Genomic DNA, 144,179 nt, shown 5'->3' with positions numbered 1-144,179 from the left:
AAAAGCAGTTCCTAATAAAACTACTAATCATAGTTGTCTAAGAGTAGGTCTTTCTCAGAGTACGAAAAGTAGTTCCTTCTAAAAGTACTAATAATAGTTCCCTAGAGAAGTAATACAAAGAGTTCCCTATAGTAGTACTAAAAATACTTCCTTCTAAAAGTACTAAAAACAATTCCTTCTCAAATTACTAAAAATAGTTCCTTCAAAAAATACAAAAAAATAGTTCCTTATAAAGTTACTAAAAATAGTTCCCTATAAAAGTCCTAAATACAGTTCCTTCCAAATGTGGTAAAAATAGTTCCTCTAAAAGTAGTTCCTGCTAGTTCCTTCTAAAAGTACTAATAATAGTTCCTTCTAAAACTATCAACTACTTCCTTTCAATGAACTAAAAATAGTTCCATATAAATGCACTAAAAATAGTTCCTTCCGAAAGCATGAATAATAGCTCCCTATAAAAGTACTAAGACTAATTACATATAGAAGTACTAAGAGTAATTACTTATAAGCTCTAAAAATAGTTCCCCATAAATGTATTAATAATAGTTTCCTATAAACCTACTAGTAATAGTTCCCTATGAATGTACTAAAAATAGTCCCATATAAAACTACTAATAGTCCCATATAAATGTACTAAAAATAGTTCCTACTAAAAGCACTAACAATAGTTTACTTATAAAACTAGTACTAATAGTTCCCAATAAACGAACTAAAAATAGTTCCTAACAAAAGCACGAACAATAGTTCACTTATAAAACTACTAAAAAAAGAGTGCCTTCTAAAAATACTAAAGAGTTCCTACTAAAGGTACTAAAAAGAGTTCCCTATAAAAGTCCTAAATATAGTTCCTTCTAAATGTACTAAAATAGTTCCTAATAAAAACACTAATAATAGTTCACTTATTAAACTACTAGAGTTCCTTGTAAAATTACTAGTACTTGTTTCCTATAAATCTACTAAAAATAGTTCCTAATAAAAGCACTAATAATAGTTCACTTATAAAAATACCAAACAGCGTTCCTTATAAAACTACTAAGAGTTGCTTACAAATATACTAAAAAGTAGTGCCTTCTAAAGGTACTAAAAATAGTTCCCCATAAAAGTCCTAAAATTAGTTTTTAGACACAAGTCCAGCGCCTCCTTAGGTCCAGCTTCAGAGGATGTTTCTTCTGGCACTTTTCAGCTCCAGTCATGGTGTTTTTGTCTCCCGTCTCAGTCACTCTAATCCCTGTCTAGCGTAGTAGACCAGCTCCCTCATGCTGCTGTTCAGAGCCAGGGTGCCCGTCGCTGCGCTGAGTTTAGCACAAAGCTCTGTAAAAGGGGCAGGCAGAGAGAAAACAGTTGGTAGCTTTCACACAACAGACACGTCAGAGAGACAAGGGGGTGGCAAGGAGTGACAATGACAGCATGCTGTCACTTGGCCAGCAAGGACCCCAGTTCAAGTGCTGCTCAGCTGCTCCCTTAGAAAGAAGCCAGCTTCACTCTGTGCAAGACAAAAGTACCTGCATGTCTGACAAATAAAGTAGACCCCAGGGTGCAGTCCAGAAGGCTGCTCTTCAAAGAAGGGGCACCAACTCCAAAGAGTCAAGTCCCCTAAAGAGAAAAACAAACACCAACCCCTCTCATGCTTCTTGGGTTACCATGAAGCCAGGTGGCTGGTTTCCTGCACTCAATACTCTCATCCCTCAGCTCTCAGACATGAGGACGCCAGGAAAACCTTTCCATTGGTATGTACACAGAACCACAGCATGTAGGACAGAAAAGCTGGAGGACCAAGGCATACCCTTGTTCTTCCTGGCCAGAGCTTCAGCCTCTTCCCAGAGATCACAGGCACAGAGGATACTGGAAGTGATCTTGATGTAGGACAAGGTGATGCAGGGTATTTGAGTGGGGACTGAGACGGAGGATTCCTTTCTGTTGGCACTGGAGCTGACAAAAGAAAAGGTGAGGCCGTGGATCAGAAAGGGCCACCCATCCACCATGCCATTGCAACCAGCCTCATTTTAGTCACTGGCAAGTGAGGGCTTCTACCAAGGCTCCTGGCAGACCATGAACTATACTATTCTGTGCAAGGGGACAGAGGCCTAGGAGTTGGGGATGGTATCCCAGGAAGTGTCAAGGGATCTCTAACAGAATAAAGACAACAACAGGGGCCCTGACACAGCACAGGGACAGTGTCTTCTTTGCTCCTCTCCTGCTGTGTTTCTGGTGGAGAACTACTCTGCTTGATCCATCCTGGACCTTGTGACAAAAAATGCCCAACAATCTCTTCCAACAAGGAAATATAGGAAAGAGAGAGCAGAAACACACTGATGTCCCCCAACAGTGTGATGTCAGGTGGCAAGAAAGAGCAAAAGGGGAGGCACTCCCGGATGCTGCCTGCAACTCTGCCACTCCAGCTCCTCTTTTCACTCATGCCCTCACAGGCACTTTACAAGGTCTGTCTTTTGAAACCTTACCTTGCAGCACTGGGAGAAGGACCTGGTGTTGTTGTGGAAGAACTCTGCAGCAAGGAACAGAAGTCTTGTTAGTTCTGGGCTGTTCAGCCATCATCAGTTCCTACTGCAGCCATGCAGCTGGCAGCTCAGGAACAGGCCTGCCCCACCTTGAAGTGGTGATTCAGGATCCTGCAATACTTCCTTGCAGTGTCCCTTTTCTGCTGCAGCATTGCCATGTGCAGAAGAGACTGGCAGCGCATGCTGTGGATAGAAACACAGCCAAGCTTCAGCGTTGTCAGGCTCAACACTACTTAGCCTCCTGAGACACAGGCAGGCACCCATCAGCTGTGCTGCACAGCCAAGAAAGCTCAGATTTTCCCTTCTGCTCCTCCTCATCAGAGAAAAAGGCTCTGGGGGAGAATGCCCTGGGGAAAAAATCCCAAGAGAGGAAAAACCGAAAGCAAAAGCAAAGGAGGAAGGGCCATGCCTGCTCTTTTACATAAAGAGGTACCCATCATCTTAGAGGTGCCACAGGCTGAGGGGCCCCTGTGTACACACCACAACTCCAGAAGGATTTTTTCATGTGGAGATGATGAGGAGTCCACAAAGGATTTCATCGTTGTGATTAATCTAAGGAAAGAAAACAAGCAGACTCTTGTCAGCCATCAGTGCTCTCAAGTCTCACTCTCTAGGAGATGTCATTATCTCAAACACTGGCCCACAAGTCAGAAGACCTGCCCTTAGTCCTGGCACCGAGTGCTCTCTGTCATCTTCAGCAGAGGACTGTGTCTCTCCAGGCCATCTTTTCCATGCAGTGGGGACAGATGGGGCCCCTGCATGACTCACTCTCCTCAGGCCCAGTCAGCATGGCTTTATGAAAGGCAGGTCCTGCTTGGCTAACCTGGTCTCCTTCCATCCCAAGGTGACCTTCTTAGTGGATGAGGGGAAGGCTGTGTATGTGTCTGCCTGCACTTCAGTAAAGCTTTTGACACTGTCCCAAAGCATTCTGCTGCACAAACTGGCTGCTCATGGCCTGGACAAGCATACACTGTGCTGGATGCAAGCCTGGCTGGATGCTGGGCCCAGAGAGTGGTGCCGATGGAATTCAAGCCACTTGGTGGCCGGTCACAAGTGGTGTGCCCCAGGCCTCAGCACTGGCTCCAGGGCTCTTTAATATCTTTCTCAAGGATATGGATGAGGGGATTGAGTGCACCCTCAAGAAGTTTGTAGACGCCACTGCCAAGTAAGTTGGGCATGAGTGTTGTTCTGCTTGTGGGGAGGAAGCTCTGCAGAGGGACCTGGACAGGATGAATCAATGGCCTGAGCACAGTTGTATGAGACTGAACAAGGCCAAGTGCCAGGTCCTGCACTAGGCTCACAATAAGCCCATGCCAGACTCTTGTCAATGGTGCCTAGTGACAGGACAAGGAGCAACAGGCACAAACTAGAACACAGGAAGTTCCACCTAAACACAAGGAAAATCTTCTCTGCTGGGAGGGTGCCCAGAGCCCTGGAGCAGGCTGCCCAGAGAGCTTGTGGAGTCTCCTTCTCTGCAGAGACTCCAAAGCCTGCCTGGACATTGTGATGCTGGACAACTTGCCCTGAGTGATCTCCAGAGGCCCCTTACAAGCCCAACCAGACTGGGATTCTCTCACTGCCTCTGAAACCTCTTGGTGGTCTGTCTGTCTGTCTCGTGCTTGTGCAGCAATCTTCACTCTACTCTGTGCTGGGAATCCAGAACTGCCCACTTGTAAAACAAGCAATGTGACTGACCCTTCCCCTCTCAACATGCTGCCTAACCACCAGGCTTTCAAAACCACTTACTTGATGAGCTTGATGGTGCCTCTGAAGATGTTGGAAGCTGCTCTGGATGCTGCTGCATCAGATTCCAAGGCAATCCCGTATTCAATGAAGCAAAGGGCAGAATCCAGGTACTGAATGCCCTTGCCAATGAAGTTGGTCTGTTGGGAAGAAAGTTAGCATTTGGTGACTACCATAAAAACTGCTTCTCTCACTTTTGCTTGAAGATCTTTTGCCTGCCTTGGTAGGCAGGAGTTGAAGAAAGTTGAAGAAAGTCAGGCCTCCGGCTGATATCTCAGATGTTCTCAGCAGAAGCCCTCATGTCGCCCCAGACATGAGCTTTGTGCTGATGGTGAGGATTCCACCACCTCCCTGCGGAACCTCTGACAGTGTTGGAGAACCCTTTCAGTGGAGAATTTTCTTCTAATACCAACCTAAACTTCTCCTGGGGCAACCTGAGAAGGTGGGCCATTTTCTCTCCTCCTAGCAGCTGCTGCAAGGGAGGAGAGAATCTCTTCATCTTGCCTCAGTGTATTTTTACTGGAGTAATTGATGATCTTTGCATTTTTTGGATGTTACTGTCTGGTCTTGGAAGCCTGCCTCATGAATGGCAGATAGACCTTTGCCACTGCACTATTCCCTCACTTCAGTTCACAGGTAAGTGGCAAATGTCCATTGTCTGCCTTGCCAAAAAAAGATATGTTCATTCATGCCTGCTGCATGTGGTGGAGACAGTCAGTTGCATCTGCAAAGGGCACTTCCAAGTCTTGTTCACCAGCAACACAATTGCCCTCAGGGCCCTGACATTTCAGAGGGAAGTGTCTTAAAACTGACTGTCCCAGCTCTCTTCCAAGGACTTTGGGACAGCTCTGCAAAGACAACAGGCCTGCTAACCTCAGACAGGATCCACTCTGAATGCCCTTGCCTTGCCATGTTCCCCAGATGTGTTTGTCACAAAGGGAAATGTCTGAACAGTTGGCAGATGAAGACAGACTCCTGCCACAGGAGCTGAACGTACTCCAAGCATGGCAGTGACCTCACCCACCCGGTCTTCTTCACATGCACACAGGGAGCAGGTTCGAAAGCAAGAGCTGCTTTAACGCTTCTAGCACAGGGCCCAGACTTACCATGGCATCAGCTTTGCGCTTCAGCCTCTTGATCTCTCCTTTGTAGTATTCCACCACATGCTTCCTGAATTGGGGACAGAGAGAAGAAGAAGAGAAAACGCAGAAAGAGGGGGCAATAATTATCAATTCTAACTGCACCTCTAGAGGAGTTCAAACATCTTGAGCATCTTGGGTCAAAAGGGACCTTACAGATCATGTAGTTAGGTAGGCAGGGATGCCTCCTACCAGCCAGCTTCCTCAAGGCCCCATCCAACCCAGGTTTCAACATATTGTCAGAGCAAGGAACCTCAATGCTACAGACCAGTCCAAGCCAGTAAGTCTCACCCAAGCCACAAGCAAGAACTGAATGCAGTTTCACAGACCTGCCAGAAGGCTGTTTTCAGCCTGGCAGTGTTGGAAGCCAGGCTGGAGTAGGCCTTGAGCAAGTTGGCCTAGCAGCAATCACCAGGTGAAAATTTATGGACATCCAGTTACTTAGTTCAAAACCCTTTCTGCCATCCCACTGCTCTCTACTCACTTCAGTTTGCTGGAGTTGTCAGTAGCTGCACATGGCAATGATTGGGTTTCTTTTTCTGTCTTTGGTTTCTTCCTAGCAGCCTCCTCCTCCATTTCCCTCCAGCAGGAAGAATAAAAAGGAAAAGGGAAAAACAGCTCAGGTTTTGAAAGCTCACATGAAGTGCTGATCTGCACAGCTCTATTTGAGTGATTCTGGTTAAAGACAAGATATTGGAACCAACCAAGTGGAAATTCAGAGCACAGTGGATGCAGATATCAGGCTCACTGACCAGCATCCTAACATGACATTTCATCTCCTTTTCCTTGGAGAGATGAATTCTTTCCTACTGGTGGGGATGGAACTGCTAAACCACCTGTGCTAGTAATACCTGAACTCAAGGGAAGGCAAAAACTGCCCTCACTGCAGAGTTAGGTCCCTCAGGTTCCTCAGATGAGCAGGGGGTTTGGCTGTCTTCACCAGAATTTGATACAGGTGACATTTGAAGCAGTCACCTCAAACCACAGCCGCTGTCCTCCAGAAGAACAGGCACCAGTGAGGCAGAGTGGTAATACATGACAACTTGAATTGCACTCTGTAGGTCTTGCAGCACAAAGAGTGCAAATCACCAGCTCACCTGAACAGAAAACTTCACAATAATTTGCTACAAGCCAAGAGACTGGAAAGGAAAATGTAAAAGAAACTGCACTTCTCAGTCAGAGTTACTGACAGCATGCCTGGTGGTGGCCAAAGCACTCCAGGACTTCCCGTTCTCTGGAAAACCAGGATTTCAAGACAAGACAGGAGAAAATGCTTAAAAACTCCAAAGCATTTGTTAGACAGCTGACAGAGCTTTCCATCTGCTCAGCAGGTGCCCTGTGACCAACATTAAGCATCTGTGGACAGAGTAGACATATTCCCTTTAGATGTTTGATGAAGCCTTTAAAGGAGGAGCATACTGGCTCCGCTCCAATCGGAGAAGCAGAAATGAGCTCTCCAAAGGGGCGTTTCCAACACCACCTTGGTCCTGGTATAATCCAGCTCCACCTCTCACCTTCCTCTTTTGAAGAGGCTTGCCAGGAGGGCTTTTTAGTTTCCTCTTCAAGGCGTGGTTCTGCGCACTGGGGTGTTCCTTGGCCCCTGCTATCTCCTGCTGACTGCCTTTCGCAGGGAGCTGAGGGCCACTTGAGAGTGAGAGGAGAAAAGAAGGGAAGAATTGGAGAAGTACACCTCTGATTCACAAGCAAAATCCAGCATCCCTGCCTCATTCTTTTCAAACTGGAACTTTCCATGCCACCCCAGACAGTCAAGAAAATAAAGCACCTCAGGAGAAACTAGAAGCCCTTACTCACCCACCCCATATACAGAAAATTGTTTGGTTGTCCTGATTTGGTCTAGCCAGAAGTTTGGGAACAAACCTGTAGCTTGGATCAGGAAGCAAAGGTGGTAGCTTTTCCATAACCTGATTTGGTCACAAAAACAAAGAGGAGATGGGGAGGAAGGGTTACTTGAAGGTTCTCAGCACAACAGAAGAAGGGGTTTAAAGGCAGATCTGTCAGCCTAGCACACAAGAAGTCTACAACTGACTTGGCCATCACTGCTGTCTTCAGTGTCGCTGACATACAGGTCCTCCTGAAGCATTCTGAAAGACAACCAGAAGACAAGGATCAGCCAGGGCAGACACATTTTCAGGCAGCAGACCTTGAAAAAGACTTGGTTTATGCTGCCCAAAGTAAACCAACCACCCACATCCTTTTTGAACATTCCTCACACTCTGGCTGCTAAGCCCTGGCATTGCCTGACTGAGCCAGAAAATGCCAAACACAGCTAATTTGAAAATAGTTCCTGGTTAAAGAAAATAAATTGGCTTGAGTCGTGGGACAAGACTCTAGAAGGTCTAACCAGAAGTTTGGGAACAAACCTGTAGCTTGGATCAGGAAGCAAAGGTGGTAGCTTTTCCATAACCTGGTTTGGTCAGAAAAACAAAGAGGAGAGAGGAGGAAAGGTTACTTGAAGGATCTCAGCACAACAGAACAAGTGCTTTCAAGGGAGATCTGTGGGTCGACCATAGAAAATATCTGTCACACACTTCGTCATCACTGCTCTCTTCACTGTCGCTAAGGTGCACCTCCTTCACGATCATTCTGAAACAGAACCAGAAGACAGAGATCAGCCAAGGCAGACACATTTTCAGGCTGCAGATCTTGAAAAAGACTTGTTTTATGCTGTCCAAACCAAAGCAACCTCCTACATCCTTTCTGAACATTCCTCATGCTCTGGCTGCTAAACCCTGTTATTGCCTGACGGATCCAGAAAATGCCAAATACAACCTAAGGGTGCCTGGCTGCTTCCCAGCTGATCTCAGCTCACTTTGCAATGGAGCTCAGTATCCCTGACTGCTGCCTACAACCGACAGAAACTATGAGGTCAGTGCTCCACTACCAGGGCTCCTTAGGGCACCAAGATAGCCAACCAGAGTTACCCGAAAACCAACACAGCCAATGAATGTTAACCTAGCACACCAAAACAGCCAGTCAAGGTTACCAAGAGCCTAGGGCAGCACAGTGGGACAGGACCTTTAAGAATTGTGGACTAGAGATTTATTTCCCTTACAAGCAAGAGAACAGCTGATCTAAACATCTCCCAGATCTTCTTTTCAATTTGACTTCACTCTGGGTAACTAAAGAATGGAATCTTTCACCTCAGCTGCTGGGAAATCTGTACAAGAATATTGCAGATCCTGAGCTTCTCTTGAGAAGCAATGAACAGGAACATTTTAAACAAGTCTTACTTGTGCAAAGACAGACAAAGAGAGATTCCCCCAAACCAGTTTTCAACTAATTTGAAAATAGCTCCTGTTGGAGGAAAATCAATCTGCTTGAGTCATGGGCCAAGTCTCTAGAAGGTAGAGGGGCCCAAGAGGCCAGGTTAATATGCAAACATCACACACCCTGACCTGATTCAGAGCAAAGGAATCCTCCCTAATGCATCCTTACCCTTCCCACTCCAAAACCCACAACAGGGCTAAAAGCGGGCTCAGCTTAAGTGAAAAAAAGGGAGGAAACAACTCCACAGTTAAAGCTTCTCCATTATTACCACAGCTGGAATACCCTTTCACACTGATAAGTGTCAGTCCCAACCTCTCAGCTGGGACTAACCAAGAGCACAGCAAGGTCTCTGCACACAACCAGTTTGCTCATATTGTCAGAGCAAGGATCCTCAACGCTACAGACCAGTCCAAACCAATAACTGCCACCCAAGCCACAAGCAAGAACTGAATGCAGCAGCCCATGACTGACACACGAGCCTCCTCTCTCTGAGCACTGCCCACTTGACAACACATCAAGATGTGCTCTTGGAAGCATTGGCTCCAGCAAAGGCCTAGCCAAAATGCTGGCAATGCACTGGTGTGAGACTGTGGGGTCATGAGTTTCAGCAGATCTGCCAGAAGCCCTGTTTGCAAGCCTGCAAGCGTTGGAAGCCAGGTTGGATGAGGCGTTGAGCAAGTTTCTTTAGCAGAAGCTGTCCCCCTGCCCATGGCAGCATCTCTAGAACTACACGATCTTCAGGGTCCCTTCCAACCCAAACCATTCTTTCATCCTTTGTTCCAGGAAATGCTAAATGCTGAAGCAGCTGAGGGAGCAGACAGCATCAGCATTAACTCCTGACCCCTCCCTTTCTTCAGGACCTGACCAATTGAGAAAACAGCAGCAATCACCAGGTGAAAAATTATGGACATCCAGTTTCGGAGTTCAATACCCACTCCAGACAACTAAAGGTGATTTTCAACAGCAGCTTCAGGCAGCTAGAAACCAAAGGCTGCACATGCAAGAGAAACTAACAGCCCTCATTCACCCACCCCACATACAGAAAATAGTTTGGTTTTCCTCCTGGTTTGGTCTAGCCAGAAGTTTGGGAACAAACCTGCATCTTGGAGCAGCAAGCAAAGGTGGTGGCTTTTCGACAACCTGGTTGGTCACAAAAACAAATAGGAGGGGGAGGAAAGGTTAGCTGAAGGATCTCAGCACTACAGAACAAGTGCTTTCAAGGCAGATCTGTGAGCCCAGCATAGAAAATATCTGCAACTGACTTGGTCATCACTGCTCTCTTCACTGTCACTGAGGTGCACCTCCTTCACAATCATTCTGAAAGAGAACCAGAAGACAGAGATCAGCCAAGGAAGACACATTTCTGACCTTGAAAAAGACTTGCTTTATGCTGTCCAACACAAACCAACCTCCCACATCCTTTTTGAACGTTCCTCACTCTCTGGCTCCTAATCCCTGTCATTACCTGACTGCACCAGAAAATGCCAAGCACGGCCCAGGGGTGCCTGGATGCTTCCCAGTTGGTCTCAACACACTTTCCAGTGGAGCTCAGTGTCACAACCTACAATCACCCAAGACTGTGAGGGCAGTGCTCCTCTGCCAGGGTTACCTAGGGCACCAAGGTATCCAACCAGGGTTACCTGGAAACCAACACAGCTAATAAAGGTTAAGCTCACCAAGAGAGACAATGGCCAACACAGCCAATCAAGGTTAAGCTAGCATACCAACAAGGCCAATCAAAGGTTCACCTTGAACACCAACACATCCAATCAAGGTTAACCTAGCACATCAACACAGCCAATCAAGGTTAACCTAGCACATCACACAGCCAGTCAAGGTTAACCTAGCACACCAACATAGCCAATCAAGGTTAACCTAGCACACCAACACAGCCAATCAAGGTTAACCTAGCACACCAACACAGCCAATCAAGGGTTACCAACAGGTTAAGGAAGCGTGGTGGGACAGGACCTTTAAGAACTGTGAACTAGAGATGTAATTTCCTTTCAAGTAAGAGAATAGCTGATCAAAACATCTCCCAGATCTTCTTTTCAATCTGACTTCACTCTGGGTAATTAAAAGGATGGCTTCTTTCACCTCTGCAGCTGGGCAATGTGTACAAGAACATTGCACCTCCTAAGGTTGACTTGAGGAGCAATGAACAACACTAACACTTTAAACTTACAGTCATACATCTTCAGGGACAGACAAAGAGAGATTCCCCCAAAGCAGTTTTCAACTAATTTGAAAATAGCTCCTGTTGGAGGAAAATCAATCTGCTTGAATCATGGGCCAAGTCTCTAGAAGGTAGAGGAGCCATAGATACCTGCTTAATATGCAAACATCACTTTCTCCAAGCTCAAAAGAGCTGCATTGCTTTGAGGGAAAAGTCAACGAGAGGAGGAAGGAGACCTGTGTGGATGAGAAGGAGCTGCTGAGAAAAGTCATGTGGGAGAAGGGAGTTCACAGTAGGTGGGAAGGTCACTTGGGAGAATTGTAGGAGACTGTCAGTGTATGTAGGGATGTAACTTGGCAAGCTCTTGGAATTTAATCTGCTGAAGTAAGTAAAAGAGAACAAGAAGGGCTTCTTCAAATACATCCCTGGCAGATGGAAGAAAAGGGAACATGTGGGCCCACTGCTGAAGGAGGTGGGAGACCTGGTGACACAGGTTGCAGAGAAGGTGGAATTACTGAACGCTGCCTTTGCTTCAGGCTTCAGTGCTAAGACCAGCCCTCAGGAATCCTGGTCACTGGAAGTAAGAGAAGGTGGAACACTGGTGGAAGGAAGACTCTCCACTGGTCAAGGAGGGCTGGGTTAGAGACCATTTGGGTAAACTGAACACACACACACATCCATGGGCCATGATGGGATGCATCCACAAGTGTTGAGGGAGCTGGCAGATCTTGTGGTTCCAGCACTCTCCACCCTTTCTGAAAAAACATGGAAAATGGGAGAGGTGCCTGAGGACTGGAGGAAAGCCAGTGGCACTCCAGGATTCCAAAAGGGCAAGAAGCAAGATCCAGGAAACTACAGACTAGTCAATCTCACATCAATCCCTGAAAAGGTGATGGAGCAGCTCATACTAGAGGTGCTCACCTCTAAACACATGGAAGAACAGGAGTTTATCAGGAGGAGCCAGCATGGATTTACCAAGGGGAAATCATGTTGGACCTATCTGATAGCCTTCTATGGTGGGCTGATTGGATGGGTAGCTGCAAAGAAGGTAAGCTGAGTGTGGATTAGAGGAGTGGACAGTAAACTGTTTTGTGAACTGGCTGAACAACAGAGCTCAGAGGGTCATGATCAACCATGCAGAGTCCAGGTGAAGACCTGTAGCTAGTGGTGTTCCCCAGGAGGCAGTCCTGGGTCTGGTCTTATTCAAGATCTTCATCAATGACCTGGATGAGGGGACAGGGTGTCTCCTCAGCAAGTTTGCTGATGATATGCAGCTTGGAGGATTGGCTGATACACCGCCAGGTGGTGGCCATTCAGTGACACCTGGACAGACTGGAGAGCTGGGCAAAGAGGAACCTCATGAGGTTCAACAAGAGTAAGCATAGAGCCCTGCACCTGAGCAGGAACAACACATTGTGTTAGGAGTTGACCTGCTGGAAAGCAGCTCCATGGAGAAGGACCTTGGAGCCCTGCCGGACAAGAAGTTATCCATGGGACAGCAATATGCCCTTGTGGCCAAGAAAGCCAATGGGCTCCTGGGGTGCACTAAGAAGACTGGTGCCAGCAGGTAAAGGCAGGTTCTCTTCCCTCTCTCCTCTGCCCTAGTGAGACCACACCTGCAGTAGAGTGTCCAGTTCTTAAGCTCCCCAGTTGAAGAGGGCCAGGGATATACTAGAGGGAGTTCAATGGAGGGCTCTAAGGATGATTGAGGGAGTGGAATGTCTGTCTTAGGAGGAAAGGCTGAGGCACCTGGGGCTCTTTAGTCCACAGAGGAGAAGACTGAGAGGGGATTTGATAATGTTTCCAACTATCTCAAGGGTGGCTGTCAAGAAGGGGCCAGTCTCCTTTCAGTGGTGCCCTGTGATAGCATGAGGGGCAATGGACACAAACTGGAACACAGCAAGTTCCACCTCAACATCCCCTCCAACCCCTCCCATTCTGTGATTCTATGAGTCATTTCAACGCTTTCATTAGCTCAGGAGTTTTTGCCGGACCTGATCATTTGGGGCTTGTATACACACCATTGATCTCCCTCCAAAACTATTTTCAAGGAGCTAAAAGCAGCCCCAAACTTGTTCCCAAACAGCCCCACAGAAAGCACAAGCTGGTCCCTCTCTGCCAGCTGGGTTAAAGATGCATCACCCAGAAGGAGCCTGGCACCTCCCCTTTTCGGAGAAGGGTTCCTTCCATTCCAGCGCAGCTCCTGGGGCTCTATTCACAAATGAAAGCCATCTGGCAAAGCCTGGCATGCTCTGGGAAGCTGACTGCTGAACCTGGGCACACAGATGCACAAGGCATTTCCCCTTCTAATGAAGCAGCACACGCACTGTCTGTTCTCGGCCAGCGCCACTCTGTAACCCCAGCTACTCCTGGCAGCTGACGTTTCAGACACTCACATGCACTTGGAGGGCACAGAAAGCAGCCCCTGTTGTGCACATGGAAACAGAAACAAACAGGAAGAGAAGCAGCAGGTCAAGGGAAAGGTGAAGAGCAAGTCCTCAGGCATAACTCACTCGAGTCCCTTCTGCACAGGAACTTGAGGCACTGTGCCTCCTGCCTCATCGAGTGCAGGAACACAGGTCCCTAGTAGAGCAGCGCCAGCTAGGAAGTGCCTGCCAAAACAGCCAGCAGAGGAGCGATGTTGGCCAAGGACTGAGCTATGTACCATGAGAGATTCACACTTCTGGACCTTTGGACTAAGAAAGGAGCATTTTCAGAGTCTTGTCTACAGCAAGTCTCCTCTCCTTGTCACCTGCAAACCTGACTAAAGAGCTAGAGGGATTTTTACAAGCAGCTGAAGAGAGCTGAAATGAAGATGATAGTTGTGGCATGGCTGAGGACAAAAGGCAGAGTCTGGAGCAGTTGAAAGCAGGATTTTTATTTCTGCAATGCAAATTGCCAGAAATTCTTCAGGAGGAGCAAGCTGGGGGGGAAGAAGGAGGAGCAAAATAAAGACTGGATTATGGGAGTAGCTGCCTGCTCAGTGAGACTATCCACACGCCCAGCCAGTGAGGGTGCCTCTGAATGATGCTGGAACAGGATGAAAAGGGTTGTTTGGGAGAGCTTAAAGAGCTTGAGGATTCCCCTTTCTAGCCTCCTTCTCACTGGTTGACAGCGTCCTGCACAGCATCCGGGTCTCTAAATGGGAAAGCTATGGATTTGATGGAGCACTTGGTGGATAAGGAATTGGCTAGGTGGCCTCTCTCAAAGAGCTGCAGTCAATGGCTCAACGTCCCAGAGCAGAGCTGTGACAAGTGGAGTCCCTCAGGGATCTGTCCTGGGACTGGTGCTGGTTAAGGTGACATGGACACTGGCATTGAGTGCATCCTCAGCACATTTGCCAACACCACCAAGTTGTGTGGTGTGGTTGACACAGGAAGGGATGGCATCCAGAGGCACCTGGACAGGCTGGAGAGGTAGGCCCATGCCAGCCTCGTGAAATTCAACAAGGCAAAGCACAAGGTCCTGCGCCTGGCTCGGGGCAATGCCAACAGCAAATACAGGCTGGGTGATGAGTGGATTGAGAGCAGCCCTGCAGAGAAGGACTTGGAGATGCTGGGGGCTGAGGCACTTGACAGGAGCCACCAATGTGCACTGGCAGCCACAAAAGCCAACTGTGTCCTGGGCTGCTTCAAGATGCATGGCCAGCAGGTCAAGGCAGGGGATTCTGCCCCTCTACTCTGCTGTGGGGAGATACAACTGTAAGGATGATTCCAGCTCTGGAGACACCAACATAAGAAGGATATGGATCTGTTGGAGATGTTCCAGAGAAGGGCCACAAAGATGATCAGAGGGCTGGAGTACCTATCCTGTGAGGACAGGCTGAGAGAGTGGGGTCTCTTCAGACTGTGGAAGAGAATGCTTTGAGGAGACCTTCTAGCAGTCTTCCAGAACCTCAAAGTGGGCCTACAGGAAAGCTGGAGCAAGACTATTTTTAAACAAGAGCAGGGGAGGTTTAGAGTAAGCATTAAGAAGTTCTTTCCCATGAACATGGTGAGACACTGGAACAGGGTGACCAGCATAGTTGTGGACGCCTCATCCCTAGAAGTGTTTAAGATCAGGATGGATGAGGCTTTGAGCAGTCTGGTCTTGTGGGAGGCATCCCTGCCCATGGCAGAGGGTTTGGAACTAGGTGATCCAACTCAAGTCATTCTATGATTCTATGAAAACATGCTGCTGCATGCTGCTGCTCTTCCCTCCCACTGTGTGCATCTTGGGGGGAGCCAAGGCATCACTGGCTGCTCTGTGCCTCTGACCCCTGTGTGGCCCTGCTTTCCTAGATGGCTCCCTCTTTTTGGGGAGGAATCTTCAGCCCTTCAGGACCTCCTTATTGCTCTGGGATTGGGGCTTGAGCTAAGGAGACTACTGCTCTTTACTTGGGTAATGGTCTCCTCTTTGCCTCAGCTTGCAGAGCTTTCTCTTGTGGCTGCTTTCAGCTTCTGAAAGCTTCCTGTCTCTAGCTTCAGAAGCTGTGCTCAGGGTCCCCAAGTCACAGCAGGACCATGTGCCATGTTCCATGTGCCATGTGCCTTGCCTTTGCTTTCCAGAAATCTGCTGCATCTTGGTACATCTGGAGACAGCTCTTGCAGAAGAAGGGAAGCCTTGCTTCCTGCCTGTGCCTCATCCTGCTCCTTGGGGCCTCCAGAGCAAGGCACAAAGTACCATCCCCAGTGCCACGTGACTCAGCTGGCACCTTTCCTGTTTCTGCACAGCCCTGCTAATGCTCCCTCTTCTTGCTTGTATTTTCAGGCAGTGGACATAAGGAGCTGGGACATTTGCACTTCTGCTGGTGCATGCCATGGTGGGAGAGGACAGCGCCATGTTCCAGCCAGGTAGGTTTCTGGAGAACTTTGACAGTCTCAAGTGTGCACAGACCACAGTTCCTGGTAAGGAGGTTCCTGGGTGCTTGCCCAGCACAGCCCAGCATCCTGCCCGTCCCTGGGCAGCCAGACTCATCTCTAGCTCACCCTACACTCCAACTGGTTGCTCACAGCAGCAGACAAAGCTTCTCTTTGCCTTCTCCTGTCCACCAGGTCCGTTGTAGAGGTGTGGCCAAAGATGAAAGGGGAGCACTGTCTCCCAGACTGTTGCCCTTCAAGGGCTGGGTGCTGAAGACACCTAGTCTCAGACTCGCCTGAACCGCAGAGGCACTAACTTGCCTGCTCTGTGCTTCTTTCCTTGCAGGACCCCGTGGCTCAGCTGGACTTGGAGCAGATTGCTGCAAACATCTGCTTCTGCCAAGGTATCGCAGGGTGGTGCATTCACAAGACCCTGCTTTTCTTCTCTGGGACCCTCCAAGTCAAGAAGGAGATGAAATTCTCCTTCATGGGCATTGGCATCCTTGCTGTGCAAAGAAAAGTGCTCAGCATGACCTTCTTTGATGACTGCCTGCTGGAGCTGGATGTGACAGGGAACACGCTGCAAGCTCTTCTCAGAGGGAGCTCATCCTGGTGCCAGGATCTCCATCTCAGGGCTCTCTGGCAGTGTTGTCAAGGCTCTCTGCAGCTGCTTTCTTGTGGGGCTGCCTTCATCTGCCTCACCACTGGGCCTGGATACACTCTCCATGAGATTGGACAAGTCTCACTACTGCCTTGGCCCCATTGAGGGGCAATTCTGACACTTTGTTCTAGTAAGACTGCAGTTGGACCATTGCATCCAGCTCGGCAGCCCTCAACAGAGGAAGGACGTGCACCTGCTGGAGTGCATCCAGAGGAGGGCCATGAAAATGGTCATGGGGTTGGAACACCTCTCCTACAAAGACAGGCTCAGGGAGCTGGATTTGTTCAGCCTGAAGCAGAGAAAGCTCTGGGGAAATCTAACAGCGACCTTCCAGTACCTGAAGGGGGCCTACAAGAAGGATGGAGAGGGACTGTTTACAAAGGCCTGTAGTGATAGGACAAGGGACAATGGTTTCAAACTTGAGAGCAGTAGATTTAGATTGCACAATAGCAACAAGTGCTTGACCATGAGGGTGGTGGAACACTGGAACGGGTTGCCCAGGAAGGTGGTTGAGGCCCCACCCTGGAGATATTCAAGGTGAGGCCTGACAGGGCTCTGGGCAACCTGATCTAGTTGAGGATGTCCCTGCTTACTGCAGAGGTGTTTGGATTGGATGAGCTTCAGTGGTCCCTTCCAACCCAAACCATCTACCACTGAGTCTATGAAAGTGGTCCAATGTTTTCTGAGGGGCAGCCTCTTGCCTCTGTCTTTCAATACAGACACATCAGTTGCATGCACACAAAGCAGGGGACAGATAAGAATGACAATGGTATCTCTTTATTTACACCTCAGCCTGCTGGAGTTGTCATTCATGTACAGAGTTTCTCCTTCTGCCATCCCTATGGCTGTGATCACAAGGGATCAGATGTCCAGCTCGGGATCCTATAGCTCTTGTTTCACTGCTTCTGGTACCATCCAGTGAGGTGTCCCAACATATTCCTTCTACCATACTCAGACATGACGCAAGTGGAAAGAGCAAAATCAGCTGAGATGAAAAACAAGTCTTGTTAAAGGCAGCTGGAATTCTGGCACCAAGCAAAAGCAACACCCACCACATATGTGTCTGACAACACGTGGATGAATCTGTCTGGAGAAGCAGCCATCCACTGCTTATTTCGTGCTGGAGCCAAGGAAATGCTGAACTGGCCACTTAAACCACCCTCAAGTTCCATGCAGAGGCTTTCATTCACTTGAAGCTTTACCTTGTAACTCCCTCTCTCTGGAAGGAACTTGCCCAAACCAAAGCCACTCTTAACACCTTTTTTCTTTCTACACTTCTCTGTGCCCTGGAACTGTGCTATCAGCTTGCAGCAGCGCTCAGGGCACAACCACAAGCACCATTTTGGATGCTGGCCATCAGTCCAAAGCAGCCCCACACCACATCCTGGCAATGCTGTGCCTGAGCAAGAATGCCTACCCAGCTTGACAGAGCCATCCCTTCCCAGGAGGATGTTGTAGCTCTTGATGTCACCATGAATCACATGGTTGGGATGAAGGAAAAGCAGCCCTTGCAGGCACTGACAGAAGACAAAGAAACATGAAAGTAAAACTTCATGAGCTGAGTCCATCACGGAAGAAAGGAAAGGAAATGGCTCTACAAGATTTCACCTCTAGCTGAATTGAGAGAAATGTGTTGTCAAGAGGCACAGCTTGCTGCTCCAAGTGGTGGAGGAAAGCACAGGAGCCACTGGAAGAAGTCCTTACAGACTGTCCTCTGATGGCACAGACAGAAGGACTGCTCCTGCAGTGCATGTGCTGTCTCCACCCATGTGACAAACTCTTCTTGGCCAGAACAGAAAATTGTCTGCCTTCAACCAGAAGTGGATCTGTCTTGGTGGGGAGACTGCACGACACAAAGATTTTACAGTTAGGCTCTGCAGCAGGTTTGAAAGAGCACGTTAGTCCTTTGTCAGAAGCAAACATCCCAGCTTGGGTGGAAGGCCATCCTGCCAAGCTAAGGACTCCGATAAATCAGTCTCTCTTTCTCCTTCCAGACACTTTACATTTCTGCCACCAGCATGTTTGCCCTGAACCATTATAATACTCCTTTTCCTGTTTCATCCTGGCTCTACTGCCCAGTCTCAACATCCTTCAAGCAGCTCGACTTGAGCTTTTCATCCCAGCCTCCTTGCTGAGCCTGCTTCTGTCTGCCTTGCCCCTCTAGGCTCAGACCTACCTCCCTCTCTACCTTCCAGCTCACCTCTGGCTAAAGATTCCTACAAATACATCCTCCTCAGCAGTCCCAGAACACATCTCCCCAGCCAACTTGCACCTTCTTGGCAGCAGATGTGGCCTGTGACTATTTTAAGTCTGTCTCTTGTCCTGAGCCCCTGACCCCTGTTTGGACAGGTGCTTGTTCTCTCTAGTCTCGCTCTCAGCATAGCACAAAAGTGACCACCCCTCTGCTCTCACTAATGCTTCTCTAGACAGATTGTGGGGCAGGGTTTGCACATAGTCAAAAATTCTGGTTTGGAACAGGAAATGAATGCTAAGCTGCCATTATCAGCCCAAACTCAGAGAACACCAGGGCCTCCTCTCTGCAATTTGCAGGCACCTTTTCAGGCAGTGCTCAACACCTGTGTGCAGTGGTTGCTGGAAAGTGGATGGCCACATTAAGGATCCAGCTCCTGCAGCACAGAATCACGTTGCCCTCAGAGGGCTTTCACTGAGAAACTAAAGAGAGAAGATGATGGATTTTGACAGGTGACATCACTCTGAGTTTCAGCAAAAGGATAAAAAAGATGCAAAAGAAGAGGAATAACTAAATAATTGGTGGCTTTGGCTAATAAAGATAAAACTAATTTTGCACGTTTTAAAAGTAACAGACAGGAATGATGAGCCATTGTTTTCCAATCAAGTGAACAGGTGATTAGGAAAGCATTTTCTTCTGCTTCTTCTAGCTCAGAAATACACTCTGCCAGAGAGGAGAGCCAGTTTACAGAATCTGTGATTTTTTACTGTTTCTAGCAACTTGGGTAGTGCCCAACTAAAGAGATTATGAATGGAAACACTTTCTCCCCTTAAAGTAGCCACAGTCAGGTGCATCAATAGAGGACAAATGTTCTCCAGAAACTCAAGCAGGTTGAAGTGAAATAAATTCCATCAAATCAATTCTTAAAGTCGCAGTTAAATTGAAATACATCAAAATGAATCTATGAGTTCCTAGATGTAAATGTCATCAGTGTCACCAGCCTCCTCTGAGGGCCACAATCATCTGCCTCCAATCTACGATCTCCTCTTCCATGTCACTTATACCTATGTCACCCCATTGCTATACTATAGGAAGAGCCTAAAAGCAGCTTCCAGGTGTGATAGAAAACAGATTTCATCCCCTGAAGCAAATCACTTCTATAACCTACAGCAGCTCTTGTTTTGAAGTAGCAGCATGCTGACTAACAGCACTCCATTGCAACTATCCAACACCCTATCATAAGAGTCTGGCTTTTTAGTTTGCAAAATGACATTTCCTCTCCCCCCTGAAGAAGGTGATCCAATGATGAACACAATTTTTCCATTAGCAAAACTATTAGTATTAATACATTTTCTATAACTTAGTTCCAAAAATGACCCTGAAAGACAACAGCAGCTTTGACAAATTCTCCCAGACTTATAGAAATACTTAAGAAACAGCAACAGAACTCTTGTTTATACCACCCAGGAGGCAGGATTTTTGATGCACATTGAGAACATTTCCTCTAAGACATACCATTAAAACAACAAATGGACAGAAGTAGCTGACAGACATCAAGCCATCTGCTCTTTCCAATTCGTGCAGAGTAACCTCTTTTACTCCCTGCACCTAGGCCCTTTTCTAACCTTTGCCCCAGGGGTAGCAACTTCTCTTCTAGAAGGGACTGGAAACCCTTGTTGTGACTGTATGAATGCAAAATTCTGACACTGGATTCAGAAAGAGTTTCAGAAAAGTAGGTGTTAGCATTTTACCCACAATGAGCTCGATGTCAACACGTGACGTCAGGTGTAAAGTCATCACTGCTAGAAATAAAGGTCCTTTTCAGGTTCCTAATAAATGCAAACATGCAAAAACCCCAAACAAGAGAAACTCCTCATATCCTCATAAAGACTGTTCAGACGCTGGCAGCGGTACTAGCAGGCTGCCAGTGTGCTATGTTAAAATTCAACAAGCCCTTTTCAATAAAAAATCACATAGAGAACACAGTCCCTAAAACTCCACACCACCAGGCGTGGGAACACAGCAGTTGTAGCCCATTACCAGTTGGCACTGGTTAATGGCCAACTGAATTTACAGCTGTGCCCATAGCAGGAAAATCTCCTACTCCACTATTAACAAAACTGAAGACTCCTTGGAGCTCACAGTAATCCACAGTCGCTGCTGGTTTAAGAATTTCTGTTCCTTTCTCAGCACACATCCCCTGTAGCTCTTCTACCTGAGAACATCTCACACAAGTCCTGCAGCGTACCCTTGAATCTGGAATGACACAGATTTCTTACAACAGGATTTCTGTTTAACTGGAATACACTAGCAGGGAGGCATCCCTCAGCTGCCACACAGTCTCCCTCTCTCTGCAATAACAGAGACAGAACTGTTACCATTGTTTTACTAAGCACTTCTTGACTTTTACTTCCTTTCTGGTAAAAAAGTCACTGCTCCGTGACACTTACAACTCAGGCACACACACAAAAATCCCTGAAGACATGGCAAACCCAGGAAAAAACATAGTCATGTTGCCATTACAGTACTGCACAGTACAACAGCAAGGTCATTTAGGTTAGGAAGCATATCTTGCATGGCAAACATTAGGACCTCACTCTTCTATTCCACACGTGACTGGCTCCACAGTGCTGGAGCTACAGCTTTTACACATACACTTACATCACCGCAAAGATGTTCCTACAATAAAAGAAAGTCAGTGATTGCTTTCCAATTAGGCACCACTGGAAAATCAAACTTTGCAATCAAAACCCAATCAGCTCCAGAAAAATATGAGTTTGGCATAACAGGAGACACTCTGGGCTTATTTGAGAGAGTTACAACAGAATAATAAAAGGGAATTAAAGCAGCCTAACACCTAATACAAGAATGTAATCCTCTTGAGAAAGAAAAAGGATCTGCACAACCTCTTTGATCTTTCCTTTACCATTGGAATCTCTGTCTTCAGAACTTTCTATCATTTAGCAGTCCAAAGTTTCACTCTCCTCTCGTAGGTGTGAATGTCCAGAAAGCATGAACATTTCTCTTTTCAGAAGCAGATTTAGCCCCAAGAACTCTCTCTCTTTCATCGTCTTTCCAAGACTTCCTTTCCTTCCCATTTTCCTGCTGTGCTTGAAGTCCTTTTTCATTTTCTTCTGTAGAATAATTCTGTGTGGACTCAACTTCAGTGCAATCCATGTTAAAAACATCTTTCTGGTCATGCTTCCTCCCTTTCTACTTCATTTGGGTCTTCTGGAAGTTCATTTTCTTTATTGAACTGAATTGCTGCAATACATGAAGACACTTTATTCCTTCTGTGTTTCCTTCTTGATGTATCTAGGAAGAGACACCAGAAAAGGTAAACCAAAACATTCTGAAAACAGTTCTGCCTGTTCATTAATAAACAATTCTTTTATCTCAAGCATGAGGAGAAAAGATATTTCAGATCTAAGGCCACTCACATTCATATTCTAACCCAAAAGATGAGTACCTTACTAAATTAAACTGAGTAATCTTGGTAAGACAAACTGCAAAAAGATATCCTTTTGGCCTTAAAAGGCTAGATTTTCACAAGTCAGCATAGCAAATTAAAATATCTCCTCTAAGGAATCCTTCTAGAATTAAAGCTCAATGAAGGGACAATGTGATACACTCTCAAAGTGGTGACATTCACCACCTTCCAGGCTTCTCTGCTTCACTCTTCTTTAGATTGAATCTTTACAGCAGCTCTAGAGGAAACAGACAGGGTTCAGCAGGAAAGTGTGGGCCTTTTGGTAAGGCTTTGGTTGTTTGGTTGTGTGGGTGGTTGGTGGGGTTTGTTTGTTTTTTCTGTGTGGTTCTTTGTGTTTGTTGGGTTTTAATTATCTGAAATGAGGTGTCTGAAGTTGCATGCTTTGAAGTTTTAGTCCAGTTTTAATCTCTACTACCAAAATGTACAGAGGAAATGCCAGGAATTTCCTTAGAAGGAATTTACTAACAATACAAAAACTTCTGTAGAAAGTTAAGCCCCTTCAAAGCACTCAATGGTAAAGACATCTGGGTAAGTCCCCTCCCCAGCAGTAACTGAGACAAAATCATCAGAGCAGCATAGTTCCATTTTAAACATCTGCCTTTGATGCACACCCTCAGATGTGTAAAAAGCTAAGCATGTGTTCTGCCTGAATTTGGTGAAGGAGTACAGAGATAAACTGATTTCCAAGTTCCTTCCACAGAATTGTAACTTAGCTTTTTGATTTGTAGAGCCTTCACCGATATGAAAAGAGAAACAAAAATGTTTATTACAGAATTTACAGTTAAAATAACAACTCATTATTAACAGTGTGAGCAGTGTGCTTTTTCAATAAAAATGTCTTTCACTTTTCAGAATTTTTCCCCATTTCTGTTTCAAGCACTGTATATTCTTGACTAAGTACTTACCTAAACATCTTGAATCACCTGACTTACAGTCTGAAGTACATTTATACATCTACCTAATAAGCATAAGTGTGTCAGAAGGGAGAAAAAGTTGGGTCAAACTCAATTTCTGTACTCAGAAAACATCTCAGACAAATGCTTTCAGCATTCTTTTGTCTAAGCAGATTTCAATAGATAGGGTGCCTGAGCAGTAAGAGGGTGAACATGCTTAGAAATGCACAATACTCCAGTGCTGAAAGGATGTCTATGTTAACAAGAAATGTCATGAAAAAGTAAGAAACACATCTTTTGGGAGATCTGGCACACATCAGATGTTGCAAGCAGACCAAATGGGAGCAAATATTGGACTGTTCCCCAGCAGTGTTGTAGCTTTCAGTGTAGCTCCAACAGATTCCCACCACAAATGGAGATGTGGGAAATATACATTTATGTGCTGTTCTTTTAGCTTCTCACATCAACTGGGGAAATGAAAGCTTGGATGAGAAAACTAAACCATGGAGAACAGGCTAATAAAGAACTACCTGTCAACTCAAACTCTTTTATGACATTGGAGTACATGAAGCCAAAACACCAAAACAAACTGGCAGAAGAACAACTCCCTAACAATAAGGTGACATCTTCACTTTGACTCAGCTATAGACATTTTGGTACAGACAGAAACAGATCTGAATCTCTGCCTGATTTCAAAACTACTTAGGTGTAAGGGAGCTCCTAAAGAGCCTCAGAACTCAGCTTATGTGGTGATGTGCCTGAAAAAAAGAAGCATAACCCAAGGCAGTCTGGAGCACCCTCTGAGCAAACAAAGACCTATGTGACACTAAAAGAAGCCTGGGTACAATCCATAATTTCAAGTACGTTTCATAAGAGGGTCTTTCGCCTGCCTGAGTAGCTACATTACTCACTGCCTCCCACTGTACCAAAGCATCCACTGGACAAGCTTCCATGCTTTGGAAGAACGAACACAAGCCACTGCCTACACTGACCTCAATGACAGAGGAGGATGAGGAACATGGCAACAGTTCTTTTGCATATTAGTTACATCTGCACAGCCAGATTGCTTAAATTACAGCAGTACACTGAAGATGTGTAAGATTGATATTTCTTTTATGCAGCCATTCTAACTGTTGCATCTTTGAATTGTGCATTCATTTCCTAGCAATCGTGCTTTACTAGCAGGAAACACATTTGTGAAGAGCTTTATACTGTTAGATAAATATTATACCACCACAATATTGTTGCACCTTTACTGCCTGAAGTCCTAGAGACCTAACCAAGCTCTGCAGGTCAGAAGATTTTCTGGGCAGCACAGCAACAGAACAGGAGAAAAATAACTGCCCCAACAGTGATGAGAACAATCTCCTTTTTTAAACTCTCAGCTTATACAATTTCCACAATAAATTTTGGGAAATTAACATAGAGTAGGTTAAAGGTACAAGATGGAGGAACGGTTTAAGGTTTTCTCACAGGATTTCAACACACCATTTCCCCATTTTGTTCCTGCGACATCATTTGCTACGAATTCAGTTCAACATCCTTGGAAAGAAGAGCCGGAGAAGGGCCACATACGGCAACACAAATCCATTCCCCATCGCTGCCTTTTAGGCGGCTGGGGGCGCCAGCGGGTGGTGAGAGCGGCGCTAAAGGCCCCACCTGTCACGGCGGTGGGACCGGCCCGGCGCTTCCCGGCAGGCTTCACATGGCTACTATTGTATGAAGACAAATTACTTGCTTGTCATTAAGGACGTACCTGGCCACTTAAATGGATGTTTTACTTGAAGTGATTCAGAGGAGATGTTTGGTCTTTATGTCTCGAGGGGTTCTTTACACTCTTCCTTGAGTTCACACAGCTGTAGGAGGGAGAGAGCTTGCAGCACAGGGTAGGCAGTGGTGAAGTAAGAAACAGATCAGCTCTGACTGTCTTCTCCATCCTCCATAGTACCTGCTCTTAAGAAATAAACTACAGGGATCAGACTGGGATTTCTTTGCAAACAAAACACTGCTCGTTACCTCAAATAAGGTAACAAATAAAGTTTATTGGAGTCTCCCATATACTAAAATGAAATTCAACTGCAAGGTTGTTGCAGTTTACCTTACAAATCTACTGAAATACAGTAACCAGTTCACCTCCAGACAACAGGTCCTCCTCTGAAATGAGCATCTGCAGGCGAGCTGACTGGTTATTTTAGATCCTGAGTTCTGCACCGAAATAAAATGCATTGTATTTACACATTTACAGTCTTCAGAGCCATTTGATGTAATCAAGTTCCACTGCTGCTAGATACATGCACAACATTAAGATGGTTTTAGGTTTTCTGTTTTTGTACTGCAGTTGTGTATCTGGCGCTCAAGCGACAAATGAGGATTTGATGAACATCCTTAAATCCAACTTAACAACTCCACCACTGTATCAACTACCAACTACCACACCAGGCAAAGAGTTATACAGCAGCAGCCCTAAGAAAGTCAGGGAAAGTGCTCCCCCCCTTCATATATCTAACTGCATGGAAATCATTAGGGAAACTCTTAACAAATGCATGAACACACTTCGCAAGACCTTTGCGGTAGAGAAGAGGGAATTCATTCAGGGAAAGCCTCACATACACACACAGCCCTCTCACACTGGCTCAGGCTATGGGAACTGACCCATGGTGACCGTGCAGCCTCCCATGCTACAGCTGGCTTGGAATGAAACAGGGTCATGTCAGAAAGAGACACCTTTTGATAGCAATCAAGGAGCTGTTACAAAATAAGTCTGCTCTGACAATCCTGCAGGCCAGATGCAAGAATGTGAGGGGGATGACACAAACCAGCAGAAGCCACCTGAACTCAGACCATCACCAACGGCTGAGTCAGGGGAACAAAAAGGGTACCAGTCAGGCTGCCATGAATAGGAACTTGCAAACTGGGTGATGATCTCAGAAAACGCAAGTTGCCATGTCTCATAGATTGATTTCACCACTAAATGGGCAACTGGGAATGCTCACACTGGACATTTGCAAAAGGCAAACAGTCTGGGTCTGAATAAAATCAGGATTTCAGTCCTTGGAAAGCAGCTGAGAGTCTTCCACCCTCTGCAGGCCTGCAGTCTAAATCCAAAAGGCTTTGCATGACTCTCACGGACACAAGGTATCCTCATTCCATACTACTCAGAGTAGCTGCTGGATGGCCTTACACTGTATCAGACACTTGAAAAACACACCCCAAAACACTTGATCTTCACAGCTCAAAGCCTGTATCTCAATAGCACCTTTTGTCTGCCCCACTCTTGATTCAGCTGTGGTCAGAATTGCAATCTCACTGTCTTCATCAACTTAAAGTACCATAAGTGTGCAAACACCAGTGAGGGGGCTGTATTCCAGACGCAAGAGCAGTTTGACTGGTCATCACTGAAAGAGACCGTTTTCCAGTGCCAAACTTTGGCAAGAAAACACATTAAAGAGTCTTTAAGTCTCCACGCTGAAACTAACAATTTAAAAGGCAATGTGCCTCCTATTCACAGGGTGAGGAGGAAGGGATTCTTCACATTGTAAATGGTGGAGGCAGCAAAACATTTTGGGTCACTACCTGATCTGATAAGTCACTATCTGTCTGTCTTAACCCCTGTTTCACCTTACAAGTAAATAAAGGAGCCACAAAACCAGCAAGCAGACAAATTATTCTATTTTATTCCTGGAGGGACTGAGTCATTGTCCCTCCTACCACCAGGACTGTGACTGCTGCCTTCAGTCATCCGTCTGTCCTGCAGCCCAAGAACTGAGGTGTTACCAAGCTCAGTAACTGCTTGTCACTGAGTTGTCACAGAGAATGTCAGCCTCTAGCCAACATTTTCCACCTCTTGGGTGAAACACTGGCTGCATGGCTTTGTCCAAAGAGTTGTGGTGAATGGAGTTCAATCCAGTTAGCAGCCAGTTACAAGTGGGGTTCCCCAGAGCTCAGTACTGGGACCAGTTCTGTTTAAGGTCTTTATCAGTGATTTGCAGGAGGGCATCGAGTGCACCCTCAGTGAGTTTGCAGATGGCACCAAGTTGGCTAGGCATGTCTGTCTGCTGGAGGGCAGGAAGGCTCTGCAGAGAGGATGAAGAGATGGACTGAGGCCAATGGCATGAAATCTGACAAGGTCAAGTGTCGAGTGCTGCACTTGGGCCAAAACAACTCCATGCAACATTACAGGGCTGGGGAAGAGGAGCTGGAGAGCTGCCCAGGGGAGAAGGACCTGGGGGCATTGCCTGGCAGCTGCCTGAACATGAGCCAGCAGTGTGCTCAGGTGGCCAAGAAGGCCAATGGCATCCTGGCTTGTATCAGAAATAGTGTGGCCAGCAGGTCTAGGGATGCCACTAGTGAGGCAACAGCTCAAGTCCTATGGGCAGTTTGGGGCCCCTCACTCCAAGCAGAGCACTGAGGTGCTGGAGTGTGTCCAAAGAAGGGCAATGAAGCTGATGAAGGACCTTGAACACAAGTCCTGTGAGGAGCAGCTGAGGGAACTGGCATTGTTCAACCTGGAATAGAAGAGGCTGAGGGAACATGTCATCACTCTCTACAACTACCTGAAAGGAGGTTGGAGCAAGCTGGAGGTCAGACTCTTCTCACATGCAACAAGTGACAGGACAGAGGATATGGTCTCCAGTTATGTGAGGGGAGGTTCAGGTTGGATATGAAGAAACATTTCTTCACAGAAAGGGTTATCAAGCATGGGAACAGCTCAATGGTTTGCTCTCTTCTGGATACAAATGGATACAAATGGCACCCAGATAAAAGAATCTGATTGGATTATTCCTTGCATAAAGAAACAGAAACATCTGGAACTTCATTTCCAACACAGACACAGGACTTGCATGCAGAAATACCTTCTGCAGAAAAGACATCATTTAGTAGACAGCAGCCACCTGCAGCTTTACCTTTCAGCAGTTGAAAGGCTTCTCACAGAAATTCCCCAACTGGAAGAACTTACCACTGAAAAATTCTTGACATAAAGCTCAAAGGGAGTTCAAACCCACAGGAGAACTGTCAAGCCTGGCACATTTCTGAACTGGCTGAATGTCATTTCTCCTCTGAGGTTCTCCCATGAACTGAACAAAGTTGTATACAGGTTGTGGTGCAACATGTTCAAGCTGATGTGACTGAGATTTTGTCTCATGGCAGACAGCACATGGGACAGATTAGAAAGACAATGGCATCTATTCGTTTGCACCTTACCCTTCCACAGGTTTCATCCCTGTAACGAGGATCTCCCTCCACCATTTTGATGGCTGTGACACCAATAGACCAAACATCAAACTTAAAGCTGTGTGGTTCCTCCTTCCCTATTTGTGGTGCCATCCATCTCAGAGTTCCAAGAGAAGATCTTCTTTGGCTGTGCTCAGGTGTCACACAGGCAGAAAGACCAACATCAGCTGAGAAGAAGAACAGATAGAATTCTGACAGCAAGCAAAAACAACACCCACCACATATGTGTCTGACAACACATGGATTAATCTGTCTGGAGAAGCAGCCATGCACTGCTTACTTCGTGCTGGAGCCAAGGAAATGCTGAACTGGCCACTTAAACCACCCTCAAGTTCCATGCAGAGGCTTTCATTCACTTGAAGCTTTACATGGTAACACCCTCTCTCTGGAAGGAACTTGCCCAAACCAAAGCCACTCTTAACACCTTTTTTCTTTCTACACTTCTCTGTGCCCTGGAACTGTGCTCTCAGCTTGCAGCAGTGCTCAGGGTATGACCACAAGCACCATTTTGGGTAACTGGCAGTCCAGAAAAAGCTGTGCCACACCACATCCTGGGAATGCTGTGCCTGACCAAGAATACTCACCCAGCTTGACAGAGCCATCCCTTCCCAGGAGGATGTTGTAGCTCTTGATCTCATGATGAATCACATGGTTGGGATGAAGGAAATGCAGCCCTTGCAGGCACTGACAGAGGAAACACAAGTACGGGAGTAAAAATTCATGACCTGATTTCATCACAGGAGAAAGAAAAGGAAGTGGCTCTAAAAGATTTCTTCTCTACATCAATTGTTTGCAGTGTCAGATATTGTGCTGTCAAGAGGCACAGCTTGCTGCTCCTTTCTGTAGAGTAAGAACCTTCTAAGTGAAGGCACATGACACGGCTCAAGTTCTGAGCATCCTGTACAAATAACAGGCAGCACATGCAGGGTCCCTTACCTCCCAGCAGACAACTGCTGTCTCTCCTTCATCCCCTAATGATTCCCAAAGCACATCACTGAATCAGCCTCCATCCAGGCAGTCCATAACAAGCCAAAGCTCATAAGCAACCATGTAGCTGAGAACAAAACAATGGCAGAGTAGATAAATGACAATTTTCTGCCAGTGAATCTTTGGCTTGCAGTATGCAAATGAACACTGACATAACAGAACTACTGACCTGTCCAAATAGTTCACGATATTGCAATTTCTGTTTCTCCTCATGATGACCATTTCATTCATCAGGAGGTGTTTAGGCTGGTTTTTGATGTTTATGTGCTTTAAGGCCACCTGAAATGACATTGAAAACCTTTAACTGGAGTAGTTGGCTGCACAGGATCAAGATGAACATGCAGTGAGTGCTCTTGGAGTGCCATAGCCGAGCTGTGCCAAACTTTATGATTGCTAGGCACAGGAGCTCAGTGCCTGACATGGCAGCACCCTAGTTCTCTGCTGCCTTGGGTGCTAGGTACAGGACACAAGGCCATGGACATTTGGCCTTGTAAAATACATAAATCTCTATCAACGCTCTCCAAGCCTGCATTCTTCTCACACAGGCTTTGTTTTCTCACCTTTTTCTTAGAGCAGTTACAAAGTGCAGTGCCACAGGTGAATGACAAACTCCCCATAAGATTCAGATGTCTTTGCTGACAGCCAGAAATGCTAAAGCAGAAATCTGAAACTGTAGTCCCAAAGAGCAACTCTCAAAGACACCACCTGGTCTGCTCATGACCACTATGATCACTTTCATTCTGAATCACTGCAATGCTCCTTTCTCTGATCCTGGCTCTACTGCCCACTCCCAGCATCCCGCAAACAGCTACACTTGAGCTTTTCCTCCCAGCCTCCTTGCTGAGCCTGCTTCTGCCTGCCTTGTCCCTCTAGGCTCAGCTCTTACCACCCTCTCTAACTGCTGGCTCAGTTCAGGTCAAGGACAAATACATCTTCCCCAGTGCTCCCAAAGAGCCTCCTACCCAGCCTGTACCTCCCTGGGGGGCAGATGTGCTTTGTGGGTATTTGAAGTGTGCGTCTTTACCCTCCCCACTGACTTTGGTGCTTGATCTCTTTAGTCCTGCTCTCAATACAGCACAGAAGAGACCACCCCTCTGCTCTCATTCCTACTTTGGGGCACGGTTTGCAGATAGTTAAAAATTCTGTTTTGGAATAGGAAATTAATCCTAAGATGCTATTATCAGCCCAAGCACAGAGAGCACCAAGGCTCTTGCTGATTGCAGGGAGATCAGGACCTCCTTCTGCAAACTGCAGACAGCTTTTCAGGCAGTGCTTAACACCTGTATGCAGTGGTTGCTGGAAAGTTGATAGTCACAGTAAGTGTTCAGTTCCTGCACCACAGAACCACATGGCCCTCAAGGAGCTTTCACTGAGAAGCTGAGAGAGCAGATGATGGATGTGGCCAGCTGACACTAGTCTGTGGTTCAGAGGACCAGCCTTTGCAGTAGAGGTCTGATGGTGACCTGGAAGCCTCACACCCAGTTCACACTTGAGGGGAACATGTCAAAAACCTGCAGAATCAGCTGGGACTCCTGACACTCACTGCTTGTCCTGTGGTGATTTCCAGGGAGTAATAAACCACACTGTATCCCCTAAAACAGAGCAGCAGCAAAGAAATGAGCAGCAGTTTGGTCCCTGTGAGTGACAGCAAGCCCACAAAGCAGATCTTCTATGCCTACAGTGTTTATAAATGCCCTGAGTTCATTCACTCCTTCAGACTGCCACACAGTGCAGCGGCCCACCAGCCCTCTGCCGTGCAGGATCAAATCCAGTTCCAACAGGAACTGAATGAAAAAGTAGAAAAAGGGCTGCTGGAGCAGCCCATTTTTCCAGATCATCCTCTCTCATGCCCCTTTCAATTATTTTTTATTCCTAAGCACCTCCACATGTTTAAAATATAATTTACCAAACAAGAGACTGTTATAGCAATGTTATCTCTATTCTTAACCCAAAATTATCAGATCCTTTCCAAAAACCCTAAGAAAGTATTATGAAAGAAGAAGTAATTTTGATTTTTTTTTTAATCACATCCCAACAACTGTCATTTAGTTTTCTTTCCTCTCAAGGAAAAAGGAGTCAGTGTTGCCCATGGCCATCATAGTATTGCTCCTGTGCTGCTGACCAGAGGTTTTCCAGAATTCTCACTTCAGTAATTTTCCTCTTCACTTTTTGCACTTCAATTTTTATTTGTACTTTATTCGCTGTCATCTCTTTCATGTACAGTCACTCTTTGTTAAAAGTTCAAGGCATCTCATTTATAAAAAGGGAAACTACAAGCTGATGAAGGAACACAGCAAGGAAGAGCAAACTGCAATGTTTTACCTAGATCCTATTGGAATGAGAATTACAAATGAATGAAAAAAAAAGGCAACGAGAAGAGGAAAGCCAAGAGATAAGTAAGTTAGCTACAAAAGCTCAAGATACTGAAATATAGGAAAAGATAGGAAAATGTACCTTGCTGACAGAAGGTCCCAGCTTCTTTATGCAAGGAAGGTCTCTTGGTTGGTTGGTTTTTGCTTTGGTTTTTTTTTTCATTTGTTGTTTGTGTTTGTTTTTGTTATTGTTTTGGGTTTTGTTTGGCTTCATTTGGATTTTTGGGTTTTTATGCCAGGATTGAAGGATGAAAACATTTCAGAATACTTCAAACGTTTCCAGCAAGGACTCTTCAGCTAGTTTGCAGAGATCCCTTTCAGCTGCTGAAGAACACATGCTCGGGTTGAGAAAATGAGATGAATTCACATTCATATGGAAAGAATACAGCAAACTAACAGTGTGTAAAACCAATTTGCATTCTTTGCACAACTATAACAGTGGAGCTGTCATTTGAATCAAATAATTTTAAAATCTTATCTTCCAAAATTCATTTTGTCCCCTGGAGTGAAGATCAATGCTCTTGCTGTTTTAAGGCTGCTTACCATGATAATTACCTGGAAGGCATTGGATTTTTAACCAGGTTATATAACTACTGCTCATTAAACTGCAAACACAGTGGTGGTCTCAGGGAACATGTGAATGCATCTTTCCTGAACATGACTATCCTGACATAGTTGAAATTCATGGTTACAGGAGCCATTTCCTGCAAATTCAATGCTTTACTGAAAACTAATTCTCATTAAGTCTCTAATGTCTAGAGAACCAAAGATGTTCAGAACTGTTCACCAAACTTTAGCATTCTATCAGAATTTGGGTTAGTTCAAACTAGCACTTAGAGAGACTAACCTTCAAAATGTAAAATTTCTTTAGATTACTCCCTCCGCAAACCACCCCCAGGCACTCCCCACCTGCCCGCTGCCCACCATCATCCCGGCCAAGCGCTGCCAAAGCGCTTGCACCGCCCCCGCCGAACGCACAGGGGGGCCCTTCGGGACAAACTGCTAAGAAGTGCCCGGGACTCTCGTCTACCGCCAGCTGCGCTGCCGAGGACACACGTCTCGCCAAGTCCTGCGTTTCCCCTGCCACAGACACACTGCCGATCTCACAGGGAAAGGCGCTAGCGCTCAGCCAGACCCCAGCCGCTACGTCTCACCGCGGCTCACTCCTCTCCTGCTCTCTGACCCTGCCCTGCCCGACCCTGCCCGCTCCCACCCGACCAGACCCCGCTGAGGCTGAGGGCCGGAGAGAGGGGGAGGGGACGACGAAGGGTGGGAGGGACGACGACGAAGAAGAGGGGGACGACGAAGAAGAAGAGGGGGGGACGAAGAAGAGGGGGGGGGACGAAGAAAAGGGGGGGGGACGAAGAAAGGGGGGGGGACGAAGAAAAGGGGGGGGGACGAAGAAGAGGGGGGGACGAAGAAGAGGGGGGGAGAAGGGGGGGACGAAGAAGAGGGTGGGGACAAAGAAGGGGAGGGATGAAGAAGAGGGGGGGGACGAAGAAAAGGGGGGGGGGACGAAGAAGAGGGGGGGACGAAGGGGGGGACGAAGAAGAGGGTGGGGACAAAGAAGGGGAGGGACGAAGAAGAGGGGGGGGACGAAGAAGGGGGGGACGACGACGAATAGGGGAGGGGACGACGAAGAGGGGAGGGGGACGACGAAGAGGGAGGGGGACGACGAAGAGGGAGGGGGACGACGAACGGGGAGCGAAGGGGCAGCGGGGTCACGAAGGGGGGAGGGCACGAAGAGGGGGCGGGGCACGAAGAGGTGGGGAACGAAGGGGGATGGACGAAGTGGGGGGGAAGCCCCGAGGCCTGGCGGTTCCTGGACAGCCTGATCGGGGGTGTCGCCTGCAGTGTGCTCGCACTCCAGGCGCGGTTTGCTGCGCTGCACGGCCAGATTCCACAGGCCCGCAAATCCCTCATCGGGCTGGGACGAGGCCACCCCGCTGCCGGCCGCTGCACAGCTTCGCTCCATGCCAGCGCGGCAGTAGGTGCCGGTAGCCGCCAGGGGGCTCCGGCGGGCAGGCGAGACCGCCGTCCCCGCTCACGTGAGGCACCCTGCCTCTTCGCGAGAGTTTATTCAATCGGGGCAAGGAGCCGAGAGGCAGGGGGTGCTATTGTCACGTGTGGCTGCTGGGACCTGGCTCTCCCTTACCGGGTCCGGGCTGCGTCTGCCCAAGAAGAGACGTGCAGCGTGGTGGGAGGCTGAGGCCCATGGAGACTGAGCTGCACCTGTCCTTGTGTGGCTGTGGGAGCCAGCAGTTGGCGAGAGCAGTGTGCTAAAGGCCCACTTGTCACCGTGGTGGGTTCGGTGCCGGCGGGAAGCAGGCGGCGGGAAGCAGGCGGCGGGAAGCAGGCGGCGGGAAGCAGGCGGCGGGAAGCAGGCGGCGGGAAGCAGGCGGCGGGAAGCAGGCGGCGGGAAGCAGGCGGCGGGAAGGCGAGCCTGTCTCGGCGCCCATGTGGATGTTGGCTGCCCTGCAAGCCGCCAGATGGGCGAAAACCCATCCAAGGACCTGAGGCAGCGGCCTCTTGCTCGATATGTGTGCGTGTTCGTGCAGGCAACGGGGTCCTGCTGCTGGTGACAGTGGTGCTGGGGCTTGACATCGCTACTATTGTATGAAGACAAATTAATTGCTTGTCATTAAGGACGTATCTGGCCTTTTAAATGGATGTTTTACTTGAAACGACTCAGAGAAGATGTTTGGTCTTTACGTCTCGAGGGTTTCTTTATAGTCTTCCTTGAATTCACACAACTGTAGGAGGGAGAGAGCTTGCAGCACAGAGTAGGCGGTGGTGAAGTAAGAAACGGATCAGCTCTGACTGTCTTCTCCATCCTCCATAGTACCTGCTCTTAAGAAATAAACTACAGGGATCAGACTGGGATTTCTTTGCAAACAAAACACTGCTCATTACCTGAAATACGGCAACAAATAAAGTTTATTGGAGTTTCCCATATAGTAAAATGAAATTCAACTGCAAGTTTGTTGCAGTTTACCCTAGAAGTCTACTGAAATACAGTAACCACCTCCAGACGAGAGATTCTCTTCTGAAATAAGCATCTGCAAATGAGCTGACTGGTTGTGCTAGTTCCTCAGTTCTGCACCCAACAAAGTGTGTTTACGTATTTACAGTCTTCAGAGTCGTTTGATGTAATGGGGTTCTTCCCGACTGCTAGATACATGCACAACATTAAGATGGTTTTAGGTTTTCTCTTTTTGTGCTGCAGTTGTGTATCTGTAGCTCAAGCGACAAATGAGCTCATTTTCATGTATAGTCACTGGAATGCATTTTACTCACAAGATGAAGAGAATTCAGGGACTGATGGTTCTGAAGCTGGCTGTAAAATTACATAGTGTAAATGCAAAAAGAGATATAAAGAAAATGTTACCATGCAAACTTTGAAGTTTTTTATTGCTTGTATTACATGTCACCTAATCTAGGGCAGGGGAACCGGAGGGGAGAGGTGGGGAATTTTATTACCAACCTGAAAGCCTCATCACAGAATGAGTTGGTTTAAACTAAAAAGAGCTTATTGAGGCTGACTATTAGAACTAATGTCATTGTAGTGGACAGGGGGAGCGCTGATTGCTTAGTCTGGGGTCAGCTTTCTGCTTCCACCCCACTGCAAAGAGTCTGCACAGAGGGCTACTGACAGGAACCAGGATGTTGACACCATGAGGTGTCAAAAAGTGAGGGAGCAGTTTAAGCTAAGGGAAAACGGCACAAGATCAGGTTAGGGTAAACTGCCTGTGACTGAAATGTCAGCTTGAAGGTAGAGTATTCCTGTTATTCAAAACATTGCTGTTCTGGACAACCAGCAAATGCAGAAGTGATTAGGAGCCAGCTCAACTTGAGTATTTTTTGCAACAGAGCTAGTATTTTCTATATACATGTTGTTCCAGAGCCTAACAGACCAGCAATTTGGTTTGCTACAGTCCAGCAAAATACAAATACAGCACAAAATACTCATTTAACAAAATTGAAAGCATGATTGCTAGGCAAAATAGTCCTGAAGAAAGTTGCAAGGAGAAATACCAGGATATTGAATATTGAGGCAGAAAGTGAAGTAGTTTTTATGGCAGATCTTGATATTTGCAGACTAATAGAGATGCCTACTGTCATAAATACGCTAGCCAAAAAAATGTCTTTTAAAATTTTATTGGGAATAAGGGCAAGCTGGGCTGAGAAAAGGGATGAAAACACAGCCACAGCAATAGCTTTTTTCCTTCTTATATAGCTATCTCATTTACATGAACAGGCTTATGTTAAATAGGGGGGGGTTGGTTGGTTGGTTTGTTTTGGTTTTGTTTTTTTCTTTTGCAACAGCTATATCCTCACACAGAATGCATTTGTCTGGTAGGTTCACAAATACTTGTTTTGGACCAGTTGGGGTTCTTCTTTCCTGTCCACTCCCATGCATTCAAGAAATTGCACCAAAACCCAGCAGTTAAGCTGTATGAACTGCCCTAACAGGCTCAATGCATTGTCAGTGATGTCAGCATGTAGCATTAAGTGGAATCAGAGCTGAGAGCCTGGAAGCTGTGATGGGCAAATCTGCTGCCTTGCATCAGCACATTGCAACTGAGCCTGGAGAACTGACTAGCTCCAAGGACTGTGAACCAAGGAGAAACACGGTAAGAATAGTGGGCTGGAAGATGCTCATACAAAGTGTGTAATGAAAAGAAAAAACAAAAAGAGAGATGATGCTCTGGCTGCTGGACAGGTGAATCCCACTGGTGCTTATCACCCTCTTGGAAAGAAATCTGTATTGTGACAGTTTGTGCAGTAGTTTGCACAGGCAGGGAATGTGGAGAGGGCGCAGAAGCTCTGTTGGCAGTCAGTTTGACTGTACGAAAACAGTGGATACTCACCTTTGGACTAAAATCCCTGCTTCTTCAGAGAAAGGCCCAGTAATGGCTGAGGTATCTACCCAGACAGAACTGGTAACAGAGGAAACTTCAGAGAGTAGGCTGCAGTGACAAATGGTCTGTGTGGTGGGTGTGGAACGGACTGACAGTCTAGAGGCTGGTAGTAGATAGTTCTTTCTCAACTTGGCAGCCAGTCACAAATGGGGTTCATCATGGATAGATACTGGGCCCAATGCAGTTTAGTATCTTCATAAGTGATTTGAATGTTGGGATCAAGAGCACCCTGGTGAAGTTCACAGATGACACCAAAATGAGTGGGGAGATTGACATTCCACAAGGGAGAGCCACCCTCCAGAAAGACCTGGACAGGATGAAGAAGTGGGCTAGCAAGAAACTTGAGAAGTTCAGCAAGGACAAGTCTTGCACCTGGGAATACATAACCCAGGAGTGCAGCTCAGACTGATACACCTGGCTGGAGAGCAGCCCTGTGGAAAGGCACCTGGTGGTTTTGCTAGGAAGCAAGCTTAACATAAGTGGATAACGTGCTACAGTGGCAAAGAATGCAAACAGGATGCTGGGTTGCATCAACAAAGGCATTGTCAGCTGAGATAAAGAACTCATTCTACTCAGTACTTGTCAAACCACAGCTGGAGCACTGTATGCAGTTTTGGTCCCTGCTATAGAAAGAAGATGTGGACAGACTGGAAAGTGTCCAGAGAAGGTCCACAAGAATGATCAGAGGACTGGAAGATCTGTCATCTGAGGAAAGACTGAGAGACCTGGGCTTTTTCAGCTTTGAGAAGAGAAGGCTTAGGGGAGACCTTATTACCATGTACCAGTACATAAAGGGTCACTAGCAAGAAGATTGACTCCTTTTTTACAAGAAGGCACATAGAAGAGACAAGAGCTAATAAGTGGAAGTTGCTCCTGGGGAGATTCTGACTGGACTCCAGAAGAAATTTTTTTCACCAAGAGAATAGTTAGAGATTGGAATCATCTCCCGGGGGAAGTAGTTGATTCCACTATATTGGACAGTTTTAAGACTCTGCTTGACAGGGTTCTGGGCTTTCTCATCTCAGTCCTGCCTGACTAATGTGATCTCCTTCTACAATAAGGTGACCCACATAGTGGATGAGGGAAGGGCTGTGGACGTGGTTTACCTCCACTTTAGTGAAGCCTCTGACACTGTCTTCCACAGTGTTTTTCAGAAACTCGTGGCACAAGGCTTGAATAAGTACATTCTGCGCTGCATAAAAAACTAGCTGGATGTCTGGGCCAAAAGAGCGGTGGTGAATGGAGCGAAATCTGGCTGGTACTGAGTCACTAGTGCTGTCCCCCACGGCTCACTACTCGGGCCTGTCCTCCTTAATATCTTTATTAATGATCTGGATGAGAGGATTGAGTGCACGCTCGGTTTGCAGATAACACCAAACTGAGTGGCTGTGTTGAACTCCTAGAGAGTAGGGAAGCTTTGCAGCAGGACCTGGACAGGTTAGACCAATGGGCTAATTGTATGAAGTTCAACAAGGCCAAGCGCCAGTTCCTGCACCTGGCTCACAACAGAATGGTAAGCTGCAGATTTGGGGATGTGTGGTTGGAAAGCTGCAACTTGGAGAGGGACCTTGGGCTTCTGGTTGACAGTCAATTAAATATGAGTCAGCAGTGTGCTCAAGTGGCCAAGAAGGCCAAAGGCATCCTGGCTTGTATTAGAAACAATGTGGCCAGCAGGAAGAGGGATGTGATCATCCCCCTGTATTCAGCACCGGTGAGGTCACACCGGGAGTACTGTGTTCAGTTCTTACTATAGGAAGGACATTGAGGTTCTGGAGCATGTTCAGAGAAGGGCAACAAGGCTCATGAAGGGCCTGGAGCACGTGACCTGTGAGAAGCATCTGAGGGAGCTGGGGTTGTTCATTCTGGAGAAATGGAGGCTGAAGCGAGACTTCATCACCTTTTACAACTACCTGAAGAGAGGTTGGAGTGAAGGGGGGGACAGCCTCTTCTTGATAAGTGGCAGGACTAGAGGAAACAATTACAAGCTGTGCCAGGGAAGATTTAGGCTGGTAATTAGGAAGTATTTCTTCAGTGAAAGGGTTATCAAACATTGGAATGGTCTGCCTGGAACAGTGGTGGAGTCACCATCTCTGGGTGTGTTCAAGCACCACGTAAAGCTGGTGCTCAGATACATGGTTTAGTGTTGACCCTTGAGTGCTGCGTCAAGAGTTGGACTGGATGATCTTTGAGGTCTTTTCCAAGCAGATATATTCCGTGATTCTGTGATTTAAATTGTACTCTTACCTAGAAAGGTTGGATCAGATGATCCTTAAGGTCTCTTCCAACCTGGCATTCTATGGTTCTATATTTTTGTTTATTCTCTTATATTTCTGCTTGGATTCCTTTTAACAGAAGACAGACAGATATCTTGCTATTTGTATGCAAGGATGATGTTAACAAAGCACCTTCTAAGCTGGCAGTGTGTGTGAATAGAAGCCTGCTGCACATATAGAAGTCAGTGCATTAGATAAGGGGATTCATGAGCACTGCTGATAATACCTCTATGGGTAGCAGTAGAACTCTGTGCAGTACAAGTTTGGGGGTGTCTAAACTCAAAACAAGGAACCAGTGAGTTTTGGGGAAGAGTTTGCTTTCCGTTTGCAAGAAGCTGCACTGACCTGGTTTGCCAGTCCACTGAGGCAGGCCTTTTTTAAACAGTAAGAATGGTTTAAAGAGACAAGGTAGCTGGTCAGAATAATAAAACTCTAACCTCCTATGTCTGGAGGTGCTGTATTTTTCCATGCGCACAGAGGTGCTGTGAGGTTCAAGGGCAAAAGCTGTCTGTAACAGTCTCTGTTCTAGAAGAGAATTACAATTGATTTACAACAAAAAACCTGTGAGTCAAACATCCTATCTTACTTGTTTGCCTTAGCAGCTAAGGATTCTCCTACAACAAGGTTACCCACTTAGTGGGTGAAAGAAAGGCTTTGGATGTTGTTTATCTAGACTTTAGTAAAGACTTTGACACTGTTTCCAACAGCATCTTCCTAGAAAAATTGCCTGCTTATGACTTGGATATATGGATGATTTGCAGGGTTAAGAACTGGCTGGATGTCGAGGCTCAAAGAGTTGTGGTGCACAGAGCTAAGTCTAGTTGGCAGCCAGTCACAAGTGGTGTTCCCCAGGATTCAATGTTGGAGCTAGTTCTCTTTAATATCAGTGTTGATCTCTGCAAAGAGATCTGTACAGCGTGGATCTGTGGGCTGAGGTCAATTATATGAGGTTTAGCAAAGCCAAGTGCCAGGTATTGCACTTGAGTCACAACAACCCCAGGCAATGCTACAGGCTTGGGGCAGAGTGGCTGGAAAGTTACCTTGTGGAAAATGACCTGGGGGTGTACTGGTTGACAACCAGCAATGTGCTTAGGCATACAAGAAGGCATACAAGAATCCTGGCCCATATCAGGAATAGTGGTGTCCAGCAGGAGTAGGGAAGTGGTCATGTCTCCCCTGTACTCAGCACCGGTGAGGCTGCACCTCGAATATTGTGTTCAGCTTTGGTCCCCTCACTACAAGAAAGACATTGAGTTGCTGGAGCATGTCCAGAGAAGGGCAACAAAGCTAGTGAATGGTCTAGAGAACAAGTCTTAGGAGGAGCAGCTGAGGGAACTGGGATTGTTTAGTGTGGGGATGAGGAGGCTAAGGGGAGACCTCATTGCTCTTTGCAGCTACCTGAAAGGAGGTTGTAGTGAGATGGGGATTGGTCTCTTCTCCCTAGTATCAGGTGATAGGACAAAAGGAAATGACCTGAAATTGTGCCAGGGGAAGTTTAGATTTGATATAAGGAAAAAATTCTTTACTGAAAAAGTGGTCAGGCATTGGAATAGGTTGCCCAGGGAGGTGGTGGAGTCACTGTCCCCTTTGGGATGTGGTTTAATGGCCACGGTGGTATTAGGTCAATGGTTGGACTCAATGATCTTAAAGGTATTTTCCAACCAAATCAATTCTGTGATTCTAGGATTGTAGAGAAGGAGGGGGAAAAAAATCTACCTTTCCCCCAAAAAAATCAGTGGAAAGGATTTAGCCATACAGTACTGAAAATTGCATGGTAAAAACAGTGTAACAATAACATGCAGTGTGTGATATTGTCTCGTAATCTGTTGAACCTGTGGGCTTCAGAGATTACCCATTCTACTTAAATCTTTGGATTTGTCTGTCATTCATGATAACTCAGTGCTTTGTGAAAACTGACAAGTGACTTGGAAAACACAGACTTAATTTCTGATATCTTTGTCACTATTAGGTGGTCTGAAATGTCCTTTATATAAATTAGAGAAACAGCAGCAGTGACAGAAACATCCTGTTTGTTGCTTAATCTTCATTTGCATATTTTTTTCTGTTGACATAAAGACTAAAATTTGAGCAATTGTGTCCAAAATGCTTTGTGGCAGTGATTCTGCCTTTATTCTGTCTGACTAAAATTCTTCAGCAGAGCTAACTATTCATATTTATCACCTCTCTTCTGCAGCGTTTGCTGAAAGAAAGATACTTCCCATTTTTGCAGAACCACAGGAATGTTCATCTATTAAAACTTTTTTTCCCCCCACAGCTTGTACATACCCTGTAAGGAAGAACAGTTAAGAACTCTTTCCATGTGAGAAAATGGCTACAAATAACTATTCAGTTCCAGCTGTCTCATGCTAACTCCTGTATACAGACTTTTTATTTTTTGTGGTAACTATGGAAATGATTTACCATGAAATAGCGAGGGTGTGACTTTTCAAGGTGATTACTGCATCACAGAATTGTCAGTGTCCATGTTTTCACATGCTGTGAATATCAGGAAGTGTTCTTCCTCTTACTTTCTTTCACTTAGGGATAATTATCTGCCATTTTGAAACAGTAATAGTATAGACAACTAGGAGTATAGCATACTAAGAGTAGAACAGTATTTCTTTACTGTGTCTCAGAACATTAAAACCTTTTTGGTAATCCGCATAGAAACAATTTAAGCAAAAAAGGAAGATGGAAAGTAGTGGGGCAGGACAGATCCTGAACAGACTGCAGCTTTGCTTTTGAAGTATCATCCAGGATAGTCTAAGTGACTTGGACAGTTTAGTCCCATTTTGAAGAGAGAATGCCTTAGGAGGCTGAAGATTGGTCTGAACTAAATGCTTTGGCAGACATTACTTATCACTTGCAAATGCATTTTACCTATCACAGGTGTACTAGCAGAGCCCAAAGCCTCTGACATAGACAGTTATACAAGCAGATGTTGAGAGGCAGCTATTGAGGATTTTAGTTGCATTCATTAGTATAAAAATGTTACTAATTAGGCAAGAAGCTACTCCACATGAAATTAATAAATAGTGCTGTTTGCAGTCTTTCTGTGCCTGGAGTTCAGCATTCTGCATTTAGTGGGCAGATGACAATGATTCTGCAGGTATTTGCATGTGAGAAGGTAGCCACTTTTAATGGTAGATTAGTGATCCCTTCTCCAAATGAGAACTGTCAACAAACATGCACATACCTAGTTCTCATAAAATGATGTTTCCTTGTTCGTGCTCAGAAACTGCTGAGTGCCAGCAGTGTAGCAGGTGTTAGATGGTGCTGCTGCAGCCTGCCTCCAGCTAATTTCCATCAAACTCAAGTAAGTGTGTTATTCAAGCCAACAATATTTAGCAAACTTTTAAAGTCACAGCGTATTTCTAAACATGACAAATAATTTGAAGGTGTTGCCACTGCTGCTCAAGGTGATGATCTTGCTTTTCTTCCTACGCTTCCAATATCCCCTGGTGCTAATATGAGTCATCACGTGCCCACACAGCCACCCTGCAAGATTCTTTCTCTAGTTTGTTCTCAGACAGACCAGCTCAGTTTATTGTGGCAAGCCAGGCACTAGTGTAGCATAAGCATGCTGAAAGGAGGAATGAGGAGGAGGAAAAAAGTCCTTCCTTCCATTCAGTTCTCTAGTGTCAGTAAAAAAGTAACACACCAGTAAAAATATAAATGCCAGGGGGAAAAAATTACTGCTCTCCTGGGAATGTGCTGGCCTGTGTGGGCTGGCCTCGGTCTCCAGTCATTGTCTTGGTGTGGGCCTGCCCCATGCAGGGTACAGTCATCATCTGCTGAAAGGGCAAATAGCAATGTATCTTAAGTATTACCAGCTAAAAATAACTCTTTGTGGCAGCTTCCTTTGTGTTTCTTTCTGTCACCCTTCTTTTTGAGAGCCACCACTTTTCCTTTCCTGTTGCTCTGCTGCAGCAGCAGCATTCATCTTGTCCATGCAATGTTGTGCTGTGAAGCAACATGCCAGCCTGCTGCTCAAGCTGTGCTGCCTGCCAGTGTGCCACATCACAAAGTGCTGTGTTTCAATGATTTAGTAAACTTCTATGTACTTGATTCCTCATTTTGCTGTTAGTGGTTAGTTGCAAAGACCTTGAAGAGATCAGAATACCAGAACTATTTTGGTTGCCAAAGTTGAGTTATGAGTCTGATTTTCTTTGTTTGTAAAAACTGCCTTCTCAATTGCCTTTGGTTTTATCTCTTGCAAGTAGATCTCATATTTTACATAAAGCACTCACATGGAATTTCATAAAAGTGTTTTTACAGGGTCACCTCAAATGTCATCTCCCTTTTGAAACCACCTTAGACCCAAACATCCAAGGTAAATGAAATGCCTCATGGATGACATCATTAACTTTTGTTCACTTCTTTTATAAAAGAAAAAAGGTAGTATTTGTAAAATGTAATACCATTTTCAAACAGTCTTTTTATTGCTGATCTGCAAGTTCGGTAACAAGGCTTCTGATTGTGTCATGACCTCACTCATGATACTGGGCTAATAACAGAGGTAATTCTAATCACTAAACCTGTAACTGCAGCCTGTGATTGCAACTTTGATGACCAAAAGCACATTGCAGTAACAGGTAACTGAGAACTTCATGCTCACTTGAAAATCCTTGCCTAAAATCAGATTGAAAAATAAAAATCTATGCGTTGCATAGATCCAGGTAGAGTTGATTATATAATCTTTGTATGCTCCATTTTTTCCATTCGCTTTAGAAGCTTTGCATTTTGCAAGCCATGTCAAAGTTGTAGCAAAAGTATCACCTCAGTATGTTTTACAAACCTGTGTTGGAATTTCATCAAGCATCATAACTACAGTATTTCTTTAGTGTTTACTGCTCCAGTGTCAGTAATGGTATGCCCAATCCTAGGTAGTCAAAGGTGGCAGGTTCCACAAATGTGGAAACTTCTTATTCTTTAACTCACCTCCCACAATAAGTGCAGTTGGATTACTTGTGGTCTTAACAAACAAGCAAAAAGCTTTAAGAATAAAGAGAAGTGCAGGCTGTTCCTGTCTTGCAATGTGATGTTCAGTTGTTCACTCTTCCTTCTATGAGAATGATATATTCAGCCAACAGACCAGTGTGATTTATTCTTGGCTACAAGAATGCACCTCCAAAAAGGAGAAGTACCATACTCTAAATACCCAAGAGGTTTTGGTCATTTGGAAAACAGGACAATGCAGAGGGGAAGTGTCAGGCAACTAGTCATGCTCACATGTTTAGCAATATCTTGCCATTTCTTAGTTTGGGCAGCTTCACAGAACGTATGTACAATACATTCCATAAGAACTGTTTTTCTGATTCTGTAAACACAGTCTCCTAGACAAGTCTACACAAAATGGAGTAAAAGTCTCAGGTTATAGCAGTAGTACAAGAGGCACAGCTGAAAGTTCTTGTAAAGAACAAGAAAATAACACTATCAATATGTAAAATGTGAGCATCTCACAGTTTCTTCTCAGCATTGTCCAGACTGAACGAGCACTAATGCTCCAGCCCCTGTGTGCAGTGCTGGAGCAGGCTGGAAACATCACAGTGTGTCCTGCATAGGTTGTGATCATGGATTCTCTCCCATCTGTTGTAGTGTGCTCAGTTACATTGGAACTGTAAATCCAGCTATGGATCTGCTTCTTTAAGAAGCCTGAAACATCCCCATATTCCCCTTGTAAATGCTAAAAGTTTTGTGAAAAAAAGAAAATCCAAAGGATTAAAGTAATATAGACAGCTGTAATATATTTATATACATATATATATATATATATATATATATATATATATATATATATATATATAAATATTAATTCCATGCATAGATAGACTTGTATTTGAGACCTTGCAAGCACCTTGCTGAACTGACCTAAATAATCACAGCCTATCATTTCCCATGACAGGTATGTTCTGGAGCACAGAGGAACACAGAGCACTGATAACTGCGGTGAGATAATAGGAAAAGATGGCTCAATGCACTGGGATAAGTAAGAAGAATCCTCATGCACATCAGTGAAGAGTGGGAAATAGGTTGGAAGGAATAAAGCTCCTGCATGTTCAAGGCCATCTAAGGTGACAGCCACATGGAAAAAAAAAATCCCCAAAGCTACAGCACTGTGGCTATGCCATGCTGAAAGAAAAGGTGCTTACCAGCCACACAACACAAATGTTGCAGTTAGTGTGGCTTGAGACTTCACCACAGAGCTGCACATTTTAGAGTTTTCTGTAGTTTGAGCTGCGTCTGACATTGATTTTTCTGTTGTGTATCAGTGTGATCATGTGCATCAAAGGTCTTTGTTGTGATGTTGCCACCTAAAGTTACAGGAAATAGAGAAATAGTTGCAGTATGTCTCAGGTGCAAAATGCATAAAGCAGCCTCTATATTAAAAAGTATATGCTTGTATAAGGACAAAGGTCACAGATTCATGGGTATCTTGTACAGGGTTCATCTTCAGATTACCTTGATTTGCAGACAGCTTGTTTACTAGAGTGACACAGAAGTTTGGTTGGTGTGATGTATGCACTGCAAAGTCAGAAAGGTATAGAAATGAGTACATAAAATTATTTGGAACATGCATTTACACCACCTTCAGGTGCTCAGCATCTGCACGACACTGAATAAACTCCTTTATGCAGAGGCACAAAAGTGTAGGCAGCTTTTAATGGAGAGCAGCTAACTGCAATAGAACCTAGTTCACATCGAGCTGTACATCACCTGGTTTGTCCTGTGCCCATAGCCCATTTGTAAGGAGGTTGAAAGCAGCAACAAAGGGAGCTGCCTATGAGCCTGAACAGACATGACAGGCAGGTTGATACTGCTGGCTGCTGATGCAGTGGGGCCTGACAGCAAAGCAGGGGAAGGTATGTTTGAAAAAAACTTGTACCTTAATAGCAGTACGTGGGAATAAATTGATGTCTCAGCCATCTGAGGCAAAAGTTCACATATTTCACTTAACAGAGGCAATGGCAGAGGCACAATTCCCTTTTACTCTGTTAAGTTATTCCTGTCCACTGTGCCCTGTAACAGTCTGTTACAAAAATATCTTTAGCCAATTCAGTAGTCAAAAGTGACTTTATTGAAATCGCTGGTAGAAACGTACATATGTTTGTAATAACAGGAAACAAAACAGCGCTGGGTGCGGCGGCGAGCCTCACCTTCACCTGCAACGCACACCACACATGACAACTTGTAACTTCGGTCACATACATATTCAAATAATTTCTTGGAAAAGATGTTTCAGTTCCAAGAAGACTCCTCTTATTCGTTTTGGTGCCTTGTGCAGCCGTAGTCACACCCTGAGGGTCTTTATCTTCACTCTCTGGTGGTCGTGGGATGAAGTCAGTGGTCTTCCTCGATTGTCCTCGCTTTGACCTTGCTGCTTCATGCATGCATACTTAATTTTTGTTACATAACATCTTATAACTTCAAGGCGCCAAGCTAACTTATAACCATATATGGTTCTAGCATGTTACAAACAACCTGAACTTCTGGATACATGTAACATCAATTTAGCACGAATCACACCTCTCACGAGTCCCAGCTGGGGCTCCCAGCTGGGGCTATTGTAAAGTATTGGTCATAGCTGGTTGACAAATACCATCTTTAGAGGGCACTAGCGAGTTTCTCACCCTGCTCCAGTGGTAGAGTCCCAACGTACTGCCTGGGAATGTGTTTCACCTATGTTTATATTCCTTAGCATTGGTCAGCATCACTCCCTAATTCGGGTGCCATTCATCTGATTTACATGAAAAGGGATCATATTCTTATTTCATGTATGTTTAGTATCTGTGTGAAAGAATTTGGAAAATTTCCCAAGTCCATCTCCCAATTCCTTTCTTAGGTTGCTAGCCTTAGGAAGGACTGAAATTATTTGTAGACATTTTTCTCATTAGATTTCCCCAAAGTGATACATGTAATGCATGATTTGCCTTGCACTTTTAATTCCCATTGTCCTTCTGAAAAATATACACTTTTGCAGCACGTCTGCTCATTTTTCCTTATGTTATTAAGCAGTAAATTTCTTCCAATTCAGTTACTATATTTAATAGAATGTTACGCAAAGTGGCCTTACAGTTATTACTATTTCCCAAACCTAAAATGCATTTGTGTTCTTTATGTAAAGTATCTTCATTTAAAAAAAATACAGTGATAGCATTTAATTTGGATTTAATAAATTCAATTCTTTTATAACTAAAATCAGTTTGGAATTAACATCTAAATGACAGGACATGAAATCTGAACATTTCATTTTTCTCCCCCAGAAATGTGTCTTGTTTGGTAAAGTGGGTACATTGCTTTATTAAAGAGTTTAGGGTTTTTTACATTTTCTTCATAATTTTTTTTGAGCCTTCTTTTACTTAGAGTTTTCTGTGACCTACTCTGGGTGATCCTGCTCTAGCAGGGGGGGTTCAAATAGATGATCTTTTGGGGTCCCTTCCAGCCCCTAATGTTCTGTAATTCTATGAAGTTATTGAAGATGACAGTTTTAAAACTGTGTAAGCAGTACTGAACCCAAGATGTAATAGTTCACTGGCACTTTCCTGAGGATAGTTATTTTTAATTACATATGTACCAGCCATTCAATGGAAAATTACAGTTGTCACAGTAAATTTCATCTAGCTATGGTAAAAGCCAAACTGGTGATTTTACTGGTTTTGATATGTTGTTTCATATTTTCTGTTGCTTATTAGGTAGCACATTAAAATAATGAAATAGTGATTTGCCAAATAGTCATGTGATGCTAATACAAAAACTGTAGTGCTACATCTGGGAAGAAAAAAATCTACTTGATATTAGACAGTACTTCTTACGTAATATGAAAACACTGTGAATTCTTAGAATGGTAAAAATCTTATAAACCAAAGGCTGATGAGCTTGTGATTGAATCATCCAGCAATGAAATAATTAGAGATTCATATTTCTTCACATTTCAAGTAATCATTACTGATTGCTGTGCTTTCTGAAAATATGTCAAGTAGCATGCGCAGTGATGATTCATAGCCTCATTCTCTCACACAGAAACACACACATAAGGACATGCGCACGTGTGCACACAGACCCCCCAAGAAGATGAGCAGAACTGTTTTATATTTACATGGAAATCAAAAGCAGGAAACAATTTCCTAGACTGAACTGCCAGTTTTAGGCTTTTGAGTGCTGATTATTTTATTTAGTTAGTTATTTTCCTCTCTGGACTGATATATTAAAACACAGAATCTAATTACAGATTGTATCTGATTACTATAAATTTTGTTTCTCTGTCCTCCAGGGCTGAGTCTGAGTCTGTCTATTTTTATTTAAGAAGACAATAAGCATAAAAGCAAACACAGAATGCACATCTCACTTCACTTTTGCCTTATAACTGCATTTGCTGCTTCTTTCTTTGCGGTGTCCCCCAGGAAAAATAGAGATAATATATTTCAGTAAAAGTTCAAACAAAAATTCCTTATAGACATTAGTATTGCTTAGAACACTGCAGTACCACTGTATCACAGTGGCCTTTACAATGGAAATTCAGTAGTTAACATACAGAAGATGGCACTGGAATTGCAGAAGAGAAATTAATTTCTCTTCCTCCAAAATGTGTTTAAGGGCTTAATTTCTACAATATAGCAGACAGTCTACCCCAGCCAGTTTCAATTTTTTACATATGAGCTAACTGTATTTATTGAATAAAGCTTTACATAGCTGTTTTTTCTCTGGTTTTTTTTTTTCATTTTAGTATCTGTATAGTTCAAGTGCTTTATGTGGTTTTATATCGTTGCCCCAAAACCTTGCATAGTAAACTGCTTACCAAAAAAAAAAACCCAAACCATCCCACCCCCCAAAAAAACCAAACCAAACCAAAACCCAAACAACCTAATGTGGAAGAAAAGACTGAAACAGCATTGCCTGGATCTGAGCCTGTATTTGCAAGCTGATTTAGTGTATGAGAGCAAAGGAGGACACCAGCTTCTTGATGGCTGTTTTTATTTCACTTTTCTCTTACTTTCTCTTAGGTTTAGGTCCTTCTCAGGTGTGTGATTCGAGTAGAGTAGGCTTCCTTCTATTTACACATGCATGGAAAGACTCCTTTTTTTTTTTTTTTTTGTTCCATAGCAGGAGAGGAACACTGTGGAAAATGCACCTTCCAGGTATTTTATTTGGCCTGCCTCCCGCAGTGTTTCCCCACTGCTTGACCAAGTCCTACAGGGCTATCACAATGAAGTTAATAAACAGTCATAACCAAGGCCTAGGCAAACAAAGTCTCACCAGCATCCTTCTCAGCCACTATCCATATATATGACAGGAAAACCTTCCCTGCTGTCATCCACACATGAGCTGTCACACAGTGTATTTTCCCCTTTCCAGTGATGCTGCTGCCTACTCCACCAAGCACTGGTGTGTAATTATCAGCAATAACAAAAGAGTCCTTTATCTTATCAAAACACCTGAGATAATTCCTTGCCATAGTTATTCTGTGTAGTCCCTACCCCCATCTGTTTTACAATTCCACTTACTGACAGGAGCTAGGACAGACAAGGAAACCCTGCCATTGCCTGTGCCAACTCCCATCAGTGAAATCGAGCATTTCATGGAGCAAAAATATTTCCTGATGAGCCTTTGCAATGAAATATTAAAAGCCATGTACAAACAAATAATGGTATGCTATAAGAAGAATCAAACTTCAAGTGGAAAAATAGATGTTATTTCATAGATCTGCTCTGTTACACATAGTTTCTGCAATTAGACTTCCATGCTAATACTTTTGGTTTTGAACCCCCTTAACTTTCACTAGAAACTCACTGAATATGACAGGATTAAGACCTAAATGCTTTACAAAGATCATGGTACCATTCAGTTGCTCAGACAGAGATTAAAACTGCTGCAGGCAGTAGCAAAGTGGTAAATATTGACTCAACAGTAAATAAAATCAGTCCATTGAGGTGGAGTGTACAATATGTGGTGGAGGAAGAGTCACAAGAAGGAATTATTGCTCTTGGGTATATAAAGCAGTTTACATCACAAAACCATATATTTTTTCAGGAAACTCACAGTCTTCATAAAACACAGTGACACATTATATTCACAGGAAAATTGAAACAAGGAAATTGTGGGTTTTTTTTTTTGTTTGGTTGGTTGTTTTTTCGTGTGTGTATGTGTGTTTTTTAATCTAATTAAAAGTCATTTTCTTTAGTTGCAAAACAGTCTGGTACTGACAGACCAGCCTCCACCATTTAATATGTCTCAAAATGTGCATTTAAGATCCTGTCAGCAACTATGTTAAAAAGTTTTCCAATTTTTTATAAATGGAAGATGCTTCAATATCATTCACCAAACACTTTATTAGCAGTTAAACAGTTGACATACAGGTGATCAAGTGATAAGAAAGACACCATGTTTGATAGCTCCTTTCAAGCTCTGTTAAGTGTGGTTAGTTACACTCATAATCAGTAACTACAATGCCACTTAGCATATAGCAGTCAGCTGCAAATCTACCACCAGGCTGAAATGTTAATGTTTTGTTAGTCTGAGCACCTTTGTTTTTATGGTTTTTTTTCAGAGCTTTGAAGAGTGGAAGGTTGTAAAATGGCAGCATCACGAAAAGTGAAATAAAAGATGAATTGAATAAACCAAAACATCTTTACTAATCTCCTGTAAGAAAGCATACTAGTCAGCATACATCTCCATCCAGCAAAAGATGATACCAAATCACTGAAGTGAAAGGTACTGCACTGTACCTTTTAAGAGATGTAAGAGATGTCAGCAACATGAGCTGTTATAAAATGTCTTTCACCAACTAAAAACAGTAAAAAAATTAAATTAAAAAAAAATCACTGTAACCTGCAGGCTACAGATGATAAAACTTGGGATACTAAAGACATGAACAAAGCAAACATTTTGCAAAGACATCAACTGTACACGACCCTATTACTAAAGCCAATGTTTATGTGTTTATGCATTTCATGTTTCCCCAAAGTGCCACACCGTGTTTTGACTCTTTTTACACAGACGGAAGTCAAGAAAGCTTAAGAAGAAAATCAGGTACTTCTTCAACTGATTCCTAATGTGGGCACAGGGGGGGAACTCCAGATCTTGAGGAGATCAGTAAGAGTATTTTCTCTTGATCTCACTAAGGTCAGATTTTGCTTTGGGAATTCATAAACCAAAGAAGTCCTGCAGAAAGATCAAGGGCAACAAAGACAAGGTCAAAGAGTATATGAGTGGAACAACTGTTCCTGGCTGCAGTCCATTGTTTTTGTAGAAGCAAGTTAAAATATAATGAATTTCATATATAATAAATTATTTCAGAGGGGAAAAAATACAGAAAGGAAAAAAAGAATACTACATGCCTGTAGCTTATATTAAGAAATCAGGGAAGGAAACAACAAATTCTAGACATTGCTGTAGACAAACTCTAAATATGCCACTTAAAATACCAACTTCTTTCAAAGCTGCCTCGTGTATCATTGACACAAACAAGCTCTCTGCAGTTAATAAGTGACTCATGGATGTTTATTGTACAAAAAGAACACAAAGTATATAATTGTTTAGGTGAAAGAATTTACAAGCATACATCAAGTTTATACTGCATTACACTGAAGAATATCGTTAATAGGGATTTGCTTTTCAGAGGTGCAATTTGGAACTTCAAAGAAACTTTTCAGTGGACGATCTAAAATTCTCATTTGGACTTTGCTTGGACATTATTAGAGAAATACAAGTGGGATTTATTAATGAAAAATACACACATATATATATATACTTTGTATTGCTTTTTTTGAGCACTCAAAGGCCTCATTGTTATTGCAAAAGTAAAACTTTGGTCAATATCCAAAAACTAGTACACTATTCACTTCCAAGCCCTCCTATGCATGCACACATGATGTGGTTCTAGCAGTCGGTCAGAACAGTCACTATATGTTAAAGTACTGGGAAGTGATAGTGTTTCCTGTCTCCTGCTATTCTGGTATTGAGAATATTTTCTTTAGTGCCCCTTTAAAAAGCCAGAAGCAAGGACTGATTCATTCAGCAGCAGTTGTGAGTGACAGGAGTCAGCAACTTGTGAGAAGATTTACAGCCCCTGAAAGACTCAAAGGAAGATTTACTGAGGTTATGGGGCAAAACATCAGAAAGGAGCTTGTGAAGGTGTATTGTAATCCTGCATGGCAAACTCAATGCTTGTTCTGTCTGTTAGATACTTCTGAGTGAAAGGTGAAACAAAGGACTTTTTGGGGGAAAGTGGTTACTGAGGTGAGAAAAATATGCAAAGTGAATAAAAAGCACAGGAAACACTTTTGTGGTGGTTATGAACTTTCTGAGATTTTAATTTTTTTACCTTCTGATAACTGTCAAGTTTTGAAATTCTGAGCAAAACTATCCTCATTGTTTTGGCCAATAACATGATGCATATATTTTTTCATTGTATTGAATCACTTTAAGCTTCTTTTAAAAAAATATAATTGTGTGCAGTATGAAACCATGTAGGCCATAGCTGAAATTTGTCAGTGTCCAACACTGCATTCTCTTTGCTATTACAATAAAATGTACAGTATGCAACTTGTTTGCGGCCTATTTCACAGATAGAATCATAGAATTGTTTCATCTGGAAAAGACCTTTAAGATCATGAAGTCCAACCATTAGCTAAATACCAAGTCTGGTGCTAAGCCATGTCCCTCAGCACCTCATCCATGTGTCTTTTAAACACTTCCAGGGATGGGGATTCCACTACCTATTCCATTGTTTGAGAACCCTTTCAGTCAAGAAGTTTCTAATACCCAACCTAAACCTCCCCTGCTGCAACTTGAGACCATTTCCTCTTGTCCTAGATGTTGCAAGAGATGTGAGAAGGGTCACCAAACTGAAGGAAAGCTGGATAGAAGAATAAGGTAATTTACTAGGATAATTTGATATATTTTTTGATGCTTTGCAAATCAAAGGTGATTAAGGTGACAGGAGTTCATAACCAGCATGAGAAAAACATAGTTCTTCGAAGGAATACACACAGTGCCGAATGATGGATTTTTCTCCTATCAGAAGACTTTAGACAATAGGAGAAATTTATCATTCACATAAATTATTGCAACAATATATGTTATGACAATATATTTTTCTATCTGCTTGTCAAATGATTCAAATCTTATCTTTACTAAAATGAAATGTCAGACACTGTACCTGTAAGGGTAGGAGCTTGACATTGCACAATGGCTGGAAAAGTAACACAAGCGGACAAGGCATTGCTTCATACAGGTGCATACTATCCCATTATAAATGTTGTGGGGTGTGACACAAACTTAGGCCTCATGCCTACACATTAGGAAATTATTTTGTTTTTGTATTATTTCTTCGAACAGCTGGAGGATAGAAAGAGGCTTTAATATTCTACACTGAAGTAGGGCAAGAATGAAAAATAAACGTGGGAGCTGTGATTTGTGAAGGAAAATACAAGCAACGGAAGTTTCTGTGAGCCATTGATGGAGTAAGAAAACCTAGTTCAAATGGAAAGACATAAAAATAACGAGGCACAAAAGTGTTTTCGATGCAGCAGAGGGAACGGTTGTTCCTTCTCACAGCTGGGAGAAGCCTCTGTCTGTCCGTCCATTTAGTGGTGAAGAGCTATTGACACGGCAAGGTGCACGGGCCGCTGCAGCCAGGCTTCAGGAGAACCGGCACGATAACAACTTTTGAGTCCTCTATCAGGCCCGGTTCAGCTACACCGACTCCACTACAGCATTTCCTACAGAGGTAGCACTTTCCGAGGCTATTTCAATGTTAAGTTCATCGAGCCACCCCACAACCTGCCCGAGTGGCCCCGCTCAGTTCGGGACTTCGCAAAGAGCCGCCTCGGCCACTGCCCGCCCTGACGGGGCACATGCGCAGGGCCCGGCCCCTCGCTCATCCCCTACCCGTTTGCTGCGGCTGGGAATAGCCGAACTGCTGGCAACAGTCGAGCTGCTGGCCAAGCCCAAGGGAGAGAGTCGGTGGCGTCGGGTGTGGGAGGCGGAGCTGACAGTAGCGCTAAACAGTAGCGGTGACAGTAGGGTGACGGTGACAGTAGAGGTGACGGTACCAGTGACCTTGCATCACGCTCTCGCGAGAGCTGGACCGGCGCGGCCACTGGGCGGGGCAGCAGCAGGGCGCGGGCAGGCGGCGAGGCCGGTGTCAGGGGGCGCCGCGCCCCGCCCCGCCCCGCCCGGCTCGGCTCGGCCCCGCCCCGCAGTATGTGCCGCCACCGCCTCCGCCGCCTCCTCCGCCGCCCGCGGGAGGACTGGTGGTCGAGTGGCAGGGGCCGGCGAGCTGGCGGCGCCTTCTCATCATGAACCTGCACCAGGTGCTCACGGGGGCTGTGAACCCTGGGGACAACTGCTTCTCCGTGGGGAGCCTGCACGACCAGCCCTTCACGGTGAGTCGTCGCCGGGGCCCTGGCGCCTCCGCTGGGCCCGCCCCTCTAGCGCCGCGCTCCCCGGCGCCCGAGCCGACGTCCAAAGCGGCTGCGTCAGGCACGGTGGCGGCAGCCGGCCCTTGGAGCGGGGCCTTTCGCCTCCAGTAACGTCGTCGGCTGGGGGCAGCGCTGCCAGTCTCTGCGGGAGGGCTTCCCCGGGAAGGGCCTGTGGCACCTGCTCGGAGCCGAGTGAGGGACGCGAGGCGTGCCAAACTTTCCCGGACTGTCCGCCGTTCCCGAGCCCGAGGGTGCGGGCGGCCGCTCCGGCCAGGCAGGGATGGAAGGAGTGCGGGGCGAGTGCGGTGCCCGGCACAGTCGTGCCGCCGATAGCGAGGATTGCCAGTGTGGTGGCTTTGGGAGAAGATGGCATAAACGGCAGCCAGGACGTGCGACTTTCTGTGGAAGGGAATTCTAGCTCTCGCCTTTAGTCGGGCATGTCACTGAAATCCTTCCTGACTGTGGCTTAAGAAGGTCTGGAAATGCCACGTTAAGATTGTAAAACCGTTTTTGAGCTCCATGTCGGTGTTTGCACTGGGGATTAAGAAGACTTGGCAGTGTTTAGTAAAGGCTAAAGCCTTTTATTAGCGGTCGTTTTCCTCCCTTTCCCTTATGTTGTGTAAAAGGCCTTCTGTGGTGTTTTTCTTTCCCTCTTCCCTCCAAAACATTACCCTTACTGCCTTCCCTTTTGGGCTGAAGAAGAATGAAATAAGACACAGCAAAGTTTCTGAGTGCGCCACGCGTGGGCGTTTTTAACCTTACCGTTCCTGGCCGCCCCTGATTACAGCACAGTGTAGTTTTGAGTTTGACAGGAGAATAAGAGATAGAAATGCAAGATTAGTTTTTCCTGTCCATCTGGGCTACATGGTTAAGTTCAGCTGCTTGCAGCTTGGCTCTGCAGCAGTGGTGATAGTGGGGTATAGTCACCGTGCAGAGCAAAGTACCCTAGAGCTGCTTCCCCAGTTTCAGGAAGGCTTTGAAGGCTCCCTTATCTACAGTCTGGTCTGGAGATATGCTTCCATATAAAAAACTGAATCCTGTAAATAAATTCACGCTGGGAGAGTTCTTAAGCTCCAGCACTTGAGACTTCAAATTCCAGTGGTGCCACACTTTCTGATTTTGCATATCCAGAAATATTAAAGACCCATCAGTGGTGGGAAACCATTCTGGTAGGATGCAGGAGGTTTGCTTTACAAAGAAATGCTAGTAAGCTTTTAAAGTATGTTATCCTAAGTTTCCCATTTTGGCATTATACTTTTTTTGAGGAAAACTGTTTGAGTTATTAATGTCACGTAAGTTCTCCTTTCCTGTTACAATCTAACTTCCCAAAAGTGGTAGAGCTCCGTAATGGCTAAGAAGAGCAAGAATCCGTAAGGTAGGAATGACTGGGAAGTGCAGTTTTCAGTAACTGTTTCTATGGTCTCTGTTTCACAAGAGCTATTTTAACATAAATACAGTAACAATGTTTCCTAAAGGCACTTTCATCTTCCATTGTTTTGTCCTTTCCCCAGAAGGTTACAATGGATTTCTTTTTCTCCAATTTAAAATTGCTGACAGAAATACCCTTAACTGTGTCAGGGTGGTTTTTTTTTTTTTGTTGCTGTTATTAATTTTATAGTACTATGTCAAGTTCACAAGATTGCTGAGAAGGATCAAGAGGTGAAGCATACCAAAGTGAATTTCTGCCATTTTGTAAAGCAATAGTGGACTTAATTTAGAAAATCCAACAAGGAAAATGGAGAGTTATTTTCCTGTATTTGAAGTTGTGAAATAAGTGTTTTCAATGTTCATACTGTTGAAGGATATCTTCGATATGGAAAAAACCCATGCCTTGGCAAACTTGCATGCTTCCAGTTTTCATGGTTGAGAACATATAGGACTTGATATTTCAGGATTATGTATTGTACAGGTGGAGTGAGCTACCTTTGCCTGACAGGACAACTTGATCTGCAGTACCTTGATTGTTTTGGATGCAATATGGTTCAGAATATAGTGTGATGTACTGAATATATAAGTTATATACATGATATATATATCACATATATAAACAATATATGTTATATTTTATATAATATATTAATTTTTTAAACATTACAGTTTTAAGATAAACTTAACAGATTCTTCTTCTAAACTGCAAAATTAGAAGTGCCAATGCCCACTGAATGGCACGTAACTTTTTGAAGTAGTTCCATTTTAAGTTGGTATTTGAGATACCTGTACCGATACTGTGCATGTTTATTCTTCTGACCTTACGGTTTTTTAGGATGCAAAATGTCAGGTGGAGCATGAGATTCCTTGGACAGAATACTGGTAAAGAGTTTTTGTCGTATCTTTTATTTATGTACAGAAAAAGACTCATAAGTGTCAAGATAACACAAGAAACATGCCTGTTATTTATCTCTGAGAGTGTATGATGTGTTAAATGAATGAGAACTTGGTCCTCAGAAGTCAGAATTTAACTGTTTACCCTCTATGTGCTTCCCTTGAAATTGTTTTGTTTTCTATGTACTCGTCCACAGTAGAATACACCCTTTCATTTGAGGGAAAAGCAATTTGTTTACTAAGTTAACGGAGTTCATCACATAGGATACTGCTGTGCTTGTTATTAATGGTGTTGTATATAAATTACTAGCTAGCCAGCACAGACACCACTTTTGTCTGGTTGGCTTTGTGCGTTTTTGTTTATTTGGTTCTGCTTCTGCAATATTTTTTTTCTGAGTAGCAGAAGAAGGGAAAAAAGTAATCACTGTGAACGGTAGCAACTTCACAAGCACAAATCTCTAGACTGGTATGGCAAGTCACAAATCAGTAATTTATAGGCGAGAAAATTAGCAAGGAAGATGTATATGGAGGTTTATTTCAATGCAGCTAGAAACTTTTCTGGACAGTGTGATGATTTAAAACTATTTTTTCCTATCTGTGTGTGATTAAACTCCTCCTGAACTTGAGACTTGCTTTGCTTTGCTGTGAACTTTAAGAGTTAAGTTGAAGAGCACTTGGAGATACATGTTTTGGATAGCTTGGTCAAGGCCACAATGAATTTTCTGAGAATATTGAAATACGATGATTTTCAGCGTAAGATTTTTTAATAAATAAAACTAGATTCTCTGACTCAATAAAATTGTTACTTCTCTGTCTAGAAAATATTCAGAATTTTCTGTGTATTTATCTCTGTATTTAGAACTCCATATCTATAGTCAAGAAATGTACCTGTTACACTGTTTACACCTGCTTCTTGATTATGATTGAGAAAAGGAGAGGAAATTACTTTTTTTTTTTTTCTTTTTTTTCCTCCATGTTCCAACAAGCTTATTCTGAATTTAGGAAAGGAATTATTTTTTAAATGGGATTAATCTAAAGAAAAACCAAACAAGAACGAAACCCCCAAATCACAACAAAACCCAAACAAAACCTCTGCACTTCAATGAAAAGTGCAGTTTCAGTGAGACTTGATTCTAAATGAGTGGCAAATCAATTTGCTACTTAAAGAGGTATATTAGTACAAGTACTTTTGGTAGGTTAGAATGTGTGGGGTTTTTTGTTTGTTTGCTTGTCCAAGCATGATGGAGTATTTCTTACATTTAATTAATCTTCTTAATAAAAGAAAGAATTTTTTTTTTAATTCAGTGATGTACCATATGGGTTAGTGTGACTATACTTTTTTGTTTTGTACAAAGGAGAAAAATAGACCTTATTTGAGTATCACCTGCTTAAAAGATTTATTTGCCTTTAATTATTTTCTTCTCCTAAGAGTTACATTTAGTGTAAATTTTTCTGAGGAACTGGTGAGGAAGGGGAGGAAAAGAAATAGACATCAGACACAAGTAAATACTACTGTCCCACCTATGCCTACTGTGTCTTTTTCTGTTGCATATAAACAGTATTTAGTCCATGAGACTGAATGTATTTTATTTATGTGCTTAGGAGAATAAACAGGTACCTAATATAATTAATAAGAATGAGATTTTCTGGGTTTCTGTGTGGTTTTGTTTGTTTTTGTGTGAGTGGGTTTTTTTGTTGTTTTGTTTGTGTGTAAACTTTTGTTTGTAGTCTACAATACTTTTTCATGTTTTTTCTTGTTGTAAAAGTCATAAAAACACCTATGCTAAACTTCCACTTTCAAACATGACACAGAAGTATCATTCAGCTATTGTAGAATTTCAATGAAAGCTTTTAATCAGTCAATTTGATAGTGAGTTCTGGCTTTCTCACTTTTGTGACCTGCTTTGTTTCATTTGCACGGGACATAAGAACCTCTGAAACCCATCAGTGGTAGAAATGGCCTTGCTGTGGCTTGAGAATTAACTCTGACACAGTAAGCAAATCAATTGTAAAACAAAAGAAGCAAGATAAGATGTGACAGCTATACTGGTAAGATTTCAGTGTAGCTATGATAAGAAGGGAACATTTCTGAGTAAGTTACTCTGTACTGTTAAATATGGTCCTTGTGCACTTCAGCTAGGTAGTTCTGTATGGCCTTAGGGCCAGCGCAGAGTTGTTCTGCTTTGTCTTTCTAGTCTGTATATTTGTCCCATATGTATTTGCTTGTGTTTATGTAACTTTATAAATGTGTAGGTGTGCACACATGCTAATGCATTCACTTGTGGATAATAGCTGGCAATTTATAGTAGGTGTACCTGTGCCCTTCGTGTAAGAGATGTAAGTTAAAGTTTGTGCAAGTTGTGCAAGATAATACATCAGTCCATGTGTAGCTGTAGCAGAAACTTTGGCAAACCCTTTATGTGTCAGTACGCAGAAGAAATACATAAAGAGGGTTAGGTGTAAAGGAAATAATTGCTGTAAAGGTGCTGTGCTGTGTAAGTACTCAAGTCCTCTGCTCATTTGCTTTTTTCTATTGACAGTAGAGTCAGTTTGTCAGTACCGTGCTCTGTTTTTAAAAGTGCATTGGGCTTTCTCTCTAGGAAGAAATGAAGATGGTTCATGTAATTGTCTATTCTGTTTTTTTTAAAACTATTATGCTTTAAGTCACTGTTCTGGTCAAAAATATGTTAATCTTGCCCACCAAAACAGGGTTTAGAAATAAAACCTGACATCTGATTAAAAGAATGGGTAGAAATCATGTGAAAATCCAGTACTGCATGCAAAATCATATTTATTTTTACAGGTCACTTCCTAATTTCAGGCTTGTTTTGCTGTGTCAACAGCTAGTGAAATCCATGTTCATGCAGCCTGAACCAGTTTTATCCTGTTTATTTGTGTAACAGAAGAACAAAGCATTGTTTAATAAACATTCCAAGAATGTGATAATGTCAACATTGTCTGCTTGACCCATTGTGCAAAATACAACTTTCTTACAAATATTCTAGGACATTTTAAAGGTGAAAGGCTTTTATGGCTTGCCAAAATCAGAATTGGAGGCTCTGCTTGCTTTAAAAAGGCATCTTGGGGTTTTATTGTTACTGCAAAATTAACAGACATTTAGGAATTCTTTTCTAGATGTATTGTGTCCCTTCTCCTGTCAGTGCCTCCCCAAGGATGAGGTAATATAGACAAGGGTATAGATACAAGAAATCCTTGTACTCTGAAGTTGTTTCTTGCCACACATGTAATAGAACACTTGATTTACCTTTTTTTTTCTTGCTTTGTGTAACTTATAAAAGTGCCATCTCAGTAGCTTCCATCAAAATGAAAATGAGTGACATGCAAACTATTGTGGACAAGTCTTGCAGTAAAAAAGTAGATGACATTGACTGGTAAGCAGAATTAATTTTTATTGTGTCTGAGAGGATATAGGAAGTGTCCCTTACTTTCAATTACTGATTTACATTATAATGTGCCAAAATACTTAATACAGTTTGCTGAAAAAAAATGTAAGTGTAAAGTGAGTCCAGCAGTTAGTTTTGTGCCCTTGTTTTAGAGCAATGTCTTTATAAGATTCTGCTGGTTAAAAACCACGTTCAGAACTGGCATCTGGGTTGCAGTGAGTGCATATGAGGATGTCTTTGCACAGAGACAGTCTAATGGGTGAGTGGCAGTGAAAACAGCAGAGAGCCAAAGGAAGGACACTGGAGGAGAACTGTCAAGCTTCCCTCTCAAAGTGCGAAGTCAGTGTGAGATGTAATGGGTTTGTGATGATAGGCAGCAGTAGAAAAGGGAACCTGTTGCAGCTGTATTTGCCAAACAGCTTGGTTATCTTCTACCGAGTGGTTGAGGGAGCTGGGATTGTTCAGTTTAGAGAAGAGGAGGCTCTCTACAACTACCTGAAAGGAAGTTGAAGCAAGGAAGGGGCCAGCCTGTTCTCACTGGTGACAAACAACAGGAGTAGAGGAAATGGATACAAGCTGTAGAAGGGGAGGTTTAGGCTGGATATTAGGAAATACTTCAGTGAGAGGGTTATCAAGCATTGGAATGCTCTGCCCAGGGCAGTGGTGGAGTCACCATTCCTGGAGGTGTTTAAGCAGAGTGTGGACTGGTGCATAAGGACATGGTTTAGTTGTGACCTTGCAGTGTTGGGTCAAAGGTTGGTCTGGATGATCTTGAAGGTCTCTTCCAACAAGATATATTCTCTGATTCTGTAATATTCAGACACTTTATTTCTTTGAAATATATAGTTTCTTTCCCCTCTGCAGCCCTTGTCTTTGAAATTGTAGTTCTCTTGCAGGCAAACAGTGACTGAACATCAAAAATAGCCTCCAAGTCATAAAACTTCTTCTTGGCAGTAGTTATATTTGGAAGTTCTTTGAAAATGTTTTGGTGGTGTGGTGTGTGTTTGTTGTTGTTTTGTTTTGTTGTGTGTTGGGGTTTTTTGTTTTGGTTCTTTTTATTATTATTATTTTGTGGTGGTTTTGTTTTGTTTGAGGTGTTTTGTGCCCTTTTTTTTTTTTTCTGCCTCTCGAGGCGTAGATCAGCTCTATAGGCTTAAGAGCTAGTTAGTGGTTCTGCAGCTTACTGGGGATTGGGAAGTCAGTATGACCAAGTGCAGTCTAATCCTTTTGAGCAGACTGATGTCAGAAGTGATACTTTTTTTCCTTGAATGTCAATTTCTTTCAGAACATAAGGATAGTGTGACTTTATTTTTCTTCCATGACTAAGATTTTAAAAAGGCAGTCCTCTTGCCCCCATCCTGGTCTGGATTCTTAGGAGTGCACTTAATTGTTAGAACTGAAAACCATTATGATGAGAAGATACTCCCCAGCTGTTCTTCAGAAAATTCATCCCTGATGGACAGACTTTTTAAAAACATGCAACACTTGAAGCTGGTCAAGAAATTAGTGTTAAACATAAAATAATAGCCATGTTGAAGCGTAGCTGAAGAAAGGAGGAGCTATAACTTGTGGACAAGGGTTTGTATTCATAAAGGGACATTTTCAGGAAACAGCAAGTCTAGGTACATGTGTTTGAGCTACTGCTGTGCAGCACAAGCCTGGGTTAGCAGGAGATGACATGAGTTCCGATACCTTTTGAAGCCCTTATTCCTGATACATTGATGAATGCACCAGGTCCCAAAGGTTCCAGTAGGTAGTGTTTGGTAGTTTACTTTAGAGATCCTCCAGTATAAAATGTACTGCCAAGTGTACTCAGGACTTTTTATATCTTTAAACTGGTTGAATTCTTGATCTCATTAAAGTAAAGAACTTCAGGATAGCTGCTGATGGTATATGTTGCTGTATATAGAAGTTCTTGCTCAACATGATGGAAATACTGTAGTGTTGTGACTCTGCATGATCTTAAGCTTCCTTTTGAAGCTAGAATTGGAGAGAACCAGACAGGAGAAAATGTCAATAATATGCTGATGAGCCCTAGAGCAGATTATAAAAGATCAGAAGGGCTTCATACTGTCTTTGACACTCCCCTGCCACCCCTTAAAGTTAACTCCATATGGAACACCAAATTCCACAAAATGACTTTGAGAAAAATTTTTTATATGGTACTTCTGAGTAACCTTTATCAAGTGAACTATGGACTTAATCAGTGAGTCACCAGGTAAGATGGTTTTTACCTAAAGAAAATGTTCTGTGAGGAACAGGTCCAAAGTTCATGTCATTGTGATATTAAAATAATCATGTTACTATCTGAACAAAAAATATTACTCAGTCTATTCTTTTGTGATGAGTTTTAAATAAGAGGGCTTTGGAGCCTGTGGTTTAATGTGTGAATTTGTTGTAAATGCTGCTCTTTTGACAAGAGGAATTGCACTCTTTGAACCTCTTTGTGAAGCTGAAGAGGGGTCAAGATGAGGAGCTCAACAACCAAGCCAAAAATAAGGGATCATAAATAAATGCAGTTATATTTAGTCTGAAGAAGCGTTATAGATGGTTTTTAATTATCAAGTTATTTTAAGGGTGACTGGTGGTCTGCTGGGTGGAGAGCAGTAAGTGAACATTGACTGAGAATGGGGACTGCAAATCCTCTGGGTGAGGTAGTTTTCTTAAATACCAGTGAAGTCTTTGTGTGGAAATTTGTCTTTGGACAGAAATCTTTGTATTTTTAATTTTATTTAATTAATTTCAATGTAAAGTAACAGTATGATAGTCTTGGTCACACTTGATGAAAGTGCTGTTTTACATGAAACACCTGAACCATGATCATCAGATTTCAAGTCTGTAAATCTAGCATTCTTTTTTTTTTTCAAATAAAAATTGTTTTTAGTTAATGTACTAGAAATTGGTGAGGTTGGTTATAAGCCGTGATCATTTATGTCAGTACATAGAAATCTTCCATCTGCAGTTATTACCAGACTTTTGTGCTCTTGAATCTTTGGGCTAACTAAAATAACATTTTGGCCCTATTGTTCTCTCCTCTAACTAAATACTAGTATTTCTGGTCTTAAGTTTGTTGCTGGCCTATATTCTAATGGATGTGCATTCCTTGTTCTAGGACTTTGATCCTTGAACGCTATATTCTCAGGTTTGTTGGATGATTCTGTTCATTATTTTTTCCACAAGTTTCTCCATTGTTTAATCTTTCTTTATGTATTAATCTGTGCCTAGTTTCTGATAAACCTTGGCTGAAGGCAGGAATAAATTTTGACTTGGACATTTCAATATTCAGCTGGCTCTGTGAATGTGTTAGATATATTAAATTAGTTGGTGACATCATAAATTCAAGAGAAAATAAAATTTATCTATGGAATGCAAGTAACTGGAGACTTAAGAAGTTGGAAAGCAGTTTTGTGTCTCTATAACTACGCTTCACTCTGTTACCCTTCAAAGTTTTCCTTTAACTAAGTTTCTTATTAAATGCTTTTGCTCCTCAGTTCTTTTCCCCACTTAAAAAAAATGTAAAATACTTGGGTCTCAGGTCTATGAAATACTACCTTTTCCTACTTTGCATCAACTTTGTACTTCATGCTTTTTCTTTTCTCTTAGATGTCTTCGTAACTCCTGTTTTTTGGTGTTGTTTTTTGGTTGGTTTTTTTTTTTTTGCATCTTATATCTCAAACCACTGTTTGCTTGTTACTCAAGTGTTATGATGCACTTCTCTGCATAGATATGCTGTAAGTAGCTAAAGCTTCGGTTTTTCCTTTTTTTTAGGCATATGCATCGGGATGTGATATTGTGGTATTGGGAACTGACTTTGAAAGATTACAGATAATCCCTGGAGCAAAACATGGAAACATTCAAGTGGGATGTGTGGACTGTTCAATGCAACAGGGCAAGGTATGTAGAGCAGTTTCTAATAGCACATTAAGCAAGACTGGATGCTTACAAGTAAAGACGAATGCACAAGAGTGAATTGTAAAATGCCCAGTAGCTTCACATCTTTATATGTGGTAAAGAAACACAGTGGAAGTGAAATAGTAACTGTAAATGTGAGAATGGAGAAGATACTTAGGGATGTATAGGAAGACATAGATACAAGGCTGTATAGAGGAGATAGCAAGAATTTGACTTACAGATTAATAAGATGGAAGCAGGGGTGTTTGATTTGCTATGGCTGCAGATTATTGGGCATGTCATTGACATGCTTTGATGTGTTAGTGGGTGGCAGCAGATGAATGCTTCCACAGAAATCACTGTCAGGTCATCCAGAAAAAGGACATCTCTTTCAAGGTGTAGAATTTCTCTTGGTCAGGGTTTTGCTTTCTTGAACTCTCAGCTTTTCTTTTTCTTATATTGGTTAAACGGATCGGAAATGTTGCATTTTTGACACTATTAGGTTTCAAGTCCTTTTTAATAGAGGTCTTAATTGTTCTGTCACAGTAAAAAACATCCCAAAACTCTCCTCAAAATCCCAAACAAAAACTGAAACTGAAAAAAAGTCAACCAAAAAGCACGATGTCACAGTGTGATTAAGCTGTTCACCAGACATTAGGATCTCTGTCTGGTACTTATTGGCTCATATAAGAGGTTTTTTTAACTTTTTTGCTTGCTTTAAGCTCATAGTGAGGAGATTACATCATCATTCTGCACATCTCTGCATGCCTTATGAGTTGATGTGAGCTTTGGTTAGGTTCTGGTGCCCATCTTAGGACAAGCTCTTTGTAGAAACCAGTTCACATTTACATGTGAAGTCCATGATGATCCCTAGCTACCCTCTGTTCCTGTTTTTTAAGATTTGACTCTTGTAATGGTGGTGAAGGAGCATAAATCAAAATGAGGAAATGTTCTCCCCTGTCTCTGGTACCTTGTAGTCCTAAAGCCTGCATGTGTCTCTCCAATTTGCACTGTAAACTAAGAAGTTTTTTTTTGGGTTCACTGGCTGTGTTTTAACAGGTGGTGAAATATACTTGCAGATCACATGTCACAAAGTTTTTTGTTGCTTCTTTTTTCCTGAAAGTTTGCAAGGTCATCTTGGCTGCATAGTAACATAGTTCTGCATGTATTTCAATGACTAATTGTCCTTGAACTGTAAATCAACATACATGAATGTATCAAACTATCAAGGTTTAAAAAATTTTCATATCTTAAGTAGGTCTGTATAGTCATTTTGATTCAGCAAGTTGGTGCTGTTGGCAATTAGGCTAGATGCATGAGTGCTGAAATACTAAGCAGTGAATGGCTGGGAATCTAATTATTGCCCAGACTGATCAATATATTTCCAGATCATTGTTTCAAGGGCATTTCTTCTTACAGATTCTTCATCAGTATTGACACACAGATTTCTCTTCAGTTTACCTCCAAATTACTCTTTTTTGTTTGTTTTTTTCTGTTTTTTTGGGGGGATTTTTTTTTGTTTGTTTAGAATCTATAGGAAGAAGCAGAATGCAAATAATGCAGCTTATTTAGGTTGCAATATTGAAAATGCATCCAGGTATAATTTGTACTTTACAAATTATTACAGAATAGAATCATGGAATGTTCTGGGTTGGAAGGGGCCTTCAAAGGTAGGCCAGGCCATCTCCAATTAGATCAGGTTGCTCAGCGCTTCTTCACACCTAACACTGTGTCTCTGGGTGTGGGGCCTCCGCTACCTCCCTGGGCAACCTGTTCCAGTGTTCCACCACTCTCATAGTAAAGAACTTCTTCCTAATGTCCAATATAAATCTGTCTTGCTCTAGTTGAAAACAATTGTACTTTGTCCTAGTGCTCCATCCCCTTGTAAACAGTCCCTCTGCATCTTTCTTGCAGGCCTTCCTCAGGTACTGGGAGGCCACTATGAGCCTTTTCTTCTCCAGACTTAACAACCCAAACTTTCTCAGCCTGTCTTCACAGGAGAGGTGCTCCAGACCTCTGATTATTTTTGTGGCCCTCCTCTGGACTCTGTCCATCAGGTCTATGTCCTTTTGAGGACACCAGAGCCGGACGTAATACTTCAGATGAGGTCAGAGCGAGCAGAGTGACGGAAACACCTCTCTCAATCTGCTGGCCATGTTTGTTTTGATGCAGCCTAGGACGTGGTTGGCCTTCTGGGCTGCAAGTGCACACCATTGGCTCATACCCAGCTTTTCATGCACCAGTACCCCCGATTTTTTTACACAGGCACACAGTCTATCACATCATCCCTTAGTCTGTATTGATACTGATGACTGTCCTGACCCTGAACTTCATGAGGTTCACCCGGGCCTGCTTCTTCAGCTTGTCCAAGCCCCTCTGGATGACATTCTTTCCCTCTGGCATATCAACCACACCATTCACCTTGGTGTCATCTGCAAGCTTGCTGAGGGTGCACTCGATTGATGAAGATATTAAACAGCACTGGTCCCCGTATGGACTCCTGAGGCATACCGCTTGTCACCTGTCTGGACATTGAGCCACTGACCACTACCTTTTGGATGCAACCAGCCAGCCAGTTCCTTATCCACCATCTAATCCAACTTGGAGAGAAGGATGTTGTTGGGGACCATGTCAAAGGCCTTGCATAAGTCCTGATATATGACATTCATTGCCCTTAAATTGTCCACTGTTGTAATTGCTCCATTGTAGAAAGCCACTAGACTGGTCAGGCAGGACTTGTGCTTAGTAAAGCTTGCTGGTGGTCTCAAATCACCTTTTATGTATGGTTCTTTTTTTTTACTTCATGGAGAGCTGCTGTCACTCATTTTCTCTACAATAGCAGGTCTTTATTCTCTCTGAAGGATATCCATCATTCTCCCTTTGGAAGACAGAATTGGTTTGTAAAAGTGTTATCTCTGAGTTCAGAAAGTGTTAAATTGACCTTTTTCTCCATTCTTGCTCCCTAAATCTCATTCTAGTTTATCGGGAAGCTATACAACAGTGTTGTTTTTTTTGTTTTGTTTTGTTTTCCCCTTGTATTTTTAACAGGCAGTTTGTGGGTTCTTTTCAAAGGAACTGTGATCGGTTTTATTTTCTGCTGTTTGGTATTGAGTGACAATATGACTTGGTATGAGTTACAGACCTTTTGATGAAGAAGAAAAATGTTGAGGTCTTCTATGTCATATGAAGACCTGGTAGAGAAAAACATGTTTCAAGAAACTATTTGGATTATACTAAAAACTTTATGAAATGAGAACCTGATGCTTTATAAAATGAGAACCAGGTGCTGCCAGAAAGGACCAGCTGAATCTAGTGGATGAACAAATGGTTATGGGACTGGTACCACAGCCAGGGTTTCAACTACTTACACTTTACTTTCTCCTTTTGAGAAACCTGGTCTGCTGAGAACTAACGGCATCCGTCTGTCAGAGAAGTGGAAGAACACCTTCAATCATAGTCTTGCCAAGCTGGTGAAGAGGCCTCTTAGCTAACCTTGCTAGGGAAGGGGAGCTTCAATTCATCCCACTCCTACCAGTTTGATGCCAGTGCCAGCAATAGATGGTAAGAGCCTGTAGAGTGATTACAGGTCAGCAGAACACCTTAAGAAGAGCACAAAGGAATTCACAGTCCCTGCAGACATTAAGTTACTATAATCCTCTAAGCAAAATCCCTTAGTGTGGGGAATAAAAAAGAGGAATTTGAGACATGGACACACCTGCAGGGCTATGATCTTGGTATCGCAGAGATACACTGGGATGGATCCTGTGACTGGAATGTTGGAAAGGAAGGATGCAGGCTCTTTGGGAAGGACAGGCAGAGGAGCTAGAATGGAGTGTCATTCCTATGTCAGTGACTAGCTGGAGTCTATGGAACTCTACCTCGGCATAGATAAGAATTAGACTGAAAGCTTGTGAGTCAGGATTAATGGGAGGGCAGGGGCAGGTCATATCATTCTGGGAATCTACTACAGGCCACCTGACCAGGAAGACCAAGTGGGCAAAGACCTCTATAAACAAATAGGATCATTCTCACAATTACAAACCTTGGTCCTCATGGAGGACTTCAGCCATCGTGATATCTGTTGGATGGCATAGCAGGGCAATTCAGGTTTCTGGGATGTGTTAATGGTAACTTCCTTCTCCAAGTGATAGAGGAGTCAGCAGGGAGAGTTACTACATTGGGCCTTGTTCTCACCAACAATAAGGGGCTGGTTGGAAGTGGGAAGCTCAAGTGCAGCCTTGGCTACACAGGCCATGAAAGGGTGGAGTTACAGAGCCCTCATGCAGTGAAGAGTGTGCATGGCAAGCTCACTACCCTGAACTTCAAAATAGCAGATTTAGGCCTCTTCAGGGGTGTCTAGTTAGTGTATTACAATGGGATAAAGCCCTGTATGGATGAAGGAGCCAAGAAAGCTGGTTGATATTGAGAGATTACCTCCTCCAAGCTCAGGAGCATTGCATCCCAACTAAGAAGTCAGATGAAAATTCCAGGGAGCCTTTGTGGATGATCATAACTATTTGGATAGTGTGGACAAATTCAGACATGGAGACAGCCTACAAAAAGTTAAAGACAAGTGGCCTGAGGGAATAAAAAGAAATTGTCTGAGCAAACCAGGTTCAGGAAAGGTCTGGCCAGGGACTTCAAAGGTAACAAGAAAAGCTTCTATAGGTATGTTGGTGATGAAAGAAAGACTAGAGAATATGTGGACTCTCTCCAGAAGGAAACAGAAAACCTGGTTACTTGGGATATGGAGAAGGTTGAGGTAGTAAATGACTTCATCAGTCTTCACTGGCATGTGCTCCAGCTACCCTGCTCCACTTGCAGAAGGCAAAGACAGGGACTGTGAGAATGAAGAACCAACCACTGTAGGAGATCAGATTCAAGACCATCTGAGGAACCTGCATGTGCACAAGTCTGTGGGACCTGATGAGATGCATGCAGGGCTCTTGAGGGAACTGTCAAATGAAGTTTTGAAGCCATTGTCCTTCATATTTGAGAAGTCATGGCAACATGTTGAAGTGGAAAGTAGCAGTGATTGGAAAAGAGGAAGCATACCCCCAATTTATAAAAAAGGAAAAAAGAAGACCAGTCTCACCTCTGTGCCCTGCAAGACCATGCTGGAGATCCTTCTATACTAAGGCACATGGTTAATAAGGAGGTGACTTTTGTGACAGCCAATACGGTTCAGTAAGGGCAAATTGTGCCCGTTAGATTTGGTGCCCGTGTATGGTGGTGTTACAGTGTTGGTGGATAAAGGAGAGCAACTGATTTCATCTACCTGGTCTTGGACCAGGCCTTTGTTACTGTACCACATGCATTGTTGTCTCTAAATTGGAGAGACATGGATTTGACAGAAGGGCCACTGTCGCAACTGCTGCTTCAAGAGTTGTGGTTAGTGGCTTGATGTCCAAATGGAGGCCATTCTATCATCTATATTGCTCCTTTGGACCAGGTAGCAACGGTGGACAGAGTTGCTGCCCCAGAGACTATTGCTTTATTCTTATGTGGTGGTGCAAGAATGGTTTGGATTGGACGGGAACTTTAAAGATGATATAGTCCAACCCCCCCAACACAGGGACATCTTTAACTGGATTAGGTTTCTTAGAACCCCATCCAGCCTGACCTTGAATCTTTTCTGGGATGGGGCATCTACAGCCTTTCAGTGCTGTTCCAGTGTCTCACCATCTTGTAAATAAAATTCATCCTTACATCATCAAGGTCTAAATCTACCCTCTTTCAACTTAAAACCATTAGCCATTGTCTAATCACTACATGTCCTGGTAAAAAAAAATCTTTTTTTTCTCTTGTAGGTCTTCAGATATTGGAAAGCTGCAATAAAATTTCCTTGGAGCCTTCTCTTTTCTAGGCTGAACAACCCCAGCTCTCACAACCTGTCTTTACAGGAGAGGTGTTCCAGACCTATACCTGCTCTAATATGCTTATGTCTCTCTGGTGCTGGGCATACTATTGCTGAATGTAGTGCTCCAGGTGGGACCTTGCACGTGTGGGGCTATCACCTCCTTTGCCCTTCTGGCTATCCTTTTCATGCAGCCCAGGACATGGTTGGCCTTCCAGGCTGCAAGCACATATTGCCAGATCATGTTTGGTTTTTAATCTACCAGTTACATATGAGGGCTTTTCTGTAGGGCTGCTCTCAATCCATTGTATTGATATTGGAGATTGCCCTGACCCAGGTTCACATGTCCTGACTCATTAAGCTTTTTAAGGTTCCTCTGGCATCCATCTGACAGGATGGCATCCTGTCCCTCTTTCAAATCAACTTCATCACTCAGCTTGGTGTCGTTTGCAACCTTGCTGAGTGTGCTTTCACTACCTCTGTCTATCATTAGGAATGACTGTAACCTCTCTTGCAATGCAGTAGCACTTCTCTGTGCATCTAATAGCAAGACATGGTTAGCTGATGTTTGGGTGATTGGTGTGGTAGTTTGGAAAATTCTTCAACACAGGAATTTGCATTATTCGTTTCGGTGGCATGGTGCTTAGTGAGGACTAGTCTAAGTGTATCATTAAGGAAACCTGTGGAAACTTGCAACGAGTAACAATGGCTCTGAATGTGATTGGTTTGTACTAGTGTTAGTTTGTCTTAAAAAAAAAAAAAAAATTAATAAGAAAAAATGGAAGAACTGTCCACACTTGGAAAAAATGAAAAATCCAATCAATATAAACTTCTTTTACAGAATTATGAGAATAAAGTGAGTGTGGTAGTTAAAGAGAATTAGGGCAAATATTAGTCTGAGATGTTAGGGAAAATGTTCTTCGGGCATTTTGTAACCATGACAAAATTATTTTTGGCATTTTTGGGTCAGGCTGATGTTTAGGTGGTTAGTGTGAAAAAAACTTACTTAACTGTTTGCTCTTTTTAATGCAGAGGATTTCTCTTGAGGGTATGGATTTTAGAATCTGTAGAGACCTGTACATTTGTACATCTGTAATTAACAAACCTGTAAATAATAACCAGTTTAGATATGACACTAGTGTGTTTTGGATTTTGTGTGTTTGGGTTTTTTTTCCTTAAACCTTTTATGGCTGAAAAGGGAATAAGAATGTATTTTATAAAGTGACTCTGAGCTTAACCTTGTTAAAAGAAAACTGAACCTTTCTGAACCAGAAGTTCACAGAAACAGGAAATTGACTGGTGCTCTGTATCAGCACCATGGATGTGCTCACTTTGTCATCAAGCATCACATCAGAAAGTTAAATGTCCTTTATGAATGACCTTTGTGCAACCTCCTTCATTTTTTTAAAGTCTGTATTTCAGAGCAGTTTTAGGCAACATTGCCTTGCAGTGGCTTTCTCAGACTCTCTGCCTGAGGTCTTTAACCTACACTTTGCTTGTTTTAGCTCTTCTTAGCAAGTCTTTTAATCTTGCTTTTAAAAAGATCTCGTGAGATAGAACACTCTTAATTTTGTATTAATGCAAATTTGGGGTGGCTGATACCACTGATGGAATAAGACTGTGGAATACCAGTTAAAGCTGACCATACTGTAACTTTTTTAAACTATTTTGTGTCAGCATTTAGTAGTTCTCTGTTTTGCAGTGTTTTTCATTGGTTGTTTAGCTTGTGTAGCTTGAGTCTTCTGAATTAACATTTTATAATGTGGCATGTTCTCATGCCAGGGAAGTCTCCAAAATACCCTGAAATGATAATAGTTCTATTTCTGAGAATGTGTAATCTGCAGACTCCTTTGAGCATCTACCTAATTTAATGTGGAAAGAACATTGACAATAGATCTAATTTAAAAGAAAAAGTAAAATTACGATGCTCATGGCCACTCTCAGTGTTTCATCAGTGCTAATGTGTAAAGAGCAGTAATTTTATCATTATCAGTATTTTATCCATTATTCTTGTTTTTCTGTTATTGGAAGGGAGTAAGGAAATGAGCTTCAAATTTAACTGCAAGGAGGTTTTAAAGCAGAATCAACAATTTGCATTTTATTCTTATTTATTCTGTAGCTTGTTTCTTCTGTTTGTGTTTATATATATATAAATATATACATAAATATAAATTGTTTTTAGATTGCAGCTTCTTATGGAAAGGTGGTTTCTGTCTTTGAGCCAGTTAGCCTCTTAAAGGAGAACAGCAGTCATCATAATGTAAGTAATTTGTCATTCCTTGATTCGTTGACTCATTTATAAAGCCTGACCCATATTCTGGTTTGTTTTAAAGATGATTTCTTTGATATCTTCTTTTAATGCTAGTATAAAATTGAGACACAAAATAGTCCTTGGGAAGTGAAAATGGTAGGAGGAGGGCAGAGATGTGTTATTTAAAAAAAAAAAATATTTACTGTAATGTGTCATATTACTGATCTGTTTTTCCCTGCAATTTGTAACTGAAATATTCCAGAATGCAAAACAATGTGCACAGACCCGTTCTCCAGAAAGCATGGTTATTAAATAGGAATTCTTCTTTGAACTATCCTGTATATCCTTTATGTCCACATGTGTTTTACAATTCTTATTTTAACTTTAATTTATGAAATGAAATGCCTTTTCATCAAATCTGCAATAGTTTCAGGAAGTCTATAGCCTTTTTAAAATATCTGACTGAATGCTTATACTTCAGTGTTATAATAACTGGTAGATAAGAAGGGCACTTATTCTCTTGATAGCTTGGCTTAGTTTTTGTGACAGTGATTTAGTGAATTTGTAGCCAGAAGCTTAATTTCTGACTAATAAAGTGATTTAGAACAAGTTATTTAACCATGTTTCTTACATGGAGAGGATTACCTTTATAATTAGAAGCATTAGAGTCTAATTAAAGTCCATTTGACAGTATGAAAGCTTTGACAGCAGTTGCTCAAGTTGATTCTGTATATCTCTTCAGGGGTTTAGTCTTCGTTTATGTTAATAAATTGTTTTGTATGGCCATGTATTGTATTCCCTTTTTTTATGCCAACCAGCTCAGTTATATGCTACTTGGTGTATCTGTATATATTAAATAGCTGGTATTAAAAAAAAAAATGTATCACTGGAAGGTAGTGGAATAAAGTAGTGGTAAAATGTGACTTCTTATGAACCTTTTATGAACCTTTTAGAAGTACTCCTCTCCTTTGTTGATCATTGGAGCTGTTGAACCCATCCTGAAACTTCAAAGTTAGTGTAGTAACTGTAAGCAGTAGAGAAAGCGCTGTCTGCCCATGATTTTGCTCTCAAATATTTATAGTTGAAGAAATATTATATTACTTTTTCACAATTAATCTCTATGCAATAATTTCCATCATACTTAGGTTATTTCAGAAATGTCTCTTTGCATTCATTCGGGATAGAAAAAAATAAAACAAAACCAAACTAAACAAACAAAACCAACCAACCAAAACCTAAAAAACCCAAACCAAGAAGATCAAACCAAAACAGCAACAAAACACCAGCCAGACAAACATTTGTAATAAACTTCTGAAAGATATAGTTGTTATATTTCAACTTTCATGTCTTCCGGTTTTATATTTTTGGAGTGGGGGATGATCACTTTTAAAATGTGTACCTTTGTGAATTAAGAAAAAAAGCCTGTTGGCTCTTCACATCATCTCAGTAACAATTTGAGTTTTTTGTAATTCAGAGCTTCTAAAACTTTGTGACATATTTTGAAGATAAATGTTTTTGTGAATTTAATCCTCCGCTTGTCCCAGTACATGAACTAATTCAAAATCTGAAGATAGTTGGCTCTCCTGTTGTGTATTTTAAGAAAAAGGGAAAATCTCGTGTATGTTGTCTTGACCTTACTGAATTCCTTTGATTCATCAATACCACTGATATTAAACACCAGGGACATTGAATGTATTTTCTTTTTTTATATGTATTTTTTCTTTTTTCCTAAAATCAGACTACCCTTCAAAAATCTCAGATTCTCATGATTTTATATGCTGAGATTTTTTTCAAGCTATGTTTTTTAAATAAGCAGTTAGAAACTTGTATTTGTGTGGTAAAAATAGTGGAAGGACATTTTGTTTAAAATTTAGAATAAATCAATTTTTATTAGATAAGCAGTAATTTATTTTAAACATGTAAAAGTTGGAGAATGTGGTGAAAATGTATGGTTTGTATGATAAAAGGGGAATGGAAGGAAGCATTTTCATGCTAATGTTTGTGAATACTTAAAGTTTCAGATGCTACATTATCAGTGGCAGAAGAATGCTCAAATCTTACTGGAAACCATAGCACATAATCTAACGTGGGATCCCACAGGTAAGAACAGAGTAAGAGAAACAGCTTTCTATTTGATACCACAAAATAACTTTTGATTTAAATTTCACCTTTCTTTGGGGACAAGGGAGAGATTTTTATTTTCTCCTAACATGATGGAGAATCCCAAAGCAGAGTGACATGTACATTTTGTCACTTGTAGGAGACCCAAAATGTTAGGCGCATCTGTGCGATCTTAATTGATTATTCCAATCTCAGCAGCATCTAATGTTTGAAAACATTGAATGGTAGGTCTTTGTGAAAGAGAGATGTCTACAATAGCTCTAGGTGTTTCTTTCAGATAACTACTTAAAAATTAAATTAATTTTCACAATTTGAACTGTAGATACTCAAATCAAAATAATACATGTGTTTTATAATATGTGAGAGTATCTTGTGAGATTGACCCAATCTCTGTGTTTAGGGAAATGTGTAAAAGGCACACTACCATTGTAGTAACTTTGCTGTTGAAAAGCAGTTAAGATAATATCTGGCATATTTTGTTCTGTAGTTTCAGGTTTCAAACCTGTGGTTTTTCTCTTTATAGAATTCTATGTTTTGCTATTTGTTTTTTAGTTATACTGTTATAAATATTTGGTTTAGGCACTCGCCTTTTGACTGGTTCCAGTTCTCTTCAGCTTTGGTCCAATGTTCCTTTGGAAAACCCTTCTGACAATGACAATACCGAGAGAATAAATGCTCAGCTTGGAGAATGGAGGTGTATCTGGCAGTGCAAGTAAGAGACTCATTTAAAGACATATAATTCTTTTTCCCTGTGGATTCTTGCTTTCCAGATGAAATACTTAGTGTAGGTCAGTGAAATCCTGATGTATACTGTTATTTGATAAATTATATGTGTAAATATGAATCATATTTGCCTTGAATATGTGACACTTCCTACAATATTAGGTGTAATTATTTGGGGGTAATCTGTGTTCCTAGATAGTTCTTCAATTACATTGAACACTAGTGATGTCCTGAGGGAAGACTGCTATTGAGACTGTCCTAGTAGACTTTCTTGTACAAGAAGTAAGGTGGAAGGTAATTTGAAAATTACCATGTTTGCAGGACTGATTAAAATATACTTCCTCCTATGTCCCGTGTACTGCACCTTTCCTTCCTTCTTGCATATCCCTCTTTCACACACGTTTTCCTTTTTCTGTGTTCTCAACATTTGGAACAGACATGCAAAGATGGATGCATTCCATCTTGTTGCATCTCTGAATACTCTTCCTATATTCATGTTGATTCTGATATTTGTGTCTGTGTATTCATATGTTCAGGAGAGTTCTAGTTTAGTAGTTCCATTTATAAGAGTTTAAATTACATTCCTTCCTGACATAGGAAGACTTTTCTAATACATCAGGGGCATTGTTCACCTGAGACTAGCATACCACATGGCAGCCTCCTTAAAGTGAAGTCTCCCAAAGTGGCTGGCTGGACCTACTTGAAATTATTCTTTGTGATACACCTATCATGCCCTGAATGTACTTTTTCTAATCCTTCAGTTGTTTATTTTTGTGTGTGTTTTCTAACCCTTATCAAGATGATGCAAATGACAACTAAAAAACGTACGTTTGTCTGTAATGAACATTGCAGATAAAAAAAATTGCAACCTTACTCAATTTATTGAGACTCCTTTGAGCCCTCATCTCTCAGCCAAGTTAAGAGCATGAGTCAGCCTGTAGGTAGAATGCAGTGGGTATGGCTTTAGAATCTGAGGTTGTGGTAACAGTAAAGGGTAACTGTAGTCAAGGTCATACAGGTACTGTTTTTCCTCTGTCCCTTCAGTCATGTGTTTTGCATTTATGTCATAATCCTTACAAAAGTTTTCATAGCTCTCTCCCTCTTCTAAACTGTTTTGTGGAGGAGAGGAAGCTGGGTGTTCTGTCTTTGAACTAGTCAGGACCTGAAAAGACTCAATAGAACTTGCTTTGTCAGTTCACCTTTATGCTGGCATTTGTACTTCAGTTACATGTAGAATAGTACTTTTTTCTTAAGGAGAAGCTTGCAAGATAATGATTTTGCAGTAGTACCCTTTGTCAAAATGTTTTTTTAATATCAGAATGAGGCATTTGCAAATGACCTAGTATTGACTCTACTAGGAAAATGTTGCCTCAACCTGTGTGGAAATCGACTTTTATTGATGCGCAGCTTTTTAAATGGACTTGCTATTGTTACTGCAGACACTAAATACATCATGCTTTTGTCGACCAGATGGCTAACTTAATGCTTCCTGAAAGTTAGGCCTTAAAACATGTTCTACATGTCTAGTAAATTAAGGATAGAAGTGTACATCCTACTTGTGCTGCACAATTAAATTATTGCATGTTCTTGTTACTATTAATAAACCTGTCGCTTAGGCAATAACTCAGTGCTTCAAAACCTGTAAAAGTAGCTCATTTATTTCTGTTTCCAGTGAAAGTAGAATGTAGCAAAAATGAACCACGTTTAAATTATTTTAGTGTGCTGTCTTTTACCAGAGTAAGTAATGTAAAAATTACTTTCGGATACTTCTCAACACCATGGCTTTTTTTAGATCTTTTTATTTTCTTGAATTACAGCTGTAGGAATTCTGAGACATGGTGGTGTCTTTTAGATGAGTTGGAAGAGCAGATATCAATTTGAAATCCATGTTGTTGTGAGGTGAAAGTAGAGCCTATCTGCATTTAATCAGATGTTCAACCCAAACAGCAGCTGTTTCTCTCCTATTTGGTAGTATTTGATAATTGTAGCACTGCCAGCCACCTCTGAATAGAACCCTCACTTTTCTGGTTTTGCTGTATGGCTACACCCATGAGATGCACAAAAGTTTGCATCTTAAATGCTTTGGACTTTGTTAACACATTTGTTTCATACAATAGAATGGACACTTGCATATAAGAATTAAACCAATTTTCATGAATTCAAGGGGAAAAAAAGTTTAAAGTTCTGAAAAAAGTTCTTAAAACATTTTCTATTTTCAATTATCTTTATTTCATAGAACTGCTTCTCAAGTTTGTTTAATGAAGTTTTCACCAGATGGTGAGTTTTTTGCTACTGCTGGAAAGGTAAGCATTTTGGCCCATTGTTTTGTACTAATTCAGATAAGCTATTAAAGCAAACAAAAGCACAACTTTTTTTTTTTTAAGCTTTTAAATTTTTTTCCTACTTTTCTTTAGTACTTCCAGTAATGCCTCCATGCATCTCTATATTTTAGTAAATAAGAATTTTGAAGAAAAGTAGTTTGGGTGAGGGGAACCCATCAGCTATTCACAATGTTGTTAAAATAGCTTTTTTTAAATCTACCAAATTATAAGACATCAGTGTCAGGGAATGGGAGACATCTATGGATGAGTGCAGTGCCAGATGTCCTCTAGTGAGAAAATATTTGATATCTCATTGTTATTCTAACCCCACTAATCAGAAATACTTATTTTTGTGTAAATATATCTGTATACCTATTTGCGTGCATAGAAGAAAATTTACATCCCCCTCCACAGCATATTTGCACATAGTGAATGTCAGTGTTTGTGGCCAGCCTTTAGAGATTAGTTCTGTGTGCTCAGCATTAAGCATTTTATCAGCAAAACCAGTAAAACCCATGCAAAATAAGCCAAAAAAAAAAAAGCCAAACATCACTGAGTAGCACAAATTTCACCCAGTTATAGGTGTTTGTTTTTTCCTCTAAAGCTTGCCATTTCAGATCATTATGCTTACTTGGAAGACTAGCTTCTAATGCATTTGCTCTCTGTAAGGAAGGTGCAAAGATGTAACAAACCTGCAGAATAATTCAGATTTCTTTTTCTGGGCAAACTGTTCCAGCAGACTAGTTTACAACATCTGAAGTGAAATACTAAACTTTATTGAACATAAGCTACACTCTGTTTAAAGACAAGACAAGAAGTTCCCACATTCCTTGTTTCACTTGTTTGAGGTGTCATGTTGCTTGATATATGATCTGTGACATCTTTAGTGTTTTGCTGGCTCAAAGGAGAGTTATTCCAGTCACATTTCAGATAACTGTCACTTACAAAATTTGAGTACAGATTTCATCTGTAAAGAAAAAAAAGATTTGTCATTGTATATGTAGTATATATATTATATGTATTTCACTCTATGGGTTGAAGTTAATATTTATTTTCAAAGTCACATTTTAGTGGATATTAATGACAATATGTGATGGAATTTTGGAAAAATTTTCAGAATAGAAGCCATTTTCAGATTAATATCCTCGTGGAGTGTTTTACTGGAATCTTACGTCCTGTTGTGTTATTTTACATTGTAAACTGCAAACCATAAATCACTAAGTTAATTGCTTACAGGATCTTGAAAATGCACCTTTGTTTCTGTTTAATTTTTTATGAGAAAAGATATGCTGGTCAGCAAAACAACCTCCAGTAGGGTCTTGTTAAGTATACCAGGGTTAATACAGTATTTCAGTACCATTCATATTTAATAGTTGCTCAATAACTTACAAATCCAGATTATTTTGTCTGGCTCTTAAAGGCATAAGTCCATTAGCAACATGTTTTTTTTTCCAGTTTGTGTATGGGCATATTTAAGAAGAGCAGGCTGAGCAATGCTGAGCTTGATTTTTTTGAAATGTTGTCTTTGACGCTTCTTCACATTCCTAATACTTAAGTTTGTGTTCTTAGGTTTTGGGGATTCTGTGTCAAAAGTACAATTAATTGTTTTAACATTTGAGTACCAGCTCAAGCCAGTACACCTGCATTTCTGTGGTTAAAAACTGTCAGGTAATCAGAAGGAGCAAAATTAAACCCAAGTTTGTAATAGCATGAGAGATTAAAAGGAAGCTCTACTATCGTGTTTTCTTTAAGATCAGATATTTTATGATTTTTCTATTTACTGAAATAACTTTTTTATCATCAGAAAAGTATTTTACTTAAAAGAGAAATAAAACCCCAGGAGACGTATCCAGAAGTACTTCATGTGCATCATATTATTTACTGTCTTTTTTTTCTTTCCCCAGGATGATTGTCTTGTGAAAGTATGGTACAATACAGACAGCTGGCGGTCAGCCATAACTCCACCTGGTGCAAGTCCAGAAAAGGAACCAAAGGAAGTTGATTTTTCATTTGTTTATTTGGCTCATCCTCGATCAGTAAATGCATTTTCATGGAGGAAGACCAGTAAATTCATGCCACGGTCAGTAGCTCTATTAACTGAGGTTTGTAAATTGCCCCAAAACCCCCACACTGAAAATCTTCCTGGCTGTACAGTTGTTACACAAGTTATACAGTTTACTTCAGTTAAGTTTGCATACCTTGTATGTGTTTGCGTAATTCCTGAATTTACACTGAAGTTCTTGAGAGGATGGTAAGCATGCTTTTACATGGGAAGGACCTGGAAAGATAGAAAGGAATTTCCACAGACTGGTTTAGAGATCAGACTGAAAATAAGGCCTGCTGTTGCAAAATTACCTTGCTTCGCATGTGTTTTTTTTTATTGCACTATCTTAAGTGACCATTCAGGCATTTGATCTGAGCTTGTTCTTCTCTTTCTGTCCTAATGGAATCAGAGCAATTCAAAAGTCCTGTCCTATGTAATTTTTCTCACTCAACTATTTCTATCTTTTATTTCTCTACCTTAGCACAAATTAGACCTTTGTCAGAAAGAATATCTGGAAATGGAATTAAAATGATCATTTGGAATTGATATTTTGGATTTTATTTTTCTTTTTTGTTTGCTTGTGTTGTGATGATTCCTAAATGATCTGTCCCTGGTTTCAACCAGTAACTGCAATCTCAGACTGAGGTGCTGTTATTTTTGTGACCTGCATCAGTCTTTGATGTATTATTCCAGATAAGAAGGTATTTGAATGCTGTGTACCTTTGTGTGTCTGAGCAAGTTTATGATTTTTTTTTTCATACCAGCCTTGAAATACAACACTCTTTATAAAGCCAGTGTAGTTCTTAAGTCAGTTTGGGAAATTCACCTACTCCGTGATTCCTAAGGGAGTTTGCTGCTGCACATTCCAGTCAGATGTCTGTGTAGTTTTAGCTAAATCAAATTGTGAACTTAGATGAACTGGGCACGTGTGTTTTTCAGTACCTAGCTTAGGTTAATTGGATTCTTTCGGTATTTATGCAACAGAAATTGCATTTGGAAAAATTCTGATTAAGAAAAGTTTTCAGTTTTACATTGACTGTGTATCCTGATGTTACCTTGCTTTTGCTGTTTTAGATACCTAATTTTGAAAGTACTCTATAGCAGTAAGATCTGGGGTATTGAGGACTGATACCCAGAATATGATTAGCTTTCTATGTGAAAGACTTTAAAAAGAAAAATACAGATTTTGCTATAACTAATTCTGTAAATCGACATCCATTATTTGTTGTTGCACAGTGTGTAATGAAGTTTGAAGTAATTTACATTCAGATACTTGAAGAGGTATGGAAGTGTTTCATAGATGATTTTTTCCCTAAGAACGTATTGTTGAGGGGTATTTTTCCTTAGTATCTTTAGGCTACTTGGTGCAATTCTGAAAACTGATAATGGAAAACTGGCTTTATTTTGATGCTCTGTGATAATAAGCAGCTTCTTCATGCCTTAAATTCTCTTTTGTTAGTGGTGCTGTCTGCAACGTACTCCTGACTTGCTGTAAGGATAATGTTTGTCGTCTCTGGGCAGAGACTTTGCTACCCAATGAGAGTCTGTTATATGGTGGAGGATACAACAATTTGAGTGAAGCAGTGAACTTCACAAGTAACATCAAGAGAAATACTTCAAGTAAGGAGAAAGTGCAAAATGCTTTAGAGGTAAGAAGTGAAATTGAACAGTGAAACTGCATGCATGCACCCACATGTAATTTTAGACAGGATTCTAACTAGGAATTCGACCATGTATCCTAAGGTGAAATTCTTTATACCATAGATGTGCACCAAATGTTATAAAAGAGTGAATTTACTTTAAATCTTTCATAGGAAGGCTAAGCTGATACCCATCCTACTGAGCTTTCACATTAGAAGACACACTTCTTACATTGCTACTGCCTCGTTTGCTCTGGTGACTGGAGTGAAGTGCCTTGCAGTATGTAGTTCAAAGGCCTAGGAACAGTATGAAACGTGTATAGGTTGTGCGAGACTCACTAATGATGTTTCCTTAAAATACATGGTAGGGGCTTACTTGCTATCTTCGAAGTTGTGGAATGTTCTTCTGGCTTCTACATCTGGAAAAACAGTGATAATATGGAGTAAAGAAAGATAGCCTTTCTGCTCCTAGTCTGCAAGTAAAGGAGAGTGCTCCTAAACTGTGTCTGTAATAAAAATGATCCTCATCAGATAGTGTTTCATAAGCAGTGGGAAGCAGGGGGAAGGTGAAGCATTAGCGGTCTCCTCCAAAACCGTGTAGACAGGATGTGGGCATTTTGCTATCGTAATGGAGTGTGCTCATGCTTTCATGGCACATGGCATAGATGAAAAATAAGAGAGGCTGAAAGGCACAACACAGCAAAGCAAAAATATTCAAAAGTGTTGGGTGAAAGAAGTTGGAGACAGCTCTGTGTTCCTGTTGAAAATGAAGTCAGCATTAGAGATCAGAAGTACCAATTATGTTAAAATTGAGGAAAAAAACTATTTTACATGAACCTGCTGTGGTAAGGTGCAAAGAGATAGCAAGTGACAATGAATGACAAAGTGTAATACTATCTTTAAATTTAAATCCTATACTTGCACCTTTTGATGCTTGTCTGGCTATCCACAGCACAATGGACTTGAACTTTACAGTATGTGGAGTGAAACTTTTAAAATACTGACATAGTCAATTTTGAAAACAGAATATTATTTTTCCCTTTGAAGCACATATCTGCATTAAAGGAGGAACCCTTATAATAGGCATATAAGTACGTTCTAATTGGATCCAAAGTAATGATCCAGTTTTTCAGTCTCTGAAAGTAGATCATTTAGACATGCTGCTTTGTCTTCAGATTCTTGATTAAGCTTGGTGTATATGTTTGGAAACAGTAGTATTTTCTGTTTCAGTATAAAAACTGTACGAACGTTTTTTGTACGCTGAACTGTGAAGCAGTTGCTATGTCAAGGTACTTTCATGGCTTCATAAATGACTCAAAGGGCACTGGTATCTCTGTTGCAGACACAAGCTGAACAGTGTCATTTTGGCAAGAAACTCTGCCAATAATTTAAAGCACCTTTTAAACTGAAGAAAATTAATTTACTAGTATCTAGAAAATCACTTACAGACAAAATTTGCTTTTTCTTTTTGAAAGGAATTAAAATGACATCTTATTCTTCACACAGTTAAATCTGAGGCACTTTCGACGAGGAAGGAGGAGGTCAGGTGCTGTTGTTGCGCATACTGGATATGCTCCACATCAGCAGGATCCACATGAAGTTCACAGGAACACCCCTCCTCACGCAAATGCACTTTGTCACTTCCATATTGCTGCCAGCATCAATCCAGCCACAGGTAAGTGTGGTAAATCCTTGCTACAGGGAGAGCTAGAATTTCTGTAAGGTTTGTGTTATCTTTGTGAGTTTAATTGGCTTGAATGTATTTGTACAGGATTTACATGATCATGCAGAATTGCTAACATGTTGGGCTTTAAAAAAAAATAATGCATAAAACAACCTTTTTTCTGCAGTAATGAAATTATGTGCATGAATTCCCTCTACAGTAATCCTGTCTTTTGTTTTTAGTGTCTTTTAATTGAGATTCACAGTGATCTGAAATGCAGAAGGATAAGTGCTTGTAACTGGAATTATACATCTGTTGGGAATTGTGTATCATACTGGGAACACACTGATAAAAGTTTCTAGGCTTCTTAAAACTGAGTTACTGACACTTAGTCTCTGAAGTAACCATGCAGCAAAACAAACCTTCATTTTGTGTTCCATAACCTTTAACGTTCTCTTCCACTCCAGCAATATGCTGATGGCCATTAAGGAATATCCCCTAATTTGCTAATACTATTCTCTTCATAATCACTGGCACATGCTGAAAATAAATGTATGTTTCCTTGTTGAAAACAGAATAGAAATGCAATAATAAATGGGCTTGCCTTAAGACTTTATTGCTCTGAAGTGATCTCCTGTGTCCAGATTTAATGAACAGCCATTATGTAATCCTTTTCATAAACTAGTTAAACTCAGTCTTATAGATAGGATTTTTAAACTGTTTTTCCTACTGACTCTTGTTTGAAAGGCCAGTTTTGACCTAAAGGCATTAATGATTAGTACATATTTGTAGCTGTACAGTCTTTGGTATGATTATAAACAACTATCGGTTTCCATTACAATTGCTGGACTAAGCACGCTGTAAATACTTTCTCTTCAAAGATAAGAGTTATTCTTCACCTTTTTTAGTATTGGTTTATGTTTCTTTCCGCAGATATGATTAGAAACACATTGAGCCTAGCAGAAGGAAACTTCTTGGTTATACATAGCCAAGTAAACTTTAATTTTCCTTTTAGCAATCTGTACAATATAAATGTGCCGAAAAGCCAAGTCATGGAATAGGATTAAAAATAATTTTGGAAAAGGGTAGTAGAAAATTTTATTATGTGCTTAACACTTGTCTTTGACCTTTTTAATCTTGCATTGCAAATAATATTATTTGTAATATTTTAAAATTTTTTATATTTGTATTATTATTAGCAGCAAGGATCACTTGGTCTTTAACTCAGTAAATTGAAAGATAACTGGTTGCTCTTTGCTGTAGAACCTGTTTGAAGTAACTCACATCTTAAATCTTAATTTGAAGAAATAGCTGTTCTCCTTCACAGTCAAATCCTAAAGTACCTCAGTCTAACCAGATTCTCTTCAGTAGTCCTTTTAGTTTGCCCTTTTGAAATTAAATTTAGTCTCTAAACTTAATTGTATTTTCTTTCATTTAATTTAAACAAAATCGGTTTATGATCTCTCACTTGAAAATTTGTCCTTATTACAACATTCAGAGTACCTGATAAAAGCAAGAGGCAAACAACTTTATTTCTCATTCACTTTGCTTTTTAAATAATGCTGTCATATATGAAGAATAAATGTATTTTTTATTTTTACTGTATTTGTGTTCTGTTGTTAATTTTTAACTAATTTTCTTCCAGTGAGAAAATTCTTGAGACCTTCCCTTATATTAGAGTGTTACTGAAGTTGATATTCAGCCTAAGTGGAGTACAGGGAAAGGAGTAAGCAACAATTGTTAGGACAAAATTATCTCTAGGCAAATCTAGAAAAAAGTATTGAATCCACAAAGATCCTAGGGCTTTTCTGGGAAGAGTAATTGTGACTTATGGAGCAAATAAAATTGACTAAGGATTTTGTCCAGACTTAAGCATCAGTTAGAAGTTGGTACTTTTGAGGTAGGAGGATGGGGAAAAAAGTGGTTTGTTTAGTGGTCTTTTGACTTGTAATCACAGTACATAGATTTGTAGTCTTTCTAGTTCACTTTCCTATTCATGATTACTGTAATTTTGTCTTTCAAAGGGAGGTCAACATAGTTCTTCCTTCTAAGTTCTGTTCTTGTCAAATCTATTACAATATTTTTGAGACTGGCAGTAACTGGCCTTTCTAGGAAGACAGATTGTTTCTTAAACAGTCTGTGCTCCTCTTGTCTGCTTCCTCTGATGCATTTTTTCCCCACAACAAAATTGCTGATAGTCCTGGTGGTTCTTTCTTCTATCTATGTGCTCTCAAGCTATGATTTTCTTAGGCAAGACTATGGGGAGAGCAATTCAAAGCCATCACTGGCTTTGTAAAAAAAACAAACAAACAAACAAAAAAAAAACAGTAATTGGAATAAAAAGTATTGTTTCCCTTAAGTAGTGCTGCATAATTAGGAAGCAGGAGGAGATAAGTATGTATATGGAGGCTTACAGGTGGAAATTAAATGCAGCTTAAGCTTTCAGCATGTTGTTGAATGGATCATTTAAGGAAAATGAAGTGAATATCTAGCTGCTTTTTAGCTACCCAATTTAGATGATGTTACTGTGCAGCAGCCTGATACTTGCCTCTGTCACTTTGTATTACTGCTTCGTATTTCACTGTGACCTGAGGTGCTTAAGTAGTATCACAGGACAATGTAAAATAATAATGGAATCTGTACAAATTGGAAAGCCTGGGTTTATGTGATGATGTTAGGGGGGACATCAGATGGTCATTGTACAGATTTTTGCTAGTGTAAGCCCTGTTATACATGATCTTTTATTACAGTATATACTTAATTCAGCTTCCATTGTGAACTAAGTGTTGGGAAATTAAACTTAGCTTATTTGGTTTGTACTGAGCAGTAGTAGCAAAATATAAGGTAAATTAACCTGTACAAACAGTGTTACATCATGAAGATGTAGTGGTGAAGGGCCATCCTGTATCCTACCATAAGCATACGAAATCGCCTCCTTGTGGAACAACTTCAATGTTGGAAGTTAACTAATTTAATACTGGAAGTAGATGATGTTGGTGGAGGAATGAAAATTGGCAATACACGTAGTGTATTTTTTTCATTATGGGGTTTCTGCCTAAAACCAATGTCTTTAAAATTATTTTTTGAACAAAATAATTAATTTGTAAAAATGTCAACACTTTTTTTTTTGTTTGGTAGATATTCCTCTACTCCCTTCTATCACATCTATGAGTCTTGGTGAAAATGAAGAAAAAAGTGGACCTTTTGTTGTGCACTGGCTGAACAACAAAGAACTTCATTTTTCCTTGTCTATGGAAGTATTTTTACAACAACTTAAAAAGAGTTTTGAACATCATTGTCCAGAGACTAACACTGAGGAATCCAATCAAATGGATGGTAAATCAGAAGAAGGTAATGGTCTCATCATAGAGAAATGGCTTTCATTTTACAAAGTAATTCTAATGTTCTTTACAGGAAAGTTAAGTGATGGGCAACTTGACATGTAAAGGATACAGACATTACAGTAGCATTTCTCTGTATTTCCTTCCGTTATGCTGGAAGTATCGAGGTTACTTTAAAAAATCTGTATCTAGAAGTTCTGAATTTGTTTATGGCTGTTGCAAATATTTTGAGTTAGTTAGGCTAACAACTCTTACTATTTAATTAGGCTAACCTTGAGGGGGGCCTTTGCATGATAGTGGATTATTTTAAAATCTTTAAGGAGTAAGTACAACCTTGGGATTAATTTTCTTTTTTACATATTAGTGTACACCTAATTTAAGTACCTTTATTCAACGACATAACTTTTTGATTTGAATATATACAATTTGGAGATGGCTGCTTTTGCTTTGTCTATGCGTGCAAAAATGTCTGTAAACCAAGGTAGAATAAAAGTATTTCAAGTTAAGATCCAATATGAACTATTTTGGTTTGTTAGTCGTTGACTGAGGTCCACTAATGCATTTCTGATTAAAATTTTCATTATCAAATTTGTACTTATATAAATGACTTCAAAAAGGCCTGAAATGTTCTCTAGTGCCTGAATAACACTGTTTGCTATATTTCTGCTTTTAAATTTAGTATATGTTTGTGTGTGTGTTCTAGATGTTGATGAAAGTGGAGATGAACATAAAGGAAACCAAGAAAAGAAGGAGCTCAGTGATGAGAAAACTACTTCAAATTCAAGCCTTGTTCCGTTATCTTCTGCTATTATTGATCATGAAATTGAAGTACTACTTTCTGAATGGAGTAAAAATGCTGACATGCTATTCAGTATACATCCTATGGATGGTTCACTGCTGGTGTGGCACGTGGACTGGCTAGATGAATACCAACCCGGCATGTTTCGCCAGGTGCAGGTACTTTACTTTTTTGTGATTTTTGCCTTGTTATTTATTGAGGAGTGTGATAAGAAAATAACTTTAACACTTACTCTTTCTTCTTTTCTTAAAATTCCAGGTATCATTTGTCTCAAGAATTCCTGTTGCATTTCCAACAGGTGATGCAAACTCTCTTTGCAGAAGTATAGTGATGTATGCTTGTACCAAAAATGTTGACTTAGCCATTCAACAAGGCAAGCAAAAGCCTCCTGGCCTTGCACGATCTTCATCTATGCTTATCTGCTCTGGACACAGTAAATCAACCAGCAGTTTAAAACTGAGTATCTTCACACCTAATGTCATGATGATTTCTAAACATGCAGATGGGTCACTGAACCAGTGGCTAGTGAGTTTTGCTGAGGAATCTGCTTTTTCAACAGTACTCAGTATTTCACATAAATCCCGATATTGTGGTCACCGTTTTCATCTTAATGACTTGGCTTGCCACTCAGTATTACCACTGCTGCTCACAACTTCACATCACAATGCTTTAATTTCACCAGATGTTGAGAATGCAAAACAGGAAAATGATTCCTCAAAGTCTCAGGAGTCACCAGTAAGACTTCAGAGTAGAGGCAATGCAGATGTAACATCCCAGGATCCAAATGCAGTTTACAGTGAACTTATTCTTTGGAGAGTTGACCCTGTTGGGCCTCTGTCCTTTTCTGGTGGAGTTTCTGAACTTGCGCGGATCAATTCTCTTCATGTTTCAGCATTTTCTAATGTTGCATGGCTGCCCACACTTATACCCAGCTATTGCCTTGGTGAGTTTCATTTCCTGATTTGTGAACTATTCAAGAATAAAAGGAATATAACCTAACAATGCCATTTAAATAGAGAATGTAGAAGTATTTGAACACATTAGAAAAAATGTTAAGCATGGGTCCTTGATTTTGTAAATTTTCAAGCTACTGATACTTGGAAATTGTTTTTTCCTATCAAGGATTGCTATGTTCTTCCACAGTATTTTATGTATTTGATATTTCAGGAGATGATGCAATAAAGTTCTGAGATGCTAGTGCATACTTCAGAGCATGTTGAACACTTAAACAGAAGTACATTTTACGCTGGTTTGCAAATGGGATTCTCATTTACTTCCATATACTTTGATTTGATTGCTGAGTACAGCATTAAACCTTGTAGTTCCTGCTTGTAGATAGAAATTAATGAGAGAATTTTTCTTATGCTACATTGTTTTCTTTCATAATCTCAAAATTTCCTCTTTCCAAACAAACAAAAAAAAAGGCAAGTTAGTGTTTGAATATTTGATTACTTCTTGCATTCTTATTTTTCAGGTACATACTGTAATTCTCCAAGTGCCTGCTTTGTGGCAAGTGATGGACAACATTTGAGATTATATCAAGCTGTAATAGATGCTAAGAAGCTTTTGTGTGAGCTCTCCAATCCAGAAATTTCTGTAAGTGAAAAGCTGTCTCAAATTCATGGAAGTTAGAACTTCATTCAATAGTGCTAGCTTTGGAATTCTTGATAGCTGACCAAGCCGGTTGCTGAGGATTTCACACGTTATGCTAGTTTGGTTCTGTTTGTGACAACAAATGTTGTAAAGCATTTTGGAATTGTAGCTGTACTGCATCTGCTTAATCTCAAAACTTTGCATATTGAGGTAGGTCAGTGCTTGGTTGGGAAATACATTTGAAATGTGTGCACCACAAGGGGTAAATAGCAGGGCATCTGTGTCCATTGTAAGTAAAATTTCAGATGCCTATGCAGCTCAGGGAAACCACGATTAACTGCTGAATGTGAGGCTTTTCTGGTCTTCTTTCCACCTTTCAGCCACCAAAACCAACGTGACTCTTGATAAAATATTCCTGCCAATGTTTTCTTGGAGGATTGCAACCAGAGTATGTGTAATGCTTTAACTAAAATTTGTTTAGTGATTTTTGTGCCTACCTAGTAGGCTGTGTGAGAGAAATGCATAAAACTGAGTAAACAACACTATCCCTTAAACTTTTTTAAATAGAAATATGTTGGTGAAGTTTTTAACATCGTAAGTCAACAGTCTACGGCTCGCCCAGGATGCATCATTGAACTGGATGCCATCACAGACCTTGTAAGATCTTTTTTCTGTAGTCATTTTATACCGTAATTACCTTGTTTTAAAAGTATTAATAATGAAGGCTATACATATAGCTCTTTGTCAGGTAAAGCTGAAGTATTTAAATATTGGTTCTGACATACACTTGCTTCTGGTTTCATAGTACCCCTAAATGAAAATAACTTGAGTAATGAAGGTTAATTTTCTTGAGAAATCTTGCATTGATGTGTATAACTTAGCAAGTTAAAAGCTCTCATGTTAGAGAGCAATCTTAAACAGTACACTTTGTGGTGTTTACTTCTTTTGTGCTTTTACTTCCTTAGCATGGCAGGAAAACACAGTTACTGCATGTTTTTCAAGAAGACTTTATTTTAAATAACCAGGAGAAGGAAATGCTTGAAATCAACAATTTATCAGACTCTGGTAAAGAACCTTTTTTTTTTTTTTTTTTTTTTTTAAGTAAATAAATAAAACACTGAAGACAAGGTAGTGTATGTTTCATTCCGCTGAGGAAAGAGAACTTTTTTATGGAGAGTTAAGCATTTTAAGACCTTACTTTATTTCAGATCTCTATGTAACAAAGAAGAAAATTTAGCCTAGTGAAACTCATAGGTGTTTCACTTCCTTTAGGAATAGTAGTATGCAACCAAATTTTCCACAAACTAGCTTAAGTCATGGAATACCCATCATGTACTATATTAAGCATTCCATTGCGAATACATCAGAGGGAAAGGGTTTTAAATGTAGAGCTTATATGTTTAAGCTGTGACACAGACAAAGCTTACTACATCCTTTTGTGGTGGATATTCATCTTTTACATCACCTAAATACTGCTGCTCAAGCCTTGCTTGGTATAATAAATGACAGGTTAACAAATCCCTGAAACACAACTATAAAATACAATATTATGAGTAGTGTGGGGATTTGTAGGTCTTGGAGCAGGTGCGAATTGCTCTGGAATAAATGAACAGGTTTCCTTGGGTTATTGATACTTTTGTCTTGGCATCTCTGTTTTGTTTTGTTCTGTTTCATGGAAATAACTTGGGGAAAAAAAGGGTCAGCGTGAAGTTTGTTACACTAAGTACCCTGCAGTAGTAGAAGGAATGCTGAATAAAAGGAAGTGAAGTTGTGAAACAGTGTCAAAATATTGCATAATAATGTGGTACACAGAGCTTATTTTTGTTAGAAAAAAGGGAGACACCTGGGGAAATATTTTTTGAACTGTAAGAACATTAGTGATCAGTTCTGAATTATCTCTTTCTGGCTGAGGAGACTGGGAATAAAGGAGATAATGTATGAAAATGTCAACCCACTTCTCAGTGAAGGTCAGAAAGCTCAAATGGGGTGTTGAAAATTAGGAATAAAATAAGAGACCAAAAGGAAGTATTACTGTACAGCATAGTTTTGTTATACGTTTGCATATTGAATATGACATACAGAAAGGACTTTAAAAGAAATATGGAAGATATTTGATTTTTAAAGGGCTGGCTTATACATATATTCTGGGGTTCTGAAGGTCTGTATGGGTTGCTGATGTGTAAGAAATAAGGCTAGATGGACTCTGAAAAACTCTATAGATTAGAAGTGTATCATTTGCATACACTTATCCAGGAGTATTTTCCGGTGCTTTAAAGCTCTTTAGTTTTCAAAACTCCCACTCTTTCCTCTTTATTAAAGCATGTAAGTATTTAGCTTGTTTTGTTTTTTAAAAAAATTCACTGATTTTTTTTTTTTTTTTTTTTTTTTTTTTTTACATTACAGTACCATAAGCATCCCAGTGTTAAACCTACAGGGCAAATACAGCTTATTATTGAGCTTTTTTTTCATGTAGATGTACCCTTAAAGAAGGGTTGGAGAAGAAAGGTGGTCATTAAACTAGCTATTCCTTCTTGGTCCTAATGGATTTACTTCAGTGCTAAGGAATGAGAGTGGCCAGGTGCACACCCTCTTCTCCCCCCAAAACTGACTCTTGATATTGCAACTCGTGTTGTCTTTTCTTTGGGTGAAACTTTAGCAACTAATTTCCTAGGAAGAAGCATTTTACATCTCATGTGTTCCAGACTATGTAATCTCATTGGGTTGTGATCATTGAACCTGTCCACTAGACCAGGCTGTGACTTTCCAAGACACTGACGCAGCATGTATTGTCTAGATGTGATTTGTATATGTTCTGTTTATTGAAGGCCAAACCGCTGTCTAGCTCACTGTCTTAACTGTTACAGTTGCATGTAACAGATAGCTAAGAAACTGTAAGAGACAAGCATGTAAAAGACAAAGGTGTAGAGCTTGAGAGTATGTTCAGACATTTAACTTTAAATATAACAAATTCAGGAAAATACATTATCCTCTCTAAAAGAAAACATTAACTGCTCTTCATTTGTCTGCCTATGATTGTAGTGGCTGTTGCTTGTGATGAAATAGTGGGCAAGTTAACATAAGAGAGTTGGATGTAGTCTGGCCATTACATTACATATTAGTTTGTTGATTGTATGTTTAATATGATTATTCACTAGCCAGCGAAATTTAGTTCTGCTTTCAGGTGAATAACTGCTAAGATCTTCCTGTTCTGAATTTCATCAGGAAACCAACAGAATGGATTCTCTGAAAAATTCTACTTAATAGTGATAGAGTATACCGAAAACCAGTCATTACTACATATGTGGCATTTGCATTTGAAGTCAATTCCTGTCTCAGTAGGTAAGCCTCTTTCTTGTAGTTTTGTTTAAAGAAACAAGTGCTCAGTGTACTTAAGTTGTATTTCAATTTTGTAAAAAGAATCTGCAACTCTTTGATTACAAGCATTCATCACAACCTGTTCTTTCTTCATTACTTCAGAAGGCTGAAATTTTTGAGTTCAGTCTGAGCCCAAAGTCAGTTTGATAGTTTTTGTGCATCCTAAGATAAGAGCAAATATATTTTTCTTGGTTTAATACAAACTAACAGTTTAGTTGTTTTGATTCTCAGAAATTGAGTTTACGCAAGTTCTAAACTGGGCCCTAGCCTGAGCACTGAAACATCAGGATGTAATTACAATTAGGAACAATTTGGAACTTCTGAAATCTCCTGGTTCTCTTTCAGACTACTAAATTACCACAAAAACTGTAAAACAATTTTAAGTAAGCTAAGATATACTTTAGTAGTTTTCTGCTATTAAGAAAATAGAAGCCTGGTATTTACGACATACTAGAGGAATCTGTTATAAAGCATGGTTGGGTTTTTGTTTTGGGGTATTTTTTTTTTGTTCTTTTTGTTTTGGGTTTTTGTGGATTTTGTTTTTCATTTAAACCAACTTGATACTTGTCTTACTGTTGCTTTCAAAGACAGATTTTCTTCAATTACTTGAAGTATTACTGCCGTTCATTTATAAGTTGATGACAGGACTAAAGATACAAATTTTCTGATCTAGTTAGGTAAGGGTGTTACTGATAAGGCTTTTCAGCCACCCATTGGTAGTTTTCTTGTTCCAAATCAATCAAATTCATACTTCAACTTCTGAGTGTTTTGTTTTGTTTTGTTTCTTTTTTTTATTTGCTTAAATAAAAGTAGTGAAGTATTCGTATGACATAATATCTGAGATCCTACATTTTAAGCACCTATTTACATTTTTGGGTGAGAAATAGCCTCCCAGAATTTCTGATGTAAAACATGGCGATACTTCGTTTTCTCTAGCTGCAGGTGTTTCTCCATTACAGTTTGGTTGGTTTAAGTCTGAAGAGTTTAAAGCTATAACTTCTCAGCAGTTGTAGAATTTCAGAAGTATTTAATCTGAGGTGTGCTAGCATTTCTTCTTAAATCTGAACGTGCAAACTCATTTCTTTCAAATGAAAGCAGAATTCTAAGTTGTATTCTATCTGTCTGGAATTAAGGTACATAAAATTACTTTTTAGGTTAAGAGAAATCATTGGTTATTTTAAAGTAACAATGCCTTTTTTTTTTTTTTAGGTGAAAAGATAGATTCAAGTACACCTGAAACAGTGTCACAAACAGAGGAAATGTATTCTTCACCAGATCCAGAGAAGATACAGTCACCTTTCAGTCAAAAGTATCAGGCCTGTAGAGCAAACCTTCAGAGCACCAGCTGGCTTACTCTGTCTTCCAAAATGGTGTATAGTCAAGAGCTGAGTTTACCAAAAGGAGTAGAGATAATAAGTGTAAAGCCATCAGCAGGTCTGTAATTTTTTTTTTCTTAAAAAGAAAATAGCAATCCTTTCTTTTCTGAGTTTGGTCTTAAAATATAAATACAGTAATAGTAACTTCAGTATTTTTTATTAGAATTAAAATACCTGCAGATGGATCCAAAAGGTTTGCTAGAATGCTTTTTTAGATCTCAATCTGGGAACTAAAACTGAAATAAAGTTTTTAGTTAAGATATAATATTTATTGAATTCCAGATTATTGCAAAACAAGAACTATAGAAAGACAAATTATTTTTCGAAGTCATGCATGAAATTTTTTGTAGGTACTATACTTAAATTTTAAAGCTTCCATCAGTCTCTCAAAAATATTTTATCAAGATTTTTATATTTCTGATTGGAAATTTTTATTTGGTGAGAGAGATTAGAGATACTCATGTTTCAGTTAAAATCATATAATTTGCTTTCTCTCTAAAGCATGAAATGGAAACAAAGGGTAAAATGGTTTCATAGTATGTGTGAAGAATTGATGTTTGTGTTTGTTTTAATAATAAAATAACTCAAAAATTAGTAATTTTAGTATTTCCCACACTAATAGTGTATTTTTTTAAATTTAATTTTAGGACATCTGAGTTCTTCTTCCATATATCCTGTTTGTCGTGCACCGTATCTGCTGGCTACTTCATGCTCTGATGGAAAAGTTCGATTCTGGAGATGCAGGGTTACCACTGAATCATCTGTGCCAGAAGATAGTGCACACAGTGATGTTGCATATGTGTGGGAAGAATGGCCATTACTGATTGAGGATGGACTTGTTAGTAGTAGCAGTGCTATTAATGTTCCAGGAAGGCCAACTGAAGTTAGCTGTGCACACACTAACAGATTAGCAGTAGCATATAAGCAGGTAACATCTAAACCAAATCAAGATTTTATAATGCATGTTAGTATTTTTGAATGTGAATCTACAGGAGGTTCTTCTTGGGTTCTAGAACAGACACTTCATTTAGATGAGATAGGTACCATGTTAGGTGCTGGTGTTAACATTGATAATAGTTCACTGGCATATAACCAACAAGACATTTCTCTGTCTCAGAGTGGGAATACTCTGCCTGACACTAAGCACTTGGTACACTTAGACTGGATGTCTAGGGAAGATGGTTCACATATTCTAACAGTGGGCATTGGTTCAAAACTTTTTATGTTTGGTCAGCTCTCTGGGAAAATGCAAGAACAAAATGATAAGGAGATTGTATCAATTTCCCATAGTGGCAGTACAAAAGCTACAGCCCTTACTAGGTTTGTTCTGCTGCGTTGTGTCGATTTGGTTTCATCTGTAGAGGGGTCACCTCCTTTTCCAGTCTCATTGTCTTGGGTGCGTGATGGCATTCTTGTAGTTGGAATGGATTGTGAAATGCATGTTTATTCCCAGTGGCAATCTCCTTCCAAGCAGGAACCAGTTAGTACTGATTCTTATAGCAGAAGTATACCATGTATAAATAGCTTAATGAAACAAAGCCAGTCAGCTGCTTCAGGTCTGCACCCACCAAAGCGAACCTTGACCAGATCTATGACTAGCCTTGCACAGAAGCTTCGTGGGAAAAGATCTGCCTGTGATCTGTCTACAGAAATGGAAGATTCTGGACTTTTTGAAGCAGCTCATACGTTATCTCCCACTTTACCTCAGTACCATCCATATCAGCTGTTGGAACTCATGGATCTTGGTAAAGTACGTAGAGCAAAAGCTATTCTGTCTCATCTGGTGAAGTGCATTGCTGGAGAAGTCATTGCTATAAATGAATCTGAACCTAATCATGATAACAGGCTCAGATCCCTGACCATCAGTGCTAGTGGAAGTACTGCAAGAGATCCCAAAACATTCAGCAAAACTGAGACTACAGACTATGTTGAAATAGACTCTGTTCCACCATTGCCTTTGTATGCTCTGCTTGCTGCAGATGATGATTCATCTTACTCATCTTCAGAGAAGTCTAGTAATCAAAACAACCAAAATAAGAAAGATATGCCCAATGACAATTATGAAGATCTCTTTCAAAATACTGTTGTAAGTACAGATGAACTTGTTACATTTGATGAAGATGAAGACAGTTCAAAACCAGAAGTCATTGATCTTTCTCAGTATAGCCCAACTTACTTTGGACCAGAGCATGCTCAAGTTCTTTCTCGTCACTTGCTTCATTCAAGCTTGCCAGGTCTGACTAGGATGGAGCAAATGTCACTGATGGCTTTAGCAGATACGATTGCTACTACCAGTACTGACATTGGAGAAAGCAGAGACAGAAATCAGGGTAAGCTGTTTCTTCCAAATTAAATATACTGCTGTGCTTCACAAACATTTTGGGGATGTTTTGGGGACTTTATTCTGGAATATAATTGTGGCTTATCAAAGCACATCATAGTTCTGTTTCTTTGTGAAGCCTTTATTATTTACTGTGCCATCGCAGATCTAAAAGGTCTTTTCCCACCAAAACAATTCTGTGATTCTGTTTACTTTTTAATGTTTCAAAACTTCAGACTTCCATAAAATCAGACTTTGTACTGTTCTTAATGCCAGTAGTATGTTTATTCCTAATTCACTTCCAAAGAGACAGCTTTCTCCATCAACCTTTGTTACACTAAGCAGAGAAACTGAAAAATGTTTACATATTAAGAACAAATAACTTCAAAACTTCTTATATTTGAAATTTTCCTCTTTCCCATTCCTTCAAGGGAAGAATTATGAATTAAGCTGTTATATTGATGAATCTAAGGCATTAATACTCCCAGAATTGTGAAGTGTTTCTTCTCTTAAGACACTTAATATCTGCTTTTAGTAATTTCTCTAAAGTGTCTATAAAAATATTTAATTCCAGGTGGAGAAACTCTTGATGAGTGTGGTTTAAAATTTTTGTTGGCTGTTCGTCTCCACACATTTCTAACAACTTCACTTCCTCCTTTACATCGAGCTCAACTGCTTCACCAAGGTAACTATTGTGCTTTCTTAGATGAGGTGAGTCTTAGTGACGTGGCTGTACATATGATTGCTGTGCTGTTGGTATGCCTCTGCAGAATCAGAGGTTTGGGGCAGGGGGGTGTTTGTGGTTTGGGGGTTTTGTTTGTTGTGGGGTGGGGCTTGAGTGCTTTATTGTTTGGTTGGTTTTTAATACTGTTCAACATGGATGTGTATCCGAAAAGTCTGTTTTATTTCAGGTTGAGATCCTGGAACTGAGGTGTGGGTTTTGTTTTAGTAATTCTTTTCCAAACAATTATGTAGTGGTTTTGCTTGGTGGTGTTTTTGTTTTTCTCAGAAGATCTGGCTTTTCTGTACTTCTAGTACCATGTTGTTCCAATAACCTTCTGCAGAAATAATGCAGTAGAAAGTAAAGCATGTGTTTCCTTAGGTTTTTTAGTACATACTTGGAAAAAAACCTCTTACAGTATACTCAGATTTCAAATGTTTAGATGTTTTTTCATGTGCTTAACAAATGAACCATTTCAAATAGTTTGCTATAGTTGTAAGTAAATCCAACCTGATATTGCAGATGACAGAATGAAATGGATTTGATTAGGCCTAATCAAATCTGAAGTACTGCCTGTGGTTGCTTCTTTATCCTTTCAGTAGTCATCATGACAGTTGATGACATTTCCAATCTTATGGCTTGTGATCCCTCAGCTGCATCCAGGATTGGAACTTGCCGGGACTGCCACAGCAGACTACCACTGATTTCTTTCTCTCTCTGTTGGAATACTTTTAATTGAGATGTTTCTGCTTCTTCTGAGCCCAAAAATTGGTGGGAGTAAAAAGTGCCTCTAAGGCATTTGCAGAGGTGCAGTTGAATGTGCCTCTGTGCAGAGAGAGAAGCATCTTCTGCCCCTAATTAGAGCTGTAATTACCACGGCCTGCTGTGCTGCTGCCACCTAATTGCTATTTTCCTTTTATTTTTTTGTTTTCCCATTTTTCTTCTGTATCTCTATCCTCAAACCTATTTTCTTCTGTGATTATTTGAAACTTTGCATTTTCTAATCCAAGTCAAAACAGTGAAACTAGCTTTCAAAACTCTGAAAACTTTTAATCAGTATCTTGCACTTTGTATCATGGCTAATTTTAGCACCACCCACTAGAAGTGTATTTTTGGGCTTCAGTCAGTACTTGTTCGTTGTAAACTTGCATAAAGAGTTTGCAGGTTAAAAGATATTTTCATCTGTGTGAGCTTTCTTTAATTGGTATGCTGTCCTTACAAGTACTCTTAAATTTCTTTTTTCTTCTCAACAGTCTGAAAGAGGCAACTCAACGTTCTTCCACTTGTCCCTTTCCTAGTCCAGAACTTAAGATTTTGGGTTATTAATGAATCTTTTTCTGTTTTCTTTTTTTTTTTTTTTTTTTGCTTATTATATAGGCTTATCTACTAGTCATTTTGCCTGGGCATTTCATTCAGTAGCAGAAGAAGAATTGCTGAGCATGCTGCCTGCAGTACAGAAAGGAGATCCAACATGGTCAGAACTCAGAGCTATGGGTATAGGATGGTGGGTTCGAAATATCCATAGTTTGCGGAAATGCATAGAAAAGGTAAAAATAGCATTCTGAAACAACATTACCAAAGTTTTTTTTAAGCAGCTGTCCTCTTGTGTATACTTTATTATTTATGTGGGTTTAATTTTTTAGATGTGTTCAGTGTTTCTAACTGTTTCCTGCTGTATTTTTTGTACATGTAGTTTATTGTATGAATATGAACTTTTTTTAAAGTACATTAGGTTTAAAATTGCAGAGTGAAGTGCATTTTGGCCTTTTAGATATTCCATTTTGTAGGTGGCAGTTTATTGTGGATGCTAAAGATAAGAGAGCTTGGAGCTGTTTTTTATAGCAAAACTAGGAAAATTATGGAAAAAGGTTCTCCTAACAAGTATCTTAAAAATGGAGTCAACTAAAATACTGTGCATCTGTCTTGAAAACAGATACATTTCCATCATAAGAAAACCTTCGACTTATTCTACCTTCGATTTTTTTTTTTTTTTTGTGTGTGTATGTGGTTTGGGTGTCTGGTGGTTTTGTGGTGCGGTGTTTTGGTTTTTGTTGAGTTTTTTGTTTTTGTTTTGTTTTTTTCTATTACTATGTATTTTAATCATCACAGATATGGGAATAAGCTTAACCTCTGGTCCTCCATTTAAGGTTAGCTTATCTGGGTTTTGGACTATTCCTGCTGCCACTTAACTTCTGTTTCTTTTCCAACCTCTGAACATAATTTCTAGTGAACAACTTACCTTATGTTGTGACGAGTCCCAGTTTCTTCTTCAAGGCTCCATCTGTCCTTTAATTACCAGACCAACTAATAAATTAATATTGCTTTGATTTCATAAACTCATTTCAGATGTAGGCATTTGCATTTGAACTGCATTTGAAAAAACAGTAGCTAAATGTGTTAGATTCATAATGAAAGGAGACATCCTATGTTAAAGAGAATTTCCAAGCACTGTGGGGCATGGGATACTAGAATCAACAAGTGATTTGTTTGTTTGTTCTTGTTCTTTTTCATGTTCCTGTTGAACTGTCTTAACAGGTGGCCAAAGCAGCCTTTCAGCGAAACAATGATCCACTTGATGCAGCCATTTTTTACCTTGCAATGAAAAAGAAGGCTGTGATTTGGGGATTATACAGGTAGGTGACATGCAAACTTTTACATGAAGTTTCATATTGACCTGTGTAGTTTTGGAAACAAAGTTTGAATATGATGGGAGTCCAAAAGAAGCACAGTTACTACCAATTAAAAGCTGAGCTTTGATTTCTAAAGTAGTCACTATATTGAATAGATGTTTTTAAGCTTTTTGTGTGTATAGAGGTAATTTAGTTGCTGTTTCTGAAGACAGATGCTTCGAGTTTTACTCTCAAATCTACTATAATTTCAGTCACTGCTTATTTCTGATTTATCTTTGAGGACTAACAGTGTACTGTGTGAAATAGTACAGCTATCTTTTAGAAAAGTGTATGCTCTTACAAATTTCACCATAAGTTCAAAGGACTGAATTAATTCTGTCTTCCAAACTAATGTTTCATAATATGATGTTCAACACTGCAAACTTTTTAAATAGCAGTTTGCTTTCTCACTCTTAAGAGTTCACCTGGGAAAAAATGTTTGTTTCTGTATTCGTATCAGGTTAACTGAAAATAGTGTAATTTTTTTCTGTCCAGTTTTTTAGGTATTTGTAAATATGAAACCTCCTAATACTGACAGTGTGGTGAGAGCCTCTATGTTTCCTAATAAAAAGATCTGTGTAAAATTCTGCTGGCATCTGAGGAAAGGTAGAGCCGTAATACATCTAGTGAAATACCTAATATTTTTATTGATTCTGTTCAATATGCAGGTCCCAGAAAGATACTAAAATGATGCAGTTTTTTGGAAACAACTTCACTGAGGACAGATGGCGTAAAGCAGCATTAAAAAATGCATTTTCCTTGCTTGGCAAACAGCGCTTTGAACATTCTGCAGCATTTTTCTTATTGGCAGGACACTTAAAAGATGCAGTGGAGGTAATAAAATAATAAACTTTTTTTTAGTCTTTTAAGTTTGTTGCATTATCACAAAATTAGAAATATATTGAACCTGGCCCCTAAAGATTCAGATTTGTTAGTGCTCTTTCCACCTTCGTTTCCCCCCCCAGATTAATGACAAATACAAATCCTTAATTTTTACAGCTTGATTTTTGTTTTGGTTCTCATATGAGTGATACTAAGAAAGTCCCATAATTAATTCTCTGTGATAATACTGAGGCTAACTACCACTAAGTTACTTTCACATTGTCTGCCCATTCATATATGAAGACAACACAGCTTGTTATTAAGAAAATGAAGCCCTTTCAACATACAGGTTGGCTTCTAGGTACCGTTTCACAAAAAAATTAGTTCCTGGTTCTGTTTGAATTACAAAGATGAGAGCAAATTGATGTCTTTGGTAACAAAGGATTTGTTTTGTAAAGCTTTATAACCACAATATCTAGCTTTGAGAGGTGACATGTACACTGACAATGATTTATTGAAACCAATTGATTTCAAGGATCTATTGTTATGTCAGGCTTAAACTGAACAAACTGCAAATCAGATGTTGCATATAATAGACCACAGCTATTCTGCTTAACTCCTGCTAGTTTTGTATGGAATAGATAGACATACTTATCTCAGTTTGAACATATTTGTATCACTTCCTATCTTGTGATCATTGTAACCAGAGGAGAAACTACAATGTTTGGTCTTGTCAACATATTTATTTTCAATTAGGTCTGCCTTGAAAAACTGAATGATATTCAGTTGGCTCTTGTAATAGCAAGACTTTATGAATCAGAGTTTGAAGTATCTAGTACTTACAAATCTGTACTACAGAAGAGGATTTTGGGAAGTGCATTTGCTGGAAAAGAAAGCTCTGGAAACATGCACTGTGACCCTTTTCTGCGAAGTATGGCTTACTGGATTTTGGAAGATTATAGCAAGGCTCTTGACACTTTGATTAAACATTCTGTTGAAGATGAAGGAGGTAAGAATATGGATATTTTGCCTATTAAGTTGCTTTTAACAACTTATGCTTTAAAAATCTACTATTTAAATGACCTGTCTAAACAAGACCAGGTACTGCACAGCTGCTCACTGTTGCTGGTAAGTAGCTTGCTGTAGCAGTGTCTGTGGCTTTTCTAATAAACGTGATGACTGTGGTGTTATCTCATGAATGGATACTTAATGTATCTAAGCATGGGAATAGCAAGAGATTGAGGTCTGCAGTGATGCAGGTATTTTTCCAGAACCAGCTTAAAGATGAAGAGACAAATTAACTTCATTAGTTAGACTCCATCATAGCCTAGGAAGAAAATTCTGACCGTGGTTACATGGCAGAGTCTGGAAGGCATGGTGTTTAGGAGCTTTTAGTTCTTAGGAAGAGTAGTTGACCACAGTGATAAACTGCCATAGAAAAGATTGGGATGTTTTCTATGATACAAGGAGGCACATGTGATGCTGAAATAGTATGTAAGTCTCCTACAGTGATTCTTCTTCCTGTTCACTCACTAGCTTTATAGGCCTTCCAGTAATCAGTTGTGTTATTTCCTACAATTAATGTTCTCAAAATAATTAAATGTTTTTAGTCCCTAGGAAATAGCCAGCTAGCTGGATTTAGTCTTGGCTGCTGTGAGAAACTTGATGGGAATAAATTAAGACTCAAATCCTCAGAGTTGTGTAATTAATTTTAAAACCTCATTTCCATAAAAGTTACACACCTCAGGGTAATTTTGAGCAAATAAGGGATATATTATATAATACTCAGTTGTTTGCATAGTGGTCCTGTCCGGTGTAAAATAATTTTTAATTTTTACTACTGAATAATTCTGTATTAATTTTTTATTAATAATTAATTTTTACTACTGAATAATTCTGAATTACTTCTGTAATTATTCAGTGACTCTGTGGTGGTTTTATTTTCTTATTTAAAGGTGCTCTTATACATACCTCTTCCTATTATCTGTATTTCGTTGTGCTGTAACTCCTGATAGACAAACTCTTTGAAAGGTGTGTGAAGTGTCTTAAGCTGATGTTTGTCTCTTTTCAGGGTTTTTCATGTTTTGGTTTTAGACAAGAAAATGAATTTCCTGTAAAATTTATTTATTTGAATGTAATACTGATATCAGTATGTATAAATGTTAGGGGCTTCCTAGTTTTATTGTAAGTTGCATTTTTTAAAATAAATAAACAAAATAAACAAAATAAAACAAACACTAATCAAAACATTTTTTTAAAACTGCCCCCCTCTTTTTCTTTTTTTTTTAAATAAGTATCTTTAGTAAGATTTAGTAAGTTACATCTTTTTATCACTTAGTAATGGAGACTTCAGAAATCTAAACTCAACAGGAAAGTGGTCTTGTTTACCTTCAGCAGAACTTGCCTAATTGCAAGGAAAAGAAATGACAGCTGTTTTAAATTAAAGGTCTTACCTGTTTTCTCACTGAAGTTTGTCTTTTTGGGTACAGTTCAGGTTTATCAACATCCTTCCTCTCAAGATGCAAAGAAAAAGGGGAGTACAATGAAGTAAACAGTATTAGGACCTAATAGCCTTCTGATGAACTTAGAACTTTGCAGATTAATTATCTCATACAGAATGGTAGATTCTTCTCATGATGCAATATCTTTTCAGATGAAGGAGACGGCCCACCAAGTTGTAACCCAGCAGTGTTTAACTTCTATAACTACTTAAGAACACATCCTCTCCTGTTGAGGCGACATTTTGGCTCTTCTGATACATCTTCCACACGTATTTGCTTAACAGTGGAAAATGGATTCGCTGACAAAATCAACCTAAGCGAAAGACGGCTGTTTTTCACCACTGCATATGCTCATCTCAAGGCTGGTTGTCCTATGTTGGCATTAGAAGTGTTAACAAAGATGCCCAAAGTCGTCAAGAAGTCAAAGTCATTCTGTAGATCCCCTAGTTTAATGGATACTAGTAAAGATTTCTCACCATCTTCTCCTGTTAGAGAATTGGAAACAAAAGGCCAATCTTCCAGTTATGATTGGTCACAGCCAGTATTGAATGGTCTGGGTTCACCTTCAGACTGTTCATCAGGAAAACATTCAAGTTCAACTCTTTCATTTGACTGGAGCCAGCCAAGCATGGTATTTCAAGATGAGCCCTTGAAACTACAGTCCAACAGCGATGAAAGTGATGACAGTGAAGATTCATCCCTGGCAATGAAAGAGCTAAAGTCTCTGAATAAGACTGAAAAATTACATGAAACAAGTTATAGCTATGCAGAATCTTTTAGTGGAGTTGATGACAACGATATTTTAAGTCCCTCAGAAGATATCATTTCAGCACAGCTGAAGTTTAGAGCATGTCTGAAAATTCTTACTGTGGAGCTTCGTACACTGTCAACTGGTTATGAGGTAGATGGGGGGAAGTTGAGGTATCAGCTTTATCAGTGGCTTGAAAGAGAAGTGATAGCTCTTCAAAAGACGTGTGATTATGAAGTGGAAGAGATACAGTCAGGAATTAGCATTATGCCAGAGGAAGCTATGTTGCATGAAAACACTGAAGACTTAGCTGACCAGCAAAAAAACCTCCAAAAAAGACGTCAGTGGCTTCTGAAATACCAGTCTCTCCTAAGAATGTTCCTCAGTTACTGTATACTTCATGGCTCTCATGGTGGAGGTTTGGCATCTGTCCGAATGGAATTAATTTTGCTGTTGCAGGAATCTCAACAGGTATGTGGCTGAGCTTAGTTTGTGTTTTCTCTGCTTCAGGTTTATTCTAGGTTTTTTCATATTATTGTTGGTTCATATTATTGTGGAAGTTTTCCTACTATAGCATGCACCTTTTTTATAATAACATGTTTCAGAGTGTGATACATTTCTGGTTTTCTGTAGGTTATGGTTCTCTCTTGTGGTTTAGAATCCTCTTCTCTTTCAAAAGTTTGTGTTCCATTTAGGAAGCTGTGCTGTCACTTTATGTGTCTGTTTCTTGCTTGGTTTTAGGAGCAGTCAATACAGATACCTTCCAGCCCTCTACCAGAGCCAAGCTCCATACCTCTTCTATTTGCTTGCACAGCTAGTGCCAAAACAGTGGTGGCTAATCCATTGCTACATCTTGGTAACTTAACTCATGATATATTACATGCCATAATAGACCTTGATTCACCACCTCATCCAGATTCACAGAACAACAAGGTATGTAATTTTTTCTTTGCAGTTATTTTTTGTTTGGTGGTGTTGTCATTATACAGTTTGCTGAAGCCGTGAATCTTTTTCTGACAGCATGAAAACTTCCTAGTGTGCCTATCAGTGACAAGTAATAACACTGTGTAAGATAAATATTTTCTGTAGTACCAACATGGGCTAAAATAATGTCCATTGATTATTACTTGAGGTGCTGAGCATCTGGTTCAACAAGCTGAAGTAGTCTGGCCTCTCTCAGGACTGGGTAGTTGTCCAAGATGTCCGTTATGGAAAACATGTTGTGCTACTCTATCAGTGTCACATACTATTGTCAGATGTGACAGTATGATCATTACTTCTGTTATAATTGGTAAAATCTACATGTAAGTCCTAGACCTAAGTAAAATGAAGTTTTGAAGTATAAAAACTTATTGTCACTGAATTGCAGTCAGTTCAGACTTTTTAGAGAAACAGTTTGTATGTTCATACAGTAGAATATAATCTATTTGAAGTTATGTTTCTGTAGGATTTCTTCCATATTAAACTTGGATGGAAACTAAGCTTAAACTGTTAAGTTAAATCTTTGCCGAAGCTTTGTATGTTTGCAGTCCCAAATCATCTTTATTTTTGCTATAGATTTCTAGAGAATGCTGAAGAGATGCTCAGTACCTGTTCTATGCTTTGTTTCAAAGGGAACGGACAAATAAGCATAATAAATATGTGGGTGTTTTGTGTTTTGGTTTTTTTTTTTTAATGAACCTTTTCAATCAGTAGATAGTCTCTATCTCTTTATGTATGTTTTGTGGTACATAAAGAAAAATATCAGCTATGATAAAAATTGTGGTCAGTGTGTTATTGAATAAATGGTGTTATTTTTCATTCTGAAGTAAAACGTTTCTATTCTGGACCAGCATATTGCTACTGTCCTAGGGTATAATCACTTATGACTGTTGTATAAAGTTTTAAAATGAGCTGATCTGTGATTCTGAGTTGGTTGAGTCAGCAAATGTTTCCCCATCCCTTTAATTGCAAGTTGATCTGTCTGAACTAAATTCTGAGGAGAAGGTGGCTTTCTAAGTGATTTTTTGCCATAATAGCTTACACCTTCCATTTTCCTTGCTTGTTCCACTGTTCCAAATCTGTATGCATGAAAGGCTATGATTCTAAGAACTCTTCATCTGGAGTGTAATAGATGTTGTGAAACTTTGTCTTACAGATATATGTAATGCATACCTTAGCAGCATCACTCTCTGCTTGCATCTACCAATGCCTTTGTGATGGCCACAGCTACAGGTAAATGTCTATGAAAAGTACTTCATAGAGAATGCTCAACACACGGTCTTGCAGTAGTGATGATATAATAAGCAGCAGAAGGCAGTGCTCACACCTGCCTATGTTTAGAAAGGGATATCCCATAAACAGTTTCAAACATAACTCTTTTTTTTAATATATGTAAATCCAGCATCCCGCTTTTGTTTCACAGCTCATTTCAAGCAAATCAGTTCACTGGAACAGTGTATCAGACAGTGCTATTAACTCAGCGCCATTCTCTAAGAACAGCAAGTTTAGAAGAAACAGTGACTCCCAATACATCACCTGCTCAGTGGCCAGGTATCTAGAGTTGATTTGTTTCTTTCCTATCAAGGAAAATTAAATGGTCTGGAGCATTTACCTATGCTCTGGTCTTTCTAGTAGTATTTCTAACAGCTGCGTGGTTAAATTCTTACAGTAATGATTTATCTTTGCTTTTCTCAAAAGCTCTAAGCTAGTAATTATGGTTATTCGCTAAGTCAAGCTGGTTTATGTTGCTTTCTTTTGCTTAAAAAACATTAGTGGAAGCTCTAGTAAAGGGCAAGTAAATGAAAAGTATTGTTGTCTTGTGCTTTACTTGCTCCCACTTCAGGGAATAGATCAGTGTCACTGTTACTCCTGTTGAAAAGGGAGTTGAAAGGCTATTATAGATTGTAGGTTGTGTACAACATTTGAACTAACTTGAAAGTATTGACACTGGGAAGTTTATAAGGAAATATGATTTTCTGTAGCTCTAAAACCTGTGTAGAGCTTCTGGTAATTCTTAATGTATGCTGGGATCTGTGCAAATGGAGCTACACTGCTCACGTGAGAGAGAGTGTGTGTGCTACGTAACACGTTTGTATGAGCTTCAATTTACAGCACTAGCTTTAATGTAAGCATAGCCAAGAAATACGGTTTCATATTATGGGATTTGTTTTTCCAGTCAAAAAAATTCACATAAAAAGAATTTTTCTGAGGTCCTTAAGCAGTCTTTTTATTTGATACTATACTTTATTATGCAATACATTGTTACTGAATGTACAGATTTTAGAGAGAAATCAGGTTGTCATCTGTTTTCTCCTTATTTCATTAGTTGCAGAGTTAAATTTCTAATGAATGGGAGAGTGTGACACAAAGCAGAAATTTTTAGGCCACTGCTGTTTGTATTTTCACTTATGTGTGTAAAGTGACAGAGTGGGAGCTACCTCTAAAATGCTACAACTTTTTGTGGGAGCATAAAATCACCACAAGATATTTAGTACTTGAATAAGAGAACACTTGTCAGATCATGCATAATTCAAGTTGACTCCCATGAGTTTTGTTTGGTTTTAACACTGGGAAGTGAGAACACAGCATTCTGATTTAGTGTTATGCTGGAGTTATAAGTGTAAGTTTTGAAACAAGCACTGCAGGAAAGTCAATGAGCAGATTAGTAATTTTTATATTAAGAATAAGATTTGAAAGATATGTATTGAATATACTGTGAGGCATTAGATTAGAAGTAGAGAATAAAGAGAGAACCCTTTGCTGAAAGAATTGAGGTGTGAGATAAGAGAGTTTGAGACATGGAGGGAAGAAAGATTAATGTAAGTGATGTTACTAAATGTTGAATGATAGTGTTTCAGTACCAGGGAGGTGAATTGAACCTGCAAGTGTTTAATTGAGGATACATCCCAAAATTGAAGTGTGGGGTTTTGGTTTTTTTTTTTCCCCTCTTATTCTTGAAAAATTGCTTTGTATTTCTTTATCTGTGAGTCCAAAACACAAACCTGAAAGCTGTTGAAAATAAATAGCATGCCACTTTCTCCTTGACTTTTCAATTTCCTATATAACTTAGAATTTTTCTGCACTGAAAGGTACTTAATAAAGTAGGTTGCTAGTCAAAATACCAATGATAATCCAGAATATGTTTGCACACACATACATGTGTTTTCTTTTTCTTTTTCTGTTATAAACAGGAATAACAGCTCTAATACGTCTCTTGAATTCTGCTGGTGAGGAGGCCCAGCCAGATCTCACAGTTTTACTTTGTGAAATTCTAACTGCAGTCTATCTAAGTCTATTCATCCATGGCCTAGCAACACATTCTAGCAATGAGTTGTACAGAATTATGGCTCATCCACTTAACAACAAAATGTGGTCTGCTATCTTTGGAGGAGGAGCTCATATACCAAGCAGAGGACAACAGCAATTAAAGACAAAAACTGGTTAGTTCTATTGTTTCACTTATGTTTTTCATCCAGGCTTTTGAAGAAAAATATTCACCTGCTGAAAACTTAAGAGTTACTGCTTTAAATACTGAATTCTTACTGTTTTTAGATCTGCAGAGAAAAACAAGGATCTGAAATTATTGCCATAGATACTATGTAGAAGAGAATAAGAAGCAAAAGTGAATGTTACTGAAATAAGGTTTCCATGTAGCACAGCTGGGTTAAGTTCATTTTATAGAGAAGATTTTTGATACTGTTACAACCTAGATTTTAATGTTATTTTAAAATCTTTCCAGTTCTCTCATAACAGAAATATATTCCCATTTTACAAATACAGTATTTTTTTTTCTCTTTGGCAGGTAGGCACTTCCCAATGCCTAGCCCACATCAGGTAGTTTTGTTCTCCATGGAATGCGTGGGATTTTCCAAATCCCTTACAGCCTTCAGTACTCATAGTCCTACTAAATATTCAGGCAAGACACTAGATTTAGTACTAGGCCTCTACATGCAGTTTGCTATGTGTGATTTTTATTTTTTCATCTGTAGAAAGACAGAAAAACTTCTGTTTGCAAGCCATGACATCAAAATGTAAAATAAAGTTTTGTGATTAAGGAAGCAGTTCAATTGGGCCTTCTAAAGATGTAATAAATATCAGTGCTATTATATTCTTGCTACACTTCACTTGAAGTCAATATTAAATATAAAATTACTTTGACCATGGTTTGAAAGGATCAGAAGTGTTTCATATCTTTGTTGCAGAGCTGCTTGTTTTGCTTTTTTGAATATAAGCGTAATTATGCATGTGGATTTTTAAGTGTACCTTCTAGACATTACAAAGAAAAGACGTTTATATGTAATTTTGATAGCCTGAGAACCTTTAGGAAAGAAAACACCATGCAAGTTTTACATTCAGATGACCATAGGCTATTAATTTGGACCCCGAGGTCCAAATTAATTCTGTCATGATTTTATTTTTGGTACAGATTTACGCTTTGTCATTTAGCTGGACTTCTATAAAACCGATTATCTAATTTTAAAAGGAAGACTTAAGTAGATTTATCTTTACAAAACATGGTGACTTTGTGCATCACGTATGAATATATATTAACAAATATAACTTCAATATATACTTGTTATAGTATATTAATGATATATTAGATGTGTGTCACATTTAAATACAGACTGTCAGGCATTTGGAAAAGTGTTTTTAGACTAGAAATCTTTAATCCAAGTGTTCTTTTGTTCTGTATCTGACTTTTTTTTTCTATGATATTGAATATATAGCTCCTATTATCGTTTTCTAAAGGTAAATATGAATTTTTGGAGGGCACATCTGGCGTTTGTTGGTGGGTCTAAGTTTCCTAGGTGTTGGTAACTGTATACAGAGGTTTGTAATCCTGCTGCTACTACTACTGTTGTGAAATAGTTTGTACATAGAAACGTATTCTGACATGTATACTGAATACTTGTCTGCTGCACATTTTCAGTAGAAATGAATGTAGCTGTCTTCCTGTAGAATTAGTAACTATTGCTGGAAGCATCAAGAAGCTGAAAGTGAAAATTTAAGGGACAAAGGCTTTTTGAAATAGTTATTTGTATGGATAATAATACACTGGATAAGGGATCTAGAGAGGTTGTATAGTCTCCGTCTTTTGAATTGTTCAAATTTGTTCAAAACTAGTCACCTAGTTCAGCCCTGTTCTGAAGCAGTTAGAGCAGCTCCCTTCTAGGCTGTACAGTTCTAGAATCCTGTAGGACCGTTGCTTATTTTTAATGTGTTTATCTAGAGCAAATTGGGGAAAAAATTTCGGAGAAACAACTTTGTCACTTTAAATTTATTTATTTTTTCCAAACAAGAAGAGGAAGAAAGAAAAAAAAAGATAGACTCCTAGTGGAGTAGAGGTGTTAAAATCAACTGGTTTTGTGCCTTTACTGTAATCTTTTACATTTCTTCTGACATCTATAAACAAACACTGAAAAGTGACTGAAAGTGTATGTTCCAGTCACCTATGGTATGTTCATTCATAAGATTTATATTTTGTATAGCTTCCCATTTTCTTATGCATAGCTGTACCCAGATTTTTATGAAGCACTTCTACTTTCAGGTGGGGATCAAAAGCTAAAAGCTCTTAATATTAAAAATTCTTCTAAAAATGCCTTCTCTTCCTTGCCCCCTCCCTAGCCCCTCAATTCATTAGCACATAATCTAAATGTTGAAGTTTTCAAAATTTTTAAAGAGGTGGTAGTACTTTCTGTTCTTTGCTTTAGTTGAATTGAGCATATGATACAACATTTCATAACATGATCTTTCTTTTAGACACAACTCAAAAAAATGGAGCCATAAAATAGTCCTTGGTAGTCCTGTGAAATCCCAACCTCTGTTAGAAACTAGTTTGTATGAAAAACTGGTATTTTATTGTCACTTTTACAATAAAGATCAGACAAAGCATAGCATTTTGAATACTTATTTACAGCTACCTGACATGTTATACTTTCCAGACATGTTTCTTGTTTTTACAGTTGCAGCAAATGACAAACTAGTTTAGCATTGAAGTATTTACATTATGTCCTAAAATTGTGAATGTTTTGTTTTCAAAGAGGCAATTAGTATCGGAAATATAACGCTATCGTTGATTATAGTAAATCTTTTCAGAATTGTATTTATGATACAGTTTCCCTTCAAAACTATTGTGTAACTGAAGTCCATAATAGAGAAGGTAAACTAGAGGGTTGTTAATGAAGAGCTTGAATCTTGCTTTAGCAGTTATAAATCCATAATTTAGTTTAATATGTTCAGTTATTCAAAACTACAAGAGTAAATTTCCTTCCTAACGAGTATTTTACAAGTATAGGTCATAGACTTAAAGTCGTGCTTTTGGACTTCATTAAGATGAGTTGGTTTTCTCTGCTGATTTTCCTAACTTTTCAAGCAATTAGAAAACTTCTAACACAAATATTATTTCCAAGTACTTTGACAGGGAGAAATAATAGGCAAGGAAGGAGGGATTGTGCTGTGGCCCTGTATGTTGCAGAGAGTTTTGTCTGGAGCTTAATCAATGTCACAATAGGGGTTGCATGCTTATGGGTCAGAATCAGGAGGAAGGCCAACAAGGCAGATATCCTGGTGGCAGTCTGGTGTAGACCACCCAATCAGGACAAAACAAACAAACAAACAAACAAAAAACCCAGGTGGAGTATTCTTTAGGCATCTGGAAGAAGTCTCACAATTGCTAGCCCTTGTTCTCTTGGGGAAATTAAACTTCCCTGATATCTCCTGGAAATACAACTCAGCAGAGGGGGAACAGTCATGGAGGTTCCTAGAATGTGTGAGGCTAACTTCCTAACACAGCTGGTGAGGGAGCCAACTGGGGAAGGGGCTCTGCTGGACCTGCTGTTCATGAATAGAGAAGGACTTGTGGGTGATGTAACAGTTTAGGACTGTCTTGAGCCCAATGATCGTGACATGATCATGGAGTTCTCAGTTGTTGGAAAAGAGGGATGTCAGCAGAACTGCTACTGGGACTTCCATTGAGGAGACTTTGGCCTGTTCCAGAGACTGATATCAACAGAGTCCCTTGGGAGGCAGTCTTGAGGAGTAAAGGAGTTCAGGAAGGCTGGACATTCTTCAGGAAGGAGGTCTTAAAGGAGCATGTGCCTTGGGGAAGAAGACTAGCCTGGCTGAATAGAGAGAGATAATGGTTGTTGGAAGAAGGGGCAGAACACTCAGGATTACAAAGTTGTTGTGAGACTGTGCAGGGGGAAAATGAGAAGTGCCAAAGGCCAACTGGTAATTACTCTGGCTTCAGCTGTTAAAGACAACAAGAAATGCTTCTACAAGTATTTTAGCAACAAAAGGAGTACTAAGGGGAATCTCTGTTCTTTATTGGATGCAGGAGGAAATTTAGTGGTCAATGATGAGGATTGTCTAGGAATGACTTGATTTCAGAACAGACGAAAGGACACAAATTCCAAAAGTGTTAAAGCCTTCCAGCTTGTGTTAGGTCCTACAACAGCTGTGCTAAAATGCACTTTTTAATGAGAATTCTCTGCAATATTGTTAGTAATGGAAACTTTGACATCAGTGTGATTATAATTGCCTTGAATTTCATCTGAAAGTTAGACTAAAATGTTGCATGCACTTTCTTATGGTACTCTGGAGTGCTGAGGCCTTCATTACTTGTAATTACATTACTCTCTATTCCATATTAAAGTCTTCGTATTCTCATTCTTACTACGTTATTCTTAGTCCAGTCAGCCATTAAAAGAGATTACAAGTTTGTGTTGAAGTGTTTGCACTGTGAATGGTGGAGTTTGTGTCACAGTAAAAGCCTGAGATGATCAGAACAGGAAATGTCAGCAGAGTTTGTGTTCTTATCTAATTTTTGAGGGGTTTATATTCACTGTTTATTGAAATACACAAAATGTAAGTAGTGTCTTCAAAAACATTTGAGAGTTTAATATATACTTCCTTTGGGCTTTTCAGTGAATCACAACCCATTAAATGGTGCATAGATACAAAAGAGAATTTACACTCTTCTGCGCACATAGTAAATCAAACTGCTGCTTGTGGAACTTAATAGCAGTTGCCTCTTTTGAGCACTTATTCATAAAATTCATCACCCTGGCCACATGAGCTATTGCCTTTGAGTATCATGTTGAAAATTTAGCATTTGTAACTTTGCAAAAGGCAAATGAAGCTGGAACACACAACAGTGTAGACTTTCCCCAGACTGCTATTCTAGTTGTCTTTCATAGCTTTTTAAAGAATCGCAGAAATTTGTACAGGGATTTAGGCTTACTAAAAAGATTTGAGGTGTGATTCAGCATCAATATTTCTTTGCCGTCATTTATTTGTCATTGCATTCTGTTTTGGGCTTCATCAGAGCTCATACTTGTTGATGGTTCCAGTCAAGGGATGATGCTGTGATAAAAGAAGGACTTCATAATTTTAAATCTCTTAATGAAGACTTGGATTTTTCATAGAACATTGGGGTGTTTATGCTTCATGCACAGAGTGTTCAATAAAATGTTATAGCTCTGACATACATTCTATTTTTTGTGAAGTTGAAAGGGATCTGCCATTCAGCTGTTCTGCAAAGGTGGAAGGGAGGTCATGTGAGCAACAGGTCTTTTGAATATCAATTGCATGTGTTAGATTTTGGCAGAAATGGAAGTTTTTACCTTGTCTGAAATATGCTGTTTCTCAAGGACATCAGAATAAGTTTTACTTTTGTCTTATAATTAAAATGGGACCAAATAGAATCACAGAATGGTAGAGGTTGGAAGGGCCCTCTGGAGGTAACCAAGTCTTAATTCCCCTGCTTGTGCAGGTAAACCTAGATCAGGTTGCACAGAATCTCAATATCCAGGTGGGTTTTGAAAGTCTCAAGAGGAGATTCCATAACCTCTCTGGGCAGCCTGTTTCAGTGCATCATCACCCTCAAAGAGGGTTACACTCTCTTACATCCCTCTTCTCTAACAACTGAGAACTACATGATCATGTCATGATCATTGGGCTCAAGACAGTCCTAAACTGTTACATCGCCCACACTGTTACATCCCTTAAGTTCAAATGAAACCACCTGTGTTGTAGTTTTGAGCGTAAAAAAGGAAAAAAAAAACAAACATGCAAATGAGTTTTAACTAGAAATGTATGAGAAATTTGAAAGTGAATGGAATTGCTACTCTGAAGTCCCAAATGACAGTCAGATTTTCAGTGAATTTAATTTGTTAAAAGATTTTTAGAATGCCAAAAAGGAATTTACATTAGGAGTATGTGTTACAGACTGGTTTTAGATGGTTGTACTTTTGTTTGTCTTAAGTATTGATTCCCCCCCCCAATAGCTAGCTTGCAGTGTTCATAAAAATACAATGAATGATACAACAGAATGGAAAAAGAAGTTCTGTCTTAAAGCATTTGCTTTTTGAATTCTGCTTACAAAAACAACCTCCAAGCATATTCTTGCTTATTTTTGTATCATGCAACACTTGCTCCTTATTTCATGCTTATTAAATTTATTTTTTTAAGCAATTGCTAAAAATTCATAGTAATGCATGTGCATGCACTTTTTTAACTGATGAGCTTTAAATAATGAAATGAAAATGTGTTGTACTGCAATTATATTTGCAACTTCTAGTACAGGTAAGTGGATTTCAAATATTATCTCTAACAGCAAAAAAAAAATTAATAATGTAGCATAAGTTGTTGAAACATCCTAGTTTCAGGATAAAAGATGAGATATTTTCTTCATCTTTTATTAGCTTGTCTATATAAATTGTTTGATAGTTCAACTGCTTATTGTGGCAATGGTTGTCTCCACATATGGTAAAAAATGCCTATGAAAATCCATAGAAAAACTTTTTTTCTGGTCCAGAAATTACCAGAAACTTCTAAAGATTCATCAGCCACTGAATACAGAGAACTATTAAAAATTTAAAAAATCATAGTTTCGAGGTTTTAAAACCCCCAAATATTTAAAAACAAAACAAAATAATTAAAAAAAAAAGTCAAATCATAGGACCCTCAGGATTCACAATTGGCTCAGCATGTAAGTCCTATATATGGAACGTAACTGCTCTTATGAGTGATGTTTTTCTTGTCCAGTGTTAGACCTTCTGTTTTCAAGCCATTAGAGTACCTGTAAGAGTTTTGAAGGAAATATTCTTTCAAGCATCTATCAAGACTCAAAAGTCTCATACTGGCTCTTTCTGTGCCACCCCCAGCACTATTAACAGGAGAAAGTAATTTCAGAACCTTCAGGTGAAGTTATTTTCATGGAGCCTTTGTAGCAGAAGAGACTAAAGAAAGTTAAAACAATAAGGCACCCTTTTGTGATGTTCATATTAGTTCATCCTTGCATTCAGTATGGTCCAGCATTTTGATGCTTGAAATCAGTGATAGCCTACAGAGCAGCTCTTTTAGCCTACAGATTTGCTTTCTTAGAGCTATCTATTACTGTTGTTACACAACAGCCGAAGATTCAAATCATAAGGCAACCCACATTCCTCTTTAAAGGTGTTTGGATGAGATCTTTTGTCTTTTATAACTCACTGCCTGGTCCTATTATTGCTCCATGCAAAACAAACCAATTTTTTTTCTGTACTCTTCTTCCCTCCACTTTAAGAAAAGGGATGAGGTAGGGTAGAATTTAAATGTATTCTGTGATTCCTTTGGATGATGTCACATTTTTCAAACCTTAACTGGGAAAGGGCGATTTGAAAATGCTTAAGAAAAATATAGATGTTCAGTACTCAGTTAAAAATGTTCTGAGTTTTGATGATTTCAAAATGCAGATCAAAAAAAATCAACTCCCTTAATGTTTTAGCTTGCTTTGTTTTAATTAAGTCTTGAACCCATTCAGTTTCACTATACAAACTGATCTCCATGCATTACATATATCCACTTGAAAATAAAGAACACATATTAATATCAAGTAATAAATGGTTTCTAGTCTATTTTGTGTGTAATGGAAAATGAATGAAGGCCACTGTATTGTGTAAAATCTCCAAATCTGAAGTGGCAGGGAGAAAGGGAATTACAAGTGTTCTGGAGAGTCAGAACTTCCTCCTCAGGGGTGGTGTCAATCAATGCTACTAATGGAAAGATTATATTGGAATACAATTCATCTACCAAGAACTGGAGTGATTTCAGGCTATCAGATAGTTATGTGAGGCTCTTTTTAAGTAAACCATTACTTGGAGCAGGAACGGCAAACTTAAATATTGCATTATGTATTCTGAAAGACAACAGTCTTGTCTTAAAAACAAGCATATTATTCGGTAGTGCTTATTAAAGTAATTTAGTTTTGCAGTATTTTTTGCTTGAGCAACAGCATTTGTCTTTGTAGAAAGAAAGCTTATGGGTGTACTATACTGTTCTATATTATTTGTGTTGGGGGTTCTCTGTACTGATGTTCTAGTTATATATTAGTTTTGCCTGTTTGAGATGTAACAGTATCTGCACATTTGCTACAGAAATGTTAAGATCAAATTCTGAAATTGTAGTGATGAAGATTCTTACTTTGTTAGGAACTCCTTTCTAAAAGCAATAGGGAGGTGAAGCAGACAATTTAAAGCAACATCCTGTGTTTTCTTCCTCTGTAGATGATGGAGAGAAACAGCATAAACATTACACACTTTTATCAAAATCCACTCCAAAAGACAGTTCTCAGTTGCCTGCATTGCCATTGGTAGACCAAGGATCTCCATCTTACAAAGAAAGATTTATTCCTCCTGAGCTTAGCATCTGGGATTATTTCATTGCAAAGGTAACTTTTGGCTGTTATGACAACTAAATATTTTTTTATCACTGGAATGGTAGTTTTCTTTTTCTCTTGGTCTTTATTCTAGATGTAGATGTATGACAGAAGCTGCCTATTGTTATTATTCATATTTAGCCTTTTCTAAAACACTGCCTATAGGTGTATTTGAAACGGTTTAAGAAAACTGTTATTATAAGATAAAGATGTTACTGAAACAAGTTGCTTTTTACAGTTGCAGTGTATGAATATATAGGTGTTTATGGATCAGCTGTTTAGGTGAACAGGGAACCATGAGCAGCTTCTCACCATCAGTTTCAAATGGGTGAAATTAATGTGTATACTTACTGGAAATCAGATTATGTTCCTTTCTGTCAAGTCTGATGTGGCAGGTCTTTGTAGAAAGTTAGATAATTTCATGAAGTTATGTGGTGTATTTACGTACCAAATATTAGCCATATCAGCAAAATAAATACATAAGCAGTATTTTAGGACAAAGAATAAATTTGCAAATACTGAATAACACAGTGGGGCACTGATGATCAACTTACCATAAATATTGAACTCTGTAGGCAGATGACAAGAATTTCTTGTTATTTAGTCCTCTGAGCCTGTGGAAGAACTAGAGAGAAAAATACGCTGGTGGTTTTGGCTTCCATCTTACATATAACAAGCTTGCGTGTCCTATGTGTGGTTTAATATATCTGACATGAAAATAAAGCAAAATAAGAACTGGAAAACTGTTAATATTTTCACTTTCAGCATTAGACTAATAACTCTAATAACAAAAAAAAAAAGTTAAAGTGTTAAAATGTGCAGTGTTCTTATGCTTTTCATGAGGTGCAAACTTCAAATGCTACTGGACTGCGTAAGATGATATGCCTACTTTTTAATTAAAAAAGCGTTAATGATGTATTTTCTGAAAGATAATTGAAAACTAGATGTTGGGTAGAAGATGCTCAAGGACTGTTGTTTAAATTTTTAGCCTTTTCTTCCACCACAAAGTAGAGTAGAGTATGATTCAGAAGAAAGTCAGGAAAGTGGCGAAGATGATGAAAGTATTGACGGAGATGTGTTTGCACCAAATTCCCATAACCAAGAGCATTCCAATTCAAATTCATACAGGTCAGTAACTCTTCAGAATGCCAAGATGTTCTGCAATGGCTAGACTTGCATTTCTGGCCTGTTACTTTTGAGATAATATTCTGGTTACTTAATACTTCAAGGCAGTTCATTATCTAGACTTAATTTTTCACAATGATTATGGCATTCGTTTTGTTAATACATGGTATTGTGATTCTTGAATACAAAGTATTTAAAATATTCTAAAACACTATTTGTAGTTTTCAGCAGTTTATAATGAGGATTTAAAACTCGAGTTTAAATCCTAATTGTGAATAAGTTAAAAAAAAATTATTTTGATATTAGTAAATGACTTACGAGTGCTTTCTTGTTAGTTGGTCACTGATGAGATTGGCAATGGTTCAGCTGGTACTTCACAATTTGAAGATTTTCTACCCTTTGGCTGGACATGATCTTTCAGGTAATAAGCAGCAGAGTTATCTTTTCATACTTAACCACATTTAAAATCAGTAATGTATTAAATAAAATATATAGTAGCTTTATTTTTAGTTCAAAAGTTCTTAATTTTTCCACAATTAGAAAATAATTATTCTGATACTGTTTATTGTACAAGTATATTTATAAAATAGCAGGATGAGTGGGTGAGGAGTGCTCAGTAGTCAGCAGAAGTCTGAACATTTACGATATCTGTCTCATTGCAAACCTTAGTTTTTATAATTCAAATTACATCATTCCTACTCCTTGTGTCATAGAAACATGGAATAATAAGCGTTGGAAGATCTCTTCCAAGATGATCAAGTCTAAACCCCTCCATGTCATGGGCAGGGACATCCTTTGCTAGTGTGATTCTGTTGCTCAAAGCCTCATCCAACCTGACCTTGAATATTTCTCAGGATGGGACATCCTCAATTACTCTGGCAATCTTTTCCAGTGCTCACTATCCTCATTGTAAACAGTTTCTTCCTTATATCTAATCTAAATCTGCTTTCTTTTAGTTCAAAACCATTACTCTCAATAAAGACTTCCTCCATCTTTCTTGTAAGTCCACTTTAAATATCAAAAGGCTACAGTTATGTCTTCCAAGAGGTCCTGTTCTCCAGGCTTTCTCAGACTGTCTTGATAGGAGGTTCCATGGATTGCAGCCCTCTGATAATTTCTTGTGACCCTTCCCTGTACCTGCTCTTTGTGTCTCACAAGAGTGGGACTGTCACTCCCCTCATCCTGCTGGCCATCCCTCTTTTCATGCAGCTCAGGATGTGATTTGCCTTCTGGGCTGCAAGCACATACTAACATTTCGTGTTCAATTTTTTGTACACCAGTTTGCATCAGTCCCCTCCTCAAGCATGTCCAAATTCTTCTGAATGACATCTCATCTCTTTACCAAATCAGCTGCACCACTCAGGTTGTTGTCATCTGCAAACTTGCTGACTGTGCCCTCACTGCCACTGCCCTATGTCATTATCAAAGACCCTGGACTGTATGTACCCCTGGACGGTGTGTACTTGTTACTTATCTCCATGTAGACATTGAACTATTGACTACAACTCTTTGGATGCAGTCATTTGGCAAATTTCTTATCCATAGAATAGTCCATCCTTTAAATCCATATCACTCCAACGCAGAGGTAAGGCTGTTGAGTGGAACTCTGTCAAAGATCTTACAGGAGTCAAAAATAGATATCAGTTGCTCTTCCCTTGCCTACCAGCGCAGTTAGTGTATCATATAATGCCACTAGATTACTGAGGCATGCCCTTTTTGAAGCCATTTTGGCTTTCTCTCATCATCTGCCTGTCATCTCTATGCCTTGGCATAGTTTCTAGGAGGATCTCTTCCACAATAATTAATTCTTCTTAGAATTGGAGAAGACCTTTTCTATAATTAGCAACGATATAAAAGGATTAAAAAGATTGTGCTACTTGCAATTATCAAGTTGTGGTTTGAATAAAGCTCACTTTTGGAGATATTTGAAATACGCTTCAGCCTTCACATGTGGAATTATTTTCATTGAGATTATAATGGAGAAGGAAGAGGGTTTTATTGTTTACTTGTCTTTATAGAGCTTCCAGTTAGCTCCCCAATATGCCATGCAGTCTTGAAAACACTACAGTGCTGGGAACAAGTTCTTCTCCAACGTCTTGATCTATATGAGGGGCCACCTCAGCATTATATTTCAGTTCATACCTCTGAAGATGTCCTAGCTGCTGGTCCTGCATTGCTTCGCCATAAAACTTTACTTGAGCCTACAAACACTCCATTCAGGTGAGTCTTAATTTCTGGCTATACATCAAGCATTATATTGTTAGTGCATGTGATAGACCATAACTTTAACTACATAATGCCAGTTTCTAGATTTGTTCTAATCTGTTGTGAAATTGTGGGTACAAACCAGAATTCATGCACCTCTGGTCCAAAGAAAGATCAGGAAGAACAATCAAAAGGTTCTAATTTTTAAATTTCTAAGCTCACTATAGTGATGTTACATACTTCTGGAGAAAAAACTATGGTGGACAATAAAATAGTAACCTTTTTTCTCTGATAGGTAATTAAGGATGAGTGGCAGTGAACTAAAGACTTACCCCACCTTTAGAGGCAATAATAATAATACATTCTTATCAGTATCTTTTCCTAAAATCAGGGAAGAAATACTTAATGTTCATGATATTTGCATATTTGTGACTTAACATAATTTTGTGTTTAGCCAGAAAAGTGTGCTGGTTTTTTTTTAATTGTCACTTTCAAAATAGATTTCTCGCCTTTTAGTCTTACTACCTCCTGTGATTGCAGAATCACCAGAAAGCCTGCATTTTTGTTGCACAATACCTCATGATTGTTGCACTTAGTTTTAGGAGTGTGAATTTATTAAAAAGCAACAGTTTAACTTGTATCTGCAGTTTAACTTGTGATTTAAAGTTAGGCAGAGTTTGATGGGTTTTGGCCTGCCTTCAGCAGCTTTGTATTTACAAGTTTTGCTTGAGCATAGACTTTGCAGGCATAAGCATAAACACTTGAGGTATCACCTGATGATACAATTCTTCTTTTTCTTGAGAAGTCATGGTTGTTCCAGAGATGTTACACAAGTGATGTGGTCCTAGCAGGAAGTGTCAGTCATTCATTGCCCATGTGATAGAAGTACCCATTAGCAATAAACAGGAATTATCCGTGCTGTAAAGAATGAACTGGACTAGTACATACTGTTTGCTGACCTTATTGTTGTGTAATCTTCTGAAGAGATTTTTCTCACTTATCCCAAGACAGGAAGTGAAGGTGCTACATGGTCCTTTCCTTCCTTCTTTTGCACTTCCTCTCACATGTGCATTTGCCAGAAAGATGGTACCAGAATGCTTCTTGATAAATCTTGTCCAGTGTTTAAGGAGATGTAGTTTTGCTTCAGCATTTCTTCTGACTATAATTTGAGTAGAATATGAGATGATGCAGTCTCTTCTAAGTATGAGCATGATGAAAATACTTATTTTAACTTTGGTCTGTAGATCTAACAGTCATGTTGCGCTATCTGTGAAGAGGCTCTGGCAGTACTTGGTTAAACAGGATGAAGTCCAGGAAACCTTTATCAGAAATATTTTTACCAAGAAACGATGCCTAAATGAGGTTGGTATGTTGCATACAATGTTGCAGATCAGTCTGTGAACTTTTACTTCTTTGGCTGGCTTGTTTACTTTCTAGAGCATGAGTCAATAATACACAATAATTCCAAATCTACAGTATTTCATATTAAAAAATCTTTGTCCATGGTTCCATTAAGAACAAAAATAATTGCCATCTTAGTGCAGGCTGACAACTAGCTACAGTCAGCCTCTTTGTTGAGATTAGTATAAAAACTGCCTCAAAAGAATATCAAACTTAAAAATTTTGAAGATTAAAACCAGCATCCTAGTTGGTCAGAGTTCTGAAAGTTTGAGTTTGCCCCTAGCATAATCATTCTGGGTTCATCCACTGGTTTCTATCATGTTATGATTCCATTTTAATATGAAAAACAGTCATACCGCTGTTAATATTCTGTCTCAGTGTCTAGCTGGATTCTAGGTTCCAAATTCGTGTAAATATTTTGAAGTTGTGGTACTGTAATGGAGCTTTGGTTTTTTTTTTTTTCCTCCAGTTCAGTTACTTCTTTTCTTTCTCACCCCTACTCTCAGTAATTTGGAATAATTGCTTAGTGTAAAACTATGGAGTAGCAGAAGTGTGCCATTCAAACAAATTAAACATGTTGGAGAAAGAGTATTCACAACTAGTAAAGCCATGGCAATAAAGAGCTCTGTATGAGCTAATATTTGTCCTGTTACAACTAGAAAATTAGTTTGTTTGGATATTTGTGCCTAGTTGTGTTTAATACAGAGTGCAGTTAAAAGGAAATTATTCTTCTTGTCATGTATTTTGAAGTTGCACCGTTTTTGACCATGTGTTATGTTAATAGAGCTGTGTTGATAGGCTGTATTGAAAGCTATTTTGGACTATTTTAAATAGCGTTGTGTTATATGTTTCCAGGTAGAATCACTGACAGCCTTACACAGCATAGGTGTGTTGGCTTTACTTTGCGTCCTCTTGTGACTTATAAAATGTCAGTGGAAATGTTTATTTTCTAAAAGATTTAACGTTTGGGAGGAGCAAGATGCTGTTAACAGTACAGAACAGTATGTCTTCCATACTGAACGTAGAGTTTAAAATTTGATAATTAGTATTACTACTTAAAATACTTGTGTGTGCGCAAACATGTTGTCTTTCAGTTGTTCTGTGTTGGGGTAAACAACAAGGAGTTAAGGATTTCCTTGATACTTTGCCTGTTATGTCTTATTTATACTCTTTGTTCTGTGGTTGTTTTTTTTTTTGTGGTGAAGTCATTAGAAGAGCACAATGAAACCATGAAAAATTCTGTGGGGGAGCCGCACATCATCGATAAGGTACACAGTAGTGATGCTCAAATTAATTAGACTTACGTCATCATGAAATTCTCTCTTTTTGAAACAGTGCTGATCTCCCTGATTTCTTTTTTTTCTGACATGTCAAATAAACTTTAAAGTCCAGTTTTGTGAGAGAGCAAGTTAAACTAGTCTTGTTATAGAGCTGTGCCAAGTGAAGAACTGAGTTAGAGATTTGCCCAACTGACAAAAATTCAGTAGTACTATGGGGACCTAGTACATACAGAACTTTTCACCAGTGAGAGATAGGTAGAATAGATGCCTGTAAGTGAAGGTGGTTAACTGAAGTTAGAAACAGCTTGTTAGCATGATGCTAGTTTGCTACCAAAAATTTTCACTGAACCTTTGGTTTAAAGATGGTGATAAGTGAACCTGTACAACAACTATATAAATGACAACCACCTAACTTTATAGCAACTTTCAAAAAAGATTGATGTGAGACTAAAAAAAAAAGTAATACTATGGCTAGAAATGCAAATAAATGCTATGTTCTTCAGCTTTTGTTTTGTTTTGTTTTTGTTTTTTTTAACAAAACTAGTGAGAGGACAGAACAACTTGTCATGTTTTTGGGCTGCATTGTTAGTAATGTGATAAAACAGTATTACCAAGTAGGTTATTTGAACTGACTGGGGTAAAACCATGCAGTTTTATGCAGTTTTTTATACATAAGATCTCCATATCATCATTTTTTTGTTTTGATTGTAAAAACTATAGTCTACTTTGTATAATAGCTACTGACTTATTTCAGATTTTGGAAAAAACCTGCAGTTCTTTGGCAACACCATCTTACTGTTTTTCAGCTAAAATATCTGTATTTGTATCTTTAGAAGACCAGGGAATTAAGAAGTTGAAGGGGCAAGGCTGGGAAATGGCAGTTCTGGAATGTTTGTTTGTTTGTTTGTTTGTTTGTTTTTAATAAAATAAAAAAAAATTACATTTGTAGTTCAGGTTTGAATTTTTATGTCAGCATTTGTTTGGTAAGACCAAACCAGAATCTGTAATATATCCTTTAATACGTTCAGTTCTGAGCTCTTTAATTTTGAACTGCAGCACTGTAGTGCTGGCAGATTTTGGAATTTTGTTATGTGCTGACATATACCTGAATACATTTCTAAAATGCAAAAATGTAGACAAGATTCACATACAATATCAAGGGGAGGAAAAGAAATTATAGTAAATTTTTGTAGTACTGGAATGTGCAGGATTCCAGGTTTATTTAGTCATGGAGGATGGCGTATAAATATGATGACAAAGTTGAGTTTTATTTTCCTGTTCAGTATCTGTTTGCACCTTCTTTTGAACTGTTTCATCAGTTTCAGTGGGGAAAAGTGATGCCGAGAGCATGGAAACACAGTAAATTTTTTTAAAGAGCAAACCAGAAAGATTCAATTTTATTATTATCAACACCCCTAAGTGTTCATGTGTCCTCACTGGTTTTCAGCGTCCCTGAGAAACTTGAGAATGAAAACAGTACTGTGACTTCTGTGACAAATTACACTTTCTGTGTTGCTGTGATAATCTCCACATGGCAGGGGGAAGCTAGATTATTAGACAGATCAGGCCTATTATCATTATTACAGGTTATATGTGTCAAATTTTGGTAGAACTAAAACTGAGATAAAAATAGACAAAATTTCTTATGATCCAACGTTGGTCTCTGTACTTCCAGCAAAAAGCAGTGTTGTATAGAAGCCTGCATTTAACTATGCTTTACTTTTTAAATACAGGTAGAAACAGATCTGGGATACCCAGGAGGCAAGGCAAGAATAATCCATAAAGAGTCTGACATCATTACTGCTTTTGCAGTCAATAAGGTAAGTATAAAGGAAGTAGGATAATCTCATGGTGTTGTAGTCCCACCTGATAAATAGATGGTAGTCCCATTGTGAATGGATGCGGTATCCTTTGCCAGCCATCATGCTACAGCTTGAACTCTTAATGCTCCCTTCTTTAAAGTAGTTCATAATTTTTATTTGTAATTATACAGTTATGCTACAAATTGTCTTGGGTTTATGTTGTGTAATGGATTGAGGGAATGGAGAGGTGGCCTCTACTGTTTCTTGAAGCTTGTGTGTGGGAGTGTTTTTCCTTCTCTGTCAAAGACAACCAAGAAGTCATCTTTGCTTCTCTTGTATAATCATCTAAGCCTTGAAAGGTAGAGGAGAGGAGCCTGGCTGCAAACACTGTAGTATACTTACTGTTGCTTATCCTTCAAGGAAAGCAAGGAGAAACTAGAGCTACTTGAGAGTGTGATAAAATACAAATAGTGTGTACTCTATCTTAGATGCAAATAAACTTTGAAAAGAGAAATGCAGCCTTAGTCAGTTGATGTATATAGATTTGTAGACATAAATGCTTGGGTCTTGGAAACTGAAGAAGTATATGTTTCTGTGAACACCTGTACTATAACCAGAGAAAACTCAAGAAAGCACCTTTTTTAGTATTCCTTTGTGTGTGTTACTTTTTCCCAGGCGAATCGGAACTGCATTGCCATAGCATCGGGTCATGATATTCAAGAGTTAGATGTTTCGTCAATTTTAGCTACACAGATCTATGCCTGGGTTGATGACGACGTGGAAATAGAAAATAAAGGGTATACTTCTTTCCAATATCATAGCTGGACTGTGTATGAATCAGTGTAACAAAGCATGGTATTTAATGTTTGGAATCTTAACTTGTAATGTTGTTTCATTTATAGGGCTGATGATTTCTTAGTTGTACATGCTCGTGATGATCTGGTAAATGTTCAAGGAACTACTCCTTATACTCATAGTAATCCTGGCACGCCTATCAATATGCCTTGGCTTGGCAGTACACAAACTGGCAGGGGTGCATCTGTGGTAAGTCTCTTGTCAAAGATTAGCCTTACATACTCTATCTGTTTCTCTCCTTTTCTCTATTCAGCGTTGTTGGTTATGTTTTGCAATTAGCATGTAAGTAAATACAGACTTCAAGATGAGCTAGAAATATGGTTACTAGGCTAAAATACTGCAGAGAATTTAAGATACACCTACTAAGAAAGCAGAGTTTTTAGTAAAGCCATACATGCTTTGTTTACTTAAGATGTGTAATTTAAAAACAAAGAACCAGGGTTTGGGTAAGAAATTGTAGATTAAATGATTCTTTAATTACTTGAAGCCACTGTATCTTAAAAACATATGTTCAGGAGATTTTCAGAACACACATTTGTAAAGACTGGGTAGAAATGTTTGTGTGAAACACTGAAGTAGCTTTTTTTAAGTGTAATCTCAAGTTTCATTCTGAGTTTCACAGTACTGCAGTCTGGGAAAAATTTGGCTTCTTGGTTTCATAACAAAAATGAGGAAGGCAGGACTGCGGAAGTAAGACCAACTACAAGTATCATGCATAGTTTGAACTACTCATCATGTTGTTGTATGACTTTATCTCCAAAGCTGTTGTCAGCTATATCTTCTTTGGAGTGCTGCAGAAGGTCTCCATAACTCTGCTTAGTAGCATTATTAAATATCTCACTTCTGAAGATCTTGTATTAGAGGAGATAATTGGTCTCACTGTTCAGCATTTGTGAAATATGCTAGAATGAGAACACCCAGTAAAGTGTGACTATGTCCATATGAGCAAATTGATCCTTTTGTATCACAGAGGTGCCAGCTGCACAAGGGTAGCTCTTTTAGAAAGAGGTTCTGTGTCTGGAGTGAAGTGGGGCCATGAGCAAAAAGCTCAGATTGAATTCAGATCAAATGATAATTCTAGTTTGGCTGTTAACACACTTACTATGTTCAGATGCAAAACAGATCCCCTCTATTAATGCATATCTACTGATTAGTTAGCTAGGAGATGCTTATTTGGGGCCACTTAACTGGGCTGAGATGATCATATAAGATACCTGTATTTCCCAGTCTCCACATACATGTTCGGTTTTCCTGGATAACTGAATGCATTAAGTCTTGTGACTTGGCTGCACTTTGTAGCATTTAACAGCTCAGCATGAGTCTGTAAGTGATGACAGAATGAAAATAACCATATGTTAATTCATTACGTAGTTCATGTTTGAAAAGATTCACTCCTAATCACCAGTTATGGAGAGCATTTTAAGAGCAATGATATTATCCCCACATGGATAGTGGGTATTATGTCAGTTCCTACACCAGTCCCTTCTATTTAGGAACTACTGATCCTAGTGGCCAGTTTTGAAATTGGTCTCACATTCAGGTCTCTTCTGCAAGTATTCTGAATATGCCTTTGCCAATTTTGCCTTACCTCCTTTGAGAGAGATACATACACATATAAATACATACATACATATATGTATGTGTGTGTATGTGTACACATACACACATACACACGTAGGTATAAAATTTGTGTGTGGTTCTGTATTTCCCAACCAAGAAATTAGAGAGTCTATTAATGTAAGCTATTCTTATGTAACTTTCTGGTTTATGTGTAGTAATACTTTTGTTTCCTAAAGATAGATGGCTGTGCTTGTGTTGAATACATTTGCTGTTACACTTTTGGACTTAAATTTTTCTTGACATACTGTTTGACTGTGACAGAGTATAGAACCAACCACAGCACACAATGACACCTGCCCACCAGAGAGGGGAGACAAAGGTACTGAATGAAGGACAAAGTAAATAAGGGAACATGCTGGGTTTCTTGGGAGGAAACAGTGTTACTCTAGAAGGACTCAAATCTTGGGGAAAAACATCTTTGCAAAAATAATTTTGTTGCTAGTATTTGTTACTTTGTTCCTTCAGATACTGTTTTTGATCCTTGTTGCCATCTTAGCTTTTCCATAATTTTCAGTCCATTTGGTAGAGTTCACCATTACCAGCTTTTCAATCTTCCCTGTCTTTGCCTCACTTTCATCAACAAGGGAAACTATTTGACTCAGGCAGTTAACAATGTTTTATTAGCTTTAAGGTTTTTCTGTTACTCCTCTTCACTGTTTCCTGTTCATACAAGGTAAGTAAGGAGGCTTACCACCACATCCTTCAGAACTGTGTGTTTTCGAAGAGCGTTCTGAAGTCAGTGGCACATACTCTCAGCATTGAAACTCGGATGACAGCTTGTCTTCCAAACTAGTAGAACTGACATCAGTATTCACCAGTTTAATAACTGGTGGGTCGGATTTCAAGATTTTTTTCTGTTCTTCACTCTTTAGTGTATATTAGGCCCAAAGCACTCTCAACTCTCCAAAAAAACAATTTTCTGTTCTAGCCATCAGCTGTTGTTAAGAGGAAACAGGACTAGAACTGTCAAATATGAGCTAAATTGGTAATGGAAATATTTGCATTTGATGATGATACTTGGCTTCTAAATCACAGATGCTGCACCAGAGATTATGTTAGTCTAATATTGCAAAGGCTTGTTTCTGTAAGCTTTCATTTTTACAAAGGACACTCCAATAGGTGAGAGGAGGTCATGATGTATGCTTATCTGTTGAATGAAGGAAGGTGATTTCCCTTGATTTCTGGGTAAAAGTTAGTAGCTGTAAAATTCAACACAGCCCCTCATTAAAGTAACTGGAGGGAGGAAGGGAAAAAAAGGGGTGTCTGAATATCTTATTTCTTATCTTCAGGAAAGTGTTTTGAAATAAACTTGGGTAACTGAGAGGCATAAGGCCTTCTCAACAAATAAAGCTTTGAGAGTTGAAAAACGTAAAATGCTTTCAAAATATAATCAAGAGGATTACAAGTAATAACTCCATTAACCCAATCTGCAGGAAATTTTATCAAGAAATTATTTTCCTTCTAAGTATTTTTTCTTCCTTTTTGTTTGCAAACTGAAATGTGGAAAACTTTGCTTTTCAACTCTTCAGATCATATTTAGTAATATGAACCAAGTTAAAATTTGTAATTCATGTCTCCTTCAGTGTGACACCCTGACAGGATTGGAGGCCAGGGGAGAATAGCAGACTTAAAATACTTGATTGGCTATCTACTGTTTCAGCAGTGACAAAATACTGTACAAAATGACAGCAGTTGAAAGTCACACTTGAACTCAATGATCTTAAAGGTCTTTTCCAAACTAATGGATTCTGTGAAATGCCAGTTTGCTATTAATGTGTAGTGAGTGGTAAACTGTGGTGTTGACATTGCTCTGGCAACAAACTTTTGTTTATGTTACCACAAAGCTTATGAAGATATTAAGATAACACCTGGCATGGATATAGAATCATGGAATGGCCTGGGTGGGAAGAGACCTCTGAAGGTCATCTAGTCCAACTGCCTCTGCAGTAAGCAGGGACATCCTCAACTAGATCAGATTGCCCAGAGCCCTGTTGAGCCTCACTTTGAATATCTCCAGGGATGGCGCCCCAACCACCTCACCTGGCAACCTGTTCTAGTGTTCCACCACCCCCAAGCCATTGGCCTCATCCTATCACTACAGGCCTTAGCAAGTAGTCCCTCTCCATCCTTCTTGTAGGCCCCATTCAGGTACTGGAAGACCACTATTAGGTTTCCCCAGAGCATTCTGTTTTCCAGGCTGAAGAACCCCATCTCCCTCAGCCTGCGGTGCTCCAACCCCTGATGATTTTTGTGGTCCTCTTCTGGACCTGCTCCATCAGGTCCGTGTCCTTCCTATATTGAGGGCTCCAGACCTGGACGCAGTACTCCAAGTGAGGTCTCACCAGAGCAGAGCAAACTGGTAAAGCAGTAAAGTAAACTTAGGCCCTCTTTTCTCTCAAATGTTCAGTTATAAGCAAAATGAGTCCAACAACTTTCTGAGGAAAGAAAGTCCCCAAAGCAGGCAGATGCTTTTCAGAAGAACCAACAGGAGATACAAGAGTGAAAACTTAATTTTTGAGGGACGTTAGTAGAAAAGAAGGCAAGAAACATGCAAGAACAGTACAGATGGATTTCCCTGGTGAAAAATTGCCTTCCTATTGCGGGTTGGACTTGTGGATTTAATTAGATGGGGTTTTTATCTCAACTGCCTAAGGTGTCTAGTCTCCTTCCGACATGGAACACTTCCCCGTTAGGAATTAATCAACTAAGAACAGCAGCATCCTCGATAAAGTACCTTGCTTAAAGCAAAGTTTGAAATTTAGAAATAAAAGTGCTACTGAAAATCTGTTGGATTTGTATTTGCAAAATAATAAATGCTTTGGAAGCCTTTTTTTATTTACCAGTTGCTAGGCATATTGTTTGTTCTGGATGGCCACAAATAATTAATTTTCAATCAATGACAATAAATAACTAGACTTGCAAATATATTCCTTCCTATCTGTGACTTCTGTTAAAGTTTGTTTACCTCTCTCTTTACATGCTTCTGCCTCTGTCTTGCTTATCTTACAATATTCAGGAATATTCCAATAAATTTAATGGAATCAGAAAGGAATTGGCAAGAAAAGAGGTAAGACTGCAGTCTAAGGAGTGTTTGTATTTGAGCCCGTAAATCTCTGAAGCAAAAAGTTTACCTAGATGTATAAAGCTGCAAAAGTATTAACATCTGCACTAATCTTGGAAGAAATTTCAAAACCCAGTACTTACTTTCAGTAGGAAATTTGATAGAAAACAACATTCTGCAATCACTGATTATTCTAGTTCAGTAACTTTTTCTTCAGTAGTGTTGTTAATTATTTTATATTACTTTGTATATTGTACAGATGCTGAAGAAGGCTATTAATAATGTCAGAAGAATGGCTTCTCATCCGACATTACCATATTGTAAGTTTGGTTTAGTTAAAAAAAGTTACCTAATTATACATTTACTTATTGGTCCTTTTCTTAGTGTGCTGCTATTCTTGTACTAGCACAGTAATCTGTCTATGCTTTAAAAGTTGCTTACAAGCTCTGTTTTGATGAATATATTTTTAGTTTTTCAAAAAGTAATACTGGGAGATATAGAATGGCATTTAGAAACAAGGGTTTGGTTTTTTAATAGCAAAAAAGTACTGTATATATTTTTTCTGGTTTTTGCAACTTAGATGAAAGATAGTAGGAAAAAGAGAAATTATTATCTCTAAGTAAATACCTTCATATTTCCATACCATATAAATACACTTCTTAAATAAAAAGTACAGTTCATTAAGGTATGGATAGCACAGGTTTACATTTTTGTGATACCCACTAATCCTGCACTATTCAAAGTTCTGTAGCACAAATGGTGGCGCCACTTATTCTGAGGATGTTTTGAGCTGGTGTGAAATTGCTTAAAATTTTGCAGGCAACCTCCCTGCTTAAGTGCTACAAAACCTGTGAAAAGTCATGTAAATATTTTCTGTTGCAGACCTGACAGGTGCTCAAGATGGTAGTGTAAGAATGTTTGAGTGGGGTCATGCACAGCAAATCACATGTTTTCGGTCTGGTGGCAACTCAAGGGTAACTCGAATGAGATTCAATTACCAAGGAAATAAGGTAACTGGCAGAATGCTTCTGTATTCACAATTCTGGAATTGTAATTGAGCAGAAGCATCAGTCTTCAAATCCAAAGTTGTTTCTCCAACTTATGGTTAATTTCTCTGAGATGTTTTAAAAATTAAACTTTTTTTCTTCCTTCAGTTTGGAATTCTTGATGCTGATGGATATATAAGTTTATACCAAACAAATTGGAAATGTTGCCCACTTACTGGAACTTCACCTAAACCATATTTGGTAAGATGAAAACTAAATTTAGTTCTGTAAACTTGTGTTATGCTCTCTTATATCCTTCCTCTTCTAGAATAGTTAGGAGAAGGTAGTGATTGTGCCCATAACCAGTATTAATCAAGATTTAATAATATATTGCTACCATCCTGTGACAGACAAATTCTTAAATCCTAGTCATATTTACTAAGTTGAGAGTAGAAAATGCAATGTTAGATCTGAAATATTTTCTAAAGTTCTTTGAGACTTGGCAGTAATTGACTTCTGATTACTTGTCAATAATGCAGGACTGGGAAGTGTATTTCCATGAAAAATTAAGAGCATCAGAAGGTATACATATACCTTTATATCCTGTGTTCCTTAAATTGTTTTTGAAAAGCTTACTTTATTGAGGAAGTTTAAGATTTCATGCTTACCCAAAATATATTTCTGTTTTAATTAATAATTTTTCAACTGCAAATTTTCAGACATGGCAGTGCCATAACAAAACAGCCAATGACTTTGTTTTCATCAGTTCATCATCTTTGATAGCCACAGCAGGATTGTCTTCTGACAACAGGTAAGAACTGCTGTGGTAATGCAAAAAAAGAAGTGGTGCCATGCTTTTCCCTCTGCCCCTTCTTTCTCCTGTTTTGATAATTCTCCTTAAGCAGTTTAGAAGCAACATGTTATTTCTTTTTTCTTTGTGGAAGGCAGAGAGAGGCAATGCTCGCAGCTAAATTCCACGTGCCTATTAAAGGGGATTCCACAGAGAAGCACAAATCCTCTGCTCATGTTCTTTATGAGAAGGGGAAGTGGAGAGGGAGGTGTTGATCTCTCCTGTCTGATATCCATTGGTAGGATATGTGGGACTGGTTCAAAGATGTATCATGAGAGGTTAAGACTGGGTGTTAGGAGACACATCTTTACTGAGAGGAAACACTGGAACAGGCTTGCTAGAGAGACAGTCAATGGCCCAAGCCTGTCGACGTTGAAGAGGAGTTTGGACAATGCCCTTCATAACAAGCTTTAACTTTTGGTCACCCTTGAAGGAGTCAGGCAGTTGTACTAGAAGATCCTCGTAGGCCCTTTCCAACTAAACTAATGTCTATTCTGTTACCATGAACCTGTCTTAAATTGTTGTTAGAGATGCAAAGAATTTTGCATCAGTCTTCATTGCACTTTTATTTCTTAAGTTTTGATCAAGAAATAGCAAAAAGTTAATATTCAAATAAATTCAGCTACAGAACATTGTAACTCAATATAAATCCCATATGATAGTAGCTAATTATAGAATAATCATGTAGAGGGCATGTTTTTGCAGCATATGTGTAACTGTGAATGTAATTTGGGGTCTGCTCAAAAATAATCAGTGGAAGTCTGTTTATAGTGCCATTTTTATACTTAAAACAATCTTCTTAAAGTTCAGATGATTTTTCAAGTGTTCAAAATACTTTAGAATATTTGTTGTTGAATTAAAACATCTTTTTTTTTTTTTCCCTACAGAAATATTTGTCTTTGGGATACTTTGGTTTCACCTACAAATAGCTTGGTCCATGGTAAGTAAAACACAACCAGCAAGACGTCTTCATGATAAGTTATTGTGGGACGTTGTTTCAATATTAGCATTAAAATGTATTTGCCCGTTCTGTGTGAGTGCACCAGCAGAAATACAAGAATAAGTTTTTGTGAAATGATGTAGTGCTGCATATAAATGATTGGTTTCATGGACATAAGTGCCTTGTATCTTTGCACTGTAAGTGCAACCCCTGACAGCCAAACATTGTGATTTCTGTTCCTTTTTAAGATTTTTGAGCAATTCCTGCTTGTATTGACTGGCATGTCTTAAAATGACAAAATCTATAACACTGCCAGAACTAAAGTTTTTAGCACAGCTATGAAATACATGTTTGCAGGATATGTATCTTCAGTCTTCAATTGAAGGTACTTGTGGCTGTGTCTGTACTCATAAATCAGAGGCTTCACTCAAAATTGATAGGTTATGTAGTGGTTTTACCCCAGCCAGTAACTTCAAAACTCACAACTGGGGGTGGGGGGGGGGAAGAGATAACAAGAACAGTTTATAATAATGTCAAAATATAATAATAGTAATAATAATAATAGTAATAATAATAATAAAAAAGGGAATATAACAAGAGGAGAGAGAGATAAAAGCCAAGAAAAGACAAGTGATGCACAATGCAATCGTTTACCAGCTCCTGGATGATGCCCAGACAGTCCTGGAGCAGCCATGGGTCCCACTTCTTGGCCAGCACACCTTACTGAGCATGACATATTCCTTTGGCTAGTTTGGACCAGCTGTCCTGACTATGCCCCTTTCCAACCTCCCACGCTGGCAGAGCACAGCAAACTGAAAAATCTTTCACTTGGAATAAGCACTACTTAGCAACAACTAAAACATCAGTGTGTTATCAACATTATCTCACACTGAGTCTAAAATACAGCACTGTGCCAGCTACTAGGAAACAAATTAACTGTGTCCTAGCTGAAACCAGGACATAAATGTTAACCAAATGGTGGTACTATAGAGACAGCATTAGGCATACACATATATGTTATCTGCTTGGAGAATATAAGAATACATGTGTTTTTAGGGACTGTTAAGTATTTCATTGCCTTGATGAAAATCCTTTTCTTCAGGAAGTCATGATTATATAGTAGTTGTCTGAAAATACGTATGTGAATAAATGCACCAAATTCCTAGAAAATAGTGGGGTTTTTTATGACTGTATTGAACAAGCAGGTGTACAAATAAGATCTCGTGATCATGTAATTTTCAGAGGTGAACTAAAAGATGAATTTACATGCTATATTTGTTAAGCAGTGCCTTTTTGCTTCCAAAGATTGACCAATTGTATGGCCTATTGTGCCAAACAGTGTAGAATGTTTTAAATGATTTCTCTTTATGTGTGCATGTACAGTATTACAAAAACTCTTTAGAGGAATTATTCCCGTAAGTATCCTTATTACATTAACTTACAATTTTGTTGCAGTGGAACAGAAATGCATTTCAATGTCTGAAATATAGATGTAGGCCCAGAGAGAGTTGTGAACTTGTAATTTAAGTATGGTGAATGCTTATGCATATTGTGTGAGGTGTATGGAATTTCTAAACATAATTTAAAAAACTATTTGAACTATAAGTTCATATGCTGCATGCCATGTATTAGGATTCATAGTGTCTAGTCTTAGACATAGCTTTGTTCTAGTAACTGTAAGCTTCATTCATTTCTTCCACTCATTTAGAGGAATAGACATAGCCAAACTAATGTGAAAACCAGCAAATTCAATGTAAAATGACCAGTGGAAACTTAAAAGATACATGGGCAACTAATTTAGGAGGACATTTCTTTTGTGAAACATGCCTTGAAATAGTAGACATTAAGGAGTTTGAAAGAATCAGTTTCTGGTCAAGGCTTAGTAGTTTGTGATTACATAGGGATAGATCATACAGATCATAACTACTTAATATGAACACACTGCAACTTAAGGATATGTGATGTGAACCTGGGCTTACTTGTATATGATACTGCAATAAATGGACTGGTAGTGGTCAGTTGGGTTGCAATATCATAGTCACTGTTGCTCCTGCCTTGAACTGTTAGAGGTTGATGGAAAATTAAAACTAATATTACGAAATTGAAGGTAGCACTGCATGTTAATTTAAATTACTTTTCTTTGGCTTTCAGCTTTTATCTGTCATGATAGTGGAGCAACTGTGCTAGCATATGCTCCAAAACATCAGCTGTTAATATCTGGAGGCAGAAAAGGCTTTACATGTATAATTGATCTTCGCCAGAAACAGCAACAACAATTACTCCAAAGTCATGATTCTCCAGTTAAAGCCATTGCTGTTGATTCTATGGAAGAGTATTTTGTCACAGGATCTGCTGAAGGCAACATAAAGGTATTAATGAGGGGCCAGGAAGAGTGGTAAATATGGTGATATGTAAATTCAAAAAGAAAGACGCATAGGTGCGGAATAATCAAATGTCATACATTCTGCATTTGTTTTCAGCACTGACTTTCACATTTACTAATTTAGTTATGAAATATCAGTCTTAACTTGCAGTTCTTGTTTTAGTAAGTCTTACCATAGTCTCTGTATGTAACCTTTATTATAGGAAATTGATACTAATACACTGTAACTCATTACAGATTGCCACATATCTTTTCTTTTGCAGTTAGTCAGACAAATGTAAACTGTAGTCTGATTTCTCCAATCCAGTTACTGGTCAATTCTAAGATCATGGCAATTATTTTTACAAGAGATTCATGGTTTAATGCTTTTTCAGGTATGGAGTCTGTCTACATTCAGTCTTCTTCATACTTTCATCAATGAGCATGCTCGACAGTCTCTCTTCAGAAACATTGGGACAGGAGTCATGCAAATTGAGACAGGACCAGCAAATCACATATTGTCCTGTGGCGCTGATGGAACAGTAAAGATGAGAATCTTACCTGATAGGTTCAGCCCTTTAAATGATGTATTAAGAAATGATGTGAAACTTATGATCTAATATTATTTTCAGCATAGTGTATAACATTCCCCTTCTGCCATCCCTGAAAATATTTTTCCTGGAGCTAGCCAACAAAGCAGATACACAATGATAGCTTGTGCCATAAAGATGCTTGCTTGTCCCCTCCTGTATTTATTACCTGGACTTTTAGTCCCTGATGCCTTAAAGATTAACAAGATCCTTCAGATTTTGACCGTTGCCTAAAATAAAAGCTAAACATGAATCTGAATTATATACGTAGAGTATTATTAAGATGTTGCTGAAGTGGGTTACTCTTCGTTTTGAGGTAGTTACACCTGGAGCATGACATCTGGGCATGGCCTCTGCTTTCATTCAACACCCAGCCGCCTTCTAAAAGCAGGTTAGTCCAGATGGAAACCTTAGATAATACTACTCTTTCACTGTAGCAACCATAACTGTCTCTCTTCTTCACTTGTTTAATCAGTCAACAATAAAATTTATACCTATGTGTAGAAGAGAAACAAAGCCTGTACAAGTAGATACTCCTGACCATGCAAGCATTCATGCAACGAGCCACTGTCTGTCTCCTTTCCTGGCATCCAGGCTGTTTACTTCTCTAAGTTGCCTGATCTCTTTCCTCTCATCTAGGGTATTAAGAAACTGAAGGATGTTCTGTAACTTGTCTTCTGTTCTGTGGTTTGATTCACTGCCATCAGGATGGCAGGCTTACCTTTTAAAAAGAAATATATTTTTGACCCTGTACACTCCCTTTACAGAATATTGTATATATTATGGATATCTTCCTAGTAAAATAGTCAAAATTATGTGTGAAGCTTTAGTCTTGATCAGAAAGATACAGGAAGATGCCTCTTTAGGATATGGCACTAGAATTTCTTCAAAGACTATTTATTTACATGTCTGTAGTAGGAAAAAAAAAAAAAACAACCCCTAATTTATTTTTACATTTTTTTCCAGTAAGACTTTTATTTAGCCCAGAGATACTCAGTTCATTCTTAGCACTTACATTCTTGTTTGTCTGCTTTTCCTAAGTACTTTAAAAAAGGAAAAAGGAAAAGAGTTCAACAGAAAAGTACTTTAAGACTGTCAATCTTTGTACTGTATGTTTACGTCTGATGTAAAATGAAGGGAAAAAAAATTGGAAAGATGGATTATTTTTTTGCCAAAATGTTAAATTGCATGAGTTAAATTTTTGACCAAATTACTAATGCACAAAGCCTTTATGTCTTTTTCTTTTTTCTTTTTCTGTAAGTATTTCAGTTTGTTTTCCTGACTTGAAAGCTTGATAAAAAATTAATTTGTAAATTAAATGCAAGGCTGGATTACTTGAATGCCAATGGTGTACTTTTTGCTAAAAGATATTTTGTGAAATATAGCACCAAGATATTAACTGTAATATAAACTTGTCAAATTAGGAACTATGGGGATAAATAAAGCATAGCAGTTATGAAGGGCTTGTAAAATGAACTTTGTAACATTCTCAGGATGCTTCTCTCTTAAGAATATAAAAATGTTTAAAAAGATTTTGTAAAATGTTTTGAGGTCATTTTAAATGTATGTTTTGCAAGTTGCAGTGCAAACACTATGAAGGTTTTTATGCACAAAACCTGAATTTTCAAATTGTGCAATAAAAGGAATGTGAATGTTTTGTCATGAAGAAGCATGTGATAGCATTTCAGATTGATAACAGCTGTTCAGTGATTCAGTTGTAATTGTTCTTCCACAACACACGCTGAAACAGGAAGTGATATCAGAACAGTTTAAGTACAGTGATGGACCAGAGAAGTGATGAAGTGACACTACCTTCTAAACCAGAGTTGCCCAGTGCATATGTCAGTTGCTGAGAGGCAGGGTTTATAATATTCCTTATTTTTATGAAAGGAGGAAAGTAGAGTTAACAGTAGCACAATCCTTGAGAATCAACTGAATTCCTGACTTTGTAGCTGTTTATATACATGTATTAGTTTTATGCACCCACTGAACTGTTACATTCAGAAAAAGAGAATGTGCAAAAAATCATGGCAAGATGACATAGTTATGTCTCTACTGTTTTGTGTTATATCTTAATAGCTTTATTTCAAGCTCAGTTTCTTGTATTGGCAATCACAAGAAGGTGTCTTACCTGTGAACTGAGCAGATTTTGTATGTTATTTGCCAAGACATACAATGTTGTCGTTTTTCTGAGTAGAGCTGCACTATGAATAATTCTGGCAAACCTATGCTTATACCAGAGAAGTACTGGCTGTGATCGGGCATTTTCAATAATGTTTGTAAGTGACTGTAAGCTACTCTAAAAACTAAATTATGTAACATCACAATGTATTTGCCACACTTTCGTAATCCTCCCAATAAATCCTGCAGAATCTCAACCTTCTAGAATTCTGTATTGGCTGCTGCTACTTCATTTATAAATCAGTTGTTTACTTGTATGATATTCATTGATGTTTAACAATTTTTGTAAATCAGATTATTGGTAGCTTTCTTGTAATGATGGAATCACAATAAGTCACCTTCTGTTCAGTCTGAAACTTTTAAAGGGACATTCTCAACTTTAAATCTAGTCAGTGGGGGAAGAAGAGAACTTGAAATTCTTCCAGCTGTTGCTCTTACCTTCCACAAACTTCTGTCCTCCAGCAAGTAAAGCTTTCTCCCTGTCTCTATACAAGTTATTCAAAGAGAGGGGTAATAGTGGCTACCCAATGTTCTGGAGTTCTATGCTTGAAGTAGCCATGTGCGCAAATAGAACTTAACATTTCCATTTACCAGTGCATAACAAACAATTTCATGTCCAAGCAAGATAACTTAGCTTGTAGTTGACAATGTCCCCTTTAAATATCATAGATTGGTATTTGTCTATGTAGGAATACATAATGCAATCAGAGAATGTCATTCTTGTGTTGCTAATTGATTCAGTTACCTCAGATGTATCATCCAAGTTCTTTACTATTACTTTAGAAAGTTGTGAGTTAAAACTCAGGCGATCAGGGTACTTAAACTTGCATACTGTGTGACTTCTAACCAGAAGAATCTCAGCTGACAGCTGATGTTGCAGCATGTTTGTGGGGAAAGATGCAGATTTTGTACCACACTGCTGTGGCACAAGGTGAGCTTACACATGTTCTGTTGCATTATAGGAACCTCGCTACCAGTTACAGGAAATAAACTATTGAGATATCCTACATTAGGTACCACTCCCTTCCTGTTAAGAGCACCCAATGTTAAATTAGTTGCAGTAGATATGAAAAAAGCAACAGTGATTTAAAGGAAAGAAACTGGGAGACGTTCTCTAAGGTTACTTTTTCAAATGTTTATTTTTACTAAAAATAGCAAAACCACTTCTAAGGGCAGATTCAGCACAATGATCAAACTACTTTCTCTAAAACTAAAGATTGATTTACCGTATTTATTGGTGTTTCTTACTCCTCCCCATTTCTAGCTCCAAAATCTGCATGGTTTTGATCTTTCTCCTTTCCTGACTACTTTTTTTTCCTCTCTTTTTTGTTTCCCTCAAGCCTGAGTTTTCATTCATTAGGTTTTCTTATATTAGCTTTTTGATGGTTTGTGGTTTTGTGTGTATTTGGGGTTTTCTCTGACGTTTGTAATTATTGTAATCTGTCAGGGGAATAAGGCTGATCTGGTGATGGTGCTTTCTGTTATTTTCTTCCACAAGTACCTTGCAACACAGGCAGTTAATTTTATCTTGAAGCCTGTGAAGTTCTTGGAGCTTTGAACCTTTTAACCTTTAGAAGAGGCATGAAGATCGGTCTGCTTATTCTGGTTATGCCAAAATTACAAGTACTCAACATACAGCTCAGTAGTACGAAGAAAAATGTATTTGGAGTTTGCCTTTGCAATAATTTTAATTCCTTTTGTGGTAGCAAAGTGGGGAAAGAGCAAAGGAAAAATGTACCCCAATGTGTAGCACTGAGACTGCCGATCCTTTGCAGGTGTGTTTTAGTTTCCCCTTCACCTGACGCTTTTCTCGGTTGTGTACCCTGGGGTGGAGGCAATCTAATTGTGTTGCCTCTTGCTGTGCGCCCTGCCTGACCCTCGCATTTCCCAGTGGCTGCACGGAGTGAAAAAGATGGTGGTGGGAGCTGGAGCGGGACTAACACCAGGCAGACCCCACTGGGGCTGCCCCTGCCCGTAGCGGCGGGACTCCCCGCCTTCCTCCTGCCGCCCCCGGGCGAGCGGCGGTGCGGGGAGGACAGAGCCGCCCCTCTCTTTCTCCCGCCCCGCCGGGAGCCGGAGGTGCCTCAGCCGCGCCCGCACCCCTTCGGCACCGCCGCTCTTGCCGTCAGCCCCGAGGAGGCGCCGCTGCCGCCCCCGCCCCGCGCCCACACAGTAAGTGCCCCAGTTTCGTGGTGTGGGGTCCCCCTCTCCCCGCGCTGGGCAGCCCCCTTTCCCTGCGCGCCGGCGGAAGGAGTGGGCGAGGGAAGTACCCCGGCATACAGGGCGGGCCCGCACCCGGCGTCGCCTCAGCGGCCAGGGAGGATTTGGGCCTGGCTGCCCGGCCGTGCCCCGGCAGCTTCCCCAGTGAGAGGTCGGCCGTGTTGAGTCCTGGCTGCCTGGCGGCTGCAGCTGACGGATTTTGGGGCGGCGCTGGGACACAGAGCTAGGCTCTTAGCGCTGTCCCGGCGTTACTTTGGTGTCAGCGGAGGGCGCGAAACGCTGTGGCCGGAGTCGAAAGGGAAGACCGGGGGGCCAAGGGCCAGAGCCCGGGCGCGGCGATGCTCAGCGGCTCTCCGCGCTGTGCAGCCCTGGCACTATCTGCGTGGGAGCTTCCCAAAAGCAGTCGCGTTGAAAGTTTCGTCACCCAAAACTGTATTTGGTTGAAAGCTGTACGTGGGTTTCTGTTCTGGGAAACCCGACCGCCCTGCTTCTCTTCCTGGGCAGGGAATGGGGCCTTTTTCTGCCCTCAGAGATCTCTCTGCTTTCGCCCGAAGGCAGCCGTCCCCCTCCCGAGAGTGTGCCCAAACACGCGCCGAACATATCTATGGCTCTTGGGGCAGAAGTAACACGGCTCAGCTATGCATGGTGCTGTTAACAGACCAACTTTTCTGGCATACGTGAGTTTGGTTTCGAAATAGTACTAGCAAAAATTCTGCCAGTAAAATTATTTCCTGTCTTATTTACGTGCAACAAACTAAATTAGAGAGATCACGGTTCCGTGTGGGCTTTTTTTTTTTTTTTTTTTTTTTTTAAAGAACCCTGGTTGATCAGGGTTTCCATGCTGGAAGCCTGTGCCTCTAGAGGGGCATGTTCTCAGACTTTCACAGACCACACCTGCGCATTGCTAAAGCAGAACGGTGTCCCGCAGGTATCTTGTTCCAGGTGTGCTCCTTTGTAAATTATTTCAGGTAACTGACTAGTGAAACTACTCGGATTACAAACTGCCCGCTCAAAACTTTCCTGAGCATTCGGATATGCCAGTTACGGAGCTGTCGTTTGCACTCACTGCCTGTGTTAACTGCTGCCAGCTCTGCTTCTCTCTTGTCAGCTCTTCATAGGAGATTTGTTTTGAAAGAGCACTGATAGCAGAGCCCAGCCTTTACAACCTTTGTGACAACAGACTAGCCGTTCGGTTGCCACAGCCCTCAGGTCTAGTCTGAAAACCGTCGTTGGTCTGAGCCTAATCACTTCTGGGCATCACTGTGAGATGCAGACTTATTTTGCCTTGTTGGCAGACCCACGGCGGGTATTGCAGGGGCAGCACAACTCAGACGGTGCCCTATCTAGAAAGGCACCACACCTAGATGGAGTCATGATCCTGCATGCCATTCCAGTTCTCGTGGTGGGAAGTACTTTAGACAAGATGGGTGTTGTTCGAAAACAGGAAAAAAACATTCACAGTTGTGTATTGCTTATAACTCTTAAGGGTTTTGGTGGGAAACTTTTATTTCTTTGTGGTAGAAGTTTCTGATTATTATTTTTACCCTGCAGTGATTAATGGGCATTTTAGTAAACTTTGGACTCAGTCCATATGTGAGCTGTTAAAACTTGAAATGAAACTGAATACATTCCCTTCCTTATCATGCTACTTAACGTTACTGTCATATATCGCTACTGTAAAAAATGTAATATGTTGTTTGCAGACCTCAAAATTTTAACTGAACTGGTGCATGATGCGTATACTGCATGTTGTGTGAGCAGGATACATTTTTACCTTTTGCCTCATTTAAAAAATGATAAATTCTGAAGAGAAAGAAACATCCTTAAGGAAATCAGCTACTCAGGTATTTGGAGAAGGTGTTTGGATGTTCCTCCCTGTTTCATCCCAGAAGTGGGAACGTTATGCTATGTGTCAGATAAAAGACATAAATGTTTGCTGAATCTCTAAACAGGAATTGATAGGGAAAAGAAGTCCATAGAAAGGAAGAGTTTTGCAGTAGAAGGAGGTCCAAGACCTTTATTTCAAAGACAATTTGTTGAATTTGGAACGTGCTTAAAAGCAGAATGAAGAAACGAAAATATTCAAGTATTTCATACTTATTTTATTTAGCCATGGAATATTATTGAACTAGAAGCTATGGTGCGGATCTTTGCAGGAGCAGAAAACACTGAAGCTCTAAGTGAAGCTCAAAGCTCATTGTTAGCCTTGACAACAGGAAGCTGCTAATTTCCATTAAATAGTTGACTAGCCTAATCTCACTGAACCTAGTTTTCAGTGTACTTTGTGGCTTAATTTGCGTATTTTGAGTTTTCTTTAAATACTTGCGATTGGGTAAAGAATAGTAATTGAGGCATCACATGGCTGAAGAAACAATCCAATGGTTGAGAAATCTCAACCATGGCCAACCTTATTTCAATAGGTCAAGATGAATCCTCCACCTGATAGAAAGTAAAGTGCCTTCCTTTAAAGCAGATAAGCATCCTAACAGATTGGTTTTCTACAAATAACAAAAGCACTGGCATGTAACAAAGTATGGCATGTAAACAGTAGCTGTTTTGAGAGAAGTTACATCTTCTGATGAATTCTCTTCTAGGCTGCAGATGCTCACTTTTGGGTTTACCTCTTTGTAGGGGTTTTGGCCTAGAATTTCCCCCCTCCTCACCCTTTTTCTTTTTTTTTTAATTAAGTAATTCTTATACATTAACAGTAAAAAGATGAAGTTACGAAGGGATATTTGTCATGATCTTAATGTTGGCTATATCCATTTAGATTACCTGCTTAATCTAGACAGTTGGTAGTATGTTTTCCTTAGTTTTTACCTTACGGATTACCTTCTAGTAGCTTTGACTACTGTCTCAGTAAATTAAATATAGTTTAAATAAATCAATAGATGCTTATACCACTGAAATATAGTAAAAGATGTTTGGGCTGTACTTTGCTTCCTTTTTTTTTTTAATCCTTTATAGGTACATTTCTTGGCATTTCTTGAATTTTCCCTCTTTTAGGTAGATCATACACACTACTTTCATCTTCCCCCATTGTCAAATTTCTTATATTTTGTTTAAATTACATTTTATGTATCAGATTGATCTGATGAACAAACAGAAAATTGAAGATATAGGGAATTTTTTTCTCACAGGGAAAGTATACATTGCATATAACATATCTCAAATGAAGCAGCAAGATGTATTCCAGTGGTATGTATTTCTTCACAGTTTCTAGTGCTCTTTTGTTTGGAGTAGCAACACGAAGAATGTAGTGCCTCAGGAGCTAATGATTTAATGGCAAAGTAACTTAGGCACCTCCTAGGGTTGGCGTGTGGGGGTTTTGTATGTATACGCTCACAGCCAGGAGCAGCCACGTTGTCTCTTTGATCGGTAATAGAAACGTTTGCAACATTTTTCAGGTGAGATGTAGCAGAAAACCTAATCTTCTTTATTTGAGACTGATTTCATAATCAAAGTGAGTATGCCTTGAAGAGCGACTGAAGGAGTTGAAGCTGTTTAGTTTGAAATAAAGGAAGCTGAGGGACGACCTCATTGCTCTCTACAACTACTTAAAAGGATGTTGTGGAGAGGTTGGTGCTGGTCTCTTCTCACAGGTGATTAGTGATAGAACAAGAGGGAAAGGCCTCAAGCTTTCCTGGGTGGGTTTAAACTGGACATTAGGAAAAATTTTTTCATAGAAAGAGTGGTCAGGCATTAGAATAGGTTGCCAGGGAGGTGGTTGAGTCACCAATTCTGGATGTTTGGTTGTGGTACTTGGGAATATGGTTTAAGGGTGAAGCTTGTAGAGTAGGATTATGGGTTGGGCTTGGTGATCCTGAGGGTCTATTCCAACCGGAACATTTCTGTGATTATGTGATGCCTTGAAATTAGATACAGACATTTTTTTCCCTTAGCCTCTAGCATATTCAGATCATAAGACTCAGAATAAATGTTATGTGTGGTCAAGCAGAAGCATTTTGTCAGCCAAGCAAATAAGCAAGCAAGAGGTTTCACTTGGCATTTTTGCGCTTTCTCAAGTAACTCTTTGCTTGAACTAGAATTTCCAATTTTTAACTTGAATGTAGGCTAACCTCACACCCACTGAGAAGTGCGAGCACCATGCCATGAGATTGAGGTACATTGGAGAGCAGTAGCATATGCCTGTTTCGTTAGCATTTCTATTAAGTTTCACAGAAGGGGAAGAGCACAGAAAACATGATTTAAATTAGAAGCTGGTAATGCTGTGCTTCAGGTGCTGTTTTCTGATGTGGTCATTGATACTGTTGCTTGTAGCCAAAGCATCACTTACTTTTCTTTATATCCATGTAGTGGTTCTAGGGATCTCTGTAAGAGTCTTGAATTTATTAAGGAAAGTATGTGGGGTGGAGTGTCAAACTAAATACATACCCTTCAAATGATGCAAGTTACAGCTATTCCTTAGTTTAAGCTTTTCAGCCAGATCGTAAAAAGTGTCTCGGCCCTTGAGCAGTCTAGCAGGGACTTCAGTGGTGTTACATGCCTTTTAGATGATAAAAACCCATTAGTTGGCATTGAAAAATTATTAAGATGTGTCTTGAGTATGAAATCCGAAAGATGTAAGTACAGAAATTTGCATTTCTTTCAGTGCTTTCTCATTAACTAGAAGATTATCCTAATAGGAGAATTCTAGTACTAAAGTATATGCCTGGCTTAATCAAAGATGTCATTTTTTTTCCAGAAATAATGTTGAGCATTTTTAAATACCTAGTTTTGAGGTTAAATTGATATTATGGGATCAACACAAGAAGACACATTTTCTTCCAGTTTATGGAATAATGCAGTGAGAATGCAGTAGTGTTATCCCATGGACGTCAGGCTGGGTGAAGTTGTTGCCAATGATTGTCATTTGAATGCATGACCATGAGTGAAAGTTGTTAAATCATCTGGATATGAGATCTGTGTGAGCAGTGGGCTGGGCTCTCTACAGCCTCAGCAGAGTATTTGTCTCATTTCATGTCCGTATCTGCATGCCCCAGAATGAACTGGTGTAAAGGATATTTACCATGTGAACTTTATATTTATTACCAGGATCAAAATTTCGATTGCATGGTGCTCTTCCTCAACTAATGGCTTACATTTTGGTTTCTTATTGCATCTTTATAGGAGTGTGTCTGAATGCTGTGTCTTAGCGAAGGAGCTGGTCTGGAGAGCAATTCAGGAAATAGGAGAGTAAAGCAAACAGTTTCAGTCAAAAGTGACTGGTGTTCGATAATTAAAGGTTTTGTGTGCTTACTTTCTGTTATTGTCTTCATGTCGTATTTATAAACTATTTTTCTGCTAATCAAGTATTTTTATAGAGAAAATATGTTTTTTCCTCTTGGTCTTCTGTCAGCAAAAGGGGGCTGACAAATAT

At 39.8% G+C, this 144,179-nt stretch overlaps 1 protein-coding gene across 6 annotated transcripts; it reads left to right on the top strand.

The window, feature by feature from the left end:
- Positions 1–54,014: 54,014 nt before the first annotated feature.
- DMXL1 (Dmx like 1) lies at positions 54,015–135,640 on the top strand. 6 transcript variants are annotated; one of them, XM_054397504.1, is made up of 46 exons: positions 54,015–54,104; positions 63,635–63,760; positions 71,797–71,863; positions 73,184–73,188; positions 73,887–73,965; positions 74,566–74,698; positions 76,946–77,012; positions 78,935–79,110; positions 80,534–80,723; positions 82,221–82,389; positions 85,516–85,728; positions 86,422–86,675; positions 86,776–87,460; positions 87,992–88,113; positions 88,678–88,767; positions 89,076–89,175; positions 91,333–91,449; positions 92,695–92,919; positions 93,509–95,191; positions 95,756–95,866; positions 97,280–97,449; positions 98,438–98,535; positions 99,240–99,405; positions 100,150–100,402; positions 100,490–100,514; positions 102,069–103,113; positions 103,384–103,575; positions 104,780–104,856; positions 105,047–105,174; positions 106,815–107,063; positions 115,155–115,333; positions 116,310–116,449; positions 116,782–116,867; positions 118,465–118,666; positions 119,896–120,013; positions 121,258–121,320; positions 123,066–123,152; positions 123,810–123,931; positions 124,037–124,178; positions 128,930–128,990; positions 129,553–129,680; positions 129,825–129,917; positions 130,376–130,467; positions 131,394–131,446; positions 133,598–133,815; positions 134,204–135,640. In XM_054397504.1, the coding sequence occupies exons 1-46, from the start codon at positions 54,018–54,020 to the stop codon at positions 134,426–134,428; spliced, it is 9,111 nt and encodes a 3,036-aa protein (XP_054253479.1). In that variant the 5' UTR covers positions 54,015–54,017; the 3' UTR covers positions 134,429–135,640. The 6 variants fall into 6 exon arrangements, with proteins under 6 accessions (XP_054253479.1, XP_054253478.1, XP_054253480.1 ...); XM_054397503.1 differs by lacking the exons at positions 73,184–73,188; positions 100,490–100,514 and adding exons at positions 107,426–107,539; positions 128,626–128,676 and having other exon boundaries at positions 71,797–71,874; positions 102,047–103,113; positions 115,170–115,333; XM_054397505.1 differs by lacking the exon at positions 121,258–121,320.
- The last annotated feature ends 8,539 nt before the right edge of the window (positions 135,641–144,179 follow it).

Source organism: Indicator indicator, chromosome Z (genome assembly GCF_027791375.1).
Source record: "Indicator indicator isolate 239-I01 chromosome Z, UM_Iind_1.1, whole genome shotgun sequence".
Lineage (NCBI taxonomy): Eukaryota > Metazoa > Chordata > Aves > Piciformes > Indicatoridae > Indicator > Indicator indicator.
The sequence above is the reverse complement of the archived record's forward strand: the minus strand, read 5'-3'. Positions and strand labels throughout refer to the sequence as shown.

Excerpts from the sequence above, each read along its gene's own strand:
- DMXL1 (XM_054397503.1), top strand. The coding sequence starts at position 54,018 with ATGAACCTGCACCAGGTGCTCACGGGGGCTGTGAACCCTGGGGACAAC. Across the intron at positions 88,114-88,677 it reads TCTCCAATCCAGAAATTTCT|AAATATGTTGGTGAAGTTTT; the intron begins GTAAGTGAAAAG and ends TTTTTTAAATAG. Across the intron at positions 89,176-91,332 it reads CAACAATTTATCAGACTCTG|GAAACCAACAGAATGGATTC; the intron begins GTAAAGAACCTT and ends GAATTTCATCAG.